Genomic DNA, 138,259 nt, shown 5'->3' on the forward strand with positions numbered 1-138,259 from the left:
CGTCGTCGACCTTCCTCGTGGCCGGCGCGCGCAACCGAAGGAGTAATCTGCGGAGCGGTAGATGGCCGAGCAAGCGATTGGGGGAAGGCCAACCACGCGCAAATCTGCGGGGTGGTGGAGGTTGGATTCGCGTTCACGTATTTTTTCGGAGCGGATAGGTAAGCTGTTGGAGGTTGGTTTTTTTAGTTTTTCTCCCCAAACAAGGTATGCGGGTTAATATGAGGGAGCTTTTGGAGTTGCTCTAACCACCGCTACATAGAAATGTGTTATGCATAGAAATGTGTTACTAGAAATTCATGATCTACCCTAACCAGCAGCTGCCTGTGAAGATACTTGTACTTCCTGTGCTTGAGTTCATCCTTCGCGGCAGCACGTAGTGGCGAATCTAGTTTTTCTAGTTAGGGTGGTCCACCAGAATACATAAAGTTGAGTGTTGCTTAATCTATTATCTTAATACTATAGTGTTAAAAGAAGCCATCACATTCGCCGAGATGGTCTAAAAATTCCCACGTTAATCTAAAAAAGAAAAATTTGCACCGTTAGATTTTATGAAGTTCTAACAGTCTAAACTACCTCATAGAGTCCATACCAAATACAATCTAGACTTACTCCTCAAAGAGTCCATATCAAATATGACTAAAATGTAGACAATTGGAAATTTAAAAAGAAGTAAATTAGTATCTCATATCATAGTAGTATGCGAAGCTTATTTATGGTACGGACTAATTTATATAATTTTATTCTTCTACAAGCGACGTGTGTAATCTACCTTTTCTTAGTGTAAACCATATCGAAGACATGTTAATAGCATTTGTGTAGAGAAGGATATGGACTTCAAGTCTTCAACCACGTATGCTTCTCTTTTACAAGCTAATTTATTTGATCTTATCCTCCGGCTATAAAAAATATTTTATAAAAAAAGTACAAACATAGATGAAGAGATATACTCACCCATAATTACTTGTATGAATGCGTGCTTGACATTACCCTACGTGCACCTTGGAGAGACTGAGCCGATAGATCTTGAGATTAAGAGAAGTTACTATAGGAGACTTGTTGTCAAGAGTCACGTCACCTACTCGAAAGAATATCATCACTAATACCTAACATAAATTTAGAAAAAGACAAGCATCCATGCTATGCGTTGGGTGATTTGGCTCTCTAGGAATGATGTTGCTTTTAACAAATGTCAACCAAATACTTTTTTGCAGGTTTTATTCAGGAAACGCATTGGCTACGCCATTGGGCGCAGTTGCAGCACAGGGAGGAACAAAAGGAGAGTTTGATTCAGACATGTCGTTTGCTGGAGATGTTGGCTCTTCGTTTCTTCGCATCCCATGGATGGCCTTTTAGTTTACGGATTGGCTTTCAATCATAATGTTGTATGCTCTAAACTTATTGTGAGAACGTGGTGTGGTTGCTACTGCGTGTAATAAGGTTGGTCTGATACCCCCTCGATGAGGAGGGTGAAGCCTGATATTCTTTTCCATTATCTAAAAAAGCATCCATGCTGAGTCAAAAACTTGAACCAAGTGGACAAGTTCACCCAACAAACCTGACAAACTAGCTAAGTTCATAAAAAGAGTAGCATCATGTATCTTCCTTTTTTTATCCTTATTATATCACTGGCCACCTTCAATGCTTTCCCGTTTGCAAGCACAAGAGGAACGACGTGACATGATATTATTGGAAGTAGCTAGCAGATTTGTAGATTAAAGATGACAAAGTCACAATGTAACTATGGTCAACGCGAAGCCTCAGTGTTAAAATAAGTCACTATGTTCGCCAAGAGGGTATAAATATTCTTAATTAATCTCTAAAAAGAGAAACGTTAGATTTTATGAAGATCTAATGGTCTAAACTAACTCATAGAATCCGTATCAAATACAATTAATAATTAAGAGCCCTTGCTTAATACAATTAGTAACTAGCTAAATTTGGTATTCCAAAAAATTAGGACTTGATCAAAGAGTACATGATGAATACAATTAGAATAACTAAATTAAAAATGAAAAAGAAAAATTAGCCCATGATAAAACAATACATATTGAATATGATTATATAACGGTCTACACTAACTAAAGAGTCTATATCAAATACAGTTAATAACTAGCATAGTGCTCATGCGTTGCTATGGGTAATATAATAGGCCTACGTAATACCATCAGCTTTATTCATATACAGGCCACGTCGTGATTGAACCAGACATTGACTGTCTGTTTTGGGTTCCAATTGGTTCCAATTGATTTGTCCGGGTTCCGATACAATTCCAATTGACGGATAAAGAAAACATTACTTGCTTTAGAAATAGTAGAAAATAACAAATTTTAGAATTAAAAATGAAGAAAAATAGGATATGACCAAAAAGTCCATACCGAGTATAATTAGTAAATAGATAAATTTGGAATTATAGAAATAGGGAAACTCAAGAGTCAATATCAAATACAATTAATAAATAGCTTATTTTGGAATTAAAAGATTAAGAAAAGTAGGATATGGCCAAGGAGTCCACGCCAAGTACGATTAGCAAATAGATAAATTTGAAATGGGCTATTGATCTGTGTTTAAAATTGCATTGAAAAATTAAAGATTAGAAAACAATTAATTTTTGCAAAGTATAATTAGGTGACAAGTAGACACTAGATGTGTCTCGTCGCAACCTCATTAAATAGTGAAATGAAATTGTTGAAGATGAGAATTGAATGTATTATGCTACTTTTAAAACAACAAACAAACTCATAACTTATATTATAGAAGATGCAGTCATACATAGAGGCACCCCAAAGAGGAGCCAATTACAAATCTGGTCAAGTGGCCAGACAGACACAAACACCTCCACGTATCACAAAAGCGCTAACTCGAGTGAATCCAAGCGCAAGCTACAAAACACTGTCAACACTGGCTTGAAGCTCGCCAGCGAAGGCTACCCGAGGCGCAGTGGCATCCAAAGGGGCCCATAATGATGCTTGGAGCCAGTGCGGGAAAGCCTGCCCGGAGGTTTGAAGAGGAAGAAAATCCCGTTGATGAAGACCAATGCCTCCGAGCTCCGACCCAAGGATGGAGGTGAAAACAGCGCCAATGAGTAAGCAGAGTCCTCAAATCCTGGAGAAGGCTTGCAACACAACATAAGGTAGAGATCCACGGGGACCAGGAGAGAAAAAGGCTCGCTGCATTAATAAACAAAGACCACGGAGAAGAGTTGAAGTAAACCGGAATCACAACAACAATTTGCAAGCAAAGACGGAATAAAATCATTCCGACCAAGAACATAAGCAAATCCACAGCATGACCAAGAAGATCTACGGTGACCAACTAAAATAAAAACTAAAACAAGCAGATTCAGGTAGAAATCTTGAAGCAAGAGAAAGGAGAGAGAAAAGAGGAAGGAGGAGGAATTGGTGGAGCCGAACCATGGGACTGAGAAAATGGAGGAACGGGCAGGAGATTTGGTTGGGCGGAGCAAAAGGAAGAAAAATAAGAGGGAGGGAAGAACCATTATTCGGATTCGCTCTCCAGCCACCACAATGGAGAAGACGATGAGAAAACCGGCAGCGGCGGTAATGGCCACAACAGTAGGGGAGTGGTGGCGCGATTGCCAAGCGCCCTTCTAAATACAACAGGCCATAGATAATATACCAATATACACTAAGAGAAGGGGACTGGCCCACCTCCCTCTCACCACTGGCGAGACACCGGAGGAGGAGAGGAAGGGGCCGGAAGCGATGGGATCTCGGTGAGCTACAATAGAAAGGGATGGAAGAGAATAAGAATGGGAGAAGCTTCACGCACGAGGGTTGTGAGCCTGCACTATACTATTTAGGTAGACATTACTTGAAATAAATGGTGGTTTAGTAATCAGAAAAAATTGGAATCCTACAACATTTTTTTATGAGAATGCTTATAAATACTTCGATCTATATGAACTACTCTCTCCGTCCAAAATTATTATTTTTCTATGAATCTAGATATAATATTTAGATGCATAACAAAAACTATGCGCATAGAAAAAGCCAAAATGACTGATAATTTGGAACATAGGGAATAATCAATTGATCTATGGGAAAATATTTAGGTTTATTTAGGTTGATTAGATCTTGAATTACAAAGACTATAAATAGTTGACAAAAATAGATGTGCCGATTAGATGAATCATTGAGTACAAAAAATATACAAATAAGTTTTAATAAAGAAAAGAGAATTGATCTAGTTTTTAGGTAAATCGGATCCGAAAACTATACACCACAGCTACAACGCCTGTAACTACACCTACAGCTATAGCCGATTGGATTGCACCCACTGGTCGGTTAGATAGAGATATCAACACAACCACACCACTCAAACTCAAGAATCTACCCGATCAGATTGGATCAACACGAGTTTTTCTTTTGCAACCATCACCTCCAGGCAAGCTCAAAGAGCACAAGAAGCAGTTAGGTGCCTCCAGCCATGCCACCATGGCCGCCACTGCCTGGTTGCTGCCAGCCAAGCCACCATTGTGTCACCGGCTTTCATCGAATCAAAACTGTTGCGGGCCACACCACCACGGCGTAGCCGACGCATTGACCGGAATGAGAAGACATCATAACAACACCTCCAAGGAGGTAAATGGCACCATCGTTTTGCCGGCAGGTCCAACATGGTTTTAGCCGGTGCTTGCCCACCTCCGGAACTAACGAGCTTGCCCTCCTCCTGCGGCGCCTCGCCAGGCCCGTGCGGCCGTGCGCTGCCTCCTCATCTGCGGGCGGCCAACTCGTCGTCTGCTGCTGCTGCTGGGGCGAAGGACGGAGCCGGAGTCGCCAAATCCACCTCGACGGACGGGCAGTGCGATGATCCGACGTCTATGGTAAGACGATCAAAGTAGAAAAACAGGACAATAGAGTGCCATGAAAAGTAAAAATGGAACCATTACATGCAAAGCAATCCTCTCGCTTCTGTGAAGGGTGGAGCGCCAACATCCAGCAGGTCGGTTCCTTTTTCTTTTGGCCAATGGAATATGTGTTCTTTTTTCTTTTGCTAATGCCAAATGGCATGTACGCTTGTTGGCATCATCACTGCACCAGCGATAGATGCCTGCTGTCGGTAAAGCTTCCCAAATACTACTCCCTTTTGTTCATTCATTACTCGTCGGCTCCTATCAAAGCAGAACTCCGGTCCATGCAAACGGCATGGATAATAATGTTTAAGTAGGAAATGCTGCAATCGGATCGGATCGGATCACATCGTGCCGCTCAAGGCCAGAAAAAAAAAATCACAATAAAGGCACGTGCACCTCGCACCTGCCATGCTCTGCTTTGTTTTGCCCATCTTTTTGCTGATCTTGTCGCTGGTCGCTGGCGCAAACACTGATAGCAACGTGAGTCACGTCTGTAGTACTAGTACTACATCCATGGCATCTTGGAATTTTTTTTTGAATAAATTGGCAACTTGGATTTTGTAGGAGGAGGGGGAGGGAATCCTCCTGTCGCTGGAGCAGCAGACGGCATCGGTTTGCCTGTAGCCGTGTAGCGTGTATAAAGGCAGTAGCTGTGGTCGAGTGCAGTGACTCAGTGAGAGGTGAGAAGGAATCTGAAAGCTTCGTTGCAGCAGAGAGAGTGAGTGTTACAGGGATGGCTGCACGGCGAGCTGCTAGGAATATGGGATTGCGGCTTGTTCAGGTCCTCCTCGTCGCGGTGGTGGCGAGAGCTCCTGCCGCCCACGCATGGCGCAAGGAGGGCCACTACATGGTGTGCAAGATCGCCGAGGTAATTGAACGTTGCTTTGAGGTAATTGTTGGAGATTCTGATCGGATTTATGATGAGCTGACAACTGCTGCGCGCGTGTGCAGAGCTTTCTGACGAGCGAGGCCTCGGCGGCGGTGACGAGGCTCCTGCCGGGGTGGGCCGGCGGGGAGCTCGCGGCGACGTGCTCGTGGGCCGACGACGAGCGGCGCCGGTACCCGTGGTCGGGCGCGCTGCACTTCGCCGACACGCCGGGCGACTGCCAGTTCTTCTACGATAGTAAGCGACCTAGCTAAGCTCTCCATCGCCGGCATTATCCCCAAACAACCTTAGCTTGCTGCTGCGTGTTGGGCCTGAATGTCTGGTGGTTCCTGTACTATATTTGACCAGGGGACTGCCACAACACGAAAGGGGAGAAGGACATGTGCGTGGTTGGAGGAATCAACAACTACACCGCAGCCCTGATGAACACGTCTGCTCCATGTAAGCTTCAATGTAATCATCTAGTACAAGCTACTCTGACGACGCGCATTGCATAAGTTGACACTGATAGCTCCTGACACTGCCACCAGTGGTTGATCCGACCGTAAGCCTGATGTTCCTGGCGCACTTCGTCGGCGACATCCACCAGCCTCTCCACTGCGGCAACACCGTCGACTTCGGCGGCAACACCATCATCGTCCACTGGTACAACGCAACGACCACCAACCTCCATCGCGTACGTTGAATCGACAAGCAGAACCGTCAGATCTTACATTCATGTGCTTAATTCTTCATGATCATGGCACATCCAGAATCAGACCAACACTTTCGCATGGTTTTGATAGGTATGGGATTTAGACATCATCGAGAAAGCCATGAAGGACTTCTACAACGACGACCTGAGCATCATGACACACGTCATCATGCAGAACATCACTGTAAGTATACAAAGGGCTCTCCGGCACTCCATAGCTTCACTCCAGCTTTCTCGCCATGCCAGTGCCAGGAACTAGCGAGTGATCGAGCTAGTTGCTGTCGTGCAGGAGGCGTGGTCTGAAGACGAGAGGGAGTGGGAGGCATGCTCTAGCCGAGCAAAGACTTGTGCTGACAAGTGAGCTCGTGATCTGCAACAAGCTTTGTTTATTTAGAAGTAAACCTGATGATATTCAGAGGCGGCTAATAACGGCTGAAAGCAAGTGCAGGTACGCTATGGAGAGTGCGCAACTGGCGTGCGACGTGGCGTACGCGGGTGTTGAGCAGGGCTCCATCTTAGGAGGTAGGCTCCGAAGACCAGATCAAATAATTTTGTGAACTTACTATTGAAATCTGACGCCATTCATCTGAAACTGGAAATGCAGACGACTATTTCTACTCTGCGCTGCCGGTTGTTCAGAAGAGAATCGCGCAAGGAGGGGTGAGGCTCGCTGCAATACTCAACAAGATCTTCGGTGAGAGCAGCAAGCCCCAGAGCAGTTGAACCCGGAGGCATTAAGGGAGAAAAAGGGCAAGGAGTTGGTTGCCATGATCAATCAGAATAAGATCGTCCTGTCTGAAAATGTTAATTCAGCCATTCACGATCACTGCTCTATCGGATTTACTTTCAGTTTGTCGGAGTTTCTTTCCTTGGGAACCAAAGGGATTTTATTTACGATGTAGATTTTGTGCGAAATTTAGTACTGTCACTCACTGTGGAGCGTTTCCTGAACTGGACACTTCTTGCGTTCCTCCAATTGGTGGATTCAGGGAAAGGTTTCAGGCTGCGACATAGATCTGGCAATTGCCAAGTGAAAGTGGCATTTTCCCAAAGAACGGCCAAGAGCAACATTAGCCTAACATTTGCGCAAGAAAATATGTGGTAGCAATAGTTGCAAGTCATGAGTGGTGCGAAATACATAATATGTACTTATAACTCTTCTTTACTACTCCCACTTTCCTAAATTATTACTTAGTCGTTTTGACTTTTCTAGATACATCGATTTTGCTATGCACCTAAACATGATATATATCTAGATGCATAGCAAAATCAATGTACAATCAAGTTGTCTTCTGTTAAGTAACTCAGTAATGTGTCCACAACCACGGTCCACGGTAAAAATAAACAAAGAAAGAGACAAGCCGAACCTTTTTTTTATCTCTATGTTACAGAAGAAACAATGGTCTATATGTTCTCGACACCAAAACAGAATAGAAATCAGAGCTCCAAAGACAACACTTGATGATACAAGTAAAAAAGAAGCAACCTCCTTTTGAATAAATCCACAGACAACAAGGTTTAGTCAATCACTGAGGTCGAGATTCATTCTTCCGCAGCAGATTAGTGAAGTGCGAGTCCAATGTGGATTGTAAATTCATGCACACCTAACATCCATGTTGAGTGCTTGAGAATGCCGATAAGGTGAGTTTACAATAGCTTCAGACCACCAGTAACATCATCGACCATATCTGCTGGCCCTGCCCAGTTGGAAAAGTGAGGTCAGCAAAAGAACACCAGTACGAATATAAAGAACATGCTAACGTGAATTGAATGCAACTTACCAAGAATGGCCATGACTGTTCTTGAATCTACAAAAAGTTTAAGTTTAGAGAAAAGGAAAATTCAATTAGATGTGGGGGGTGGGGGTGAGAAAGAAGACAATATTATAAGTTAAAACTTGAACAACTCACTTGGAGCAATCTGTGTTCTTCCAGCGTCTATGGTTATGTGAGTTGGCAGATTCAAAGACTTTGCTCTCCCCTGCAATCAAATCAAAAAGGGTAAACTTAAACACTCTGGAGTAAGGAACAAAAGTGATATGATAAACATAACAAAAGAAAAATCCGGAAAAGTTCATTTTTTTTTATCAAAACAGTGGGGAGTTCCCCGCAGAGAGCAATCAGCCAAATCATTGTCATGTTTCAGGGAACTAACAGGCAAGCTTTTAATTTCACCTTAAATTAGGTTAAAGTTGGAGCAAAAGATTTCTCAAAAAGAACGATAAAGCATCACACCATGCAAGTATCAAGTGCTCCATTTTTAGAAAATAAAGCAATCAATTCACGAAATGATAAAACTATTTCAGGATGAGGTATTATTTTCCGCTCATACGCATCTCATCATGTTCGGAACTCGGAAAAGCAGTTTCAATATAGTCAATATGCAAGAAGAAAGAACATTTACTTGTAAAACAAGCATATCTTCCTCGCTCTCTATTTTCACAACTACTTTAACTTGCCCACACCGTTCCCACCTGCAAAAAAATGAAAAGTAGAGAGTAAAGCAAATTTGGCATCTGTTTTGCTATTTAGTAGAATATGAAGTTGATCATTTGGAAGAAGCTTCAATCAAACAACATAAAAAGCTGTTACAGAGCAATACCTTCTTAGTGATTTTGGTGCTCTCTGTTGGAGTTTTTTGAACAGGCCAAGAGTTGCATGGCTACAAAAACAGAAAAAGGAAGCCAACACATACTTAAACAACACTCACACTTCAAAAAAACAAATAACAGACACGCAGATGTGATTATGCTAACTCTTTCACTGCTGAAGGTTATGAATGAAGTGCTGGAGGCAAAGATCAGCATCAATTTTGTGGCCTGGTAATTTAATTCATCAAAGCAAAATGTCCACATGTTTCATGGCCAAAATAAAGAGTGCATGTCATGTGAAATTGGCACAAATATTGAAAACGGTGACAATTCATTAAAAAACATTGAGAAAAACATCATTGATATTAACGATGCATTCTCTATGGAAAATGAAGTTGAATTGATGTCTGACTAAAGATGACTGACTAAATAATTATATTGGCTCATTTCCACTTTGTGGGAGGCAGTGAACTTTGGATGCCGGGTGAAGCAACAACAATAAAAGGTAACACTGATTTTGCTATCGGCACGCAACTGATGAAATTGTATTGGATGAGAGACTCAGATGGGATAGCTACAATTGCAAAAATGTCATGTTTCAGCCAAACAAACTACAGAATGGGTAGTGACTATATGAGTCTAGGCATCCAGAATAGGATAAAATATCCCCAGTTTCTCCATCTATCTGACTTTTGATGGGATGAATAATCGTAGACAACATTATGCACTTTCTTGTATTGTAGACACCATAAGCAAACCAGATGACAGCTACATAAAGATATCGTCTAATTCAAAATAGTGAATAACTGCCAGCACAGAAAGAAAAGAGATTGTCCCATGTGCCAACGAAATGATTTTTGTTCCACTAATCACTGTACTGACAAAACTATCAGTCCAGATTCCACAGTTTGTTCATTAGTAATACAATGTTTCATTCATAAGTGCGTGAAAGCACATCATGACCTAACTGCAACCTGTGGTAGAGACAAGACAGTCAGGCTTCGATGGATCTTATCGTCGATCAAACAACTTTGAAAACCGCATAGTGCACAACCTAAGTAAACATTTTGTGTGACTAGAGAGACTAGCTAGCTCGGTTCACTTCCTCCCAGTATATACCTGTCTCGAAATGACGCTACAGTGAAGGAAGGTCTCACCTGCATTGTGCAGCGATTTTCCCCTTCCCCATCTTCAAATCATTCCTGACGACCAGCACCTACCATCAAAGCAAAAGCCAACATAATTTGGCATTAGTGCCCTCATCGTGCACTAGAGTACCATCCAACAGATCAAAATAGTAGAATCATGAACCAAGTCTACAGTACCATCTTGAAATCTTCTATAATATCGGCGAGATTCTCGATCTCCAGGGGGCTGGCGGCAGCCTGAGCCTGGGCTCTCTTCGCCTCCCTGGCGGAGTCGGACTTGGTCACCACGTTCCGCGCCCAGAAGAGAAGCCGGAGACCGGTCCTCTTCTGACCGCCCGCTCGCTTCGCAGCACGGCTGCGGCCGGAGTTTTCGTCATCATCTTCTTCCGAGTCGTCCTCGGAATCGTCATCGGAGCCGCCCTCGGGGCTGACGGCCGCGGCGTGGCGGGTGAGGGCGAGGAGGTAGCCCAGCGCGAAGCAGCCTGCGGCCCCGGCGACGGCGGTGGCGGCTGCGGGGAGCGCGGCGGCCGTTGGGAGCGAGAGGACGGAGGCCGACGCGCCCATCGGGATCGCCGGCGCCGGTCACCGGCGGCGGCGGTGTTGCTGGTGATTGTTGGTTAGGGTGGGGTTTGGGGAAGCAAATAGATTCTGACCTGTGGGTCCGCTTGATCAGTGGGTGGCACCCTGCACATCGCGGAACAGGCTGCATTGGCGGTCGGCTAGATCGTCCGATTGGAAAGGAGAAAACGCAAGAGATTCCTTTGGTTTGGGCCATGCGGAATCCGAAGGCGCAGGTTTGAGCCCTATTTGGGCCTGCTTGCCAGTTGCCACTGAGCTGGGCCGATCCAGGAGCGTGCCATGCGTTTAGCCCAGTAGAGAGCTTTCCAGAGAAACCCTAATCCTTCTTGGTGCGGCCGCCGCATTTCCCTAGCCCCTTGCGCCACCACACAACCACCCGGCCGGGAGACCATCGGCGGCGGAGAAGATGGTGTCGTCGCTCAAACTCCAGAAGCGCCTTGCATCGAGCGTCCTCAAGTGCGGCAAGGGCAAGGTCTGGCTCGACCCCAATGAGGTCAGCGAGATCTCCATGGCCAACTCCCGTAAGGCCCCGCGCTGCTTCCTTTCTGCTCCGTCTCCCGCTTCGTACCCTACTCGCGCCGCGTTTCCCGTTGATTTCGCTCAGCTGTTTGGTGTCGCACCGGTGGGGGGTTGCGGTATTGATCTGCGGCGCTGCGGCGGGTCGGGATAGGTTAGTGATCGGGATTGGAGTTGCGACCTGTCCCCGGCGCTGATTACTTCTTCAGATCCGTTCGTCGGGGCGCAGCAGTTTGGGGAAGAAGATTAAAGTGGTATTAGGTCACAGGGTCGATGGGAGTGGGACTCTCCAATTTTTGAGGCCGCGGAGACCGTTGTCATAGCGTCCCGTTTTTGCGGCCTCACGGTCATGGGGGCAGCGTGGCTCGGACTTGATGTTGACGAGTTAGCTGCAGGCAAGTAGTGGCAGCTGTGGCGCTGACAACCTTGGAATCCTGTATCCCCTCTGCTAGCTCTGCCCCTGGATGCTTATGTGATGTCCATTGGGGCGAACTAGTGATTCAGATGGATGTTAGACTGCTGCATGGACTTCCATGGTGCTGATTTCTTTATTGGGATGGCACTCGTCAAGGTACTGAGTCAATAGTGTTGCTTATTAATGCATAAAAGATTTTAAGGTAGTACTTACTCCCTCCGTCCCAAAATACAAATCATCTTAGGAATTTTAGGACAACTTAACAAGAAGGTAAAATGACCATCTTTGCCCGTATATATTATCCATATTTGGCACTAATTGATTTTTGCATGCGCATGCACTTTCTAAATAGGGTAGGATGACTTGTTTTTTGGGACAAATTTTGAATCCTAGGATGACTTGTTTTTTGGGACGGAGGGAGTAGAAATTAGGTATATTAGCACTTGTAATACCTGCTGCATAGGCACAATTATCACGTTACAAAGCTTTTGCTAAGCTCTCAAAAGTTGGCATGCAAACAGATTTTCAGATCTTTCTTATGTGTCAATATATCTGTCTCACCCTTAGGTTGTAATTGATCCAGATATCGTATAATTATTTGTGTTCAGATAGGGTTCTTCACGCCATTTACGCCCATTCTTGACTAAAGTAACTAGTAAAATTCATATATTCTACTTTGTGCGAGAATACCAGAGTTATTATAATATGATTTAGGTATAGCTGCTTTAGTTTTGGATTATTATGTTGGTCTACACCGCCCTAACAAAGATATAGTCCTTGCTGGCAACAAACAGACTTCTGTTTTTCATGCATTCAAATGATAGTCATGCTATTGGAGTTGTTTTTTTTTTGTTCTACGCTATATTCTAACCTCTGAAAGGACACAAAAATCACTAATGTTTTAACATGAGAAACCTGCAGGCCAGAACATCCGGAAGTTGGTCAAGGATGGTTTCATCATCAAGAAGCCTCAGAAGATCCACTCCAGGTCCCGTGCAAGGAGGGCACATGAGGCCAAGCAGAAGGGACGTCACTCTGGATATGGTATGTTTATGCAGTAGTTATTTACTCATTTTCTGAGTTCTGTGTATGCATAGCTCGTTTTTCATATTTTTTTTATTTTTTATGTCCTGTAAATATATTAAACTTATCTCTCTCTACAGATAAGCGCAGGGGTACCAGGGAGGCTAGGCTCCCCACCAAGATTCTGTGGATGCGGAGGATGCGTGTTCTTAAGCGCCTGCTGCGCAAGTACCGTGAAGCCAAGAAAATTGACAAGCACATGTGCCATGACATGTACGTGAAGGTTAAGGGTAACATGTTCAAAAACAAGAGGGTGCTCATGGAGAGTATCCACAAGTCCAAGGCTTAGAAGGTCAGAGAGAAGACACTTTCTGATCAGTTTGAGGCCAAGCGTGCCAAGAGCAAGGCAAGCCGTGAGAGGAAGATTGCCAGGAGGGAGGAGAGGTTGGCCCAGGTAAGATGTTGTCATCTTGATTCAAACTTGTAATCTGAGACTGTGTGGACCTGCTTATTTGTATATGATGTTGGAATGGCTGTTGTGCCCTGTGCACTACTGCACTACCAAATTTGAGCTGCCCTATAGTTGTTTCTTGATCAGAAAGATCAGTTAAAAAATAGTACAATCTGAAAATTTTATTAATTTTTTTTCCGTTTGGCAATATAATGAGACATGGGTTTGAATGCATCCAGTTTTATGTCTGCCAAGTTATATGTTTTGACTTGTCATTTTTTTCTAAACTGATTTTTTTTATTTACATGTTTCTTTCCTGAAAGGCTTAGATATTTTCATATATCTTATGTGTTGTTCTTTTGTTTGTATTCCTTGTTGAAATGTATGTTTTATCTTTGTATAGGGCCCAAGGAAACCTGCAGCACCAGCAGCTGCGGCTCCAGCGCCAGCTGCAGTGTAAGTGTTCGGGCCTTTCACATGCTAGTTTCCTGTATTGGATATATCATGTTTCATTGACATGTTTTTGACATTTCTCCATGTCACAGGGCACCAAAGAAGGCCAAGAAGTGAAGGATAGATCAAAAAGCTTTACCTTTCTGGTATCAGGACTAGCCTCCTTTTGGAGCCCCTCTGAGCTGTGTTTTGCTGTTATATATCCTAGTTGTGTCATGACTCAGGGCATGTTTGGCACAGCTTCGCCGGAGCTTCGTGCTTCAGTATTTGGTACTGTAGCATCACTATTCTGCACTATTCTATGATGTAGCAAGAAGCCAGTGCGCAAGCCGAGGTTCAAAATGAACTGGGAAAGGAATGAAGCCGGTGAAGCTAGCAAAACGAGGCTATTGTGGTTAAGGCTGAAGCAGCCTAAGCTGTGCCAAAGGGGGCTTCAATATCATCGCTTGTTTGTTGCGATGGATGATGTAGTGGACTTGATTATGAAGAGTTTTTTGGAACAAATTATCACGGAATCAAGTTATGCGTTCATGAAGCCTAGTTTTATATAGGTAATTGTGGTTTTGCTTGTTCATCAGCGATTCCAATGATTAACTCCCGTGTTGGTTTCGACCGAGGTCATCGCCTGACCTGTCATTTATCCTGTTTTGCTTATCTGTGTTGTAATTTGCTATCCATTTATCGTTAATGGTGGTTTGTCACAGCGAAACGGCAATGCTTCTTTTCCAGGGATTTAATCTCTTTGGTTGTCGTCCCCTATGTTAGTGTTGCGTTGTCACATTTTTCAGCAAATTGGCTTGATAGGAAGCTAAAATGGATGCTGTAGCAGCATTCTAACGCTGCTGACCTCCCAGCTGCTGGTGGTCTAGTTTATGCAATTCAATTAGGACTAATCACCTAGAGGAGCTATAAATTTGCACTGATATGGTAGCTCTTATAAGGTTTTCCATGATACTAATCTTGTGCATTTTGTGATGCGCTTGATGCAAATATCAAAGGTTAGATACAACTATAATTCAATATCCGCTGAAACAGGCAAAAAGTACAAAATTGAAGCTTGGTGTCCTCATTTGGACAATTTACACGGGTGGCTCGTCAAGAGTTCAAGACCTTTAGACAGCATCGCAATTTGGAGAGCACAAGCTGAGAGAAAACAAAGCTTGTGGTTAGGAACTCGCCGTGCACATCGGTTTTGCTCCTTGTGTGATCAGGAAAAAGAGATGGCCGCTGTGCTTGCATACTGCAGCTTCGCCAAAGAGGTTTGGGCATGCATGAGGCAATGGGCTAATGGATCAGTGAAAGCGACTTGTGCAAATGTGGTCATTGAAGGCTGGTGGAAAGAGAGTCTTTGCAATCGCTTGCAAAGATACAGAGAATAAACATTGCAGCATGGCTAATGTACACGATATGGAACTTATGGAAGGAGAAGAATCCAAGGGTTTTCAAGGGCAACCAGGCTTCACATTCGCAGGTCTTCAATTTCTGTGGACCTGCAACGTGTCAATTTTCTTGTTTCCGAAATTTTAGTCCCTAGCTAGTTATTCATGTACTAATCATCAAACCGGTAGTTGGAATGACGCGCTCAGCATCCAAAACCGTGCCCGTATTCGTGAGGATCAAACGAGATCATGACGCGGTCGGCGCAGGCCCAATGATGATGAAACAGCATCAAACTGGTTGTGCTAAGACCGTACTAACCCGGTACCAGCAAAAGATTCATGGCGCCTTCTGACAAACGGAGGCCCGGGCATCGGCACGGGACTGCAGCGGCGTCAAATCGATCCATCGCTGGACGGCGTACGTACACGACGACGCAGACCGAGCCACCGAGGAATAATGGAGGAGGAGGAGATGATGCACGGGCGATGCGCACTGGTCACTCGTGCACGCCCCCCTTGCGTTCGTGCCGTCGTGCGTGGCCCTGCTCGATCGGCGCTTGTTTTCCGAGGACGCGACACTGGTCGCTAGCTAGTCAGGGTTGTGTTCACTGTAGCCACGGATCATCCGTACATGCGCTGTGGTCGTTTCTCTTGACTCTGAGAGTGCGCAGGGCGCACCGCACGTAAGTGCTCGGATCTGATGGGACCGACGGATCCGGCACGACAGAGACCGACGACGCACTAGTACGTTCTCGTGCCCTGCCACTGTCAGCGACGATTATGGAATAGAGGTCATCTTCTTCCTTGATCGACGATCATTACGGGATTTTGCTTTCGCGCGGCGGCAAATTAAAGCAAGGTGGCAAAGTGGCGTGCGCAAGGACTGACAGCGCCCTGAATTCCCTAGCTAGCTAGGCCATGTTTATTTTCCGGCCGGGCGCGTGAGAGGAATCTTGGCGCGAAAGGCCACCATGGTTGATGTTGCCGTAGGCCTTGCTAGAGTATTGTTGCTGCTGCTGTCTTGAATACTCTGGACGCGGTGATCTCCCGGTCTTGGAGTAGTAGCATGGTAGAGATGGTATACGGATCACGACGATCCAGGAGTAGTAGAGAGTGTGTGTTGTGAATTCAAGCACAGGAAAATTAAAGATCGAAAAATGCTATGGTCGTGGTCCTGTCGTTTGCGATACTGTGGCACACACCTCATCAGCAGTCGTCAACAGGGTTAACCAAACCGGTGGGAACCGGTCCGGCCCGGTTTCGGTTTGGGCCGGTACCAAACCGGCTCAAATTCAAAATTCAAATTTAAATTTAAAAAAAATGAAAAAATTCCAAAAAAATTGTAAAAATACTTCAAGGTGCGACCAATCTAATGCTGTCAAATTTTTCCAAAAATTCGTCCTTTTAGTATAGTTTGCGGGTATATGAAATTAAATCAAAAAAGAAAAAGAAAAAAATGGGCCGGCCCATTAAGGCCCACCGCATATGGCGACCGGTAAACCGGTCAAACCGGAAAACTAATTTTAAACCATCGGATTTTTTTGTTAAAACACCGGTAACCGGTCAAACCGGTCGGTATACCGGTCGGAACCGGTTACACATGTGCTTTTGAATTTGGATTTGAATTCAACCAGTTTCTACCAGTTTCCGATCAAACTGGTTCGGTAAACCGCTACCGGAGGGCGGCGGTTTGACCGGACCGGTCGGTTTTGTAAACCCTGGTCATCAATTGGGTCTACAGCATGCAGCCAGCTGATCCGGACCGGAGCTGCAGCAATGCTGCACATACGCGATGACACCGGGCACCACGGGACCGGAAGCAAACCGCCAAGGACTAGAGAACAACACGCGGCTGGAGGTTATTTTTGCTTAATTTACTATCACTGACCCTAAGAAAAAATACTACCAGTACAGTGATGCTAACGCTAAGACAACGAAGGAAAATCAAGCAAGGATGGAAAAAAGGCAAGTAAAATTGGATTTTTTTTTCCTTTTCCAATATGTTCTATAGACTGACAATAGCACTGTGCAAGTATATCCTCGCTTTCATTTTCAACATGACAGGGCGCTCTGCCCCAACTGTGCAAGTATATCCTCGCTTTCATTTTCAAATGCTGGTTCCGGGGATGCAGTACGAGCTGTACAACTGTGCACTGTAGTCCGCAAGGCAAGCAAACGCCCACATCGAGATGCTGCTACATGCCAAATACCGTACTGGTTGGGAGGAATCTTCTCCGAGGCGGAAAGGCCACGGCTATCCACTTTGGCCTCAGTTTGATTCGCGGTAGGATAGTAGCATGCTAATAAATAGTGATATTTTGACCACTAATTACGGTATCAAATAAAACCAGTTTACAAGGCCAACTCCAGAACCCCGCGCTAGTGACTCTGAAGAATCTAATAAGGTCTTTGACCGTGCGATTAGAGAATGGTTACTGTAGCATCACTATAGACTTCATTTAGTACTTCATGCATGCAAGATTTTTTTTTCGGAAAACATACGCACTAGTTTTGTAGTTTTGCCTAGTTGTCCCGGCCCGCACCGGTTGGACGAGCCAATCTCAAGTTTTTATGCTAAAAAACATGGATTTGGACATATGCATGAAGTACTAAATAAAATTTATTTAAAATTTTTTTTATATGAATGGGCTGTAAATCGCGAGACGAATTTAATAGGCCTACTTAATTCATGATTTGCAACGGTGATGCGACAGTAACTATCCACTAATTATAAATAAATCATGCATTAACTAGGCTCATTAGATTTGTCTCGCGGTTTACAAACCATCCCTGCAAAAAGTTTTATAAATAAATTTTATTTAGTACTCCAAAATAGTAAAATTCTGATTAAAAAATTTTGACTAAAAGAACTAAACTAGCCGTGTGGGCATGTAATTTGGCACGACCGGCAGCTAGGCCATGTTCGGATATCGGCGCCGTGTTTAGTTCCAAAAATCAAAATTCCAAAAAAAAATCGGTATTTGTATGGTGACTTAAATCTAGACGAAATAAAAAACGCATTGCGGCTGCTGCCTGTAAATCGCGAGACGAATCTAATGAACCTAATTAAGCTGTAATTAGACGCTAAATTGCTATAATAATGCTATAGTAAATAATATCTAATGATAAATTAATTAGGCTATTCGTCTCGCGATTTATAGACGAGTTATGTAATTATTTTTATAATTAGTCTATGTTTAGTACTTTAAATATAGAAAGATGTCTTTTCAAAAATTTTACGGGAGGCAACTAAACGCGGCTCCAATGGACCCCTACCTAGGCGCGGTGACCTAGGTCATCTTCTTCCTCGCTCTCAAATTTGCTTTTGCGCTGCGGCAAAGCAAAGTGGCGTAGTACGGATCATCAGCATCGCCTTGAATTTGGGGTGTGTTTAGATGTTTTTGACGCAAATTTTTGGAAAAGAATCTTACTATTTCGGAGCACTAAATAAAATCTATTTACAAAACTTTTTTACACAAATGGGTCGTAAATCGCGAGACGAATCTAATGAGCCTAATTAATCTATGATTAATTCACAATTAGCGGACAGTTACTGTAGCACCACTGTTGCAAATCATGGATTAAGTAGACTCACTAGATTCATCTCGCGATTTACAACTCATCCGTGCAAAAAGTTTTACAAATAGATTTTATTTAGTACTCCATTCATGTGTCCAAACATTCGATTTGATGTTTTTGAGTGTAAAATTTGGGGAAACATTCTATGTGTCCAAATTCATAATTTGGTTGTCTTGCTCTCATCACCAGGCCATGTTTTCCCAAAATTTTTGGGTGTGTTTAGTTGGTGAAAAAATTTGGGTTTTGGTATTGTAGTATATTTTATTGTTATTTGATAAATAATATCCAATTATAAACTAATTAGACTTAAAAGATTCAACTCATGCTAATCAGTCAGACTGTGTAATTAATTATTTTTAACTATATTTAATGCTTTATGTATGTGTCTGAAGATTCAATGTGATGAATACTGTGCAGAAATTTTTGGAACTAAATAGGACCAAGTGAAAGTTTATTTGCTGCATCATCAGCCGGTTTCTGATTTGATGCGGCGATCCCGGGTTCCGTCACATCTCCAGCAGCGGGTGCTGCCGATCAGTAACCGCGGCCATCGCCCCAAGAAGTCGTTCCTTGGATGACGATTCAGGTAAGCGAGTGCTCCATCGGTCGGCCGGCGTGTTCTTGAAATCAAGACAAGAACATGAGGCGTAGGGACGACTCTACGAGGCTACGGCGACATTAATCGGGGATTAGCCAGGCTCGACAACAACATGAGGCCATGTACACTGTACAGTACTCCCACGCACAGCATGCAACCGCGAAGAGTTTTTTCCTAGAAAAATGGCAGTGCGATCCAACTCACACTGCAGGAGGGGAGGTCCCTTTCTTGGTTGCTGTCTGACATGGTGCCGGTCATTGTTCAGCTACCGTTTGACGGTTTGCGCATTGTGGGCCGGGGCCCATGATAGGTGCCCTGGCTTCAGCTTTGGTGCGAAATGATCCACGCATGCTGGTTTTTTGTTAGACAAACCCACTGTACTGTGCATCAAAAATAAACGATTGGTTCATTACCTCTGCTAAATACTGGATGCAGCTGAGCTTCGCCCGTCTGCTCGGTCTTCGGCCGGAGTCGTCCTCACCAGAGGAGGGTGAAGACGAAGGCGACAATGGCGACGAAGAGGAGGATCCGTCGTCGCTGCGCTTCCTCTTGAGCTCATCGCTATTCGGGCTGCGAATCTTCTGCATCACGTACGGCGGCAGGTCCTTCCGTCGTACGTGCTTGACGGCCACCGCCAAGCCGGGCCTCCAGAATCCGTACGTGTACACGTCCTGCAAGAACTCCTCCGTCGTCGCACGGAGATCAAACTGCGGCTGCTGCTGCTGCTGGTGCTGTGGCGTCGACAAGCCCACGAAGAAGGACGACGTGCACTGCAGGCCGCGGGGCTCGGCGTCGTAGGCGTGCGGGCTCTGGTGGCAGAGCAGCTCGCCGGCCGTGTCCCGTTCGACCTTGGGCACCAGCTGCCGCAGCCGCGACTCCACCCACCCCTTCCACTCCCGGAGCTCGTCCTCGCCGCGCGCCACCGTGGCGTCCACCTGCAGGTAGCTCTTGTGCGCCCTGAAGAACGGGAACGGCTGGAACAGAGCGTCCCAGCCGCGGCCGCCGCCGGCGACGAAGTATTGTAGTATCGTAGCAGGGCCGTACCGGCAAATTTGGGGGCCCTGTGCGAAACAATGGACTGGGCCCTGGTGACCTAGTGAAGGATCATGAATACCAAGCGATACCAGTCGGCAAGCGCGATATGCTGTGTGAAAGCACAAATGTTAGAAGTCGCACGAGCGCGATGTGCTGTGTGAAAGCACAAATGTTAGAAGTCACACGTGTGACTGATAGTTAAATCATCACATAAGGCCCAATAACTATTTTTTGTTCTGGAAATTTTTTTGTTGCTGGAACAATTGTTATTGTTTGGGCAACAAATTTTTTTCCCCGAAAAAAAGTTTGTTCTAGCAACAAAGCATTGCGGGGTCTGGTTTATTAGGCCGATTTTATCTCCAAAACACGAAATCTTGAAGAGGTTGGGGTGCTGTGACAGGTACACTTGAGATCACACACGTGACCCCCAAATAGCACCCATGTAAAAAAAAGTGGCAAGTGATACGCCTACGGCGATTTATCTTTTAGGAGCAATTGGGCTATGTTTTGCCACAAATTGGGTCAAATAATCAACTAAATTAAAATGTTTGCATGACTATATCTAATATATATCTAATATTTTGGGGGCCCTTCGAATTCGGAGGCCCTGTGCGGTCGCACGGCCTGCACGTGCCCAGATACGGGCCTGTTAATCGTAGTTTTCCCATCGTGGGGTGTTTAGTTCCCAAACACAGAAAAAAAATTTGGGTGCCACGTCAATGTTTGACTAGATATCGGGAGGGTTTTTCGAACACTAATTAAAAAACTAATTTCAGAACTCACTTGAAAACCGCGAGACGAATTTTTTGAGACTTTTGACCGCATCATTAGCACATGTGGGTTACTGTAGCACTTATGGCTAATTATACACTAATTAGGCTCAAAAGATTCGTCTCGTCGTGTACATCCAAACTGTTTAATTAGTTTTGTTATTTAATTATATTTAGTGCTCCGTACATGTGTTCACAAGGAGGTGAAAAATTTTGGGTGAAATCAGGGTGGTTTGCGTGGAACCGGCCAGCCGGCCAGGCGCTCTGTACCAGCATGTGGCGCGGACACGCGTCCCCGTGGTCCCCCGACGCCATGTGGCCGACATGGTGGGCCCCGCACCGGGTACAGCAAAACGTACGGCCTTGTTTGGATGCGCGCTAGGATTCTAGCGCTAGTGAATAGTGCCACTTTGACTGTTAATTACAGTGTCAAACAAAGTCAGTTTACAAAACCAACTTCAGAACCCCCGCGCTAGTGACCCTGAAGAATCTAATGAGGCCTTTGACCGCGCGATTAGAGGATGGTTACTGTAGCACCACTGTAGCAAATCATCGATTAATTACCGTCATTAGATTCGTCGCGAAAAGTTACACCCATCCCTAAAAAGGTTTTGCAAATAGACTTCATTTAGTGCTTCATGCATGCGAGATTCTTTTTTCGGGATTTGTGCGCGCTAGAATCCTAGCGTTGCCAAACAAGGCCGTAGCCATGCGTGGAGAGTAGTACCGTATATCGAACGCACGTGCGGATAGCATGGGAAGCTTCGCGGCTGGTCTATTCCTTGGTCGTCGCCTCGCGCTCTGTCACCTTCGCGTGGGCCCGCCTTGCCTCCCGGTTTTCTCTTTTCGTTCCCGGTCTCGATAGCGGGGCTTTTGCGAGTTTTTGAAGCACGCCAGGCCGCCAGGTTCAGGTTCTTGCTTGCTTCGACGAGATACTCCGTGTTTTGATTTTAAACAGAACTCCCCGTTTTTTTTTTTGAATGTTTAGACTATGAATTAATCAAATGATAGCTGGCACCCGATCCGATGGACCCGACCTGAGAAAAATTCGATCCGTCAAATGTACGGACCAGACTCGGCCCAACACTTATTTTTGACCAAAAAAAACTAAAAAAACCAACCTAACTCAACCCTTCGGTATATGAGATTATTAGTTATCTTTTCTATTTTTGATAACTTTTATTTACACGTGTTAAAAATTTTATTTTTTATTACATTTTGTATATTAACTTATACATTATACATTAGTAGCAACTTATACGTAAAATTGGGTTTAACATTTATTGAAGTAGTTGCTACAATATATTATACATATATAAGTTGTCTATATGTAAGTATCAGCTTTCGTGCATAGCATGTAAAATAAAAGTAGACACAAAAATAAAATCTGTTATACAGGTAGAAACTTATGTATACATATTGTAGCAACTTCTTCAATAATGTTGAAGCTCAAATTTACACATAAATTGCTACCTGCGTAAAATATCTTCAAAAATATATGTAAATATGATCTAGTTTTGTTCATCTTATGTCTAAAACACAATGATGCAATTGGTATTCAAAACGGAGCTCATACGAGCACAATAAAATATTCTATGGAAAAACTTGATTAAAAAAGAAAGACACGCAAAATGAGGGAGAGAGATGCGAGAGAGGCGGAAGACCGCGTTTAGACCGTCCACAGTGGAAGAAGCAAATGAAGGAGCAAATACACTGTTTGACACTGTAGATGCACTGTTTGGCACTGTAGACAGAGAGGACGTGGGAAACGAGGAGGGAGCAAATTTGCTCTTGCTCCCTCCGCTGTGGTCAGCCTTATAGCAAGCCGTGACCGGGCCACCGTACGGTCACGCAGTTGTGCGTTGGCGCGACCTGTCGCTCAACAAACTTACTGCCCACAAAAAAACAGAGAAACCTTTATTTCCTTTGCGGATTGACAGTGAGAGGGTGAGGGAGGTCGATTGATTATGCGTGCACAGCCTAGCTACTCGATCACTCACACAGGCCCAGCACAACCTAAAGGCAGCACAGAACAAACGCCGCTAGGGTTCTTTAATCCCCAAGGCTAACTAATAATCTCGGATAGGTTTACTTATTAGCTAGGGACGGCCACGAGCTGCGCACTCTGGCTAAATTAATTTTGGCTTGGGCGATGGCGAGTTCGTACACTTTGCGTGGACGGCAGTGGGGGTAATGATTCCCGCTGTCCCTAACCACTTCGGAGGAATCTTTTGCCCACCCGAGAGCAAAGCGAGCGGCGGATTCTTGCGAGTTTTCTAACCGCTGTTTGTACAGCTATATATTATACAACTCGTCCAAAGTCCAAACACACGTTTCAATTTCAAAGTTTTAACTTGCAAGACATCACGCCATTAAGGGGACACTACAGTGTTCCCGCCAAATTTCTTAAACAAAACTGCATGTGTAGACAAGAGCTCACGTGGATCGCTATAAGCTCTCCCGCGAACAAACTAATGCAATGCATGGTGAGATCTGTTAGCCTTTTTTTTTACTTTAGTAAAAAGCTCTTGTAGATGCTAGATAGGGTAGGGTCTTAGACTATGTTTCGAGTACGTTCGACGCACCGGAAAAAGTGAAATGATTACGCAATTTATCTTTCCCCCCACTAACCACATTTACAATTTGTTGCTAGCCTCAGCTAATGGGCTACAGTAAAAGGTTTAGAAATGAGGGTTCAAATAAAGTTGAGTCTGACCTAACTTGAAAGACACTTCCGGCTTTTTGTCTTTTTGGTTGAAAACTATCCGAGTCTAGTGTACATTAACCAAAAGCTGGGCGACGATAATTAATAACGGGTGCCACTGGTCACTGCCATGTGCTTGATCTGACTTTGTTAATTTGTTTTCCGAACGGCAGCGTTGGTAATGACTGTGCATGTATTGACACTGGAAACCAACTGAACTGGTGGCTAGGGTCCTATTTTAAACTCAGCATTGGCGCAGTTTGAACGTATACCTTCGTCAGGAGGGCGTCCATGTTTTCAACAATTACTAGCCGCTCGATCGGTTTTTTCTGCTGTACGGTGTCTTTCTTCTGAGGTCCGGTGTCATGTCAATGTCATGGTGATTCTCAAATCTCGTTGACGAATTTGCAGGGAAACATCTGCCGCACTGCTTCTGCATTACTTTGCAAGATCGGTGCGAACAAGGCAATGTACCAAACACATGCTTCGTGTCGCTAGATGATGAATAAATCACGCTAATCCTTGACGGCATGTAGTTTATATTCTTGTCTACAATCAACCGATCAATAAAAATTACGATTATGCATGTGGTCCAATCCAAGCACCAGAGAAGGCGTGGAGCAGAGGCAGAGGCAGAGTCAACTCCTGTCCATCAAGAGCAGAGGCAGACGCAGAGGCAGAGCCGCCCGGGCCGATGAGCACCAGTATTGTCTTCTCTGTCTGTTGTGTTCTCCCGGGTGGTGGTGCTCACAGTGCGGCACGCACGCACGCCTGCCGCCTGGACCCGTGGTCTCGTCTCGTCTCATCATTCGCAACTTCGCCGGCTCTGCGAGGGTCAACAGCTCGCCGGGGCGACACGGCACCACCGCCGCGCGCGGCCGGCCTCTCGCCTCGCCTCCGTGTTGCTGTCGGTCGGCTGGAACGACGGATCGGACAGCTCATCGATCGCCACCTTGCACGCACCTGCTGCCGATGCAGCGCCATGCCCATGCCGGCCAGATCAGCACACGACAGCAACGGAGACATGGATGATGCAGCGGTGGTTGCCGGAATGATTCGCCGTGGGAGCTTTTTTTTTTCTGGACGGAGGGGGGGGGGGGGATTATTTATGAGATGCAACCTTGCTTTGGCCCACCGGCACCGGCCATGTCCCCTTCTGTCTGTCGTAGAGCAAGAGCCCTCTAGCCCGTGATCAGAGCGCGTGGTTTAATTTAACTCGAGAAAATCCAATAGTTCCTTCTCTTCCTCTGTTGAATGGCGTCTACAAGCAGGCTGGGACGCTGGGAGGTGGGTAGAGTAGAGGTAGAGACGCGGTCACTCCATTTCGGGAAGTAATTGACTGCTGGCCACCCGAGCAGAGGGGAGGTGATGGCTTCACAATCTTACTCGACGCTCAAAATTATATAAATTAGAACCCAATCCTTTTAGGATCTGATTCTTAGACTATCTAGACAAAAATAAAGATCTTTTACCACCCCTAAGTAGAGTACTAGAGTGGGATCTGATCGGACAGCAGGCCAGTTTGCTTGGGTAAACAACCACAACCCTCTGCACCTTTTCCGGTCATCTCTTTCTTTCCTTTTCGTCGGCAGACATGGCGCGTCCCACCCGTCGGTGGCTCGACATGACGTGGCATCTATCCGCTCCGTGTCTAGCGGTAGCGACTAGCGAGCGTGGTAGTCGCTTGCGCATCTCGTTACGTTCCATTCCGAGATCTGGCGTAAAGTGTCAATTTGAGTCCGAAATGAGTACTTAAGATGCGCGCATGGAACGAACGAAAGAGCAGCTCATTACGTTCCAAATAGTGGTACCAAAACCAAAAGTTTCATGTGACTTGTGAGCCCAAAGCAAAGCCAGACGCATGGGAATTGGGAAGTCATCCTAGTATGCTGAGGATCCGGGTGATTCGGGCTAAACTTCTTGACCACTCAAACCTAGATCCTGCGCATTTGGCCACTGGCCACTAAACAACAAGAGTGATTGAGTGAAGCCTCTTTTACAAGGCAACTCACGAACTTTTCGCTTTTTTTTTCCGTGAAAAATCCCAGTGAAATTCTGGTATACCTGCTATAAATAGACTTACTGAAAAGGGTTTTCTCGTTTGTTAGACTAAGTTTCTCCGATTTGACCGAGGGTGAACGGAAAAGAGAAACAACCTCTATTTCTAACATCTGACTTATTTTACCTAGCTGCATGGGTGCGCTGCATCCAAACCACATGCAACTAGTTTCCACACTTAGTAAGATCCGTTTTGTTCACAATATCATAGTAGTGACGTGCGATACTCTTTTTTTTTTGTCATTACGCGTAGTTGTAGCGGAGAAAAGAAATAAAGCTAGGTGGTATATAAATAACATGTCTTGCTACGGATCTTGTACAAGGTACAACCCTTTTGCATCCGACCCACGGTATTTTTTGAACGAACGGCACTCGACAAGTGCGTTTCTATTGATATAGCAGAAAAAATACAAGATTATGTCCCTGGGAGTCCATAACCAGGTAATAAAAGAAAAAAACAAAGAACACCACAAGAACAAACCGCGCGGGTTGGATTGGAGCATCAACACACGCCGAACTCAAACTACTCAAACAACCCAGACCGGTCGGATTGGGGCATCGACACAGTCGCACAACTCAACTCTAAGCCAACTCCGCCCGGTTTAGAATTAGCCCACGCAACAAATACAACAGAACCAAAGCCCGCGGCACACCCCGAACCATCCACACTCATGTAGTCGCCGAGAACCTACAGCCGTGACCCGCGTCGATAGGGAACCTAAAGATGTAGACCACACCGCACCGGGAGGACCACCGCCATGCGGGGTCCATCGCCACCGTGCCGCTGCAACACCACCCACCACCTGACGGAGTGAAACCACCGAAACCGGACCTCTCAAGGCTGCCACGCAGTCGCCACCACAAAAACACAACACGCTGGGGCCTTGCCACTTCCGCCGTTGGACCTCACTCCAATCGCCTCGAAGAAACACCACACGCGGGGGTCTCGCCACGCCCACCATAGTACTCCACTCCACGGTTCCGTCTCCTTTATCGCCGTCGAGGGGGGTGAGCAAGGTTGCCCCACGTTCGTAGGTCTCCATCTAAGCTGAACTGCCGCCGTAGGCCGGCCTCACCTACTTGCTTCGCCCACACACATGACCTCCACCTTCGTGCCAGTAAGCCGAAGAAGTCGCTTGCGCCATCTTCCGATGATGTACCACACCGGAAAGCCCAGCCAAGCTGAGCAGACCGCCGCGGTCCGCTGCAAGCCAAGCTGTCCCATGATGCCGATGCCACAAGCGCCGTCCTTCGACGCAGTCCCCCGCCGCTCTGACAATTGCCAAACAACGTCAGCCGCCGCGGTCCGCTGCAAGCAGCCAAAACCGACAAACATGTGACAACCTCCGACCACCACCAAAGCTGCGAACGCCACAACGAGAGTGCGGCAACACCCATTTAGCTTGCCACGCGACGGAATAGCCAACACCATGGGTTAGGAATACCTCAAGCCTAGATGGGCCTCGAAAGACGACGCCTCCAAGGAGGTCACGACGCCAAAGGCGCCGCCGTCGCTCGTCCAAGAACTGGACCGGGTTTTCACCCCGAGAGCCCCGTGTAACAAGGTTGTAGCTCCACGATAACGCCCTAGGGCACCATCGTCATCTCTGCCAACAAGAATGCCGGCAAGGGGTTTCGCCCGGAGCTTCCAAATCCTCACTACCCGATCATGGCTGGGCACTCCCGGACCACTGACACGGCAGCCCATCCGGAGCGGCTCTGCCGCCGCGCCTCCACACACCATGCCACTGACCTCCACCTCCACTGCGCTCATTGCTTAGAGCTTCTCACAACAACGCCAAGCTGCTCCGCAGGGGGGTGCAGTCCCCGCCGTGGCCCGCCACTTCCAGCACCGGCGAGCGCACGGCGCCACGCCTGCGTCGAGGCCGACGTCGTGCCCACCAGCACCCGCGCCGAGGCCAGCACGGCCCCCTACGCAGCCACCGGGGGCCCATGTCGTCGCCGCCGGCACGATGTCGCGGGGGTGGCTTCACGGCCGCAGCTCCACCCCAGCCGCAGCACCACGCCGTCGTCGCCGCCGGCACGATGTCGCGGGGTTGGCTTCACGGCCGCAGGTCCACCCCAGCCGCAGCACCACGCCGGCATCACCTCCCCGGGGCGTCGCCCCCAGCTCCAGCTCGCCATGTCAGGCCACAGCCGCCGCACGCGCCATCTCGCGTCCCCAACGCGCCGAGCCCAGGCAACGCCGATGCAGTGCCGGCCGTCAGATCAGACAGCAAGAAGACCGGATCCACTCACGGCAGCCCCGGGTCCACGCCGTCGTCGCCCCGGTGCGCCACCCGGCCATAGCCACCAAGCGCCGTCCCGCACCGGCACAGGGGGCCCCCGCCGCCGCCTTGCCCCGCCGTCGCCTTCCTCGCCGGCCGCCGGGCTTCCGGAGGCCCGCTCAGGCGACGGCGAGGGAGGGAAGGGGAGGTGGCTGGGTCTGGGGCGGCGGCACGAGGGAGCCCCCGGTCGCTTTTGGGAGCGACGCGGGGGGAGAAGATGCTGTGGCGGCGCTCTGTTCAGCGACTTAATTCCGACCCACGGTATGACCAAGTGAAATTTCTTCTTGCTTTGGCCGCATGCAACGCTAATGAAAACAATAACTCTTGCAGCTAATATACATTTATAATAATCGCCAATAACTTATAGTCTAATAATCAACCGTGGCAAAAAAAAATCGCCGAAATAATCCTGTAGGAGTAGAAATAAAGAGATCGTACTCACTGTCATCCACGGTTTCGTTTCATGCACCGCAAGTCTGAGCTAGTGACAACCAGTGAGCTCCGGGCTAGGCCCCACGATAAAATACTTTACTTATGTAGCAGTTGAGAGAGCTTAAAGATACAAAAAGGAAAAAAAATCCGTCACAACATTCACATGCGCCGTTTGCTGTCCTCTCGTCACCCCCCGTCGGCTTGCCCCACTTTTATTTCTGAGTCCTCCCAAGTCTTCCAAGTTCGAACCTGAACCCCCAAGCGGCGGAGAAAGAGAGAGAGAGAGAGAGAGGGGAAAGGGCTTGCGAGTTGGTTGAGATGGATCTGTTGGAGAGGAACATTAAGAAGGGGGAGGAGGAGGAGGCGCGCAAGGAGGAGGAGGAGAGGAAGGAGGAGGAGACCAGGGAGTCGCAGCAGGGCCAAGGCCTCAGCCTGTCACTCGCTAACGGCAGCGCTAGGTACTAGCCGCTCTCCTTCCTACTAGCCCCGCCCTTCGGAATCGAGCTAGGGCTCTCCGATGATTCTGTTTCTGCGAACTGATTCATAGCTGCTTGGTCTTCGATTGGTGAAATTTTGCTTATTTCTCGTTCACCCTTTCCTCCCCCGTCTTCCCCTTTCTCCCCTCTCCTGTTCCAAACGTACCTTTGTCCCTCGTTGCCTGAGTTTGTAGCTGTAGAAAAGAAATTCTTTAGCTGACGGGCCTGCGGTAGGGGACCATGGATGTAGCTTCTGCACTTCTGCAAACCAATTAAAGACATCGAACTGATTCTTAAGATTTCCTCTGATGTAGGTTCTGCAAACCAATTCATACTATGTTTCGTTGTTTGCTACAAACATGCTACTGGGATGGTTCTCTTGGCGTGGTTAATTGGGATTTTTAACAGTTTGTTAGCCGCACTATACTTAGTTTACCATATTTGTTTGAAAACTTGTTATTGTTTTGCTCAACTTCGTTCTGCTATTATCACTTCCATTTTGCTTTCTAGTTAGTTGACATCCACTCGGCTTTGAAGTATAAGCACTACGCTTTGAATTAACCTGATTCGAGGAAAATGCTTATGACTGATGAAATGCTTTGTGGTATCGGTACAAGTTAGTCCCCTAAGGATGATTACATAGTCTCTGGCCAGATTAGCATGTAAGCTAGTGTGGTTAGACAATCAATTTGATGGCCAAGTAGGAATATATTTCTATTCGAGATCTGCTTCCATTTTCAAGTCAGTTAGGAAGTAGGATGATGACTTTCTACACACATGCACGCACACATTCTATCTCATGCCAGTGTGTTGAACTTATTACATGCTTTCATCTGCACGATGACTAAAAAGTGCCATGTCTCTGCCTGCTTTTTATTCAGATATGGAATTATGTGATGCTATTTTATTTGCCTTTGTGTGTTCTTAATTTCCTGCATTTCTTTACCACAAGGTCTGGAATGTTGCCGATGTCGACCCCTTCAGCTAATCCTGCACAGCTTACAATTTTCTATGGCGGATCAGTATGCGTGTTTGACTCAGTGCCACCAGAAAAGGTCATCTCATCTCCTCCTTTTTACATATATCTTGTTCTTTATTTGATTGACTGTTAAACTACTTATGCTAATACACTAGTTTGGCATCGACAGGCTCAAGCAATCATGCTTATTGCTGCTGCAGCCGCCGCAGCCACCAAAAGCAGTGCTGCCACTGCCGTTAAGCCTCCAATGATGCCTGCAGCCACTGTTGCCCCAGCAGCAGTCTCTCCTGTGCTCACACGGTCTCCGTCACTGCAGAGCACTTCTGTAGCAACTGGGCAACCACAAGCTGTTGCTGACCCTAGCTCAATATGCAAGCTTCAGGCTGGTAAGATCACTATATCTTTTGCTGAAATCCAGAAAGCTAATACCCTTTTCAGTATTGATTTTGTGCAACTTATTTTAAACTACTTTAATCTGTTGAGCAGATCTTCCCATTGCCAGGAGGCACTCTCTTCAGCGCTTCCTTGAGAAACGTCGTGACAGGTTAGCATGATAGGTGTTGCATATATGATGATCTGAAGCTTATTCTTAGGCACCTTCTCTACGGATTTACTCCCTCCATTCTCTATTGATAGTCCTATTTCACCTTGACACAATGACCAAGGAAAAACAACTTTGCTTATCATCTAATTAATGTAACACAAGGCTTTTTGCTAGTCCCCTAATGTCTTTGCTAGAAACTCCTCGTTACTTGTGCTATTTATTGTCATGGTCCTTATCAATAGCAACTAGGACTATCATTTGTGAAGATTTGAGTTTTGAAAATAGGACTATCAAAAGAGAATGGAGGGAGTAACTCTTAACTTTTAAAATGCCATATGTGGTACCACAGCATCCAGCAGTATATTTTCCACCTTTTATTTTTCTCTCTCCTCTAGGTAGAACAAACAATTAAATTCCTTTGGCATTACAACTGTATTTGAAAAATTGCATCTTTTCCAGTGAACTGCTTGGATAAAAAATATTGCTAGTTCTGTTTAAACATACCTGCAACATGTCAAAAAATTCTTTACAGCTAGAATAACTAGAGATCATGCTTCGATATATACAGTACATAGAACCTGAAGGCCTTGGATCATGTAACTTTCGGAATTTTGAATACCTGCGAATTGAGATTAATACTACATTGATGTTATCTCTGGATCAGCAGTAGATACAGAAACTTCAATTTTGAGCAGTCATACATTTTATACCTCCTTTTTTTTTGTTGCATTGAGGTCTTCTGTTTTAGCCTTTTAGGTGGTATTCATAACTTGGCACATTTAGCTGCTGAATAGAGGATACCAAACTATAGTAATTGTACCCGCGTCATTTTTTTGGGTCTGGTTAGGAAACAGAAATTTGAGAAGTTGGGCATTCCTGTATGCTCTCCTGTTCTGTTCCGTAACATGCCTGCTATTGTTTATCTTGAAAGCTAAAACCACGTCATTGTCAGAGCTAAACTAAATGACAGGTTCAGATGCCTTGTTATCTGTAGTTATTTTGCAACACCTTTTTCTTCTGTAGTTGTGAATTCAACTGATTAATGATCACATGAATCAGGATTGTGAACAAGGCTCCATACAGTCCCGCCAAGTCATCTGAGGGCATGGAATCACCTACGATGGAGGTGACCGCCGAGGGCAAGGTGCAATAACTTAAAAGATAGGGAGACACGACGATCAAAACGCTGAGGGCTGACCGTGGAAAGGGCAGGGACGTGTAACGTGTTGGTGCCTTATGTTGAAGCTCTCAGTACCAATAATTGGACCGGAACCTCTATTTTCGCTGTTCTGTTGTCATTGTGCTAGGTTGGTTTATTCTACCGTGAATTCGTTTACCCGCATATCGAACTGCTATGATATGATATGTTGTACATCATGCTGGTTGTATGTCTGACTCTTATGTATGTTACAATGATGAATGATCGTCTAGTAATGAAATACCATCTATATTATCCTCCTATTTTTTTGTGTGAAGTTGGGTTTGCACTTGCATCTTCCCATCTGCCTTTTACGGTTCCAGACTTTCGGGTACCAGGCTTGTGGTTGCCACGAGAAGATAAGTGCCGCAGCGCTGGGTTCAACTGCGCCGGAGCCAGTGCGGCCTGCAGCTTTGCTTGTCTTCCCCTGTGAACGGTGTCGCCCTGCCGTGGCAAAGGCAGGCGAGATCGAGATCGGCTGATTGGTTCTCGGCTTGACTCGGTTTATTTTCTTTCACATAATACTATTCATTCTACCAGTCGAATACTATTCATCAGATCAGCCGAACAGCCTTTGTGAAACACGTCGTCAGCACGTCTCTAAGAACAAAATAGAAGACTTCACACACTACTCTTCATTTTCTTCATATACTATTCTTTATTTTCTCAATATCGTTGATTTACAATGAAGTCTTCACAAGTTAAGAGTTTTAGTAGAGCCCATAAGCATCCTGAGTACCGGAGTAGGACAACAACTTCTTATCCTCCTTTGTTTCTAGAATACGAGTCCGTTGTTTCACAAGAACGCTTTCCCCCATATCCTACCGTATCATGCATAATGCGTTGCATTTTCTGCCGGAGCCGGATGGGTGTTGCCTGCAGTTTGCAGATGTGTGCCGCAATTTATCTTTCGCGCTGGAGAAGCTCTGAACCTACGCATCTTTCACAGAACTACCGTTGATCCAACCTTCCAAAACTGTCCAATGCAGGTAGATAACCACCAATTCACTCTCAAACGAAAGGGTTAGCAGACACAACCAGCCACTTCCAAAATCAACAAAAGATTGATAGATTTCAATATCAAGGCTGAGCCCATATGTTGGGTTATGGATCGAAAGATTGCAGATTTTACTCTTCTGTCGAACTGTCAGGGTATCATTTCCTTGTCCATTCGGATGGTCATACATTTTTTAGTACTAATTATATATGTGTTAATTTCACAGTATAAATCACGAAACATTGCTGATTTAAAGTTCTGCCAAGAGCCAGTTAAAACGCAAATCTTACTGTTTTGTTTAAACAAATTTTACTGGCACCAAGCATTCGACAATAAAATTACTCAAACTTACTAGCCTTTGCTAGGGTTACAATTTTTCGCATAAGACGGACACCAAGGAGGACTCATGTAGAGATATATAAGGCACCCACGTAGATTTAGCTCGCCCTGTTCATGGTCCGGCTTTGCCGGTTTCTTCCGGGCTTGCAACCCAAGCAAGCAGATACGTGGCTGGTCCGGAGTGGTTTGGTTTTCAACGGTTGCTGCCGGATTAAACAATTCATTGGGTTGGGTCGGTACGGACGGTTCCAGGGTTTCCACGGGTTGCACAAATATATACGGGTTGCATAGTTTGCTTCATAAATACGCACGATAATCCTACCAAAGTAATTACATTTCGCGGCCATTACGCACAGTTTGCTTCACGAAATAAATCCATAGTTGCTTCTCTTAAACTTGTGCAGCTTAGACAAAGAAGATGAAATTAGCAGCATACATTCAATGAGTTTTTAGTACATGTCAAAACTATTCCCTCTTAACAGCTTATACAGGAAGATATCAGTAGCCTCAAAATTTAACTTAACAGAATTTTGCCTAGTGTGGAAAGAGAACATCATGGCTAGGGAACTGTTCGTGCTGAATACATTTGATGTCTGCCAATGGAACTCAAGTTTTCTGAAAGCAGGGTACCAACAATGGTTTAACTTAACCAAAACATAAACAAAACTGATGTTGTTTCAGACCAGCATAGCCCATAATACTCTCGTACTTGCATCAAAAGGCTATATGTCTAACTCAATAAAATACAACATTAAAAAAAAGCTTTGTCACTATAAGATATAGAATAACAATCAACATAACAAAGAATTTTGTAGCTCAATAAAATCTGCATCATAACAAATAAATTTGTCAGGTGGAGAGCAGTTGATTCAAATCCTAAAGAGCACGACATCCTACCAACCATGACCGACCCGTCCGGTTAACTGAAACTGACTAAGCTAGCAGACTAATAGATTGACCTGACTGAACTGAAACAAATAAGACTCGAAATGAACTGAAGAAACAAAGATATGTGTTCATCATTGAAGACACAAGAAGGATGGAAGGCAAACCTTGTCATCGCCCTCGAGCTCTTGCCTTCCATCAAAAGGCTATGTGTCCAGCTCAATGAAACCTGCATCATCACAAAGAATTGACAGTTTGGTCATTAATCTCTAATACAACAGCTGTTAAATAATGGTAATGACATGCAAGCTGTGCTATTGCTCAATGAATAATGACTACTATTCAGCCCTTTAGCAAGTTGAGAAAGAGACATACCAACATGGTGTTGCTTGTCAGTGCAGTCCTTTGAAACAAACTCTATATATAAAAAAAGGAATGGAGTTATTAGTAACTTGACACACATAAGGCGACACTTCTCCTCAATTGCAAAAACAATACCTTCTCTAATCTCCTCGTATGCCTGGACCTCTTCAGCGGCCTCTCTTTCACTTAATTTTCTTTGTGATGTTCGAAGCCAACTTTGTGAACAAATTAAAGCTTCAACTTTGTGAACTGGAGAGATCGGAGTGGGAGAGGTAGTTGACTGCTGAAGTTGATCTGTTTCGCTTATATGCATAGTATTTGAAGCATTAACCGCTGAAGTTGACCTCTTTCGCTTTTCGACTTGAGACGGCAATGATGCCTATTGATTCTGCGATTGCTTTCTTCTAAGGACATTGCAGCAGGTGCTTGTAAAGATTGTTCTTCACCATCCAGGTTATCCTGAAATAGAGAATGCTGAATTCATTTGCAATTTTAAACAATGAATATTCCAAGAAGTGGCAATGCATATTCCAATGATGAAGCAACATAACTGTATAATTATAGGGAAAGGAGCAACATCTACAACCCTGACATACCCGCATGGCCACATTGCCTGTATTTGACAGTGCTCTCTGCTAATCCTTTTAATGAAGATACTAGTACTTCCTAATCTGCCCAGAAATAGCAGAACCTATTGTTTCAGTGCCTCTTACCCTCCAAGAAACGGCAATGCCTATGTTGACTGCTGTCAATTTTAATAAAGATACTGATGGCATCATTTAATCATGACGAGGCTATGAAAATTAATCATACTAGTGTCTGTACTCTTCCACTGTGGATTAGCAAGAACTGCCGTTTCTAATCCCAATCCACATGTACCCTGGAACCATCCGCGCGCACCGCCGCTGCGCCGCCCCCTTTTTCCGAGTAGATCGAGTTTCAGCGGGTTTCAGATTTCGACCCGCACACCGGAAAATCAAAGCAGCCGCCCGTGGCCGATGCGCCGGATATATGGACGGCAGAGATGTTGTGCCTGACATCGGGATACGTGAACCGACAGTTTTTTCTTTCTTTTCGTAATGCCATATACAGTTTTATAAAATAAAAAATACTATCACATACGGTTTACACTCATCACCTGCTCCTCCACCAAAAGAGAGTTCTCGCTGGGGGCCGAACTCCAAGGCGACACGGCGGGCGACCCTGCGCCGCCATCCACCTCCGCCCCCAGGTCGCGCCTCCGGTGGCTGCCGCCGTGGCGAAAGATCCGGGCAGCGGCAGCGGCCTGCTCTACTCAGCTCGCCCCTCCCTCGCCCACCTACCTATCTCTTCCCCTCCGCCTCCCACCTCCTCTCGGCCACAAACCTCGTCGCGCCCTTCACCGCCGCCGGCCACCGGGGCTGGATCCGGCCTTCTCCTCGCCGGATCTGAGGTACCCAGCCCGGATCGAATCAGGTGGGTTCGCGTCGTCGCCGCCGCCGCTTGCCCCGGGGTGACATGCCTCGCTCGTCCCTCGGCCGGAGATTTCAGGTGCGGCGACCTCCCCCACCTCAGCGTCCTCGTCGCGCTGCTCGGCCCGGCGCCCCCCGCGCGCCGGCGGGCCTTCTGCGCTCCCCGAGCAGCCGAACAAAGCAGTCTCCAGAGCACTCCCCATGGCGACGGGAGCTGCGGCGGCCCCTGTGGCCCTGTCGTTCTGGTGAGCACCACGACCGTGCCTTTCTCCTCTCCCCCAAGAACCACGACGGTTCAACTGAAATGCTCTGAGTTGCCGATTTGTTTGCTAGCTGAATGCTAACCTCTTGATTCGTGCTTCATCCTTTGCAGACTGTAGTGCCGAGGGTGGTCATCCCCCGCCATGGCTGCAAGAATAAGGTCCGGAAGGTGCTCAGGAGCGTCGAAGGTGCGGTGCCTAGCTAGCTAGCTCGATGATGTCCTGGTTTGCTTGCATTCCGGGGCGTTTTGGCTGAATCGTGGTGGTTTTGGTTTGTGTTGGTTTCAGGTGTGCAGAGCGTGATGGTGGAAGCCGCGCAGCTCAAGGTGACGGTGACGGGCACCATGGACGTCGCCACGCTCGTCCAGAGGCTGCACAAGTCCGGCAAGAACGGGGTGCATCTATTAATTGATCAGTGACAGTGATGCAAAAACATAGGTGCATCTATTACTCGATTATTAGTGGATGCTGTGCCATTTTTGCTCAGATTGAATCGATGGGAGCATTGAGGCATCAAATTATGGAGCACCGTGCTTCTACAACCAGTCAACCTGAGTTCAGCGCTGGGAATCGACGGATCGCTGATGCTGCTGCACAAGAACAGGTAGGTCAAGATCCCCTTTCTATGGGTTCCAAGTTCTAGGTATTTAATCTAGGATTTACTATGATTTTTTTTCTCTGTCCATGGAATTCCCATGCTTCTGAGGACTACGACGGTTCTCCCTAGGCATCGATTTGAACAAGGATGCATCGCTCGTGCTTATTGGGGATAGGATGCGATGCAGGCTTCTCTGTGATTTCTTTTTCGTGGTGGATGCATCTTTCATTCGATTGGAAAGTTGTGATTAGATCCTCTTTTCCACTGTGCGTGACTATGCTTTTGTGAATCGAATTGATTTCATTTTGCATGATTCACATATTCTTGTTCTGATGATTTAAATCTGATATTAGGTAGATCATCTGCTAGATCTCTCTTCAAGCACACAATACAAGTTGCATAATCGATCTGTGATCACAGAGGCCAGGCCTGGCAACGGCGGCAAGGTGCAGCAAGGGCCGTGTTCTGCACCGCAACAGTTTCTCTCTTGCACCATATCAACGAGGCAGCTGCAGCTACGACCACAAGGACAAGACCGAGGACATTAGCAAGCTCAAACAATTGCACGACATGATATTTATGGAGTAATAATTTACGTGTAGCTTGAAACACTTAAAATACATGTACTACTGAGCATGTGCTGATCAAGCTAAAATTTTGCATGAAAATAATGATAGCATGATGTACTCCGTAGCTATCACAAGTTTAGTGCAAAATATATGTGCATGCATCAAAGAATTTGAGATTTCTTACTCTGTAAAATTGCATGCATCATATAGAATTTGCACCAAAATATGTGCATATTATCTATCATTCATTTTTTAAATATTTTTTGATATATGAAAATGATGTGTATATCCATGTTACTATAATATAGTTGCATCAAGTCAGGTGCACTGGATCTCAAAGATTCTACGCTTCCCATTATGCCCAAAAACATGTGCGTCTTGTTTTTTTTTGGAATTTCTCAACCATATAAACTTGGGCACCCTTATTTATTGAATAATTCACATAATTTCTATATATAGAAAATTATTCAACAAGCAAATGGTATGATGCATGGATATTCATTCATGCACACTCTAGCAAAACAATATGGACATTATTTAATAATTTATTTGTTAAACAAAAAATGTGCATATGTTCTACCAATATTTTTATTTAGTTTGTGCGAAACAAATATGTGCATCTATCATGCAAATATTTTTGAGATTCTTTTTGGATAAAAAATGCGCATGGATGGTTTATCCATGCACAAAAGTGTGCGTTTTCGTTGCATGAAAATATGTGCATATGTATTTATCTTGTATAGTTGTACTGTACAAGATTCCTAGATTAGAAGCATCCTGCCTATTTCGTACTATGGTTGATATTTTGTACTAAGGTAACTTGGAACATGTAAAAAAAATTGTGCCAATACTCCTTCCTGGCGCAGCATTAATGAACATTTTTTAATGGGTAGTACATCAATGAACTTGAGCATTCTGACCCTTCCTCTACTTTTAGTGAGGAGTAGTCCTGATTCGTTTCATCGGCTTCTCTCGAAAGCTCCAGTCCTTCCTCGACAAATGAGCTGCACAATAAAATATATTGGTCCACAAACAACTAGTACTTCTGAACTGTTCCTAAATACGGTCACCCGTAGGGGACCTAGCCGCCCCCGCACAAATCTTAACAAAATCTGGACCGTGCACCTTTTCCGGCGCACGTGCCCCGGGCGGCTGAAAATCCGCTCTGGCAGAAGTTCCGAGTAGATCTCTGGCTCTCGAACGGTCTGGGACCGACCCGTGGGTGAGACTCGGGTTGACGGTTTCATGCGGGTTGGGTGCGGTCCGGCAACCGGTTTTGTGGAACCGCTGAACAGGGCGAGATTCAGCTACATAGTTTCACCAGCAGTGCTTTGTCAACCCCATTCTGCGCCATACAAATAAAAGGACGCAGGGAATTAGAATTTGGAAATAATGGGATGGAAGGCAATCTGAAATAGTAATGATTTTGAATAGTACTTGCGTGCAGGTGACAAAGAAAAACTGGCTCCATTGGCAGAGGCAGATGAACAAATCTAAATAAGAAAAACTGAAAGTAGGATTGAATGCAGAAAATAATTTAAACTTCACATGGGCAATGACAATACAAGAGATCAGCAAGAAAACAATTTCAACTTTGCCAACTCCTAGATTCTCCGATCAACTGTTTTCAACACTATCAAAGGTTCAGTTGTTCAGTTCAGATCCTTGGAACTTACATGTGGTATTGTTTTGTGTTTCTTGTGCACACCATGTTGCTGACATACTGCCAGACCCATGAAATTTATCGTATCAACGCTGAACATTATTTATCCATATTTGTTTGCTATAACAATTTGAATTATTTGAGTAACAAGTGCTCATACATACTCTAAACTTGAAAGTTCCTAAGAACATACCATGCATAGCAAGATAGGTTTCATGACAACACAAACCTAATCAATGTCATCCTCTACCTATGGAGACACAAGTTAAAGATTTTTAACGCTATCAGTTCCAAGAATGTCAAAGTTCCGTGGCAGTGCTTAGAAAAGTAGGCTAAGGTTCCAAGACCAAAATAACATAAAATTTCTACAAAACTGGAACATATTTTCTTTTGCATATGTTGTCGTTCGTTCGATTCGCATAGACGACGAGACGTTCGTAACTGCGCCAGACGTCAAGCGAGATGCTGAGCTAGTACTCGAGAATATGAACGATAAGCAACAAGGCAAGCACCTCCTTGATCATTCTTGCTCCTATTTAAATTCCTAAGCCTACAATCATTTGCATGCGATGATGATTTTATGAGTCCAAATGTCATTTTATGTCGGGTAGACACGTCCTACTTTAATGTATTTACTTTCTTTGTTATTTTGTACCCTTTTATACCTTGTTGCCCTAAGGTTATGGATTATTCCCGTAGTTCAGAGTCACATGCTTAGTTCGCTTAGTATTAGCGCAATTGTTAAATAGCATCACATGGGTTGGTTTCTTTTAAAGAAAATATACATTTATATGGTTATTTTTTTAAAGGATAAAAACTGTATGGTAGACGTGGGTAAATATATGGTCTAGTGGATATAATGGTATGAGGATGAAGGAAAAGAATATGGATGATAAAATGAATGGAAAAATGAATGATAGATATGGCTTGGTTCTGGATGCGTTTCCGGTGCATTTTAGGGATTTATCACCCGTGTCAAATTAAGGACCGGTAATTGTCACTATTCTAGTCAAGTATTACAGTGCAACTATACGGCTAAATGGGCACTGGCCTTAGCTTATTAAGTCAGTTGGCCCCATGAGGATGCTACCGCCCGAGTGCTCGAGGAGTTCGTCGGTGTCGGGGTAGCTAACTCGGGCAGATGTACGGAGCCGAGAAACTCCTACAGTCTGTCGAGTAGCATATCTTGGGTCCAGTTGATGCAACGGCTTTGTCATGTTAGCTTGTCGACACATCTAAGGAATTGTGTAAATGCGCGTTGGCTCCGCGCTGGCATCAAAGCGAAACATGTCGTATGGGTAAAGTGTACAACCTCTGCAGAGTGTAAAACTATTCGAATAGTCGTGCTCACGGTCAAGAGCGCTTGAGCTAGTTGCCGGTTTTAGTACTTTTGGTTTGGAAGTTGGTATGGGAATTATTTGGTAACACTTGCACCGGTTCAAAAGTTGTTGGACCGATATAGATGGTCAAAGGACTGCGAAATGGAAAATAAGGAGTCATGATTGGTTTCGTCGGTCTATTTTATATAAAATAAAATATTTGCAAAAAATTATGTGTATGAAGATACACTCGAATAAAATGCAGCCTAGTGCTAGTGAACCTGTCAGCCGTCCTTGATTAACCATGCATGTATTATAGGATTTTTGATATACACCCGAAGTCTTGCGAGTACAAAATTGTGTTGCTAAAATTTTAAAATCCAGAGTTCGAAGAAGAGCCGCCTCAGTTCAGTTTCTTGCCGAGGGATGTGGGTTTTCGACGTTGGTTCTTTCTAGGACTAACTTCCAGTCAGTTGCCTGTGGGAATGGTGAGGCACACTACTGTAGGATAGAAGTTCTATATTTCTGTTTGCTTCTGCTGCAAATTATATATGCTTTGATTAAATTTTAATATTACTAACAAGTTTTGAGTGCAGTTGTGATACCGGTGCTTTTGTGCGTACTTGCGGACTGATCATAGGACAAGTACAGTAAAGCACAACGGGAACCTGGGTATTTGCTAGCCCGGGGGCCCACATCTCCAACCCTCTCTAGTTTAAAATTTTGTACTAATTTTTCAAAATAATATTTCAATTTAAAAAATTAATATAAAATTTTGTGCTAAAAAAGGGTTGGAAGTGTACCTAAGGGTCACCAATTTGTATCCCTGTATCCCATCACACCACCAGCTACAAAAATTAAAGACAGAACAATCAGCTCCCATAATTTTTTGCACTTTGCCAGGAGCAGTCAGCATAGAAATTAAATTGCATCTCAAGCTACATCCAGGCATAATGCAGTAAATATGTGCATCTAAAACAGGTACGTAAACACTGCACGACTTGATTGGCGAATTGCAGAGCTGAGGTTAATGCCAGGAATCCATAACATTCCGCTAACTTCAACAAGGACAGTAAATATGGGAAAAGGAAGTAAGGAACCCCAGGGGCTACTTGATAGGCCCGCCTTCATCTCCGTTTGGAAAAGGGTTTGACGACGGTTCCAGAACCGTCCGCTCCATCTTCTTTAATAAGAACATGTCTTAACAGCTCTTCTATTTCTCTTCTCTTAGCCAAAAAAAGAAAACGGACCCAAAAAAACGCATCCAACAGATAAGCCATCCGGCTAGCCATTCTTCCACGCTAGCTATCTACGCCCCTCCTCTCGGTACATTTGCCTAGCGCTGCCCGCCCGCCATCCTCCGATTTTGGCGCTCCCACACCCGCGGCGCGACGATTTTGGCACCGCACCTCTCCTCCCCGCGCATCTCCTTCGCGCGCGTCTCCTTTTTACACCACGGAATCAGCCCCAGTCGCCTCCATGTTCCCTTGCCGCTGGACCAAATCGCCGCCGGCGTAGTCGCCATGAGCCGGCCACAACGTCCCCGAGCTGCGTCGACCGCGGTATAACGACATGAGCCATGGTAAGGTCAATCCCACGTCGGCCTGCAAGTCCCGCTAGGATTTGACAATCTGGAAGCCAACGACATGAACCATGGTAAGGTCAATCTCACGTTTTCGACATCAGGAATAGATCGATCTCAGTGGAATAGGAAGAGCTAACGATGAAATTGGATGACGTGCACCCAATTTTGAATATAGCCATTATATTTTACCTAGTTTCTTGGAATATCTCATAAAATTAGGTGCTTTCCTATTTTTACTAAGAGCCTACAATCTTCAAATTTAACTAATAAAATAAAAGAGCTATTGGAGATGTTCTAAAACCTACTACGTCTCTTCTAGGCGGCCAGCCCCTCCACCTCTTTTGCAAATCTGGCTCTCGTTTAGATGCACCCATAAATTTTTTGAAAATGAATATTTTCATATTTGAAGTACTAAATATAGACTAATCACAAAATTAATTGCAGATTTCATCCATAAATCGCGAGATAAATCTAATGAATCTAATTAATTCATCATTAGCATATATTTACTGTAGCAATTTAATATCTAATAAAAGTCTAATTGGACTCATTAGATTCGTCTCGTAATTTATAAACAAACCATGCAATTAATTTTTTATTTAGATTTAATATTTTATGCATGTAAAATTCCTATTGGATGTGATAGTTTTTAAAATTTGAGTTCCTCTCCGCCGGAGTCGCACGCCGGTTCAAGGCAGTCGACCTCAACGGAGAGAGAAGTGCGTTCTTCTCCTCAGGCTCAATCGGCTTCAGCCTTAGGTCGAGCCAGAAAGCGACAAGGGCATTCCTGCGCGCGGGAGTTGGTCGCCGGTTCAGGAGAGCCAACCTCGACGGCGAGAGAAGCGCGTCCTTCACCCCCAGCTCCGTCGGCTGCCGTTTTAGGTAAACCTCTTACCCGCGCCATCCTCCTCAATCCTACCGACGTCAGATGGCAAATCTGGACTAGTTTAGCGAGGATAGCACGGGTAGGGTTACAGTGGTCGCCGTGGATCTACGACTCCACATTTGATGGCGGAATGGAGAAATTGCAGATTTTGGACTCCAAACATTGTGCTTCTCATATTTACCATTAGAAACATCAACTTCGAAAATTTGGGACTCCAAACGTGTGCACAGCGACCTTGACGCTGATCCACCCTGAGCGCACTCCCAAGCCAGCACCTCGGCCACCGGGCGCGCGCGCCGGCTCTGCATCACGCGCTGCACGCCGGCCCAAGTCACCAGCAGGATGTGCTATTTTTCTCGTCGGGATGTGCTAATTTTTTCCCTACGTTTCCCCCTTGCAATCCTCTGGTTGCCTTGCAATCCTCTGCTTGCCTGAGTTTGCTTTACTTCTTTGGGTTTGCGCATCCGAGAGGGATGCAGTGGTCGCCGAGTCTATGACTGACTTCATGTTTGATGTCTGAATGGGCTATTTTGGTACGTACGTTTTCCCTTGCAATCCTGCTTGGCTTAGTTTGCTTGCCTTCTATGTTCGCAGCTGACAGGTTGGGCCATAATGGTATCATTCTGCTGCTGTTTGAGACGCCCTCTGGCTTCGCAATTTTCAAATATTATGGCGTCCAACTCTTCCTACCAAATGCTAAGGAGGTACTTGCTTTATTCTTTCTCTATTTTCATGTTTTATAGTCATTGCTTGCTTATTCCTCTTTGTACCGACCTATTTATTCTGTATCTTGTTTCCTGCAGAATATCTGGTCAAAGTTCATAAATAATGATAAGACACGCCTTGTCAGTGCCCTTTCTCCTCTCCTGTTTGTCGTGTCTTTAAGTTGTTTTTCACCAATTTAATCCGAGCAGCAACCTTGGACCGTCATGAGCATATGATTGCCTCCTGTTGTATTGCAATATACCTATTTTTAGCTACACACTAGGACAAGCACTAATTATGCAAATTGTAGTAACTTGCTTTTCCTGTCCCTTTTTTTAAGGCAGTACAATTTATGCCTGAGATTGTACCTACTACCAGAGAACCATTTCAAAATACATCACATTACATATCTGAACCATATTGCAATTTTTTTTGTTTGGGGGGGGGGGGGTTATGCAATGTTACCTGTTCCTAGTTACACACTAGGACAAGCACTAATTATGCAAATTGCAGTAGCTTGCTTTTCCTGACACTTTGTTTACAAGGGAGTACGGTTTATGCCTGAGATTGTAGCCATTACCAGAGAACCATTTCAAAAGACATTACATTACTGATATGATCTATGTTGCAATAGTCTGATAAGTGAGGCGGCTATGTCTTCATAATTGAGAAATGAGAACTGAATTGCACCCTCCTGTCATGATCAAGAGTGATGCATGGCATTTCGATAATCCTTTCTTCTCCTAATGTAATCATTGTCTCTGTATCTTTCTCAGTTCATTTGGCTGAAAGAATTTAGAACATTCAATGACAAGTCCAAAGTCATTAACCATACTGGTATTAGCACTCATCTTACTGAGATGATCAAGAAGTGGCACCTTCCTGGCCAAAAGCTAGCTGTTGGAAAACTTGAGTATAAAAAGGCCATTGAAGCAAGATTGGTTAGTATAAGCTCCCTTCTTTGCTTATGTTTGTGTAACAATTTTGAGAGTTTTGCTGGGGCTTTTTTTCAGAAAATACCATGCCTGTTTAATGATGAAGTGCTGGAGGTGATGTGGGGCCTGAATAATCTCATGAGGAGTTTAATTCCTGAAGAAACATCAGAGCTGACTGAGGAGGACCGCCTCCAGATGAGTTATGGGATGAAAACTGTCCTGGATCGTTATGGTTTTCATGATTTCAAACCTGAGATGGTGAGGCCAATATGTGATTTCCGTAATGTCTGAATGAAATGCATTCTGCTATTCTTGCTCCCTTTCTTCTACAGTTTGCTTTCTGATAGTTTGTGTATTTTGTAGAAATTTTACGCTTCCATTTTTCTGTTTTTGATGAAGCATTTCTCATTGTATCCAGGTTAATGAACGTATTTGTCGTGGTGCTGCAAACCACAGCCGGGTGGCGGAAGGCACCCGCCCTAGCCCAGAGGGTGTGTACTCGGGGGTTAGCTAGTCTTAGTTCGATCTCTCTCAAGAACACGATGAACATAGTGGGATTAGAGTGGTTCGGGCCGCCGGAGCGTAATACCCTACGTCCACTGTGTGTTGTATTGCCTTCCCTCGAGAGAGAGAGTTCGCGAGAGCTTGTGTGTCTCTAGTGAGCTCGTGTGAACCTCGTGAGCTCGTGTGAACCCTGTGAGCTTGTGTGAACCCCGTGAGCTTGTGTGAACCCCCGTGAGCTAGCGGGCGTGCTCTCCCTTTTATATGTCCAAGGGGAGCACGTACACTGAGCGAGGCCTCGACATGTGGACCCGGCGATGTATTATAAACTATACTTTGGCCTTCAATGCCTCAGATCCGGAGATCTTGTCGTCGGCTTCCGTGTGTAGCTTCTGACCAGGGATGGTCTTGAGTTGTCCTGTCAGAGTAGAGTCTAGCCTCTGCAGCCGCGCGTCGAGGTCATGATGAAGCGACGAACTACTGACTCAGTCCACTGTAGCAGCGTGCACTGTTGCTCCAGTCAGTAGCTGGTCATCATGACTCGTCGCCCATGGGCGCGGCGCTGCGTCTTTAATGCTTGCTTTGGTAACTGACGAGCCGCCTCGGTAACTGGCGATCCACAGTGTGGACTGACAAAAGCTGCCCCGTGCCCAGCGGCAGCAGAGCCTGCCTCAACCACTCGCACTTAATGCGGGTGGGTGAGGGAGCTTCCAGCGGAAGGCTTGCGCCCGTGCCCGCGTCTGCGTGACACGTGGCGGCTCCGGACCCCTCCCGAGCAGCTAGCTGAGCCGAGAGCTCACGGGGGGTCCGGATAGCCACGTGGAGGTCCCGGACGCACCTGCGGGGGTCCGGGTCCGCGGCCACAGGTGCTGAGCATTTCCACCTCTGGGACACGTGGTGACACCGGACCCATCCCCGAACGGGAAGCGGGTCCGGGACCGTTGGTCCGGTGAGATGGAGTCGGAACCCAGGAGTCCGGCTGCTCAGCTCCTTAGGGCGTAGTTACGGATAACTACGCGAGTCTTGGCACAGTAGGAGTGGGTACCCCAGTTGCAGGGTACCGACAGTATTATTGAGACAGCGGGTATCTTGTATGATTGTGATTTATGTTTGAAAAAACATTCTAATTTCTTCCGTAGTCACGGACACCTTCTTTTGGAAGTGTCTCAAATCGACACTCAGGGTTGGAGTTCATGGAAACTTGCAACAGCTATCAGGATTGTATGCTGCCCCTATGTTACAACAACTGAATATGAAGAGGTAAATATTTTGTAGATGTGTTCCTGACTTGGTGTGCATTTTATGCAGACTTGTCATTCAATTATTTAGCAAAAGCTTGTTTTTTCCCAGATGTTTACAATGGAGGTACTGACAAAGTTGTTGGATGATTCTCCTGAATACGATGGCAAGATCTTGAAGCGGACCTGCCTGAAAATCTATGGAGAAATGATCCGTGGCCACAATATGAAGGCTGATGCACTAGAACATATGAAGTTATTGGTCAGGGAAGCTAAAGAAGCTTATGAAGCTGAACAAGCTAAAAAGGCATATGAAGCTGAACAAGCTACAAAGGCACATGAAGCTGATCAAGGGGAAAAGCCTGTGCATCCACATAAGTCGACTGAGAGAAGAGTACCAGATACTGAAGCTGCCATCCAAGAGATCAAGGAAGAAGTTGTCAACGGGGTGCCTGGGAATCCACATAAGTCACCCGAGGGAGGATTATTGGGTACTGAAGCTCCCATCCAGGAGGACAAGAACGTTGTCAATGGTCCCCCTGGGAATCCACATAAGTTGCGCAAGGGAGGAGTACTGGATACTGGAGCTGTCGTCCAGGAGATCAAGAAAGAAGTGCTCAGTGGCCCCCCTTTGGATCCACATAAGTTGCCTGAGGGAAGAGGACTGGATACTGAAGCTGTCATCCAGGAGATCAAGAAAGAAGTGATCAATGGGGCCCCTGGGGATGCTCATAAGTTGCCTGCGGGAGGAGTCCTGGGTACTGAAGCTTGCATTCGAGGGTCAGTTGCACACCTCGGAGCCCACGCAAGTCTACCAAGGGCAGCTTAGTGGGTTCTGAAGCTGCCATCGATTGGCTCAAGAAAGAAGTCTGAAGTCGTTTTCGCAGGACATACACCTTGAGTGCAAGTTTCCTGTTATTGTCATTACTGTTAAGATATCGATATATTTAGCTGTGATGTGTGCCAGACCCGTTACCATTTAGTGTAGAGTTTATCCTGTGGTGTTATCTGGCTCCTTATCTTTTCTATGTCCATTGTAAATCGCAGATGATTTATTTATGTGCCATGTTTGGAGTCGCTTTAGAGCAGGGCTAATGGTTTAGCTAGCTGCTGGCGGAATGCATCAGTCACGTCAGCTTGAGCCTTAAACAAAGCTCGTTCATACAATAGAGCTGGCTTTGGCTTTTAAGTTGGCTAATAAAGTACCTGAATTAATGAGCAAGTAATTAATGCTTGCATGTGGATACAATCTGATTATCAATATTTTGTGGCCATTCACTGTTAGATGAGCCCCTCACGTTGGGCCTTCCAGCCATCTATGTTTTTTTTCTTTTGAAATAAAATCGTCGGACATACGCTGATACACAGAAAATACAGTACATGAAAATCAGCATCTCTGTCTGAACAACTGGCCCGGTTCACCGGAACAATAGATCGAGACCTACTAGAACTGATTTTCAAAAAGTTCGTCTTTCAGAATTCCAAAAAAAGAAATACATTCTCGTCTTTCACAACTACCAGCTACTCACAGTCATGTGCTTATTGGCTATCTGTCCCAGAGGCACTGAACATGAACTAAACTTGAGAACGGCAACTCTAAGAACACTTGAAACATCCACCAAAAAGTGAAAGAGTTCATCGGAATTTAAAACAACAAAGGGTGCCTAAAGCGGATGAAACATAAAACTTGATAGTGATCCCAATGCGTGGTGCAGATGGTGTGATGGAAACGGATTCTATCAAGCATGGGAGCTACGCAAGATCCCATGGAAGTAGCCTCCGACCATGACCAGGGACACGAGTGACACAACACCGGCTGGGAATATCTTCCCGGACTTCTTGAAGCGAGACCCCATCACTGACAGTAGCGCAGCCGATATGCCTAGAATGCAAAATAAAAAAGATGTCAGGTGAAAAATCCAGGTTCATAAAACTGCCAAGCAAAGGAAAGGGCCAAATGACCAGAAAAAAGATTGTGTACCTAGACCAATTGATGATGCAAAGACAGGCCTCACTGGGAGTTGAGTGTGGACGAAGTACAGGACGAGAGCTGATATGCCTCCTGCAGCCAAGGATTTCTGGCTTCCACTCTTCATATATCCCCATCACACCACCAGCTACAAACATTAAAGGCAGAGCAATCAGCTCCCATAATTTTTTGCACTTTGGCAGGAACAGTCAGCATAGAAAAAAAATTGCATCTCAAGATATATCCAGGCATAATGCAGTAAATATGCGCATCTAAAACAGGTACGTAAACACTGCACAACTTGATTGGTGGAGCTGAGGTTATGCCAGGAACCCCGGCTAACTTCAACAAGGACAGTAAACATGGGAAAAGGAACCCCAGGTATCAGAGGCACCAAAAAGAAAGACCACCGGCTGCTATATTAAGGAATAAAAACACTTCTTTGCAGCATTAAGTCAATTCATATTAGGAGCAATATCATAACAGTGTTATTTTCCTTAGGCGTTAATGGGATTAGATAATATAAACAAAAAGAGCATTCTGTGGCACACAGATGTAATGCACTTCTATGTTTGCGAAAACATCCCAATGTCATCTTCATTCTGATTTATCCTATTTCCAAGTCAACTTTGACCAATGCCATCAAACTGATCCTCAGAAATGTCAAGGGCAATAATCATATGTACAGTATGAAGCCAAGAAACTCCATCTAATGAGGGGCGCAATGGCTATAGTGCAGTACGCAGAAGACAGTGCATGAAATAAGAATGGTGAGTAATCACCACTTCCAAAGAATTCAATTACTATCATTTGTAGATATCACCACATTGGCACACAAAGATATATAATTCTGACTTATCACTATCCCAAGGAGAATAATGACTCAATGAGAGCCGAAAGTGAAACAAAACAATTAAAAAAGTTACACTAGTCAAATGGAGAGTGATAATAAGGGCACTGGTTCGTGTTGTGCCTCTAAAAACATGCAGACATTACAGGACTTGATTGGCGGAGCTGTGGTTAAGCCAGGAATATCTTTCTGCTAACTTCGATAAACATGATAAGGAACACCAAGTATCAAAGGCGCCATGTAGAAAGACCATCAGCAGCTATGTCATTGAAATAAACCACTTCTGCACTTCAATGTACAATTAAGTCACCATTTCTAGCTTGTTTGAATGCACATGATATCCTTCACGCTAGGAGCAATACTACAGTATTATCATTCCCCTTAGGCTGTTATTGGAGTTAGACAACAAGCAAGCTGATCATTCTATTTTCTATGGTACACAGAGAGGTAAGTTATTTCTATATTTGCCGAAACGTACCAATTTCATTTTTATTCTGGTACACAGAGAGGTAAGCTGATCATTCTATTGTCGCGGGGTTTCTAGGGGTACCCACAGCCGGGTGGCGGAGCGCACCCGCCTATTCCCCTGTGAGGGAGTACTCGGGGAAGTACTAGGCAATGGGGCTGAATCTATGCTGAGACAAGGACTCAAGAACACACGATTTAGAGTGGTTCGGGCCGCCGGAGCGTAATACCCTACGTCCACTGGGAGATGTTTTGTTCTTGGTGGTGTGTATGAACCTATCCTCTGCTGGCCTTGGCACTCACCCAGCCTGAGGTCTTCTAGCGGCGCCCCCTCCTTTTATAGATCAAGGGGGAGCGGATACATTGGACGTTGGGCCCCGACAAGTGGGCCCAACGTCTGTGCAGCATACTGCGCAGAGTACTTAAAAGACAACAATGGTTACGAATCTTTTCCTCCGATATGCGTACTGCTGCTCTTCTGACCCAGAGGGGTCTTCCCTTGTCCCGTCAGCTAGGTGCCCGTTGGAGTAGCGTAGCTTGCGGCGTGGCCTGCTGAGGCTATTATGTAGGCGTCATAATGGGCGAAACCGAGCCGTCGTATCCATCTGCTATGGCAGACTGGCAGGCGTGGCGTGGGCGGCGCCAGCGGCTCCACTACCTTGGTAATACGCGATCAATAGTGTCCCCTGGTCAATGAAACGCCTCGCCTTCTGCTACAACAATGCGGACGTCCATCTACCACAATGAATGCAGCGGTGGGTGAGGCTTAGTAAGCGGCCTTGTGCCTGTAGACACGTGTCGGCTCCGGACCGCCCCGAGGCAGGGCGTCGACTTCTTCCCTCAGAGAGGGGTCCGGTCATTATACAGGTGGTCCAGGACCCCATGAGGGGTCCGGGACTCCGCGGGGGTCCGGACTCCTCAGGAGGTCCGGAGCCCCAGCTACTTGCGTTTGAGTGCCTGCCTCTCCCGGGACACGTGGCGTCTCCGGACCTTCCCCAGTCGTGGAACAGTTCCGGATTGTTGTCGGGGGAACAGGACTTCGGACCGCAGGGGTCCAGCTGTTTGGATGTAGTCAAGGATAACTACAAAGGCCCTTGCCTAGACACAGCAAGAGGGGGTACCCCAGTCCTGGGGTACCGACAGTGGCCCCCGGGCCCACCTAGGGAGAGGAACAAACCCGCGGGTGGGCCACTATCGTGATGTGTTTCCACGCAAGCTCGATTGCGTTGGTGTGCTCATGCAGAGAGCGGGTGCTCCGGACCCCTGAGGCTGGTACACCTGTTGCCAGGTTCAGGTACTAGAGCGCTCTCCTCAGGGCGACGAGGGTGTAGGCTTAGGATACGGAACCAAGCTAAGCGGCTACACAGCCCTCGGATCGCTCAGGGAGCAAGCACCACTTTCCGGACCCGGCACTTGGAGCGACCGTGGCGAGCGGTCTCCGCCGGAGCGGGCCACCGGAGTGGACTTGGAGCGACCGTGGCGAGCGGTCTCCGCCGGAGCAGGCCACCGGAGTGGACTTGGGGCGACCGTGGCGAGCGGTCTCCGTCGGAGCGGGCCACCGGAGTGGACTTGGAGTGACCGTGGCGAGCGGTCTCCGCCGGAGCGGGCCACCGGAGTGGACTTGGAGCGACCGTGGTGAGCGGTCTCCGCCGGAGCGGGCCACCGGAGTGGACTTGGAGCGACCGTGGCGAGCGGTCTCCGCCGGAGCGGGCCACCGGAGTGGACTTGGAGCGACCGTGGCGAGCGGTCTCCGCCGGAGCGGGCCACCGGAGTGGACTTGGAGCGACCGTGGCGAGCGGTCTCCGCCGGAGCGGGCCACCGGAGTGGACTTGGGTCGACCGTGGCGAGCGGTCTCCGCCGGAGCGGGCCACCGGAGTGGACTTGGGTCGTTGCTGACGATCCGATGAAGCATGTTATCGGACCTCATGGTAAGATGCAAAGAAACCAAGCCTTATACTAGAAGGGAGCCCGGGACTCCTAAAGACAGCAGACTCGGATACTAGAGCACTTGTATCAGGGTAGCGAAGTACGTAAACTTAGGGTACATTACCAGGCTAAGCTACGCGGATCTTCTCTACCCCAGGATACAAATACCACTTCTCCAGAGCAGGTCCTTAGGGGTCCGGACTGCCTTCCAGCTAGAAGGGATGTCTTCACCTGACCACAAGCCAGCAACTTAACTTGGATTGTTAGCAACAAGGGAAACTCCGTTCAAGAGGAAAGAATAGTTAAACCAAGGCGAATAAATGTAATCAGGATGGAGCCTAGGTAAAACTGAGAAGAAAATCTCCTTTATTATTGTGGTTGTCACGGTATACATCAGAGGTCGGGATTACGAGGTCGGACCTCCACCGCTCCGGACCGCTTTTTGCCTGTTCGTGTGATAGGGCCAGAGGTCGGGTTTACAAGGTCGGACCTTGACCGCTCTGGACACACACGTAGGCGCCACGTTTTTACAAAGGAGGAACTCTCTCTTAGTCTTTTCTTAGGAGTAACCTACGGCTGCATGCTATACAGCGTGTCCTTCTCCGGTTGGAAGTGGTGCGACCACTCCCGAATTCTTCATAGTCGTCGGAGGCGAAGGCGCCCTGGATGTGCCTGAACCGCATCATCCAGCATCACCTCGGGAGCTCGGGGGATCCCTCCTTGCCTAAGAGCTGTCACATGCTTATATGGCATGAGACAAATTCTTTGGCTTTGAGTGGGAGAGGCCCCCAGCCGTCGTCGTCGTCTGCCGATGGAAAAACGACGCCCTTGCGCAGCAGATGGACCGGACGTGGAGCGCGGAGAGGTGCGGTCGTTCGTCGGCTTGTCCTTGGTGCTAGCGCCAGGCGTCCCCGCGCCTGGCGACGGGGCCTTGTCTGCAGCAGCACCGAGCTACGCTGAGGCGGATCTCCGGTGCTGGCGACGGCCGGACGACACGGCCAAGTTCCTCCGGGATGGCCGTCGGCTCCGGGCTCCATGTTGAGAGAAAGCCTTGAGCCGACGTCATGCCGTCGGAGAGGAAGGATGGCCGTTGCTTGAGAGAAAACCTTGAGCCGACACTGGGATGGCGCGGGGCAGCACGCGACAGGCGTCGCCCCCGCGCACCACCGTGCCGGCTCTGAGGCGTCGCAGTGGCGACGCACAGCAGGCGCAGCTGCCGTGCACCGTCGGACCGAGGGCGCTGGCGCCCCAGTGCCACAGCATGCGGCGTGGGTGCCACCATGCCCCTCTTCATCTTCTTGTCCGTCGTTGCCGAGGATGAACACGGCCCCAGAAGCCTGAAGATCCAGCCAGCGCCTATTCTTCCCCACGGACGGCGCCAAAATGTCGCGGGGTTTCTAGGGGTACCCACAGCCGGGTGGTGGAGCGCACCCGCCTATTCCCCTGTGAGGGAGTACTCGGGGAAGTACTAGGCGATGGGGCTGAATCTATGCTGAGACAAGGACTCAAGAACACACGATTTAGAGTGGTTCGGGCCGCCGGAGCGTAATACCCTACGTCCACTGGGAGATGTTTTGTTTTTGGTGGTGTGTATGAACCTATCCTCTGCTGGCCTTGGCACTCACCCAGCCTGAGGTCTTCTAGCGGCGCCCCCTCCTTTTATAGATCAAGGGGGAGCGGATACATTGGACGTTGGGCCCCGACAAGTGGGCCCAACGTCTGTGCAGCATACTGCGCAGAGTACTTAAAAGACAACAGTGGTTACGAATCTTTTCCTCCGATATGCGTACTGCTGCTCTTCTGACCCAGGGGGGTCTTCCCTTGTCCCGTCAGCTAGGTGCCCGTTGGAGTAGCGTAGCTTGCGGCGTGGCCTGCTGAGGCTATTATGTAGGCGTCATAATGGGCGAAACCGAGCCGTCGTATCCATCTGCTATGGCAGACTGGCAGGCGTGGCGTGGGCGGCGCCAGCGGCTCCACTACCTTGGTAATACGCGATCAATAGTGTCCCCTGGTCAATGAAACGCCTCGCCTTCTGCTACAACAATGCGGACGTCCATCTACCACAATGAATGCGCGGGAGCAGCAGCAGCGAGGACTGGGAGCCGGAGATCGGGGGCGGGGCGGGGCGAGGGCGAGGTGCGCGAGTGGGGTCGTGGCGAGCGCGAGGGCCATGGCTGACTTCACTGTGGGGGGCGGTGCACGTGATGGGGATTTTTCCTAGGTGGTAGATGCTGTTAGACTGTGCAAGTGGGGCCAGCCAAGGAAAAATGCGCGTGCGATTTCGGCCGCCCCCAGGCCCATTAAGAGTTGGCGATGGCCTGGCGGTTTTTTCTTTTTTATATTTAAAAAAATTAAAATTTCAAAAATATATGTCGGTTTTGGAAAATTTCAAAAATATACCCCGGTCGCCCTATGGGGGGCAATAGGGCTCAAATGTATTTTTTTTTCTTCAAATTTGCAACGAAGTCTCTGGAGAAAAAAAAAGAGGGGGGCCTGTCGCCCCCCCAACGGGCGACAGGCCCCTGTCGCCCGTTGGGGGGGCCACAGGGTCCTGTGTTTTAAACCCTGGCCAACAAAGCCTATTGAATTGCATAAAATTCCTCCAGCGTCCGAAGATTTATTGTGATATATTTGCAGAAGGATTTGGAAATCGAGTTCGAATTATCATGAAATTTACGGAAGGTGTCGGATGTCAATTTTGGTGGGCGATGCGGCCTCTAAAGGATGACACTAGAGAAACTACTTTTCATGTGATTTCGAACTATAAACTTTTTTGTCAGCGCAGATGTCTGGTTGATGCAGATTTCATGTTGATTTACACAAACCTATAATGATTAGAAACTAAATACGAGATCTTGAAGCAATTCGGACGATTTCGATTATCATTTATTTGTACTTATTAGTTACTTCTACCAATAGAGCTTAGAAGTTCGAAGTAATAATTTCTTGGTTGATTGTATCCTTAACCATTTCTTTTTTTTTACACGAGGAACTCAACATGAATCCACTAATTGCTGCTGCTTCCGTTATTGCTTAAACCCTGGCCACCATTCGCCGTCATTCCCTTTGTCATTTGAGCCTAAAAATTCAGAAAAAAGAGAGGGGTGAGGAGAAGAAAAGCGGCGAAGCTCTGCCGAATTGCGTACTCCTGATCTACAGGTAACTTAAAAGCACACATGTAATTAATATAACGATAAGAAATAAGAACTAAGAAATGCATTACGTAATGTGAACCACCAAATTTTACATCATAATACAACGATAATGAAACACACATCACACATGCAGTGGCATGTCAGAACCCGTTGCAAACTACGGTAAACAGATTCCGGACTAACCTAACATGCCTTAGGTAATTTAAAAAAAAACAGAATAAACACAATGATGCAGCATGTCACTAGCACTAGTGTAGCGAAAATGGCCTCTCATGCCATATTTCAATATAATATTTTGGCGATTGGTGACACACACAATACTTGGACTAATATGATTGTTAAGATAAACATTCCCAGGCTTTTAGGTTCAAGTGATGACAAAGAGAAGATAGGCGTAGCTAGACCCGATTAACCGAGGGACAAGAATTGAGGCATTTTGCTATCATCGGTTAAACCGACGTAGGGCAAAATGAACTCACCGGTGCAATCACAGAGATGGTCTGCGGGCTAGGGTTTTACACCGGATTAACCGACGTTGAAGAAAATGTATACGTCGGTGCATTGGCAGATGAAGACCGATGAAATTACATACACCGGTTGAACCGACGATGCATCGGTCAATTGCATCGGTTCAGTTGTCCAGAGAGGTGGTTTTTGGAGGAACGTGAAGAAGTTACACTCACCGGTTAAACCGACGCTAATATTACATACACCGGTTGATTACATCGGTTAAACCGGCGATACACCGGTTAATTGCTAACGGCTAGTTTTTCAAGTGGTAGTTTACATACACCGGTTGAACCGATGATGGCTTCTGGGGTACGTCGGATTAACCGGCGTTAAGCACATTTCTGGCAGCTTTTTTCCAACGGCTATATTTGCTTGTGCTGCCTATATACCCCCAAGGCCGGGTCATTTGGTAGTGCTGGAGTTCAAGGAAGTATCCAAGAGCTAAAGATCATCTCCAACCACCATAGAGCTTCATTGTACATCATATAGGCTTAAGCACACTTGTGAGAGTGCTTAGTGCTTGTTTAGGCTTAGTTCTTGAGAGAACTAGCTTGAGAGAAAGCCTTGCTGCGGCAAGCACCTTGTGTACTCGTCGTGTGACCCTCCGACTTGGTGTGGAGTGGCAACGACACTTTGTGCGGGGAAGTTGGCCCCTACTTGGTGTTAAAGCTCCAAGATAGTGAAGACGGTGCCGTGGTGACGCTTCGAGATAGACGGTGGCGGTGACCTCGTCTTTGTGACTTGGCGTCACTTAGCCTTTGCTTGTCGAGAGCCTTGGAGGCGTGGCAAGACGGTGATCAAGCGAAGAGACTCGGCATCACACTTGTTCTTTGTGAGCAAGTGGCCGTGAACGTAGGGAGGGACTTTGGTGTCCTAACCGAACCACGTTAAATTGTGTGTCTTGGTGTATTCACGGGAGTTTGCATATTCTCTCCCTTACCGCTTTACTTACCGCATTACGTTTTCTGCATTTACTCTTTCTTGCTTACCTTTACTTTCCTAGTTAGTTTGATTAGGATTGGTTATAGGTTGCAAGTTTTTTTGGGTAAGTAGAGGGTAGCATAGATAAACCTTAGTCATAACTAGCATGTGTAGGACGTGTTAGGTTTATCTTATGCAATTAGATTGAGCCATAGGTTAAAAAGCGATTAGCGACCCTATTCACCCCCTCCCCCTCTAGGGTCAGACACCCCGGTGATCCTTACAACTAGGGTAGTCCTAGTAGCCGTACCCCCACATAGCAAACTGCGTTGAGCCTTCTCCGCAGTATCCACCTATTGCAGGTGGTGCAGGCGGTGGTGCCGGAGGCGCATGGCCCTTCTTCTTGTGACAAGGGCTGTTGCAGTAAGGAATAGTGCATGGTTCATCCTGTGAACCGGCTGCATTGCTGATATCATCAACTTTGTCGTCTTTGTTACCCTCGCTCACTTCCTCATAATGGTTCACCTTACATTCCAGATCAAAGATCTTTATCTAGAGGTACTCGATGAACTCCTGAACAGAATTAATTGGTGCAGGATCTACCCACCTAGTAAAACCACAGTTTTCTGGTGTATCGGAAGACTGCAAAACAAATTCCATGTAAGGTGTCTCATTGAAGATAAAGAAATAAAACAACCGAGTATTACCCATGCGTGTGGACATTTAAAGAAACGCCGACCGCCATCCATCCCGTCGGTGCACATCTGCACTAAGCAGTCCTCACCATGTCTGCATTTTGGCCACGGTTCTCTACGGTTATCGTATTGTCGAAGAGGAGTTTCATTGGTAAATTCACTCTTGTGCTGTGGCGGAAACTCAAACACTGGTTCCGGAAAGGAATCAGGTCCAAGAGGCACCTCCCATATTATGGGGTCTCCCTTTCTTCCCCCTTTTCCTTTCCCAAAACCATAGTAATTCTTCCCGCTAGACCCACCTCCAGACATTGGGTATACAATGAGGTTTGATGTTTGAGTTGTGCTGGGAGTTCACAAACTTGGGAGTATTTATAGGCGCACAAAGGTCTGATACCCGGAGTGTGGAGTGTAAATGCACCTAAAAAACCGACATGACAACACAGTGAAGAGGCTAGCTGACCTAACACTGAAAAGGCTAGATTCAATTCTCGAAATGACTACTCGATGCATCTCTGTGCTTGCAGACTCACAGCACTGCATTACTGCCGCTCGGTCGATCGCGCCTAGATGCCGCCTTCCCCACTACACGCCACAGACATTCGCTGTAGAATGACAGGTCCGTCGTCCTCGCCAGAGAGACTACTTTGAAGGTGAGCTGATGTGGTTGCCGTGTTGTCACATCTTTTTGAAATGTTGGAAGAGCACTGTTATTGGGTTGTCGTCTTTTGTCACGTATGTCTGGGCAAAGAATGCGACATTTGGGAAACCCGTGATCGCCGTGCTGAGCAGTGGCAACATGTGATCTCGTACTCGCAGCTAGATACACTATGGTTCCTATTTTGAGCTATTCGAGCTTTTTAACAGCAGACCCTGATGTATTTCTTAGTTCTTAATTCTTATCGTTATATTAATGTGTGTTTTTTAGTATTCTAGTGACATGAAAAGCTCCGAAAATATTAAGGAAAAGTTCAAAGATTTCATAGACTCCCGGCTACAACTGCAAATTAATGGTAAAAGCTACAACACACAGAGTTAAGCTCTCAACTTAAAACACAAACAACTAATTGCAGTGGCATGTGCACGCGACAAGATAATTTCTTGTTGCATCTAAACCTACCATGCCTTATGGAATGTAAAATGCCGGGATTACATGGTACTACTCTACTGAGTGCACCTAGGATATTTGCCCTTCCTAATTGCTTCGGGCCCGGCTTCCTTCGCATGGCGTGCCCTCTCTCGCTTTCTCTCCCTGTCAGCTTCACGTTCGGCCGCCGCCTTACGATCCACCTCCTCCATCCTCTTGCGGATCTCTTCTTGCTCTTTGTTGCGCTTCTCCTCTTGCTGTTCCTCGTGCTTCATTCGGCGCCAACGTTCTGCAGCCCATCTTGCTTTTTGTTCCACAATGTCCTTTGCCTGCTGCGACTGCGCGGTGTCGAACCACTGCATAAAATCACAAAGAGGCGGAGGTGACTTTGTCCAACACAAGTTAGAATCATAACTCAATGTTAGGTCATATAGAAAAATAGCGTATGTTGTCCTGCTACCTTGGCCCGGTCTTTGCCATATCGCTTAGGTGGATCATATTCGTAGTTCTCACACATAAAGAACCTCATGCCGTAGTCATCTCCTAAAACCTCAGATTGCATGAACTTGCATAACGAACCGCAGAAGCACATTGGCACATCAATTCCTTTGGGTACGGTGGCTTTACACTTGCTCCACGGAATGTAGGTTGATCCTGACGAAGACATTGGCGCTATAGTGTGGTGCGCCAAATAACAAACCATAATTTAAGCAATGCACATATCGTATACCAAATCGATGCGTGAAAATATAGGTACTGTTATAATTCTATTGTCTTATACTGCAATATCAATAAGGTACTATCATAATTCTATTCTAATGTATAATTATTTTATTTGAAAAAATATGTAATAGTACTCAAATTGTAATACTAAACCAGTGCTCTAAAGCACCAAATCTAATTCAGCTAATCTGCTAATTAAATTAAATTGTTATACAATATCAACGAATTTATACGAAAGTTACCGGTAGATCACATGTGCGGAATTCGGCAGAGCTTCGCTGCTTCCCTTCTTCTCACCCCTCTCTTTTTTCTGGATTTTTTTGGATTTTTTTAGGTCAATTGAGAAGAGGGAATGAGGGGGAGGCCTTATATAGGCGGCCTGACCCGGTCGCCCGTGGGGGGGGGGGGGGGCGACAGACCCCCCTGTCGCCCGCAGGAGGGGCGACCGGCCCCCCTGGCGGGCCCACTGGCCTGTCGCCCCTGGGGTGGGCGACAGGGGCCTGTCGCCCGTTGGGGGGGGGGCGACATGCCCCCCTCTTTTTTTTTCTCCAGGGACTTCGTTGCAAATTTAAAGAAAAAAAATTATATTTGAGCCCTGTCGCCCCTCCATAGGGCGACCGGGGTATATTTTTGAAATTTTCCAAAACCGACATATATTTTTGAAATTTTATTTTTTTTTAAATATAAAAAAGAAAAAACCGCGATGGCCTGGCTGGAGCTCTCGCGGGCCTAGCCCAAGTTCGTTGGCGCGGCGGAGCGCGTGAGATGCTGGCTTGCTGCGAGCGTTAGTACCACATCGCTTAGCCGTGCGCCGTGCGAACCCCAAGAGAGGAATATAACGAGGGCTAGGGCTACCTGGCTGAAGCACGCAGCTGCGCGGTGCGCACAGAGCGAACTATTCTTTCGCCTTTTACTAAAGAATACCGTGTGTGCGCCGCAAATAGCAGCATACGCTTATTTTTGGAGGGGATTCTCCTTTTAGGAGGAACCCCACAAAATAAAACAAAGTTCTATAAGACATGAAATTTTTTTTATATGTTGTAATAAGGCGCAAGCATTTTATACTTGCATCTGATCAACTTACATGAACGTTTGCTCAATTCTGCTGTTTATCAGACTGGAGGCCACGCTTGGATTCACTGCTGCTGAATTCTGCTGTTTATCAGACAGGAAAAGGTAACGCTTGTAGGCAAAATTACCGAGGCCACAGCAATCTGCTCTATAATTGTAATTGTCGATAATGATGTTGTGAGAAGCTTACAGAGGACTGCTAACTCTAACCTAATAATATATAGCACTATTGAGATGCTCCTATAAAAATTTGCAAGTACCAGTATTTTTGGCACTTATTGTAGTTAAGCTGCATTTGATGACCTAATCAAGTGCAGAAATAGCATGAACACTGAAGACATACAGCCAGACCAGGCTTTTTTTTTTAAGATAAAAAAGGTTATGGCTTCACTGTCTGTTGTAGTTCTCGAGTTAAAGTGCAGCTAACCGGGCGAGTGGATCCCCCCCCCAAATTCTCCAGCAGAACAAAACAATCAACCATCCACTTGGAAAGTTTTCAGAAAGCACACTTCGATTACACCATTTCCAGTACCTGCCACGTCATTGAGATTCTGATTCACAAACCACTGGAGTTTCACAGACTAGCTAGTACTAGCATCTAGTATTATCTAACCCAGGACTATTTTTTATTTTAGTCAAATATTCCCTGTCAACGGACTACCATTCTTCCACCGTACGTTTACCTCGGCGACGCGCGTGCCGACCAAACAGTCTAAACGGGATGAGGAAATTTTTACGGAGCACATTACTGCGTGCCCCGAAAATGGCAGTAGAAGTCGTCCCCGAGGCTTCCGAGAAAATAATACCAAGACGGCAAGACCCTACCACGCAAAGACGACGTGCTCGCTACCCTCCCCCAACTCGGGTCCAACTTCACTGACGTGAAGAAGCGAAGGCACGAAGATGAACAGTGATCTGAGTCTGGATGAACAGTGATCCCTACCGTAAATCACTGTAGCAATTAATCCTGTCCATCCATCTCAGATCGGACGGCCCACAGAGACTCAAAAGTCACGGGAACAGTGTTCCCTGACTTGCCTTCAGCAAGTCAGGGAATCCCGATTGCCCCAACTCCTCCCCAAGCCCAAGTCGCCTGCCCGGTTAGCAAGGAAGCAGGCAGGCAGGAAACTAGCAGGGATATTTGGTGGCGCGGGCGGTGTGAGCCCGCAGCGAGCAGCCAGCGACAGCAGCCGACCCGGCGCCGGCCAGCGACAGGCGACAGCGAGGCACCTGCCCTCCATCTGGAACCCCGCGCGGGTTTCGCCGGCCGCGGCCCGGTGCGACGACGACTCGGCACGCGCCGTTTCCCGCCCGCCCCCCACCATCTTGCCGGCCTCGCGCGGGAGATGATGATTCCTAGGGAACCTCTGCGGCCGGAGCCCCCGTCCGACTCCTGATCCCGGACCCCCCGCCGATCGTAGCGGCGTCTCCGCTGCAGTGTCCAGGTTAGTTGGTGCGCTCGGATTTGGGGCGGTTGCTAAATGTTTTGGATTTGGTAGATGCGCGGTTAGTCGCTGCTGGGTTGGGTAGGCTTGGTTTGGATCTGGGAGGCCGATTTAGCTGCATGCCTTAATCAGTGAGTAGCTTAAAAGCAACCAGATTTAAGTAGAAAGTAGGAGATTTGAGAAGCAGCATACTGAAGTAGGAATTGGGGCTCGTCTCACATGAATGAAATCAAATTTAGTCTGTCTCGGTCTTTTGAAAAAAAAAATATTTTTCAGTCTCGTTGGAGCAAATTTCCTTCTTTCGATGTGTATTCGCTCACTGGTACCACTATTTTCCACCCTGTGGTCGTAGACTAGAAGATGGAGACTCCTCAAATCGAGATGGGTGGTTTCAAGGTCAACACCCCGCAAGTGCCCAATGGTGGGCTACGGCCGACCATGGCTGGGTCCTGGAACTCGCGGGGGACAATCGAGATGACACTCAGGAGCATCAGGATCGTCATTTTCACCTCCAAGCTCAACTTGCTGATGCCATTCGGGCCTGCATCCATCATTCTGCACTTCACTTCTAGGAGGCATGTAAGTGTTAGTAGTCATGGAAAACCAACTCTACTGTGTTTCTGTCCCGTTCGTCTATGGATGGTTTGGGTAGATGTAGTTACTGTCTGACATCTATTTGTTCAGTGGCAATGAATATCAACTTCAAACATGTATAAAAGAATTAAGAGTAATCAGAGTTTTGCTCTCGAACAACAGCAGTTAAGTAGTTCTATTTATGCATGCTACTGGTGCATGCTGATCACTAGGAGTCTGGGATACCTTCATCAGTTGAGTTCAACTAGTGTTATTGGTGATCCTGTTATGTTAGATTACTTCTGACATGCTTCCTGTACCATCAAAACTGCAGGGATTGGTTTTCCTTTTCAGCATGCTAGGAATAACACCATTAGCAGAGCGTTTGGGATATGCTACTGAGTAAGTTGCTAAACTGTCTTCTTACTTTTTCCTGCTCTTATAGAGTTTTGATGCCAATGGTTATTGTACAGGCAGCTTGCAATATACACTGGTCCAACAGGTATGTCTGTTTCTATTTATGTCTAATAGTCCATTTGAAATCGGATTCCTCAAATAACAACCAATTTTATCTTTTTCCTGAACTGCAGTTGGTGGCCTTCTGAATGCTACATTTGGAAATGCAACTGAAATGATCATCGCAATATATGCTTTGAAAAATGGAATGATTCGAGTAGTGCAGCAGTCACTATTGGGTTCCATATTATCAAATATGCTGTTAGTTTTGGGATGTGCTTTCTTTGCTGGTGGTTTAATTCATCGTAATAAAGACCAAGTCTTCAGTAAGGTGATGTTTGTGCGACTGTTTTTGTGTCCTTGAGTCCTTCAACAGATATGCTATGATAGTGGGATTAATATTCTACCACTGCAGGCAACTGCAGTTGTCAACTCAGGTTTATTGTTGATGGCTGTCATGGGATTGATGTTTCCTGCTGTCCTTCACTTCACACATTCAGAAGTGCGCCAAGGAGCATCCGAGGTTGTTCTTTCAAGGTTCAGTAGTTGCATTATGCTCGTGGCATATGCAAGCTATCTCTATTTCCAACTAAGTGGTCGGAGCAACATTTACAGTCCAATTGGCAGTGTACGTCCATTGTCACATTTTATCTCTTCCTTGCTGATATGATGATATAATTTCTATTTTGGGTATGGCTATTTTAGTCTATGTTAGTTGAGGTAATGCACACTGTGGGTTTGGTCCAAAAGCCAATCCGAATCTATGTATGATAAAGAGCTGCTTGTAATATTGTGTTTGCATACTATATAATCCATGCTTGGTCATTTGCTGATATTTTCGCCATATTCTTGTATATTGTAGGAAGAGGTACCTAATGAGGATGCAACGGAAGAGGAGGAAGAAGCTGAGATTAGCATGTGGGAGGCCGTTACCTGGCTTGCAGTGCTAACACTGTGGGTGTCAGTCCTTTCTGAATACCTAGTTAACGCTATTGAGGTATTCTTCATATTTTACAAAGGTTGTGCATGTAGGTTAGAATATATCTAGTTACTTCTACTCTTACCATGATGTGCATTATTAGTCTTACATGACATCTTTATATCTGAGCAAGGATCTAACTGGCCACTGTTTTGATCTATTGCTGTCAGGGAGCATCTGATTCATTGAACCTACCGGTGGCTTTTATCAGTGTTATTTTGCTTCCTATTGTGGGCAATGCAGCTGAACATGCTAGTGCAATAATGTTTGCCATGAAAGATAAGCTTGTAAGTGTTCACATGTGCTTAGCTTTCATGCTTCTGTTGCTTCTTAGCTGGTCAGTTGTCATGCATGTGATTGTCTATCCTGCAGGACATAACGCTAGGTGTTGCAATTGGCTCATCAACACAGATATCAATGTTTGTGGTACTTCTTTTGACTTTTGGCCTTTTCATCTCAATTATTTTCTTCTCATCCACATTCTCGCTCTGTTAAATATACACCTTTCCAAATGTTGGGCTGCTCCTTGTTAGATTTCTGTTCTTAGCTTTCTACTTATTCGTCATACTGTTTTTTTCCTTGTTTCTGATGTTTGACATCTGTTGTCCAATACAGATTCCATTTTGTGTTGTTATTGGTTGGATGATGGGGCAAAAGATGGACTTGAATTTTCAACTTTTTGAGACAGCAACTCTCTTCATAACTGTACTTGTGGTGGCATTTATGCTACAGGTAGGTTTTAAAGTGGGCACTAAGAAACACTTTTGTAAATACCCGCTGAAATAAAAGTTGGTGAAATTTGTTTCTTCTATCATATGGATTGTGAGCAATGTGTTCAATTTTCCCTTTGGGCAGTGGTAACAATAACATACCCATCTTGGATTCTTGGTAATGCATCATTCATCTAGAGTGGAACTGGTTTGAAGTGTTACCGCACTATGTTAATATTAATAATTAAATGGCTGTTTTTAGCTGCAATGCTTTATTGGTTGTGTTCTCCACTCAGTTTATGTTTAACCCTTTAATCTAACTTAGAACATGTATTACTCTGAATGGCTTCAACAAAAAACTGATCCTACATGTAGTGTGCAAATAAACCTTTTACGTTAATTGTGAATCTGTCATCTGTGATCACTATAAATGCTGGTAAAGCCAAGCTGCTTTTCCAACTTTCTTAGTTTTACATATGGCTGAGCCGGTATCTTCTTGTTTACAAAATTCACCTTCTTCACTAAGTTCCCTAATTATATTGGTCTCTTTCCTTGAATAGTGATGTGCTTCGCCAGCTGCCTTGTTTTGTTTTCACTGAGATCTGTCTTCCACAAACTTGAGTTACATTTGATATCTGACCCTTTGCCATGTGTTTGTTTCATCACAGGATGGCACTGCAAACTACATGAAAGGACTTATGCTGATCTTGTGTTATCTGATCGTTGCGGCCAGTTTCTTTGTTCATGTTGATCCGCAATCGAGTGAGTAGCATTTTCATAGTTGGTCATGTTTCTTGCTACTTTCCCTATTCCAGTTAGTTTAGTTAATTTACATGTAAGGAACTAATGAACTGTGCATGAAAAGGGGCGAGTTTATTTATGCTACTTTTATCTCCCCTCCCTCCCTCCCTCCCTCTGTCTTCTGCGCATGTTGGCTGTTGTCTCCTGTATTGCTCTTTCTCCTGCTTGTTCTTTTTATTCGCTAGAAGTAAAAAAATAAACCAAACTATAGACTAATTGGAGATGATTTTCTTTGATATGGTTTGAGACTGCCTGAATCATAAATATGAGCATACAATTCTTTTTCAGGTGATGGTTGAGGTCATAGATGCTGTAAGTAATGTACCAAATACCTTGGAGGATTTGCTAATCCTTTTCTGTTGAGGTGCACCACCATAGGTCCATAGCAATGTTCAGCCTGTCTTAAGCAGCATTTTGGCACTGGAACATCACCCATCGACGGTTCCTTCATGAACTGCTGAAGGAAATTCTTGGATTTATGTGGATACTGAGGGGTACTAGGGGTAGTCCCAATGTATACAAAAACAAGAAATGCCAGCCTGTTATATCAATTAATTGAGTGAATGTGGCCCTTTTTCCTGTATTCCTCGGGTTTATTTATTGGGTCGCAGAATGCATATTTGGGTATGATGGATGCTGGCAGAAGCTTTCTCTCTCCCCCCCCCCTTTTTTTTCCATTTATGATGCCTGCATAATCATGATTGGTTCTGCCCACGTGTACATTTGATGGCAAATCAATTTGTATGGCTCGTTATCCCACAACGAGTCAAGATGGTTGCCGGTTTCCTTCGGTAGTATGACGTGGGAGAGCAAGTCATTCTGACGGTAACCTTCATTATAAGCGAACATGTGTATGGACTTTGTGATGTCGACTGTCGTGTCCAGTTTCTTTGCGACTTGGTATTCGCACGCTATGATCAAACAGCGTGCTCCAATTGGCCCCATCTTTCTAGTTAAAGCGCAAGCTGTATCGCTCAAAAAAAAATTTCTTGATTTTTTTTCTTTTACTGTTTAGTGGTTCGCCAATGCTCAAAGTTGTGAACCTGGCCAAAAAATAAACAGAATTTATTGATCCGTTGAATAAGCAAGATGGATGCGAGGGTGAAGAAAAATAAAATTACCTATACACACCAAATGTCAACATCATCGAGAAAAGCATGTTCCTCCACTCGTTCTCTAGTCTCCCATAAGTTGAAAATGATAGGAAAGAAAACTTTATATATATCGGCAACGAGGAGAAGTGGAGAAAAAATGGCAGTGAAGCCGAAGCAAGCAGGCCGCGCCCATCCTCCTGTCCCGTGCATGAATTTCTGCAGGGGGAAAAATACAGGCAGCGCACAGCAGTCGCCCAATCCGTCCACCCCTGATCGCCCCCCGAAGCCGTTGAGCGGGCAGGGCCAGCGACGCACGCAACCGGCAACCCCCTTCCACGTGCGGCGGACACCGACGCGCGCGCCGGGCTGGAGCCCCCGGCTCCGGCGTGCGTGGCGCGGCGTGCGCTCGGCGCCCGCCTCGTCGGCCGCCCGGCCGGCCTCTGCCAGTCTTCCTCCACTCCTCTCCATTCCTGGCAGGCTGGCACGGACCCCAGGTCGTCGCGCTGCCCCTGCACACGCGCAGAGGAGAGGGAGAGGGTGAGGAACATTCGCCTCGCCCGTGTCCTTGCTCAAAGTTTTAACGCGGCGGCTTCAAAGTCCAGCGGCGCGGCGGAACAGCCAGCGCCCATCGCGACCGTGCTGCTGGTGTGTACCCGCTGCAACTTGGGCGGCACCACGAATCGATGGTCATCGGCAGCAGAGCAAGCATGCTGCCATTGGTAGTCTGGTACGGTCAAAATTTGGCAACGCACTTTCGTCTAGAAAAGATAAAAAAAAAACACAAATTGGGAGGAAAGTAACAGCAGGTGACTTTGAAACAAAGCTAGAGAGAGGTAGTAGCTAGCTGTAATGGTGTGGTAGTTTGCCGGGTGATCGGACGCGCATGTGCGCGGCGCGCATCGGTCGGTCGGTCTGGGAAGACATGCGGGCGTGTGGATGCATCCGTGCCAGGAACACTTCACTGTCGCGATGCAGAAAAATGTAATAGTATTCAGGCAACAAAACTAAAAAGGGGGTTAAATTAAAGAACAAATCCCACTGCAGCAGGTACCGCATCACGCCGATATCATGCCGGTGTTACTGCTGCTATTTCGGTGGATGTACCTGTACAACGCAACCAATTGTAGCATCATGTATTCAGTCTCTGAATTCTGATTGTGTACACGTACACAGCGGCGACTATACTACACGCCGTGTTCATGTCGCGTACGTACGGGCGAGTATTGATCGATGCGACGTGCGTACGTGGACTGTCGATGACAAAAGCTGTCAACCCCGACGGAACGAAGCAGGCCGGCACGCACCGCATGTGGCGGCGCGGAAATACATGCACCGTAGAAGCCGCACGCGTACGTACACAGACACGGGGAGGGGCAGCAGTACACGTGTACCACGGTGTGCCAACCGGGAGATCTAAACAGCGATCGTTGTGCAGTCGTGCGGGTGCATCCAGCACTGTGTCATCGTCGTATCCTGCAGGGGCGTAGGATCGCTCCATCATGGATTGCAGGGCGTACATGCACAACGCGCCACGCACAGCCTGCCAACCTGCAGGCGCGGCGCGTTCTCGTACCAGCCGCTGTAGATCCGGAACGCGCGCTCGCCGGCCGGGCCGGCATTTACGCCTCCGCACTGCTCCACCGGATCATGCACGTGTGCGTGCGCGCACCGGCCCGGGCGCCCGGCGCAGCATGCCGCCGCATGCGGGGCCGTCCCGTACCACTTCGTGAACGTTAATTAATCTTTCACCCAAACAGGCGCGCCCGCGCCACGGGACGGGCCAAACTGTGAACTGTCCCGTCGCCCTCGTACGCGCGCGCGCCCATGCCGCGCCGTGCGCCGCGCCGGGAGGAGGAGGCCGGCCCGGCGCGCACGACCAGATGCACGTACGCTGGGCGCGGGAACGCGCGGCGACCGGACAAGCCAAGCCCTGCTGGTGCCCTCTGCCCCGGCCTAGTCAAAGGCCGCCGCGCCCTCCCCCTCCGATCCCCGCGCGCGGCGAGAACAAACCCCCGGTTCGCTCGCAGCCGGGGGCGTGGCGTGGTGGTGGTGGGTTTGGACCGGCACCGCGCACGCCCGTGGCCAATCCCCAGGAGAACACGCGGCCATCGATGCCTCCTCGCACGGCGCAGCAGCAGCGGCTGGAGCGGGTCGTCATGGCCGATCTGGGCCACCTTTGTTTATCTCTGCGTGTCTCGGGTCGATCCACCCATCGCTCTCCTTTTTCTCTCCTGCAAGCAACCCGACCGGTGGCAGCAGTCCAGCTCCACTTGGCCTGGTGGCGTCGGTTTCACTTCGTGGATTTCAATCAGGTGTGTGTGTGTGTGTGTGTGTCCAGTCCAGGGTGAAGGTCACTGCGAGTTGTAAACCCAGTCCACACTCCACCTCCTATAAATCCTCACCCGCTGCAGCCGGGGAAAAACACAACGAACCATCGAGAGGAAAGTGCTCTCACTTCCTCCACTTCCCAGACCTTCTCTCCCCAAAACCCCTCCTCCTCTACCTCTTTCCATCTCGACCGGTGAGCTCAGAGGCCTCGCCGTCCGATCCTCGTCCTCTCCGCGATGAGCACTAGCGGCGGCGGCGCTGCCAGCGCCAGCTTCGAGCAGCACGCGAAGCGGCGTCCCCCGGCGTCGTCGGGGCCGTCGCAGCAGCAGCAGCAGCATCGGAAGCTGCTGAGGCTGTCGGTGCAGGACGGCGACGACGACGTCGCCGCGGGCGTCGTGCCGCCGGTCACCGTGGTCCTGGACGGGCGCTGCATCTGCCACCGCGTCCACCTCAACCGGCACACCGGGTACCGCAGCCTCGCGGGCGCGCTCCGCCGCCTGTTCGTCGACACGGACGACGACCTCGGCGAGGACGGCCTCGACCTCGCCAATGCCATCCCGGGCCACGTCGTGGCGTACGAGGACATGGAGGACGACCTCCTCCTCGCCGGCGATCTCAAGTGGAAGTAAGATGATTATTAACTCTGTCACAATTCCATTAAATATGTATGTAACCTTTCCATCATTGAAAAACATGAACAACTTTGACCGAGCTCATGTTTGTTTGGTTTTTTGAATTGGCAGCGATTTCGTTCGCGTGGCTAAAAGGATCCGGATTATTCCTGCCAAGAAGTCAAGCAGGACGAAGAAATGCGGAGGAGGAGGTCTAGACAATTGATCGCTGCACTTTTTACAAAACATAACATGTAATTATCTACTATGTCTGCTAGCTTTCTCGATAAAGTGGGTCACTTCTCGTTTACTGCTTGTTCGTCTTTTAGTGTTGTTGTTAAAGACCTAAAGCAAAGGATCAAGTCCGTGTCGGCCTCCCGCTCGAGTCAATGATAGTTGATGTGTTTGTTCGCTAATTGCCTTGCATTATTGACTGAATATTTTGGTTGGATTGGACCAGCTGATCTATCCATGTCGTAGTAGTGGCCGGCCACTGATCAACTGACCGAGTGTGCCATTGACGGTTGGGATCTCCCTGTTAACGCCAGCGTCCCGCTCGCGACTCGCGAGCAGTAGAGCAACAGTGAAACGGATGCCCGTAGCCATCGTGTCGCGCCGTCGCCACAGTGTACAGTACAGCACGGCCGGCGCGCAGCATCGATGGGAAAGGCGACGACGGAATGTTGCGTGCGCGCGCGAACCGTGGAGCTGGCGCGTGCGCGGCGGGGAATCCAGAGGCGAGCGGAGCAGCACGTTTCGTTTCAACTTCACTGCTGTCACTGTCAGTCTGTCATGGTATGGTCGCCGCTGGAAGCCTGGAGGACGACGGACGGAAGAGGAAGACGACGACGTGGCCGGCCGCGAGATCCGCGTGAGCACGCAGGGCACGCACGCGAGCGCGATCGATGAGCCACGGATGGGGAGGAGACATGGAGTCATGGAGCTGGACGCCGGCAGAATTGCTGCCATCAAGGGCATGTCAACAACATACGCAGCTAGCCGGCCCGGCCTGCCATTACTCGGCGGCGTGCGGTGTCGATGCGTCCTTGCTGCGTGCCATTATTTCCCGGCAGCAAAAGAGTAGTCTGATACAGTTGCAGGAAAGGAAAATCTCGACACAATACTACGAAGACGATGGATCTGAATATCTATCTGATCGTGGCACGACGAGTTGAACTTGCTTGACACTGGCTCGTCAGATCACTGCTTGCTTTCCTGCTCGGCGTGCATGTTGGGCTCGCGTCTGACAGCGGCACGACCGCCGGCGCCGGCCCCCGGGCCCCGGCCCCGGCCGACCGGCATACGTGCGTGGCGGGGGAAAGGGACGTATCAGACGCCGGGTCGGTGTCGCGTTTGGGGTTGGGACTCACCCGCAGATGCCGTGACGCAGCGTGAGGAAGACAGGAGTGGATGCACACTGTGCGACACTGATCGTCTAGATGATTGCGAGCACAACCATGGCGGAATTCAATCAGCTCGTCCGTGTTTGGTTTCAGTCCCCGGGGCCGAGCCAGTCGTGAAGGTCAGCATGGTGAGGTCATTCGCTGATCCAGATGCAGGAATTCTTTTTTTTTTATCATAGCATACCTGTATTACTAGTTAAGAAAAACATACAAATATCAGTACAGATACAGGTAGACCGTACAAGAATACATAGTATAGCAATACAACCGTACTAGCACAAAGGGCCTTAAGAAGAAAAATATTAGATCTAGGTCCCTGGACCCCTTGCAGGCCGAGACTGCATGTTCCCGTTGCCGGGGAACGCTGTTTCCGACCGCCGCCGCCCAAATCCAGATCGAAGAGTACTCCATCGCGCGAACGCTTTGAAGGAAGCTGCAGAAGACACTCGTCCCTGCGAACGAGATAAGGCCGTCGCCGAGAAGTCCATCAACCGAGGCCACGCCCCGAGCACTCTTGATCTTGGACCGGAACTCGCCGCCGCCACCGACCGCCGGGACGGAAACGAGCCGGATCCAACCTCCCATCTTCCGCAGAACCAGCAGCCAACTCCGCACCTTGGAAACAAAAGCCGACGACCTGTCGCCCCGCAGGCAACAAGCCCCCGCCGACGAACTCCAGAACAAAGACTCCACAAAGGGAGACTTACCTCCACGGGCTCGCCGCCGGCGCCGGAACGAAGTACCAACGGGGCGAGGAAGAGTCCGAGAGGACTTATTCCGCCACGGCGCCACCGCCTCGACGCCGCCGCCAGGAACCGAAACCCTAACCCTAGTACCTAATCTACAACGCCGGATGGAGCGCCGCCGTTCCCCACACATCCAAGGGCCCAAAGGCCCCCGGAGGCAGAGGGGAGCGGCGACCTCGCCGGCGAGAACTCGAATCGCTTCCCTCTCGCCTGTCTCAACTGTTGGGATGAGGGGGTTCGAGAGAGGTATCGGCTTGTCGGCTTCACACATGGTATCCAGATGCAGGAATTCGATGCCAGTGCGATGCAAGCTCTCCATGTGCGTCAGGAGAGCGGTAGTTTCTGCTAGCCAAATGCATCATATAGATCGTGCATGTTTCCATACCATACATGCCGGAGTTTTTTTTATGATTAGAGATGGCAACGGGTACATATCCGACGGGTAGTGATCACCCATACCCGTACCCGCTAGAACTAAGTTTTATCCATCGGGTTACCCGTACCCGTACATGGGTAGGAAAATGCTTCCATACCCGTACCCGGCGGGTAATTTATACCGACGAGTAACCCGTACCCGAAAAGCATACTCGAGAATTACATATAAATATCACATATTCATATGAGAAATAATTCATTGCAAACTAAAATTGGAGTGAGCGTGGAGTAGGATTTCAAGGAGAGTTCAACAATATATATACTAGGAGGGATTAATTGGATTTGGGCCAAATTCATGGGCCATATGGGTTAAAATGAGTTAGGCACTTAGGATGGCTTATTTTTTCTACGGGTATTTCTTAGCCACGGGTAAACGGGTATGGGTAGTATACATCCGCACCCGTTCCCACTATACCCGACGGGTATAAGATTTTGCCCAATAATATATCCACGTATAGAAAACTCATTCCATACCCGTCTTCGTAAAACCCGTCAGGTACTCGAGTTTCGGGTACCTATTGCCATCTTGATTCAGGATGCAAAATGTCAAAGATTCGACCTATGCATAATGCATGTCTTGGTGTTTCTTTTTTTTTTTCTTCTTCTTCTTGGGGCTGTGGGATCCATCCAGGCCAATAGAGGGAACAGGGCTTCTTGGTCTGCGGTGTGACGAAAGTCCAGGTGCCACGCGCCCCACATCCAGTCAATTGGACTGCCCGGGGGGAGCATATTTTCGCAGGGCATGGCCCGTGACCATGAGGAAGCTGGATCCATCCTTTTTTACAACCAAAAAAAGAGTTCATGATCATCATCACAGATCGATTGCTCAAAGTTTTCAACCACTTTCAAACGCACATCAACTTCTACAGACAGATCAATCTTCTGTCCTCGTTGTCGTTGACGTCTGATTGCTCGGGAGAATATTCGAATAATTGTGAACTAAGGGATCATATAACTTCTGAGCCATTGACAGTTTATTTTGGGGTATTGTTATTTCAAACTAGCTCTGCAAATGGGTTGGAAACCAAACTAAACCCACACCAATCTATTCTCATTAGAGAAATTAATATTATCCACACCACTCCAAACCACCACCACCAAAAACCAATCCAACCCAAACATTTCAGCTTATGATGTAATAAACTATTAGCCAAACTATGGTTACAACCCAATAAAAATTTGTTTCTCAAAAAAAAAATTATAGTGCAGATTTTGCCACACCGTTTTTGTACAGAGTAGCTGTCAGTTATACTGAGCCATCTCCAACAAATTTTGGTTAATTTCGATAAAATTTTATAGTGTGAACGTGATGTTTTATTTCTATGCTCCGGCTCTTGACGTGAGACTCACATGTAATTCTAACCACGCTGCTTTGCACAGAATAACTTCTAGTCATGCTGAGTCATCTATAACAAATTTCAGTCAATTTTGATAAAATTTTATAGTGTGAACGCGAGGTTTTATTTCTAGGGTCCGGCTCTTGACGTAGGACCCACGTGTAATTCTAGCCACGCTGTTTTGCACAGAGTAGCTCATAGTCATACTGAGTCATCTACAATAAATTTCAGTTAATTTCGAGAAAATTTTATAGTGTGAACGCGAGGTTTTATTTCTAGGATCCGGCTCTTGACGTGGGACCCACGTGTAATTCCAGTCACGCTGCTTTGCACAGAGTAGCTCTTAGTCATACTGAGTCATATACAACAAATTTCAGTCAATTTCGATAAAATTTTATAGTGTGAACGCGATGTTTTATTTCTAGGGTCCGGCTCTTACAGGACCGACATTTATACATAGTCATACTGTTTTGCATAAAGAATCCATTTCAGTCCACTCCAATCCACTCCCATCTATATTTATATAGAACCCACTCCATCCCATCCCATTAGCTAATACAACCCATTTGAATCCACCTAAACACAATCCATATCAAAACCCAATCCATTAAATCCATTTCAACTCAAACCATTAGCAGGGCTATTTCAAATTCGAAGTTAAGAGTTTATGTGTTTTAGAAATAGCAAGGCTATTAAGATAAACTTTGAAAATTAGCTACTTTGATCATGCATTGTCGTCGTAATAGAATGCTATGGAATAAGGTTTTCCTGTTACAATTTGGGATTGCTGAACACCAATGGATATATCAATTAACCTCAAACCTTTTCTGTTTCGTAGCTATTTCATTCACTTCTTCCTCTGACTACATCCATCGGTTTGATTTCACTTGGCTCATCTTTTGTCAACGTGCTTTCGTCGCCTTGTGTTGCTATTCCTTCTCACCCTTTCTAAGCTATAATAACTCTTCTTATCTGTTATTAAAAAAAAACTCTTCTTATCGTGTCGCTATCATTGTTGTAGCCATCATCTCAATTGCTAAAGCTAGAGCCTTGCGAGATCTGTGGCTCCAAGATGGCCCAGCTAACTTTGGTTTGACTACAAAACACTTTACAATTTTATTTTCGAGGAAAAACACTTCACAATTTGTTATTAGACTTTTCCACCTTTTCTTCTGCTTTTATCTTCTGCATCTATGTCCGTTTAGAGCCTTGTTGGTTGCATGAAACTTTTTTCAAGCTTAGCATGACCTCAAATCCAGGTTGAGAGCTTTCAATGCTGCAAAACGGTTCGACAAGCTTGTTGTTAATGAAAACTGTCAACCACCTTAGCAACAATTCTGACGAAATACTAAATGTTCTTTGGCCCTGTTTAGTTGAAACACAAAAATTTTTCAAAAGAATCTTGCTATTTTGAAGTACTAAATGAAGTCTATTTATAAAATTTTTTGCACAGATGGGTTGTAAATCGCGAGACGAATCTAATGATGCTAATTAATCCATAATTAATCTATAATTAGCGGATGGTTACTGTAGCATCACTGTTGCAATCATAGATTAAGTAGACTCATTAGATTCGTCTCGCGATTTACAGCCCATTCATGCAAAAAGTTTTGTAAATAGACTTCATTTAGTACTCCATACATATGTTGAAACATTCGATGTGACTTTTTTTTTACGGGTGTATGGGGTGAAAACTAAACAAACCTTTGTTTATGCACGCCATACGTTAGCAACGCATCGTGTGGGCCGCTACAGATCAGCGGAAGCGGGGGCGCGGATCCCAAGTTCAGACAAGCCAATTTCCTCCCTCCCCGATTGAAAAACCGCCGGGCTTTTGAGCAAAGCAGAGGAGATAAAGATCCCAGACCCCATCACCCCTCTCGCCTTCCCGCAAAAGAAATTTTTTCTTTTTTGGTTTTCCGTATAAAATAACAGCGGAAAAGGCACTTAAGCCCCTGCCGGCTGCCGCTCTCCGTCTCCAGTAGTAGTAAGCGCTGGTTGTTGGTAGGTGCACGCACCCCCCCCCCCCCCCCCTCCCTCCACCCGCTTGCCGTCCTCGATCTCGTCTCCTCCTCCTACCCACCCAAACCCTCGCGGCGGGCGGGGGAGGAAGCGAGCGAGCGATGGCGGCGCTGGAGGCGGTGAGGGAGTGGGCGGCGTCCGTCATCCCGCCGGAGCTCGCCGCCGCCGCGGGGGGAGACCCGCTCGCCGCGCTCGCGGCCACCGCCGCGGCCCTCGTCGCGGGGCTGCTTATCCTCGCCGTATGGTTCCGATCCGGGGGCGGGGCGCAGGCCAAGCCGGCCCCCACGCCGATACGCCCGGCGCCGGTGAAGGTCGACGCCGACGCCGACGTGGACGACGGGCGGAAGCGCGTCACCATCTTCTTCGGCACGCAGACCGGCACGGCCGAGGGATTCGCCAAGGTCGATGCCCGATCCGATCCGGGAGCTTGCCAGTGTTTGGTTTGGTTTGGTTTAGTTTAGTTTAGTTTAGTTTATATCGGGCGGCCCTTTTTGACTCGTTGCGCTTCTGCTTGCAGTCCATGGCCGAGGAGGCGACGGCGCGGTACGAGAAGGCCGTGTTCAAAGTGGTGGATCTGGTAATTTTTGCACGATCTATACGTGTGTTCTATCCTAGCTTGTGCCTCAGTGCTGGGAGCTTGAGAGATTTGTGGGACGTGTGCAGGATGACTATGCTCAGGAGGACGAAGAGTACGAGGAGAAGCTGAAGAAGGAAACCATAGTGCTCTTCTTCTTAGCAACGTGAGTTCTCATGCACTGATTGGTCAGTTGTCGAATTGCGCCTTTTGTCGCTTGCGCCTCATTCCAGAACCCACCCGCCTCTTGTTGAAACTCAAAGTGAAGTGCATGGATTGGTGAATTGTAGATTTTGTCTCTTGCACCTTATTCCATACATGGTATTCCACTTGTCATTTGTTGCGGACCTCGAACAAACTGTATCGATGGGTTGCCTGCTCCATTTGTCACCTGCGGTTTAATTCCATAACACCTGCCCTATGCTGTAAAGCTCAAGTGAACTTGTGGATTGGTGAATTGTGCTGCATCTTCTATCTCAGTTCCATAATCCACCTGCTTTACTTTGTAAAGCTCAAATACTGTGTAGATTGGCTAAAGAACTTTTACTATTTACTGCTTATTTCGGAATTCACCTGCCTTTTCTGTTGTAAAGTTAAAAACAAATGCTGGTCCTGTCCTTGTACTTGGTGTATTACCAACCTTGTCTGAGGTCCCAAACATATTTATGTTTTTATAACATTTTGGGATAGTCTGTGCCTTTAATCATCTACCGACATTATAGTTTAGTGATATAGGCATTCATTTCTGTCCGAACTGGAATTTCTATGCAATATCTTCTGTGGAGATTCGGCTCCATTTATCTCGTCCCTGTTCTAACAAAAAGTTTGATTTTTGTCAGATTTAAACATTATTTTCAGTGATGGGAAAGTAATTAACCTGGGCATAATTTCCTTTTCCACCATTTATGAACAAGCAACACTGTTATGAGTTATGCAGTTTACCTCTTTTGGTTTTGTTCTTTCATCTACATTTTTGTGGCTAATTATATTCAACTTGTGCAGATATGGGGACGGAGAGCCTACGGATAATGCAGCAAGATTCTACAAATGGTTCACTGAGGTTTGTGAAAATTCTGTACTTGGGATTGGCTAAATGCTATTACACTTCTGAACCCCATTTTCAATGCTTGAAACAGGGGAAAGAGAAGGAAGTTTGGCTGAAGGATCTTAAATATGGAGTCTTTGGGCTTGGGAACCGGCAGTACGAACATTTTAATAAGGTTAATTGGATGAAACTTACATGTTATTGTGATTTGGATAAAATCTGATTACTGTTCAGTGTTATGGTAATTGATAATGAGTTTATGCTCATGGAAAATGTAGGTTGCAAATGTGGTGGATGAGCTGTTACAGGAGCAGGGTGAGTAATTCACACAATTTACCAAGGGAATAAATGAAACCAGTAGACCACTAGTATTAGGAGACATTCCCCAACATATACCGAACTCCCCCCCCCCCCCCACACACACGCGCACAATCATCCTTTTTCCATATAGCCAGCAAATTTATTTTCATGTAGGATTTCCCATAATGCTAAGCACATGTACTTTTTTTTCATCAGCTTCCATGGCATGTTCTTACTGTTATATGATACAAGCATCAGTGGTACAAAACGAGTTTTGTTTTGGTTCCATGGTTCATTCTTGCGTTGCTTGATCCTGTAGGCATGACTTGGAATTTTTTTTATATCTACAGGTGGGAAACGCCTTGTTCCTGTTGGCCTTGGAGATGATGATCAGTGCATTGAGGATGACTTCACCGCATGGTGTGAATGCTACAGTGATGTAATCTGTTGTGTATTAATTTGTTGTGGTAGAGACCTATCGTGTAGACATAAAAGTGTTTCGGGTAATACCCATCTAGCTTGTCACTTCAAATGCCAAATCCACGACTAAGTTCTAATTCTTGGTGTTAGTTGGTCCTTCATGTGAATACTGAACAGAGGTATCTTTATCCTACCTGTAGCTGGGAGTTTATTTCTGGTCTGGATTGGGGAAATTTTAATTTCCATACTAAATCCTTATCCAATGAAGTACAAGATTTACTTACTTTGCTGTGTATGGATATGTAAACACTGACAGTCCAGTTAGTTATTCGATAAATAAGTAATTTTTTAAGAACTCCCGTTTTTCCATTTACGAGTATATCAACTATTTGATAGTGCATATTTTGAAGGGCCATAACAAAAAAATTAAGCAAAAGTTTTACTAAGCAATTTGAATATTGGTGCATCTAGGAAAGTATTTTGTCTACATTGTGCGTCTAAAACTAAAGATGTCTTAACTTATTATGTTTGTTTGGCCTACCATTTGTATATTGTATGTTGTTTAAATGTGTTTTGTTCTCGGATTTTAATGCATCCCTTGACAATTTTATAGAGATCCCTATTTTATATTTCCAATGTGGTTGGGTATTACTGCTCAATGAGACTTGTCCCTTGTTGTCATCTGTAGGAAAGAGCTAGTGTGGCCAGAGTTGGATCAGTTGCTCCGCGATGAGGATGACACCACTGGTGCATCGACTCCTTATACTGCTGCTATTCCAGAATACAGAGTTGTTTTCATTGATAAATCTGACCTGTCATTCCAAGATAGATCTTGGTCACTAGCCAATGGTACTGGTGTTATTGATATTCACCACCCTTGCAGGTATTTGAATGCGAGAACAACTTGCTAGTGTCTTCCTGTTTCTCAGGATTTGTGTTTACAGTATAGTTATTGATTGCTAGGTCTAATGTTGCTGTTCAAAAGGAGCTCCATAAACCAGCTTCAGATCGCTCTTGTATTCATCTGGAGTTTGATATATCTGGCACTGGGCTTGTGTAAGTTTCTTGATACGCATATTCCTATCATTTTGTAATTCAGTATTTCGGAGCTATTCAGGCTTCATCTTTTCTGCATACATGCTCTTGTGGAAACCATGTTGCTTCCAGTAGGTTGGCTAATTTATTTGGTCGTTGACTTGTAAATCATGGTATTTCCTTCTGTTTGATCGTATTGAGGCAACAGGCTCAGTCACAATTTCTTGTTGCATGAAACTCTGAGGTCAAGGAAGGGGCTTTGTAGTTTGTTCTTTTCTGAGTACTGTACAGCAAAAGAACAAGACCTTTTAGTCCCAAGCAAGAGTGGGGTATGGCTAGAGATGAAACCCAACAAGTGTCACCAACAAGTTTGGGTAGGCTAGCAATGAAGGGGCATGCACTTATTCAGTTATTTGATTAGTGACCAACAGGCCAAACCCCAGAGATCAAACCAATTCTTTTTCTTTCAACCTCTTACTAGCGTGACAGGTCCTATGTACTGATTGTTCCATAATAGTCAGTCCAGTTTGTATTGATTGTTCCATAATAGTTAGTCCAGACAATTTTGTTCAAAATGTGAATGCAAGGATTTCTCCTGATCTATATGATAACACATTGAACTCTGAAAACTTGTTTCAGGTATGAAACTGGAGATCATGTCGGCGTGTATTCGGAAAATTCTGTTGAGACCGTGGAGGAAGCTGAAAAGCTACTTGGACTTTCTCCAGATACAGTCTTCTCTATCCACGCAGATGCAGAAGATGGATCTCCTCGTAAAGGAGGGGGTTCCTTGGCCCCACCTTTCCCGTCTCCATGTACCTTAAGGACTGCGCTTTTACGATACGCTGATCTACTCAATCCACCAAAGAAGGTCCGCATGGCCTCTAACCATTTTCTGCCCAATTTTTTATTTTGTGATCGTTTGACTAATTCTTGAATAATGAACATCTCAGGCTGCTTTACTTGCTTTAGCTTCTCATGCTTCTGATCCAGCTGAAGCTGAACGACTTAGATTCTTGGCTTCTCCTGCTGGAAAGGTTGTCACTCTTTCAGAATCCCCATCTTATGCCATTTAAAAATTGAGACCTTTTCCTTTGCTGACTAGTAGAATTTTCTATGCAGGATGAGTATTCTCAATGGATAACTGCTAGTCAGAGGAGCCTTCTTGAAGTTATGTCTGCGTTCCCTTCAGCCAAGCCACCGTTGGGAGTGTTTTTTGCAGCTATAGCTCCTCGTCTGCAACCACGATACTACTCAATATCATCATCCCCAAAGTAATTGACAAAACCTGTCCATTTCCTCAATCCGCAACCTTTATATGCAAGATTAACACTAGATTAGTACCATGCTTTTGTCTTGTGGGAGCAGTGTTACAAGAAGATAGATTAATGGTTATGAAAACAAAAACTATGCATGTCTTGGTGATTTTAAGTCTCTAGCTTTGTTTGGTTCTTCCTTCGAAATCATTTTAATTTTAGACTATAGACACCAGCTAAGCTTGAGATTCTATCAGTTTCTGTATGTTACCATACTGGGTTGTCTAGTTCATATACCATATTATGCTTGAGGTGATGTGTGTACCTACCATAAGGGAGGCCTCTTACAACTTATTTATCTTCTGTGCAGGATGGTTCCCTCCAGAATTCATGTAACATGTGCATTAGTTTATGGTCCTTCGCCAACAGGAAGGATCCACCAAGGAGTTTGTTCGACATGGATGAAGGTACCTCACATTCGTTTCCTCTGCATCGTCTGAAATAAATTTTCTGCAGTCTGATTTTGTTGTTCCTTGATCATCTGGTTGGCAGAATACAATTCCGTTGGAATACAGCGAGGAATGCAGCTGGGCTCCTATTTTTGTGAGGCAGTCAAATTTCAAGTTACCTGCTGATCCATCCACTCCAATTATCATGATTGGCCCTGGAACAGGGCTGGCCCCTTTCAGAGGCTTCTTGCAGGTTTGTTTTGCCAAGGAATCCCGGATGTTTTTGTATTTGCAATTCTGGTTGGCATTACCTAGTGAAACTTATCCTCCCTCTCCCTCCACTCTTGGCAGGAAAGGTTAGCTCTGAAACAATCTGGAGTGGAACTGGGCACTTCAATTCTCTTCTTTGGATGCAGGAACCGTAGTATGGTAAGAATCGCTGGTTAATTGAACAGATACATGTGGTTATGGCTGTGTTTCTCAACTTTATTGATGGAATTCGACCTGAATGACCATTGCAGGACTACATATACGAAGATGAGTTGCAAAATTTCCTTCAGGAAGGGGCACTTTCTGAGCTAATTGTTGCCTTCTCTCGTGAAGGGCCAACGAAAGAATATGTGCAGCATAAGATGGTAGAGAAGGTCAGACACTGCAGTACTTCCTGAGTGTTTCATACACACAACATTGCTTTCAACATTCCTTAGCATACATCTTGAGTGTTTCATACACACAACACTGCTCAATGTTCTCGCAGATACTAATTTGCTTCTTTTTGTTACCAGGCCACAGAAATTTGGAACATCCTCTCACAGGGTGGTTACTTGTATGTATGCGGCGATGCCAAGGGAATGGCTAGAGATGTGCATAGAATGCTGCATACTATAGTCCAAGAGCAGGTAGACAACTGCGACTCATCCCTTAAGTGATGATGCAAATCTTGTCTTCACGCTGTTAACATCCCATTTGCATTTTGCTCCAGGGATCTTTGGATAGCTCCAAAACTGAGAGCTACGTGAAGAGCCTGCAGATGGAGGGCAGGTACCTCCGTGACGTATGGTGACACGTCACACCAACCTGCCATAGCTCTAGCGTGTGGAAGTAATTAAAGCTGGCTTGTGCAAATGACGTGGCGAATGCCAACCCAATCGCCAGTTTTCGAGATGAAGTGTCATTGATTATAATTTATAATGAGTCGATCGTTGTAATTCTTTGACATCTAACATGGTCCTGATAATATGGATGGTGGAAACTGGGGAGAATAAGCGCTGTTGTAGCCTTGTAGGTTTGTAGAACTTGAAATTGTTATATCCCCATTAAGATTGTAGCAATGGGGATACATCATACAGTTTGAGATGAGGACATTATGTATACAGTTTGAGATGAGGATATTATGTATACTACATTAGAAGACCTCCGAAAACAAATTTTGCTTCTGGTTTTGTAAAGATACGCTCTTACGTCTTACTGCTATTATGCTTGCAGTCTTTGCCTACCTCATCGAGTAATCGTCTATATCTTGTTGCGTCGAAGTGTTGCGGTTGCAGTGATGTTATGCACACCTGCAAATCTGTGCTTACGAGAAGGGAATGCAAATTGCGAAACATATAGTATGTAGACGTTCTTACACTTTACGAAAATAAGCAAGTATCTTATCGGTACCTAGAAAAAACATTTACCCCTACAAACACCTTGTCTACCTGCCCTCTAACCATTTTCAAGGCTTTGAGCTGAACGCCTCTACCTAGCTCTCTCTAACCAGTTGACCGTTTTCAAGGCTTTGAGCCAATAGATCTTGAGATTGACGAAATCATCACAAATAGCTTATTGTCTATGGATATATTGCTAATAACACCGTATATTCCTAGAGAATCGGAGAAGAGTAATAAGCAAACTGAGGTGGAGTTGAAGGACTCAAGGTTGGAAATGTATTTTTTTTAGAGGAAAGTGGACACGGCCTTTTTCAAGGCGTAGTCACGGGCTTGCGCCCGAATTCACACGTTTGTGCCTAGCTGGAGGCTTCCCCCTCACCCCCTGCCCGTCGGTCTCGCTCGTGTGCAGAGTTCGCGCGAGTGGACTATCTCTATCTCGTTACACTTCGATCGTCGGCGATGTCCGCTTGTCCAGCCGTAGCAGCGTCTCTCTCTCACACACACACTGACACACACAGTGTGTGCGTGAGGTTTGCAGCCCAAACCGTTTGGTTTCTTTCCGTCAAGAAAGCTGTTGGTCGCGCGCTTCGAAACATTTGTTTCCGATCCGGACGCATTTTGGTCGTTTTCGCCGACCAAATTTTTCTATACATGCAAACCGTATGCACCGACTTGGTTGAAGAAAGATGCATCATACAGTCTGCACCAACGCTTCCCAAGTCCTTCCACCACGTGGTGATGAGAAAACCAGACCGCACGACACGACTACTGACTAAGGCCGACAGCACACGGTGCGGTGCTGATCGATGGGTAGACTTGTGAGCGCATCGAACCCACAAACTAAGTGTGTGGGGCCATGTTTAGTTCCCAAAAAATTTCAAGATTTCTTTATCACATCAAATTTTTGGACACATGCATAGAGTATTAAATATATTTTAAAAAAATAACCAATTGCACAATTTAGCTGTAAATGATGAGATGAATCTTTTAAGACTAATTAATCTATGATTGGACACTAATTTCGCGAACTAAACAAACACGCCCATACTGATGGGGAGTACTAGATTACTCAATCAACTAAATTCTTGATTTAATAGTGACACGCGGTCGGCATCAGTGTCAAACAAGTGTAGCCTGTACGTGGCTTTTTATCATGGCCAGTTTGGTCACTGCTTGTAGGATATGCTCATAGTCATAGGTCATGGCGTGCCATTCTGAGAAAGTCATAGGTCTCATCTGTCCTAGACATGCATGTTAGCGGTTGCATTGCATTGCACGCGTAGGAGTAGGACTGTGTATTGCTTTCCGTCCCCGCGAACAAGGAAATGCCGTCGTCGATCGAGTTCCCCGCGCTGACGACATTCGTTATAGCAACTTGGCAAGGTGCGCGCTGAAACTGAAACTTGGCCGAGTTCAGTCAGGGATCAGAGTTCAGACTTTCAGCAATAGAAAGCTATGCTTCTTTTGAAGCAAGACAATCGTTCCCATTTCACCTCTGTTGTGGCGAATCGACAGCAAGAGTAATCGATTTCAATAAAGAAAAGATCCTAAAAGAATTGGAAAAAAAAAACTCTCAGCAAGGCCTAAAATAATCGCATGATGAATCAGAATCGGGGCACTAGCCACCAGCGCAAGCCACTAGCCAGCTACTAGTCCTCTCACCCATGCCAGAAATGTGCAGGTGGTCGCATACGCGCCTGTCCACCTCTCCCGTCTTGGTCTTCCTCACTCGTGGAGGCATGTGGCTGGCTATGTGAGCCGCCGGAAAGCGCGCGACAGGTATATACGTGCTCGGCATGCATGGCGTCCATCCATATCCATCGATCCCCAGCAAACGTGCAGCACACTTCACGCACGCACGCCCGGTCAAAGGTTGACAGGTTTAGCAGGACTGCAGAGCCGCTACCACCACGATCGTCGTTGACTGTCATTCAGACCAAACTAATGAACGGCCAGATCAGTGATATTTTCACCTCCAAGTTTTCACATAGCAAGTCAGAATACTGCAGTAGTGGCAAAAGATAACCATCTATACTATGCATGTGTCTGATGCCATAATACTACGGCACCGTTCAGCGCTGCTCCCATTTTGTCGCCCTCCAACTTGTTCAGCTGTTGTTCTGCACATGCACGATGCAAGATCCTAGCTATCAGTAAGCTAAGGATCAGTACACACATTGAGTCAGCTCGCAGCTGGCACGCTCTCCCAATCTTATCATGCCTTTTCAGCGGGTGGAGTCTCCTTCGTGAGTTTCTCCCATATGCTCTGAAGCAAATGTTGTCTACTAGTCTTACTATTACTAATTGGAGGATCCTTTGAAACCTCTACGTTAAGTCACCTAGAATCCTAGGTGGACATTTTAAAAAAAATAGAAAAATTCAAGAAATTCTTACAAAAATAAAAACACATCCAGCCATGAACCCAATAGCACGAATCATAATAGCCGTTAGATCTGTTATCTTTCCTAATTAATTACCCACCTCTACCATTATAAAAATAGATTAAAATAACCCCCTAAATATGTATATAAATTACCCACATCTGTCATTATAAAATAAAACTAAAGTAACCCCTAATCTTCATTTAAATTATCCATCTATACCATTAGAAAAATAATACAAAATAATTCCTCCTAAATTTGCAAATAAGTTATCCAAATATATCATTATTAAAATTTAAACTAACTTCTAAATCTGAATCTAAATTAAATAATTATAATAAAATATTAAAGTGCACCAGTATAAAATTTTAAATTACTATTTCTACCATTTTTACTATATTCTTATGTTATTATTTATATAAAAATACTACCCATGATATGTGGCATGTATGATGGTAGATATAAGAATATCGATTCGCAAACAATGGTTCAATTAAATATATATAGCAAACACGCATGGAGGTATGATGCAAAATGAAAATTATTGCAACTAGATAATGATAAATATGTATTTTAGAATAAAAATATTTAATACATGAAAGAGGGGGTGAGATAGATATCATTAATTATAAATCTTTTTTTATTAATTATATTAGCCCGCGTGCGGGAGCACAGATTGATAAGCTAGTTCTAAGAAATGGGGACGAATTGTATACGATCTTAGAGATAAAGGATTAAAACTGATGGAATAAACATGTTTTTTCCCTTATCCGAACATTAGTTTGTTGAAATTGACACCTGTTTTTCGCAGTGGTAGACAACAAGCCCACAACGAATGAAATTTTCCTTACCAAGCTTGAAGAAATGGGATTGTCTATAGGAGGCGTGCCACAATATAAAAACACTCTTCAGGTTGAGAGTACTACTTATCATGGTGCTATGAATCATTTAGCTGATTGTATATCTATGTCATGTTTTCATATATATCATCTAATTTCGATGTTAGTCTTTTACTCAGCCATGTATTTTCGCTGAAGGTAATAAGAGCATTGAAGCTGCTATTGAATAGAGTAACGTGCACCCTGATGATGCTGATTGCATAAATGCGTCTAGTATGATAAGATTTCAGGAAGTAGGATGCACTTTCTATTGCAATAGTTCTTTAGCTATTCATTTTCTAATAATAAGTATTTGACAACGTGGTAATCTTTTTGTCGTTATTCCTAACTTCGCATGATATACACATTATAATTTTAACAACATTCTTGAAATATCCCCTAAAGTCTAGTTTGACTCACACTCTTGTTCAGTAGTGCGAAAAGTATAATATGGAATGCATGTTGTCCATTTAAAGAAGTTCGCATTGGCTATTACTTTCCCTTAGTCTCCAGTAAATAATCTACTTTGTTCTGCCAAGCAAGAAAAATACCTTTTCGCAAGCACAAATAACTAGTAGGTTACTTATCTTGTTTACCTCTTAGGTACAGTTACTCCAATTAACGATTACATGAGCTTTCTAACAATTAACGATTACATGAGCTTTCTAACTGTTTCAGATGCTATGAAGCAGCAGTCATAGAAAATAAGATGCTCTATGGTCCATTGCTATGAGGTAGATTTTTTCTAATAAAATGATTAAACCAAGGTTGCAATGCTTTTTAAAGTTGGCTATTTAAATTAGCTCATCTCATTCTCAACTTACTATTTAGTACTTGTTGGGAACCGAGGTCGCCCTAGTGGACCTACAACTAAGACCCACACCAACTCACTCTAGAGTCGGTTAGCCTTTTCAATTTCTAACTACTTAGTGTATAACGACAGAGCCGCTTTCTTGCTTCCGGGTGACAGAGGCTACCAACAGATGAAGCTGGCTTCCGGGAGGCTACGATGAAGCTCAGGCCTTTTGTGATCATGAGTGGCAGAGCCAACCTACGATAGATCGCAACTTATACACTAAGTACTCAAAAACTGAGAGACTAACACTTACAAAATACTTGATTTATTACAACACAAGAATACACAACACACTATTTATGTAGCTATCCTAGCACTAACCCTCTCACTACTTCCTAGCTCCACTCATCTACCATGCTCATGGATGGATGACATGGCAAGGGAGGGAGGCTCTATAGCCAAGGGGGAATTATGAGGTTGTGACAAGTGTCTCCAATTTTAGAGAATTTCTAAGTATTCTAATATTTTCTAAATTTATTTATTCTAAGTCTAGACTACTCCATGGTAAATATCTTGTTCTTGTATAGTGTGGATTATTCTAGAAGATTGCCTTGTCTTCTCTCAACAGTACTATTTTTAAGCTACTATGCTTTATACACGATACTTCAGGAGGGTTTCAACTTGCAACGACGAGCAGAGACACTCAGACACACTGTTTCCGGCCTAATGCCATTGCCATGCCTCGGCTTGTGGAGGATTCTGCCGTAGTTTGCGACCTACCATCCACCTAAATCAGCAGCAGCTGGTGGGTTCGGTCACAAGCTACAGCACCAGGAACGGTGAGGAAAGGTGCCGGGCACGTGCAGGTGGAGGCGCTGGGCTTTCCGGGCACCGCGCGGCCTGGTTGGTGCGTGCCCTCCTAGAGGATTTGCACGCGCCCGATCGATCCGTGGTTATCCGCCCGCCGTAGGGCACCTACCTGCTTTAGGTCTCTTGGTTGGTGGTCTAGAGGGTGGAACCGCTACGGTTACTGGCCGGATCACCCGCTTCTCGCAGACACTGCCATGGTACCTCATATCTCTGTTCATCGTGATCTGGGGTTTCAACATTATGAAACCTGGAGAGGCGGAACACTGCAAAGAACAAGAACCGGGTTTCTATTATTCTGTGGTTGGTTCGAAATATACATCCCATGGCGATTTAACGGCTCGACTATGAAGTTATTGTCTTCTACCCGATTCAGAGGCAAATAAATGTTTTGAATCGCCATTACGGCAGATATTGAAATGACGTCAATGAAAGGAAGAAAAACCGAGTTTTGAAGTGAGCTATTTTTATAAGTGAGCTATTTGTTTAAACAAAGGTTAAGATATTTTTTTGTTGAAAAAGTACAAAGGTTAAGATATCGTAACTTAGTTAGCTTTAGAATGGAGTGAGAAAAAGACGAACAAATGTTCATAAGAAATTATCCCATGTAGACGGACGACGGAGTTGGAACCTAGCACAGTTGATGAGTGTTGGTAGTACGACATTTTCAGTTTTTCAATTTTCTAGCTGGTCATTAATTTTTGTGACGCTAAATATTTTTGTAATAGCTGGGTACAAGTTTCTAATATATAGTTCAGGCACGTCTTGCACTCTTGTAACTCCATTGTTAGTAAAAAATTTTTTCCATCTTTACTCACTAAGCATGCTATCTTACCATTACTAATTGGAAACTTATTTTGAAGCCTCTATGAAGTCCTCTAGAATCCTACGTGGATACTTAAAAATAGAGAAATAATAAAAAAATCTATTATCTTATTATTTGACCAATAAACGGAGCCTCCACGTTCGCTCTCAAGGCCTAGAAATTCCCACATTAATCGAAAAAATAGAAAAATAAAAATTACCCACTACTGCCATTATGATAAAATTTAGCCTAAAATACTCCTGTGTCTAATTAAAAATCACCCACCAATGCCATCATGGAAATTAAATATAAAATACCATTTATCTATGTATCACTTACAAACATATACTATTAATAAAAACTAAAGCTAACAACAATCAATCAAAATAAAATAAAAATAAGAATAATCATATGCATAATATTATTAAAGCTCAATAAATTAAATTGTTATTATAAGTAGATCATATTTGAATTATTTTAACCAACAATAAGACATAATTTATAATAATGAATAGGGTGAAGTATGGTAAAAAAGTATAATATTTAAATAAAGATATAACGACATATAATTTTTTGAATTTTTAATACTAACCGCGCAAATGTGCGGGCTATACGCCTAGTTCTCTAAAAAATTAGAGACATTCGCCCATCAATTCTACTATAGTCATTGTTCTAATAACTTACTCACCTCTGTTATTATAAAATAATATATAGTAACCCCTAATTTTCGTAAAATTACCCACATATGTCATTATAAAAATAATACAAACAACGTACTAAATTTGCATATAACTCATCCAATTATATCATTATTCAAAATTAAAGTAACGTCTAAATCTGAATCTAAATTATATAATTATAATAAAATATAAAAGTACACCAATATAAAGTTTTAAATTATTATTTCTATTATTTTTTTAAAAAATGTTTATATAAAAATAACATCCACGATATGCGTCACCATGTATTCATGTTTGATGAAATAGATAAGAATACAAATTCATAAAATAAATAGTTCAATTAAATATATAGCAAACACATATTGAGGTGTGATACAAAATGAAACCTATTGCAACTAGATATGATAAATATGTATTAGAGTATGTGTTAGAATGTTTGATAGTTGGAGAGCGTGATATAGCTATGATAATTATTAGCTATAAATTTTATTTTTATATTAATTTTAATTAGTCTGTTCGGGACCACGAACTGATAGGCTAGTTATTTTAATCCTGCTCGATTACTCCATCATCGCTGGCGGTTCCACAAGCCATTTTTGAACGGCTGTACTGTACTCCCGTAGATGATTTGTTATTTTTGAACCGTTTTACTCCTTCCGTCCCAAAATAAGTTGAACGACGACGCCGACGCGCCGTGGCCATGCCAACGCGAAACTGAAACTCTCGTACGCCGAGCGAATTCGGCAGCGCCGGCCGCTTTAAAAAAAAAACGCCACGGGCACGTGACGCCCACCCTCTGCTAGTGTTCTCTAATCCTGCTCCCAGGCTCCCAGCCTTGGCCATTTTGACCAGACTAGGCAGGTTGGCGCGCTTTGCGCGCCTGTAGCAAAAGATTTGATGTAAAATAATAATAAAAATATATTATCGTATATTACAGTTAAAGCAATATCGTGCTGATATATTTTGGCAACGTGTTGATGTATTGAATGAAGTGTGATAGGTATAGTTGATAGATTGTTATATAATTATATTTTGCGAGTTTATGAAGTGGAATTAAAATCCAATAAGTAGTAGGGGGTAGCACGTGTAGACGTAGTGTATGAAATATGGTTATTGTTTTCATGTAAATAAATAATTAAATATATTTTGTGGGTGGATTCCAATTGAATATTATGTGGGTAACACCTAAATAACACACAGGGCCCATCCCTGTATAAATAGTACATAGAAGAATTTATTTTGTGTATGTTAGTAGATATAATTGATGGATTAGCTTACACTAATTATTAATTTTGGTAGAAAAAATGATAGGGTTAGAAATGAATGTATGATTCAATTATATTTTGCGAGTTCACAAAGTGAAAATAAAATCCAATATATAATAGAGGTAAATGTAGTATATAATTTTTTTTCATAAAAAACTAAACATTTAAACACATGGGGCCACTTTTTAATTTTTTTATTTTTAATTTCGAATTATATTTTTTATTATGAACAGTATCCGATGGGGACCACATGAATAGTACTTTTTTTATTATTTTTTATTACGAACAGTACCCCGGCCCCACATGAACAGTACATTTTATTATTTTTAAATGATGAACAGTACCCCCGGGCCACGTGGGGCCGCGGCGCATGAGCGCGCGCCAATTCCTGGCGCGTTAGTATAGTACTCAATTCCCCGTACGGACACTGCTTCCTTCCTGTTGGATTCGCTGCGCCACCAGCGGCGGGGCAGGCACGGCCGCACGTGCGCCGGGGGAACACGTGTCAGAGAGCATCGTCGCCGCTCCGGCAGGCGGTCGCGGCGGGGCCAAGCACCGCCTGCGCTCCCACACCTCACGTGCCCCCTGCCGACGTACGTCCGCCGCGGCCTGCTGCTCCTCGCCACCCGCGCGCTCGGCAGCCGGCACGTGCCCGGTCACGCTCCAGCCGAAAGGATCCATCCTGCGCTCGCCCGCGACATTGATCTGCCCCCTCTCTAGTTTAGGTGGACGCCATGCGGAGCTCGCAGGACTGCAGGAGATTCCACAGGAAGCCGCGGAAAACGTCTGGTCATTCGGAGACGACGAGCACAGGGGGGCTTGGGTGCCGAGCGAGAGCGGCGGAAAGCTGGCGCTGGGCGACGGGGCCAGCGAGCAGCCAGGCGTGCTCGGCGCCGCATGATTAGCGATTGACCACGCGGCCGGGGTCCGCCGGAAATGAGAAATCGCCAGCCAGAGCGGGAGGCGCTCCCCTCCCCCGCTTCCCCTGCGCGACGCATAAAGCCCCCGACCGTGCCCCTCCTTTAATGGAGTGTGGGTGGGTGCTCAAGCTGAGAGTTTTAACACGACGACGACGGCGTACGACGGGACCGGCCGGAAAGTTCATTGTTTCCGATCGACCACTACAGCATGTCTTGGGGGCTAGCTGCTCTAGCTGTGGACTGTGGTGTTGGTGCTACGCGCCTTCCACTCACATCATGCAGCCATTTCAGATGCCAATCTAGCTATCTGTACTGAATGTGCCCAAATGTGGTGCATTTGACCAACTATATAGATCTGTACAATAAAGAGAGAAAGGGAGACTAAATTACGGGAACAGAAATGATGCTATAGGCCACTAGCTAGACAGTGGAGTGTGTGTTTGATTGTTTTGCATCGCCGGCCGGCTTGGCGACATCACAGAACATTAGCAGCTCCTTAATCCCGGTGTTCTTTGCGAGCCAAGGGACCATGGAAGCAGCCAGTTGCCCCTGGCGGCCCTCCTTTTGGTCGCCGCTAGCTTTGAGCCTTGTCCCGGCCCGCCCCCCGTCGGATACGGCAAACTACGACGTCGGTACGTGCGCGGTGTGTGATTCACGGCACGGCACTGCACTGTGGATATTTGTTCAGTTCAGAGGATAAACACGAGGCCTGACACCTGACTGCCCATTCTAGTGTGCGTCGCTGGAAGGCTTTCCGTTCCTTTGCTGGGAGTGTTTACCCCTGCGCCACGCGACCACGCATGCATGTTACGCTGCGTACCCGGCCAGCATTTGGAATTTTCCAGTGTTGTCGTATTCGTCCTCTCCGGTCTCTCTTTGTTTGCCGAGCAGCGAGCAGGAAGACACACAAGCGCCTCAAATCAAATGGATTGCTCCACCAGCTCCACTAGCAAATTAAAGCCCCTTTTTTTTTTCTTCTGAAGCAACATCATCATTGAGCTGAGACGCAAATATCACTTGCAATCCACATGGCGCGCGAATTCCTTCAAAAATAAAAATAAAAATCTACATGGCCATTGGCCAAGCTACCAAGTAAAAAGTCGGAGTAGCCGAGTAGGAACGGTAGAAAGCCGGTAGACCTGTGCAGGGGAGTGTAGGAGGCGAATGCCGGAAGCAGGCAGGCGGCGAGTAATGAAAGCGTGTGGGCTGTGCAGGCCAGAGACATCCATGGATCGGAGTAGGAAAGGAAGGGATTGCCATGCATAGGTTGGCAACGGGTACCCGAAATCCGAAACCCGATGGGTTTTTATTCCATTAGGGCACGGGTCTGGATCAATTTTTAAACCCGCGGGTTTGTTAATGGGTGAGAAGCCAGACCCATCGGGTTTGCGGGCACGGGTCTGGGACTAGCGTACCCGAACCCGTAAACCCGTGGGTTTTTCCAACCCGGTTGAATAAATACAAAAGCAGCCCATCGTACCTAAATCAGCCTGGCCCATTTAGTGTATCAACCCATTACCGCCCATGTATAAGAGCAGTCCGTGCACTTCAAACCCTAACCTTATCTCACTCTCATCCCCCTCCCCCGATTCATCCCCTAGCGTCGGCGGCGGCGCATCGGCCCCGCAGACCTCAGCCCGTGCAGCGCCGACCACCCCGCCCCAATCCTGCACCCGCACGACCGCAGCTCCCGGCCATCCCAGCCACCCTCTCCCCGTCTCTCTCCAAGATCCAACTGCCGGTCTACAGCCAGCCTTTATGGCACTGCTCTCCAGCTGCATCTAGGCTGCATCGAGTCCGCAGCCGCGAGCGCGCTTTTGCCGCACGCCCGCACTGCCGACGCTGAACTGGCCGGGGGCTCGGCAGCCAGCTCTCCACCCCTCAATCTCCGCCGCGCTCGTCCAAAGCGACGGAGTTCAACCACACTTCCTTGCATACGCCTGAGCGTGGAAAGAAGACTACGTCTCTCTCTCTCTATCTGTGGATCTGGCCGGACTAACATGTTTTTCTTATGCAGGAGATTGCGTGGTTCAAGAACTCTTGCGTCGATGTTCTTTTGGTGCAACCTTTAAGCAACAAGTAGTAAATCAAGAGCCATAAGTGCAAGGAACAATTGATGTCCCTCCCCCTGATTAAACTGTGATTTATCAATTGTAACTTGTAGTGCTGCTCTCTTTTGCTGGCTCCTAGTAATATATGAGCATATGGCTTTGTTTTTGTGATATATATGGGCATATGGCCTTGATTTTGTGATTTTGTGAATGCCGCCATGGCGCAGTGGTGAACCTACCGTTGTCGGGCACGGGTTTGGGCAAAAATTCGTGTCCGTGACGGGTCGTGGGTTTTTTAGCGGGCGGGTTTTATGTTCGCGGGCACGGGTCTGGGCTGGCAAAACCCAGTGGGTTTGTGCCCGTTGCCAACCCTAGCCATGCATGCGCACACAGCAGGCGCTCAAGCGCAGAGAGGAGGACACAGACGGCGCCGGCCTTCTTCCCGGCCCGGCCCCCTTTGCTTCCAGGGCGGTCAAGGATACCGCCCCGGCCGCCCACTGCCGCGCCTCCACATGTAAAACACCGAGGCCACCACCCGCCGCGGCCGCCCCATACAATACTCTCCCTCTCCTCTCAGCAGCCTGCAGGCAGGCAGGCAGCCAGCGGCCTACATTATTTGTCACATTAAATTTTAGACACATGCAAGTATTAAATATAGTTGAAAAAATAATTAATGACATAATTTAACTGATTAGAACGAGACGAATCTTTTAAGACTAATTAATTTATGATTAAACATTAACTATCAAATAATAATAAAATGTGATACAGTAGCCAACCTCTAACTTTTTCACCAACTAAACACCTCGGCAAACGGCCAAAACCACTTCAGAGAGGGAGACGCTGGAGTTCTGGAGTGAAAGCATCTCTCCTTCCCTCTCCTCTTACATGGCTCCTCGAAACCCACATATAAATATACCGCCACCTCGTTGCCCGTGCGTCCCCCCTCTCTGTACACCTCTCTCTCTCTCTCCGTGTGAGCGGCTAGCTTGGTATGCGGAGTTGCCGTGCCGTGTCTTCTCCTTCCTCTATTTTATCGCCCTCCGCCTCCCCATTCTTCACCTCCCGAGAAATCCCCTCGCCTAGCTCAGTGAGCACGGCTCGGTTTCTCACCTCTCCCCGGCGCTCGATCGGGGAAAAAAAACTCACCTCGAGACCCAGGAGTTACCGTCGCCGATTCTTCCATCCCGTTCTGACCGCGGCCCGGCGTCATGGACACCTCGCACCACTATCCATGGCTCAACTTCTCCCTCGCTCATCACCACTGTCAGTACCCGCTCGCATCTCTCCTGCTGTTTTTCTCGAGTCCATCTTCAAATCCCGGTGCTCCTGCAGTTCTGTTCCGTCTAGGTTTCCGTGTTTGTGTGTTTCGGTCGGCCGTTTACCAGATGTTCTGCATGTCTTTGCGCGCGCGAGCAGGTGATCTCGAGGAGGAGGAGCGGGGCGCCGCGGCCGAGCTCGCCGCCATCGCCGGCGCCGCGCCGCCGCCGAAGCTGGAGGACTTCCTCGGCGGAGGCATCAACGGAGCCGGCGGCGGCGGACCGGTGTCCGTAGCCGAGACGCCGGCCGCGGAGATGTACGACTCGGACCTCAAGTTCATAGCCGCCGGCATCCTGCAGAGCGGCGCGGTTGGGGCGGCGGCGCCGTCGCCGGTGTCTTCCTGTTCCCTCGACCAGGCCGACCCGAAGCTGGGCTTGCCTGCCGCGGCGGTTCCGGCGCCGGAGCAGCGGAAGGCCGTGGACTCCTTCGGCCAGCGGACGTCCATCTACCGCGGTGTCACACGGTAAGCTGGCGCAGATCGATCCGTCTAGTATGCCAAGAATCCTAGAAAGACTTTTCTTTGGATTTGTGTACGTGCTGCTTATCATGGATTGCAACTACCATGATGCTGTCTGTGCATGCAAAGTTGCACCTGGTCACTCACTTGGTTGGTGTCTTGGCGTGACTAGTTTGTGCCTATTGATCACAGTCATGCATCGTGCATCGTTCATTCTTTATGCTTCCATGGATTTTTGTGATGGTTTACAAATGATCAGTAGCTGCAAATATAGGACTATTTAAGTTGTCTGCTCTGAAATAGCAGGATAGATGTGTTCTTCAGTATCTTAAGAAAGTTTACCAAAGCTCTCTATGTCATGATTTTTGGCTGTCTCTAAAATTTTAGGGGATATTTTTTGGTGATTTCTAGGCACCGGTGGACGGGCAGGTACGAGGCACATCTGTGGGACAACAGCTGCCGTCGTGAAGGGCAGAGCCGCAAGGGCCGCCAAGGTACATCACATCTTCTCGCTAACCTATTGCAGATGCTCCACTATTTGAGCTTGTGTAGCTAACTCTCTTTTTTGCATGTCTGACTTGGTGGCTAATCCTTCTTGTCCTTGGCTGATGCTTCTGGTGCTCAGTGTATTTGGGTAAGAAAAGAAACTTCTAGTCCTCTATGTAGTATCTGTAACACCTCATCTGAAAAAAGCATTATTGTGAAACATCCTATCTGACGTAGGAGATGGATTTTCTGTTCATGAAACTGCAGGTGGCTATGATAAGGAGGAGAAGGCGGCGAGGGCATATGATCTTGCCGCACTGAAATACTGGGGTCCTAGCACCACCACCAACTTTCCGGTAAGCACATAGAATCTTAGATAGACGGACCATGGGTGGCTAAACAAAGAACACTGATGCAAGTGTGTGTAGCAGTAAAAAGTATCAAGATATCTATGTGCTCGATGTATCTTTAGCGGGCAAGTATTCTTTCAGGTTGCCGAGTATGAGAAGGAGCTTGAGGAGATGAAGAACATGACTCGGCAAGAGTTTGTTGCTTCATTACGGAGGTACAAGCTAATGACCACTCGTCAGTCTCTTTGAATGCTAAAACTTTCCGTGCATATAATCAAATTTGCCAAAGGCACATATGCTTGGGCATTTCTGCTTCAGATTTATAGCTTTGCCATTTAACTGGCTCTGAATAAACATGCATGGTTTTGTGGTGCAGGAAGAGCAGTGGATTCTCTAGGGGTGCTTCTATTTACAGGGGTGTCACCAGGTGAATACTTCATCTCATCTTTCACTTGAAGTTATGCGTTTGTCCTTTTGCGTGTAGTTGACTAAGTGTTTTTTTTTCATGCAATCGTGCAGACATCACCAGCATGGGCGATGGCAAGCAAGGATAGGAAGGGTGGCCGGGAACAAGGACCTCTACCTTGGAACATTCAGTGAGTATACATTTTGCTTGCATTGTGTTTGACCAGCATTGCAAATTTCGCTAGCTGTACTGATTTGTGTCGACGCTTCGTGAATCGACAATGCCAGTTCCTGGCTGATAGAAATGCAGAGTTTTTGTGATGCAAAACTTAACGACCATCATATACATCCTTTTCCAAATGAACATGATCTTTGTCCACGAACTGTGACCAATAGATTAACAGGGCGAGCGTGCGATTTCTTTTCTTTCCTCAAAATGAAATTCAAGTAGGATGGACAAGCTGGGACCAATGGTCAACTGGATAGCTAGAAATCACTTCCTTTGCTGCTCCCACATTACGATAAAATATACTGCGCCTTGCAAGTAGGTCCCCTCTTTTTCTATGGTTTGTACGTACAATCCTTGTAGCTAGATTCGTCGACATATTTTTTGTAGGTCAAGACCATCTAATTTGACCAGATTCACGCATGTGTGGTGCCGCGTTTGATTTGAATTTGTCATCTTTTGCACCATGCATGATGGGTTTGGGGGCTTTATGCAGAGAAGGAAAAGAGGGAACCGTGCATGCATTTCGCTTGATTGCACTACTGCAACCTGAACACTTGCTTTCTTCGTGCATTGCATGCAGCGACCTGTTTCGAATATTTTTTACTGTTGCCTCTCGGTTTTCCATGTAAAGCATGTGGTTGCGGTTAAACTAATAGTACCCTCTGAAACGGCCATTACTGTTTTCAATTTTTAACTAAGCTCCTGTCCCATGCATGGCACTCTAGTCAAACATCCCATGGATGCTAGTACTATTAGTTGCAATTGCACGGCAATGCTGTCTAGAAATGAAAGGTAATAATCTATATTTCTTTAGGTCCATGGACAACCTTAACACATTTTTAGGTGTTTCTGTTGTAATTTTTTTCGCATGAACATCAGTAGTAATTTTATTGTTACAAGGTAACTAGCTAGCAGTGTTGATCTTCAGTGCAAAAATTGAAGTTTATATATACATGGTGGTAGTAGTAGTATTAGTGAAAAATGTCACTTGCATTTTTGTGTGTATGGAGTTCAACAACTAATGTTGCCTTCTACAAATGTGCATCTAGGTACTGAGGAGGAAGCTGCAGAAGCCTATGACATTGCAGCCATCAAGTTCCGCGGCCTGAATGCTGTTACCAACTTCGAGATCAGTCGGTACAACGTGGAGAGCATAATCAGCAGCAATCTTCCGATCGGAAGCATGTCAGCCAGCGGTGGCCGGAGCGCCAAAGCCCTGGAGGCCACTCCATCCAACTCCTCCGATGCCATGCCCGTCGAAGCCAGCACTGCGCCACTGTTCGCCGCACTTCCAGTGAAGTATGACCAGCAGGACTACCTGTCGATGCTGGCCTTGCAGCACCACCAGCAAGGGAACCTGCAGGGGCTAGGGTTCGGCCTGTACAGCTCCGGAGTGAATCTGGATTTCGCAAACTCTCATGGCACTACTTCATCGATGGCCAACTGCTACACAAATGGCACCACCTCACACGAGCAGCATCACCAGCACCATCAGCAGCTGCAAGATCAGCAGCAGAATCAGACGCATCAAAGCTCCAGCAGCTGCTCCTCCCTACCATTCGCCACGCCGATTGCTTTCAGTGGGTCCTATGAAAGCTCCATGACGCCAGGTCCCTTCGGATACTCCTACCCAAATGTGGCAGCCTTTCAGACGCCGATCTATGGAATGGAATGATTCGCAGTGGTGGCTGCTGACATTCGGCATATGCAAAAGGGCAGAAGCCATGAGATGAAGACTGGCATGGCTCTCACACAAAAAACTTAAAGGGAGTGAGAGAGGTACCAGTAGTTTGATGGAGACATAGGAAGCAGCATGCAGTGTGCATGAGAAACACTGACGATCGAGTCAGAGACGGAGGAGAAGACCCGATCTGCTAACAACAAAATGATCGATATGCAGCTAGCTATAGCATATTTGCTTTCCCTTTTTAGCTTTATTTTTTTTCCAGCTTTTATCTGTCTGTTGTTGTTGCTGAGCTTTGTTGCCCAGCAGCCTGCCTTTGAAGCTTTCGCTTTCTACTGACATGATTCTGCAAGCGCCATCATAGCTTTAGCCAGCCCTATACAATGGAAGCAGGAACGTCATCTTTGATTTGTAGCTTTCTTTTTCTTTTCTGCTTTCCTTTCTGATCGCTTTAGTTTGGCCCCCTGTTCTGCTAGTATGATTCAGAGGGGATAAATGCTCAAGCTCTTGTCTCCTGTACTGATTACTGAACAAAGTCAGCAAGCAGCATGTAGCCCTGAATTGTCAGTTAAGTTTTCCTAATTGATGAATCTCTCCCAAATCTATACACCGCACATAATGCGTGCAGATGAACGAGAGGTCAATGCTATCTCTAATATCTAGCACTATTTTGAATGCTAAAGTACCCTCTGGTACTTTATAATCATTGTAACAGAGTTTTTATTTTATTTGTTATTGCACCTTTTCATTTGCGTTTGGTATTGGTTTACTGACTCTGTAGACTGAACTTAGTGAGGCTCGTATCCGTGTACTGCCAAAGTTTCCTCCTCACGCAGACAGACCACCTATCTAGGCGGTAAAACAAAATTCTGAAACTTTGGAGTGTCCTCTTCCTACTAGTGGGAGTAGGGCTGTGTTTAGATCCCTGGAAAAGCGAGAGAAAAAGTCACATCGGACAATGTAGTACAATGTAGTACTTTTCGTTTGTTTGTGGTAAATATTATCCTACCATGACCTAACTAGGCGCAAAAAACTAGGCGCAAAAAATTCGTCTCGCAACGTACAACAAAACTATGCAATTAGTTTTTTTTATTTACCTACATTTAGTACTCCATGCATGGGTCATTTGCTATATTTAATATTTCGATGTGATAGAGATGTGATGGAAAGTTTGGATTTTGGTGGGTTTTGGGGCATCTAAACACACCCTAGCTCTTTACTAAGGATAAAGAGGTGTGGAAACATCTTTGTTCTTCAGATTGTCAAACCGAGCTGTCTCCTGCAGACGATGCAACCATCGCTGGCATGCTTGGATCGTGCGAGCAAGCAACATGCCGCTCCGCTCCATGACCATCCTCCGTTGCGCGTGCAGGGGATTTCGCAGGAAGTCTCCTCCGCCGCCTCACCTTACGTCGGCAGGGGGACTTGCTAGCGAGCACTCAGAGACCGTTTGCACTCGGCTTTTTGTTCCTTCACTCCGGTCGACCATGCCTTCAGCTGTTTGAACAAGGACGGTGTCGCGTAGCGCGCGCGATACCATCGCTGATGCGTGGCAGCGGCATGGAGCTGCATGCAGCGCCACGTGGCTCCGGCTTGTACACCTGTTGTCCAGCCAGCACACACCTGACCAGATTCCATCGAGGTCGCGTCGAGTTGGGCCCGCCCATAACTGGGATCGCACCGTTCCGAACTGGTCTGCACCGGGAGGCCCAGCAGGCCCATTTTAACTCTCTGGAGCCGTGAGCCCGTGACGGGTTCGCCTTCTTCGCTACAAGCCTACAACGCTCTCTTCTCTCCTCTGTCGCTCGCCGATACGCGATACGCCGATACGAATATGGGTACGGTGATATGGTGATTTCCAAAAAATAAGGATACGCCGGTAAGACAAGTATATATATTTCTAAAAACATAAATTGCCAAATAATTCTAGAGAGCGAAATAGATAATAAACATTATGTTTCCAAAAAACCAACATAGCGTAGCAAATGTTCAAATTCAACTAGGAATAGCTAAATGCTTTGTCGATTACGAGTTTACGACATTAGTCATTACAAAACATAAAAGGATACAAGGCACCAGGCCAAATATGATTGCTCCATATGAGCTAAATATAAGATTGACATCACTTCACGCTTGAGGATCATCTCCATCTTCACATATCATCTCCTCGAATTCAGGTTCGTCCAGTGTGAGAAGAAGAAGAAGCTGGCTGCCCCCAACAACTTGAATGCTAATTCTTTCAGCACTGGTCTCTGGAGTCCTAGATCCATAAGTGCCTGGCGGCGGTGTGAGAGCCTGAGAGAGAGAGAGAGAGGGGCGGAGGACCACGTGCGCCTGGCGGCGGCAGATGAGGACTGAAGAGAAAGAGACGTGCTGGTGTTTTATGCCTGGGAGAAATAGGGTTTGGATGGGCCTGCGTTGACGGGCTTTTCGTGCTCTTTCAAATAAGATGTTATTAGCCTAAAAGTATCGGACGAAGTATCGAGAAGTATCGAATGGAGTATCGGGAATTAAATTTTTTATTTTTAAATCATAATTTCCCGATATTTTCTGATATGTGTATCGGGCCGTATTGGATACGGGTACGGCACCCATTTTAAAATATCGGTGATTCACAGGTGAGGTCACACCGCGCCGGCCGTCCCACCTGCGCTGGCTGGGATCGCCGTTCGCCGACTACCTCAACGGCCTCACCTGTTGACCAGTCAGCCCTATATCTTGTCACGATTTCACCATCTGCTGTTCCAGCCTCCTGCAACGTCCAGACCGGGCTCCGGCGAGGCGGCGACCGTCTTTGCTGCGGCGGTCTCTCCAAAATCGGATCTCTCCAAGTCTGTAGCAGCTCAACGGAGATTAACATCGGAAGGCGGTCGGTCCCAGCGACCCAAGCCCAAGGTCGGTCGCCCTGGCCTGGTCCCAGCTTGCTTTTCTACGGCCCAACTCCCCAAACCGGCCCAGTCCATGAGTGGATTGCCTCGCCCGCCGCCGGCGAAAGCAACGGAAGGAAGGCGCGGCTCGCCGGCTCAGCACTCAGCAGCACCGCCCAACATGCAACAACGACGACGACCGTGTCAGGCCAGTCCAGGGCTCCAGGGCTCCAGGGCGGGCCACCTGATCTTTTCATTCCGAAAATTGGGCCACCTCATCCGCAACCGACCTCGCACCTGCCTTATCGGTCAGTAGACAGCCTTTCACGCGTACAGCCGCAAAGGAACTGCGACGCGTCCGTCGCCTACGGAGTCTTGGAGATTTCGGTGATCTCTAGAAAGATGCGGTTTTCGTATCTGTGTATAGTTGTAGATCTGGTTGTACACACGTGGTGTGTGTAAGATGGTGCGTACATGCGTGTATGAACAGATGCTACAACTATATTCAGATGAGAGACGTCAAAAAAAATTGGGAGCTCCTTTCGTTTCCTCCCTGTCGTCAGTTGGCTCCGCAACCGCTGGAGCAGAGAGGACACACCTCCAACTGCACTGCACACCGTCGTGTCGCCCGCCCAGAGTATCCAGCATGCGCCACCAAAATTACCTGCTCCTGATGAGTATACACAACCAGTGTTTTCCTTACCGATCGGTAACCGCCGGTTACCGCCGATTTTTACCGATACCGCTACTAGGCGGCAACCCATACCGGCGGTAAATTTCGAAAAATTTCGCCCGAATTTAAAATTTTCAAAAATATTTGAAATAAAAAAGGAAAAAATATGGTAAGAAAGTAGAGATGTCATACATCATTCTAATATAGAACATGTTCAAATATTTGACTGTTTGGGCACTCAAAAAATAAAAAAACTTTCGGACCGGTAATTCCGAGCGGTATCCTCTAATCCCGAGCGGTATTCGGCGTTTTCCGAGCGGAAATCGGCGCGTTTGGACCGGAAACCACTGCATTGTGAGTATTTCTTGCTTTTACATTGATTTTTAGATGTTTGTTGTGTAGCTATATTCAAAAACATGTGTTCATATTAGCTATATGGATCCATTTATTCATGGTAGTTGGATGTTAATTTGTTCATTTTAGCTATATGTATATATGTGTGTTCATATTTCAAATATGTACATATATTTTCATTTGTTCATTTGGACCGGAAACCACTACTATGTATTATATATATTGACGATGATGGTTTGTGAGGACTATGGTTGTGATGATTTGCATGGACTATTGTTGTGATGATCTATATGGACTATGGATGTGAATTTCTATTTTTATGGATATGAACTTCTATTCTATGTATGTGTAAATGTTATATAATTGTTTGATATATACCATCAGTAATGATATTTACAAAATTACAGTGAAATGCTGCCAAAATTTTTAATTTTCCAAAGTCATACGGTGTTTACCGGTTAAAAACGACGGTTACCGGTCGGTAAACATCGATTACCGGTCGGTAAACAACGGTTACCGGTTTTTTGAATTTGAATTGTCATTTCGAGCGGTTTCTAGCGGTTTTCGGCGATTTACCGCCAGTTTACCGATACCGCTAGTTGGCGAAAATCGCTTTACCGTCGGTAAGGTGAACCCTGTACACAACACACCCACCTGCAATGGCTCAGCCGCATCCACGCTTGCTGCTCGGCGAACCGTCCCCGAGATCCGGCGCGCGCGCACGAAACAAACACCGCACCAATCTACCCTCTCTTCCCGTCACGTGTGCACATGACACGGCACGGCGGCCATGAAAGCCATCCACGACGCCGAGGACGCGACAGACCGGCTGACGCGTCACGCTCAGCACGCGCAACCGTCCACTCGCGGGGTCACAGGCGCGCCCCAAGTCACGAACGCCGGCCGGCCGGGTGCATTCATGGCGGCGGGCGTCGGCGTCCGGCGAGGTTTAGCGCGGCAATCATCGGCCAGCCAAGGGGAGGGCACGGGCGAGCAGTGCCGTGATGATGGCGAGAGATCGCGCCGAGCGGGCCGATCTGAAGCGCCCAGACTCCAGAACAGGTCGGCCGACCCCCGATCCCGTGCCGGGAGCAACGAGACGCTGGCGTGCTGGGCGGCTGGGCCCCCGGGCTCGTGTCCGTCCCGCACCGGGAGCGCATTGTTACCGAAGTGAAGAGGAAGTGGGAAGAAACTGTCGGTATGTATTGAGTTAGTTTTTTTCTTGGCATATATAGAGTACAAGAGAAGAGACACTCAAATTCTAGACTACTAGTACATTTACCATTATACCCTTATATTTTTAACACTCTCTCTTAAATGCAACGTGAATGCAATGACGTTACATTTGGAGAGTTAACACTAAGCACTAGACTCAAAAGAAACAAGAAAAAGATACATCCAAGTCTAAAATCTTGATATCGTCGAAGCGTGCAACTCTTGAACATGTCATGTAGATGAGCTCCTCCACAAGAGAGTATTGTCTTCACAAACCAGTACTTGAGCAAATACCTCGAGTCTTCACAAACCAGTACGTCGACTCCTCAAACACGAGCCTTGCTTTAGAGAATTGAACTTGACAATAACTTGAGATGTGTCAAACCAGCCAAACTGAGGAGACAAAGAGATCACTGCTGCAAGACGGCAAGTGGTGAGACAGGAAGGTGATGACAACAAATAGACGGTCATTGATCATGACGTGGAGCAAGACGGCTCCGAAAGGGACCAAGACGGCATTGTCGCACCACAATGACGATGACGAGATTAGCTAAATCAACAGGACTCAGGTAATCATAAAACAAAGAAGAAATTGGCTGATTGACTGAATTGTGGACACGTACGGCTTCGATGAACTGAAGAAATATATGTGGACTTGGATTGATACTGATAGAACATGAGACAAACGAAAATAACTTGATATAGTAGATAGCAGCAGCAACAACAAACAGATAGCAGCAGCGACAAAAGATGGCTAGCATAAAATGCGGGCGACCTGGATCCAGCTGTAGAACAGAGTAGCCGGAGCACCAGCAAAACAGGGCAGAGGGCAGAGGCTGAGCAGTACACAGCCGCACACCTCCCTCAGCCTCGATGACGGGCGGAACGGGCGACAGCAGGCCGCGACGTCGCGGACGGTCCGCAACAGGCGGATGGGGCGGCAACGAAGACAGGTGGGGTGGAGGTGGACGGGCCCGCGATGAGGACGAAGACGGCCAGCGGAGGATGCGGGCGGTGACGCGAGGACGAGCCGGCGGGGACGGGCGGTGAAGAGGAGGACGGGCCGGCGGCGATGGGTGCGGACGGGCGGTGGTGGGCCGCTCTCGCGGGGAGGCCGCGACGGGCGGGCGGGCCATCCACGACTGGCGGAGCGGCGACGGATCTCCCAGTTCCCCACGCCCAACGACGAGCGGGCGCGGCGGTCGATCCGCGCCGGGCGGATATGCACCGCGGCAGTGGAGGGGCCGCGACGGCGGCGTAGAAGGGAAGGAGACATATCTGCTATATAGAATACAAGAGGAGAGGCAACCAAACTCTAAACTACTAGTACATTTATCATTATACCCTTATATCCTTGACACGCATAAAAAGGAAGCGGCCGCGGCCAAGGCGACGGCTCCTCCGTCGCTCCCCTGTCTGGCTGCATGTCCCTCCCCTCACGCGCCCGCCTCCGTTCGCTCGCGCTGTTCCCCCTCGCGTCTCTCCTCGCTGTGACTGGCATCGATAGTGACACGCACCGTCTCCTCTCGCACCATCCTCTCTCGCTCGTGCAGTTGAGGGCGGCTCGGCAGCGCGGCGTGCGCGGACACGCCACCGGCAGTTACTCTCCCTCTCCTTCCCTCGCTGCTCGGCGTCCAATTCAATGCGGCCCTGCACAGTGGAAGCAGAGAGCTCTTCCTCCATTGGCTTGAGCTGCGCCATTGAATGCCCCCTCTCTCGAGTCTTGACTGAGAAACCTCCCACTACTTCAACCCCCCCGCGCTCGTCACTGTTACTCGTACGTGCTCGCGCACGCCGGTTTCAGTACGACAGCTGCGTGCGTGTCGCTCACACACGAGAGGGGAGGGGGATTCATCAGCCATTCATGCTCATGGAGTTGCTCTGCTGAGCTCGTTGTTTCCTTCTGCCTGGGCGTTTCTTCTCCCTCTGGTTCCTCGGCCGGAGCCTGAAGCGGTGAGCGAAGATGAACTACCTCAGGAGCCGGAGCCTGAAGCGGCTCCTGTCCCTCGGCCGCCGGAGCAACGCGGACGAGTCCGCCGAGGAGTGCGTCGACGCCGAACCGCCGCCGCCGCCGTACAAGCCCACGTGGAGGTGCTTCTCCTACGACGAGCTCCACCAGGCCACCGATGGCTTCCACCAAGGTAAAGACAAAGGCTAATCCATGCTGTCGCGGGCGTTTCAATTCCATCGGCATTGCCTTCGACTTTGACACGCGCTGCCCCGTGGAATTTGCGCGATTGCGCCGCAGACAACATGGTGGGGAAAGGCGGGTACGGCGAGGTGTACCGCGGCGTCCTGGACGACGGGAGCGCCGTCGCCGTGAAGCGCCTGGCGCCGACGGCCGCGGCGGACGAGAAGAAGGAGAAGGACTTCCTCACGGAGCTGGGCACGGTGGGCCACGTCCGCCACCCCAACGTGTGCGCGCTCCTCGGCTGCTGCGTCGACCGCGGCCTCCACCTCGTCTTCGAGTTCTCCACCCGCGGCTCCGTCTCCGCCAACCTCCACGGCAAGTCAAGTCCTCCCCTACTGTGGCGTGCTCTGCTTTGCAACCATTGCCGATGCCGTCATGGGCGGAGCTAGGGTATGCCCCTATATTCCTTGGCATACCCAAGATTTGGGAGAAAATACTAATAAATATACACAGATTTAAAGTATCTCTAAGAGTCTTTCTAAATTACACTCTCTAAATTATTATTTGGATAGTCTTCTGCACAAAAATCGTATTTTATATGTTTTCACTCTCTAAAAGTTTTTCTATATCTTGTGTACACTCTAGAAAGTTATTTCCATTATCTATCTTTGACTAGCGAGAAACGCGGAATGGAGGATGGCTACATTTGGATAACCACTTTGAGAAGCTGTTGGAGGATATTTTTTCCATCAAAATCTCTATTCCTAGCTACGAAGAAAGATATAGAGAGTCTTGCTCTGTGTGTCGCGTCCGCCCCTGATGGCCTGACCTCAGTATCCCATCCATTTAGCGTTCAGTGAGACGGTGGCTCCCCGCTCAGGGGCTCCTCCCCCCACTCCGGCAACCTGACAGCCTCGTGACCTCGGTCCTTAACCCCATCAGCTATCACTCATGACTCATGTCCTCTCCTCCTAACGCGAGTTGCGAAGGACGGAAGGTGCTGACCACCGGCCCGTTGGGGCACTGGGCACTGTCGGCCTTGCAGTGGCGCCCAAGATGCCAGCAAGCGGCGCACCTTCTGCGACCCTTCTTCGACCGGTGGCCCTACTCGGACCACTATTTTATATTATTATTTAATTATTCATATTTACAACTTATACTTGGATCACTATTGTGAATTTGTTATTATTATTATTATTATAACTTTTTGTCCATTATATTTCGTATTTGATTTTGATTTTTTTTACATATGGCATACCCAGTCATGAATTTCTGGCTCCGCCACTGGATGCCGTGAGCTCACGATCGGTTGGAAATCGCAGACTTGAAGCTGCCGGTGATGTCGTGGAAGCAGCGGCACGGGATCGCGGCCGGCACGGCGCGCGGCCTGCGCTACCTCCACAAGGGCTGCGCGCGGCGGATCATCCACCGCGACATCAAGGCGTCCAACATCCTCCTCACCGCCGACTACGAGCCTCAGGTGTGGTGGTCTCCTCCTCCTCGCCAACTCTGCTTTCGTCCGTCGACGCCATGGCTAACTCCGGTTCTCTGACGCGGTCAGATTTCGGACTTCGGCCTCGCCCGGTGGCTGCCGTCGGAGTGGACGCACCACGCCATCGCGCCCATCGAGGGAACGTTCGGGTGAGCCAAGCTTTTCTTTCTTTCTTCCACTCAAGTACCCCGTTTCCTTGGACTTTGCGAGTGAAACTGGGCGATGACGCTGACACGATGGGCATGGCGTCGCGGCTCCTAATCTGTACGCGTTGACAGGTGCCTGGCGCCCGAGTACTTCACGCACGGCATCGTGGACGAGAAGACGGACGTGTTCGCCTTCGGCGTCTTCCTCCTCGAGCTCATCTCCGGCCGGAAGCCGGTGGACGGCTCCCACAAGAGCCTCATTGCGTGGGTGAGTTCCTCCAACTGGTTCTCTGACACCGCCGCCGACCGCCGGCCACCGTCTGTAGCGAGCCGCCGGGCTAATTCTGGGTCGGAAACACGTGCAGGCCAAGCCTTACCTGAGCGACGGCGTCGTGCAAGGGCTCGTCGACCCGCGCCTCGGCGACGGCTACGACGCCGGGCAGCTGAGGCGGCTCATGTTCGTCGCGTCGCTCTGCGTCAGGGCCGCCGCGGCGTGGCGCCCGACCATGACACAGGTGTGTACGGAAACAGACAACTTTCTCTGCACATGCTGTGTCCTGAATGCAAACCTACACTACACATAGTACACTTCAGAATTCACCATTTCTACCTCGCAAAAAAAAAGAATTCGCCATGTCTAATTTACAATGTAAGGGTCTGTTTAGTTCACACCCGTAAACGCAAAAAAGTCATAAACGCATTAAAGTGAAAATGAATCTTGCTAATTTGAAGTACTAAATGAAGTCTATTTATAAATTTTTTTGCATGGTTGGGTTGTAAATCGCGAGACGAATCTAATGAGCCTACTTAATTCATGATTTGCAACAGTGATGCTACAGTACCAGCCGCTAATTATTGATTAATCATGGATTAATTAGCATCATTAGATTCGTCTCGCGATTTACAACCCATCAATGCAAAAAGTTTTGTAAATAGACTTCATTTACTACTTCAAATTGGGAAGATTCCGACGCAAATTTTTTTTGCATTTACAGGCCTCACGAACTAAACACGGCCTAAATAGACTTCCGATCACAGAAAGCAAAAAATGTACGGTAATCTTTCGTTCCGAAAGAGAAAAAAGAGAAAAAATTGTAATCCAAGCAGTGCAGATAGTAGCTTTCGACAGCGGGTGACCTAATTGTTCTAGAGTGTACAATGCCCTAGCTTAGGAATGTTTTTTTTTAAAGCACCCAGGAGTACTGGGGAATCATTTAAGAACTCGAATGGGCACCTATACTGACCGCACGCTCAGACACAAATGAGGCTGTCAGAGAAGTCTCGGAACGCGCCTACCGGGCAACACACACATACACCAGCCCGGTCCCCTCTGGGGAAATACCCCCGTGCGACACCGGGGTTGCTCCCGACGGGAATGGAACCCCGGTGGGCGGGCTGGCCACCGCTAGCGCTCACCACCGAGCTATCAGCTCGTTCGCGCTTAGGAATGTTAGGGTGGTTCTGACTGACAGAGCGGTAGCATCCCGGTCGTTGCAACGCCTGGGTCCACCACCAAGAAAATCCCCAACCATCATCTCCTTTTTCTCGTCTTTTGAAAATTCAAATTCTCCAACCATCATCACAGAGGACAAAAGGCAGGGATATCTTTAATTCCCGGGCGGCCCATTTGGTGGTCTAATCGATTTGTTGCTCGTTCTGGTAACCCCAGCATTGGATCTCTCTGGGTTTCAATAAAGAACAATGAGCATTGCACTGAAATTGGCAATAACTTTAGTAGGTTTCTTCAAGTGGAGTGTTAATCATACAACGGAAAAAGATAAATAATTCATCTTTTTTTATAGAATTTTGTGGCCTAGGTTTTTGTAGGAGTTTTTTTTTATCTCACTTCTAGCAAAACCGAAATGCTAACAGTTAGGTCCAACAGCTCTATCATAGTACTACCATGTATAATTAATCAGATGAACAGCGGCACAGAGAAGAGGTTAACAGAAAATGTTCCGAGTATGTGGCCTGAGAAACACCGCTATGTTTTTATATAGCATGAATTGGAAGTTATTCAATCAGATGAGGTAATGGTTCAGGTTCAGTCATACACTCTAAAACATTAGTCTGGTGAGAGGTAGCTATCTCAGTTGGACATAATTCTGCCTAGTCTGTTTGAGCTTATTAAACCAGATTATCCGTGAATGCTTCATCCAACCAGACATCTGAGAGCAGCCTAAAGACCAGCATCATATACTTAGTGGTATGTCTGTATCATCCACTTGGCTGCTACGGTTGTTAAATACTGCCACGCTGTGCCGTGTCTGTTGTGACGGCATGCCTTGCTTCTTGTTTAGCACACTGGCATCTACCGACCAGTTGGCCAGTAACACTGCACCCAACCTGATTGCATAGAGCTTGTCTTCATCTATCACAGTATGGTGAGGTCTAAATTTTTAATGTGGAGCTAACCGATTCTGCTTCACTAGGATCCCACAGCGTATTGTTGTATTGTGTGTGGACGCTCACATACATGTAATGTATAGTACAATGCAGAAACATAACAATCATCTCAAAATCATATGCATATATCAACTGAGCTGAACTTATAGGAAGGGGGCTTCATCACATCATCAATACATATCGGTATCGAACTTGTATGAATAATGTTTCCCAACTTTCCCATAAGTATTTCTTCAAATTTTGAACTAGATATTAAACTTCTGAAGCATACAAAAAAAACATACTATTGTTTTTCTGCCTGAAGAAATGAATATTAGGAGTAGGACATAGGAACCCCTACTATCTTACTAGAAACTTTAGAAGCAGACAAGGTCTTGGCCACATCTGAAGCATGGCCGGTTTCTTGGTTGTGGAATGGGGCATAGGATGCTCTGTTGCCTCCTACCTTCTCCCCAACCCTTTCTTTCCTCTCCATTTGATTTGATTCACGGGAAACCCAAGGGCGTGGTGAAGTGTGGGACACAGGACAGCTCAAGAACACAAACCTTGGGGCAAACGTACAAAACATGCCACCGCAACAGCTATATAAAAGACCAAAAGTCTACCCTAATCAAAGTTTAATCATGCATTTCTTTACTCAACTCATTGTGCCATCAGCACATAAACAATCGCTCTGCCGCATGCTGGTACGCTCGTTGCTACTATCAGGTAGATGCTTTGCTTCAGAAGCTGGCTATAGACAGTGCTCAGCAGTGTGTAGATAGTACATCAATATGATTGAGCTGTTCAATGTGCCTTATGTAAGTTTAATTAACGAATTTGCTCTAAAATCATATCCATTGTACTAATCTGAAATTAAGCAGGCAACCAAGCAGTGTTCAGTGCTGCTCTGTAAAATCTAATGCACTGTAGCAGTAGCTTGCTGCACTTGTCAGAGGTTACTCCAAAGACCGGTCAATTGCAGTGCCAGTGCTCTTTATTAATTTGCAATTACTGGTACTTAATTGAGTGACTGACTGGATTCACATGGCCATGGGCAGGTACTGGAGTTATTAGAGTCCGGTGAGATTTCTCAAGATCAATGGCAGATGCCCGAGAAAGAGGAGCAAGACGAGTTGTGGGATTTCGACGATCTCGATGATTTCGATGAAGACGACGACGACGACGACTATGACAACTACGACGATGAATCTGACTCCCCCTCGATCTCCTCGTCGGCCTGCAGCATCCACCCCAATGATTAGCCCCAAAATATTTGCATCTGTCAGTAGATTAATCAAGCGGGTACGATCCTTGCGATCATATCAGTATGTACATACACCGCCCCTAGAGAATAGTAATCGAAAAAAAAACAAAAAAAGAAGATTCAGGCCCATGGTTTTCAGTTTCGGTGTCTCCATCCCAGCAGGAATCTTCCCCATAATAAGCCGCCTTAAACTCCAGGAGCCGATCTGATCAGAGTCTGACAGTGACTGATGCAAGCTGGTTTCTGGCCAAATCTGTTGACAGTTTGGCATGCCGGGCATCGGGCAAGGCCGCGCGTCCCCAACTAACCTGAAACTGTCGTTGGCTCGCGGCTTTCTGTGGGCGAGTTATGGATGATGCAGAGAGCCCCTGCACTGCAGCAGGCAGCAGCAGTTTGGCCACGAGCTGGCTAGCATCCACATGCTCGGCAGGCTGGTCAGGTGGGTTACGGCTCTGAACCTGTTGGTTAGCTTGCTCAAGTGCAGTTGGGGCGGCCCCTACCCTACTGCTCCGCTGTTCAGGGGCGCGACCTGCCAGGCAGTGAGGCGATCAGTGAGCTGAAAAATCGATCATTGAGCAAAACTCAGACAAGATCAAGCAAAACCGCTCTGTCAGACAAGAGGTCATTTTCTTTTTTCAGTCGTGGGGTGTGTACTCGCAGTGAGAAGATGGTCGCCAGATAGCATGACTGAGTCTGAAACCGGCCAGATCGGTGAAACTTATCCTTTTATTTTGAAAAAAAGTTGTGTAACTACTAGTCTACTGTTATTCCCTCAAAAAACTACTAGTCTACTGTTAATGCTGTTCTCTAACCGTCAGTTTGTCCACTTCATCAGGGACATCTAACCATCAGTTATATCAGGCTATGGCGGCGTACTTCTGATCAAATCGAAGCCACCATTATAACAACAACAACACATAATTCGCTTGTTTTTTTTCGAGTAAAAAAAACATAATTCGCTTGTTGATGTACATATATACAAAATACGCCATACTGGCACCTTAGGTCCACCCAAAAAAAAAATGCTTTCCTAGCTGCAGCACGATCCCATTTCTTGCACGGACTTGCCTGCCGCCCTGCTGGCCCGCTGCATGATGATCGAATCGCTGCTAACCTAGACCACTCATTCGTTGCCAGCAGCTCCGACCGCCCAGATCTACAAGCAAAAACTTCTCCCACACTGTAGCACACTAACAGGAGCCGAGGACCAGCACCAGATCGAGCACTCCACCGATAGCGATCGGTCATCGAACACGCACCGCGTCAATGGCCAAGCAGCGCACCAAGGACGAAAGCATACGCCGCGTGAAGGCAGCGAAGGGCCATCGGCTACGTGCGAGCTGCAGACGCTGCCATGCCCATGCAAGCCTCCTCCAATGAAGCATGAACAGGGAAACAGCTGCATCTGCCTGGGCACACGCGGATGTACTGATGCGCAGACAACACATTTCGTCAGACCGTGGATCGAACTGAACAGCGGGCTCTCTGTAGTCTGGATGGTCCTCGCTCTTCCAACACCCAACGTTGCCATGATGCAGAAGACGCAGTGCTCATTGGCCTGCGCTCTGGCCTCTGGGTGCTGGCCGGCTGGTGCTCCTTGGGACCTTGGCCATGATCAACGGCGCCGTAGCTAACGGTCCAAGGCACCAGTACTGTCAGGTCCAATTATACCGTTGTTACCAGGACCAGCCTGTCTTAAACAGTTGGTAGTGATGAATCATACGTACTGATGTGTAGCACTGGGTAGTGTGTGTACCATGCGTGTACATGCACGTACGGGGCGCATGGCTTCTTAACGTAGGTTACAGTCCAAGTCTCCAAGATCATCGTTTCACATGATCACTTCGATGAATTGAGCACATGGGAATTTGATGCACAGTGCACAGTACACTGATCATAAAAAATTGAGCCAGTCGGGTACTGAACTAATAGCCGCAATAGTCGGGTACTGAACTAATGGCCAACGCAGCCTTGCTCTCGCCCGTGAGCGTACATACATGTAGTCGCAGCCACTGGCATGCTGGATCCAACACCATGAACAGTTGTTGACTGTGGCAGAATGGTCCAAAAAAACAGAGTTGCACAAGAAACTGTTGCATGCTAGAGGTTAGTTGAAGGACAGACAGCGGTGTATATGCACCGGGGCCCACTGGCGGAGCTACAGCTCGGCCAACCTGGGCCGTGGCCCCCTTGCCGCAAAGATTTGCAGGCGATTAGAGGCTGATCAATTGGCCGATTACTTATTTAGCACTATATATGATCGGAGTGGCACTATCCATTTGCATTTTTTTTTGTTGGTGCCGACGTGCTGTGAGTGGATTTGTTTGCAAAAGGGCATGTTGCTTAGGTTTTGATGCAAAATTGATGCAGCAAAATTTTGATGTTATCCTATTTTTTCAACACAAATGATAAACTGGAACACTTATAGAGCACAACTTATATAAAAGGACAAGTAGCACACACATTTGTGTACATGTTGATTGTCACAAGGTAAAATGCCCCCCTAGGAATTAATCCTAGCTCCGCCACTGCCGGGGCCTAAGCTGAATGGGGCACTGCTATTGTACTGGCTGACTGCTAGGCTACCTGCTAGCACAACAGATATTACTGCTGATGGATTCTTATTCTTTCTCGATAGGTTTGTTTATGTAATGGACTCTGACCTGTCTGCTGGGTCTTCAGAAATTGGCCTATTTCTTCGCTTGGGGCGGAAAAGCAAGTGAAAGACAATAAATGTATTTATTACTGATGAGTAGCTGAATTCCCAATTAAACTGCTTATACAGGATGAAATCTTTGGATCCGATACTGCTTGCAACACGATATGACTATTCTCCTGGTTGAAGAAGCTCATGTTTTAGGAGGGGCAGACTTCAGATCAGTTCTCTGAAGCTGCATGCATGGTGACGAAATGAACAATCAGAGGGCATGGCAGCTCGCTTTGAGTTTGATAAAAAGTGTAAAACAAACAAACCTCAGATTGGCCGGCCGCGACGAAGTCCAGAGCTATTAGAGTACTCTAATACTTGTATCAAGCACGGACATGAAAGATTCCCGAGCGTTTTGTTCACGCACTTCCAGTCTTCAGATGTTTTTTTTTCAAGTAAATTAATAAAGCTTCCTGCTAAACAGAACATGTAACGAATCACACCAAAGATAACATAAAGTTCAGTGCATACATCCTGCACTGCAGAACGACAAAACGCAACCGGATCGACCATGCAACGTACCGTATCCAGTTAACTGATCCTGTCGGTGATCAGCAATTCAGCACGCGTGAAATGATTCTTCATCAGATAAGACACCGCCAGTTTATTAACTGACCAGCGGGTACGTGCATTGTTCCTTACCATTGGGATTAGCTGTAACACATGGGCGCTCAACGCACGCAGGGGGGGGGCATGGACTGGGAACCAAGCAGAGTCAGTCATTGACGACGAATGATTGACATTTTCTATGCTAATAACAGAGATGCAGCGATGGCTGCAGGCTGAGGTTATGTCTCGACAGCATGCTCAAAAGGAATGTGTTGAGTCGTTCATTCCAATATTCCACACCCTATGACTTCGATTTGTGAATTGTGATACGAGTTGCAGAAACAACACCACAACTAGGCATGATGCAGTTTTTCAATGGGTCAGTTGGATCCATGCCACTCTAATTTCTTGAAATTGGATCTTATGTTGAAAATCATGCCATTAAGTGGCATGATTTTCAACATGACACCCAATTTCACGGAGTTGTGGTGGCATGAATCGAATTTTCCCTTTATATTACTAGGTTCGTGCCCGTGCATTGCTACGGGCAGCAAAAAAGAATTATAGCACAAGATAAAATAACTCTATTAAGTGTCTCGTGTTGATCAAAGTAACCAGATCAAATTATTATGCTACGGGTTCACAATTAAGATACGATCAACAAACATCATACACCCAAATCAATAAAAATTATTGCTTCAAAAATAACATGAGAAGAATTTGCAGGTCACCCTTTACCAAAACAGATAGATTGCAGCATCTACAAGTTCACTGCTAAAGATCTTGTTAAACAAAAGGATTTACTTGTTAATCCCTTTAGTAACAGTTTGAAAATTCTTTTCAATTTGTCTCAAGCAGTTGATCATATGGCAATAGAATACTTGTGATAACAATGGAGCAGCGGAATAATCAAAACAACAAGGTAATTTGTCACAAGCATTTCACCGAGGACCTTGTGTGCAGGAACTAAAACAGCATATAGCTTCAAATCTTGCAAGCACAAGTTATCCAATGCATCAACCAACAAAAATACTCAGCAATAGCTCAATAGAACATCAATCCAATCATCTCAAATCAACATACCAAAGAACACATATGTCTCTCATGCCAACTCATCCATACAAGCAACCACTTGGGGTATGGATCAATAGCAAGCAAGATGGTGACTTAACCAACACAAATAGCAAGGAAAAATACCGAATAAAGAGTGGACAATCAGATTTACGTGGAATCCCCTTTGCGGGAAAAAACCACAGGTGACGGCGAGGCAAATCACTATGAGATGAAGCAATACAAGAGGTGGGAGCCAACAAGGATGAGGAGGCTCCAAATCTCCCACGGATTTCACTTTCTATTGGATGAATTTGGTGGATCTAAACCTCTCCTCTCCTCTCCTCTCCTCTCCTCTCCCTAACCCTAGGTCTCTCCAAAGGGGGAGAGCACAACTCTCAGTACAATTCCGAGTTGGGGAAGAGGCCTTTAAAGGCAGATTTTCAGAATAGCCCTTGGAGCTCTAGAATATTGCAAACAGCCCTAATATTAGTACACAACATATGTAGGCTTTGTCTTTCTTAACAAATGAGCTAATGGACTTCCAAATTGGTGAAATTAGGAGTTGCACATCACAATTCTCCACCTCAGCGACAAATGAACCATAGAGCAAACACATCAAGTTCTTGATGCCAAAAGTTTAATCTTCAAAATGCTTCATCTTCAAGTGAACAAATCAACATGTACCAACTCACCGCCACCAATGCTCCACTTGGGAGCTAACTCGGGGAAGAACGAATACCAACCAAGTTCAAGCAATGCTCAAACTTGGCCTTCAGAACCACCTTGGTTAACATATCAGTCGGGTTGTCTTTTGTGCCAATTTTCTCAACATACAAAGCTTTCTTTTTCACATGAAGCCGAATAAAGAAATTGCGCAAATTAATATGCTTGGTTCTCTCATGAAACTTTTCATCTTTTGCAAGGTGAATCGCACTTTGACTATCACAAAAGACAACACGATCAACCTGCTCAATGCCCAAATCACCAAGAAAACCATGCAAACAAATAGCCTCCTTCACTGCCTCAGTCAAAGACATAAACTCAGCTTCTGTGGTAGATAAAGCAACTGTATGCTGCAAGGTTGCCCTCCAGCGAACACAAGACCCACAAAGCTGAAATACATAACCAATGAGGGAGCGCCTTTCATCAAGATCCCTAGCAAAATCAGAATCAGAATAACCAACTATTTGTCCCGGATTTTCTGCCCTTTGATCAAACATCAAACCAAATTTGCTTGTGCCTCTAAGATACCTTAGGATCCATTGTACTGCGTTCCAATGTTCTTTTCTTGGCTTTGACATAAAACGGCTCACAACATTAACTGCATGTGCAATATCTGGACGTGTGCAAACCATAGCATACATCAAACTACCAACAACACAAGCATAAGAACTGTAGACATGTACCTTTCCTCCTCAGTATCAACCAGCCCTGATGAAGTAGACAACCTGAAATATGCAGCCAAAGGAGTAGAAACAGGTTTCGCTTGTGATATATGAAACCGATGCAGAACCTTCTCAATATACTGATTTTGTGAGAGCCAAAGTCTGCCCAAAGATCTATCACGATGAATATCCATACCCAACAACCTCCTGGCTGCACCCAAATCCTTCATCTCGAACTCACTCTTGAGCATAGCCTTTGTTGCATCAATAGCAGAACGACTCTTTCCTGCAATAAGGATGTCATCAACATAAAGCAACAAATACACCCTTGAGCCATCTGCAAGCACCTGCTGAAACACACAAGCATCATATGAACTTCTTTCAAAACCATGGCTAGTAACATAAGAATCGAAACGATTGCTTCAAGCCATACAATGACTTCTTTAACAAACAAACGTGGTTTTCCTTTCCTTCAACCATAAAACCTTATGGTTGTGCCATAAAGACATGCCTTTGCTGCTCCACAATTTCTGCATCTACCACATCAATCCTCAGGGGCATGAGGTCAGTAATGCCGGTTCAAAGTTCATCATGCGTTATGTTAGCCTTGTGTTGAATTTCGGTTGCACATTTTTCTTCAATATTTTCAGTTTAGGATCTGTGATGTGCCTCGGTGTCACGGCTGGTGCCTATGTTCAGTCTCTCATGGTTCACCAACTGGGTAAGCACTAACTATATACATCCATCCAGCATCTTCGTTCTTTCAGCAATAGAATGCCTCTCTGCTTAACCTTTCCTCCTACAGTAAATAAACCTCTGTTCTCCATTTTTTTTCACTAGATCTGCATTATTCTTGGGGTGCTTCTGATGATTCTATTACCAGTTGGAGGACTCCGGCAAATAATAATGGATGCTAAAACATACTTGTTCGTTCCTAGTACCAGAAGTTGGTTCCTAGTACCAGAAGTTGGTTCCAATGTTCGGTTATTAGTTATATATACATACTTGTTGTTTCTGAACATTCCAAGAGTGAACGTGCTTTGTGTCTGTGCATAAGAGAATTAATAAGACCTCAGCTCATGTTATGTGGCAAGCAGCTACTCCTAATTCATAAGACCTCAGCATTCCGATCAATGAATTCATAATGACAGCCTGCGGGTTGTGGTCTTTTAGTGAAAATGGATTGGCCCATGAGCATATATAGGATCAGGGCTGGGCTAGGATGATAATACTTAAAGGATGGGATCGGATAGGATAAAACTAATTATTGAAGGGATGGATAAGGATCAGGCCAACTATTTTAATTAGATAGGGCTGGATTAGGGTTGGGGCAGGATCACGACCCATTCCAAGGGCTAGTTGCAGAGGATGGGACAGGCGATGCCGACAGCCAACAACCTTTAGTATATGGGGGAGGTCGAGCAGATCGGCAGTAGGCAAGGGACACACTGGGACGATGGTGGAGGAAATCAACGCCGGTCACGTGGCCTTTGCTTGAACTGGTGGAGCATATCGGAGAGGGCGGCGGGCGGATCGACGCCGCGGCGACGGCTTAGGCACCGCCGTGCCGCGGGTCTACTGGTGTCGATGCGAGGTGGCTGGTCGATTTGGGCGTGGTGGGGATGCCGCCGGCCAACGCTCGAGGCGACGCGGATGGAGAGGGGAGAGGCGGGGCGGCCAAAGGAGGGTGAAGACTTTGGGGGCCGCGGCGGCAGCTGGGGCGTGGAGAGGGTGAGGGCGGAGCGAGGTGGAAAGAGGCGGGCTGAGGGCGTGCGGGTGGGTCGGGGGAGGGTCTGAGAGCGGCTGAGATGGCTCCCCGAGTGATCTGCGACCGCTCGAGGCTGAACCAAAACTGGGCGAAGGGATCGCACCAGGGGAGACGGACGACGGAAAAAATGTCTCTCTTACTGAATTTTTAGTAGTAGAGATAGAGATAATTAAGGATACTAAGGGCTTGTTTGGCAGAGCTCAACTCCAGGAACTCCAGCAACTCCATCAATTTTTCGTGCCAAACGCGTCCAGCTCCAGAAACTCCAACTCCGAAAAAAATGTGGAGTTGGAGGCCAACTCCATGTTTTCCTAGAGCTCCTCAAGGGGTGCTCCGAAAACCCCTTTTATGTACATCCTCATGGAGTTGGGGTAAAATTACCCACTTTTGCCACTGATTACACATAACGCTTCACGGGAAAAAAAACAATCAATCGTTCCCCCCTCCCCTGCGCCTGTCGCTCGCCCCCCCTCGCCTGGCGCTTCTTTCCCGTGACCGTCCAGGGGGGAAACCCTAGCGCCCCCCTGTGACACCCCAGGTGTTTAATTAGCTAAACCAGGGTCATTAGCACCAAATCATGCATCCTTAACCAAGAAGCGTTGAAATAGATGTGTATGTATGTGTGTCTATGTGTATATATGCATAGGTCAGAAACCTTAAATAATTTTTTAACCCAATACAAGTATGCATATGAAATTGAATAGGAATCTCACTAACGTTAGGACAAACCAAAGTTTAGTTGAAGTCAAAAGGAGAAAATAAATTTTTGCACATGAAATGACGAGTCTTTCAAACCACAGTTTCAAACATTTAAACTGTCCTTCAAACTTTAAACAAATATGCTTTAAAAATAATTTCTAAAATATACCTCAAATGAACTTTTGCCTAAAACCAAAATTGTAGGGTTTTAAATGATGAACGACTTTCGTGTTCAAAGTTTTTCAAGTTGCTATACAATCATTGAAGAAAATTTTGAATTCAAACTTGAATAGGGCAATAATGTACATTCCTCAAGAATTTAAATTTAACTCTTTAACTAGGCTTCAAATGAGTTTGTGCCTGAAATGAAAGTTGTAGGATTTTGAATTTTGAACAACTTTCGTATTCAAACTTTTTTGAGCTTCCATTGAAAATTTTGAGAAAAATCGAAGTCAACTCTCTCTCCCTCCTTTCTCCCTCCTCTGCTCTGCTTCCCTGCTTCCCGAGAGCAGAGCCAATCACACCGCGGCCAGCACGCCCAGCACGCAAGCCTGCTCGCTGCCTTCGGCATGATAGCACCGCCTTGATGCGCCCCTGCCTGCATCGCTGTTGAGCCTCTGCTCCTCCGCACGCCACCACCCGACGAGCGCTCGGCGACAATGTCGTGGCGACGCCGCTGGCCATCAATGCCGCTCCCAGCGCCGCGCCCCTCCCCTTCACCTGCTCGAGCCGCTGCCCGGGGCCGGCCTTCAATGCTGCAGCGCCTTCCCTCCCCCTTTTGCTGCGCAACAAAGCCCCCTCTCGCCTCTCCTCTCCACTCTAACGCCCAAAGAAACCAGAGCCGAGCTTTCCCCTGCGCCCAGGAGCACCCGCCGGCGCCATTGCCGCCGTGCGCCCCAACTCACCGTCGAGCCCCCTCCGCTCGGCCTCCACCCCTGCCCACCCCGGAGCGGCTTCACCACCACCCACTCCACATCCCAGGGCCGCCAAACCGCCCACTCCTTGCCCCCACCGAGCCAGAACGCCGGCGCCACCGCCGGTGCCGCGCCATGGCCGCCGCCTCCACCTAGCTCGCCGTGGAGCTCTCCCCTCCGTGCCTCCTTTACCCCAACCGACCATCAAATCGCGTTCCCCACCTTCCACTGGTACTCCTCGACCAGGCCGCCGCCGCTCCCCTCCGCCGGAACGCCGCCGCCACCACCAATCGCCGCCGCCGGAGCGACTGCTCCGCGGGGGACCCCCCTTCCCGGCCTCCTCCGACCCCAATAAAACCACCCCGAGGTAGCTCTCGCCCTCCTCTAGCCCCTCCCCCTCTCGTCCCTCGCCGCCGGCGACGGGACTCGCCGGGATCTGGCCGGCCGCCGCCTCCCCTGCTCCAAAGTCCGGCCAGGGGCACATCTGCGAGGAAGTCACTTCTTTCAGGGGCCTCTGTGCAAAAAGTTCTTTACCTTTTTGTTTTCAAAACAGTGAACTTAAAAATTCTATAATAAACCATAGAAAAATCGAAAAAATGCAAATTCAACTGTTCTGAGTTCCTTGTTACTAGATCTACAACTTTCATTACATGTACTTTTTCATTTGCTCACTAGTTTTTGTTCTAGATTAAATACAAATTTATTAGTCCTTTATTTAGATCTCAAGTTCTAGCCATGATCTGTAGTTGATTTTTGGACAGATTGTTGTAGACTGCAAGTGTAGGACTCTGTAAAAATTTGAGGTCCATTTGACACTCCAAACTATAGGTTTATTTAAATTTTGCTTTATGTCTTGATTAATTAGTTTTGTTTGTACTTGCTGGTTAACTTTGTTTCATGATCTGAAACTTTTACAAAACCTTTCAATTGATGTTTAGTTACTGTATAAATTTTTTGAGAATTTCTAGATAAGTGGAACCACTCCAACTAATTAATAGAATGGATATTTACACTAAATCAAGGAAAATAGTTCCTATGCATGTAAAAATCTAATATTTTTATGAGAGCTGTTATTTGAGTACTGTATCATTTTGGATAAATTTGAACCTCTAGAACTAAGTAGAACTAGCTGTGAAAATTAATTTTGTTCCATGTAGCTCTATTTTATTACATTTTTCATGCCTAGTGTACTGCTCCTTTAAATCTGAAAAATTTACAGTAGGCTCAGAATAGGATCATAAACACTTAGTTAAATTTTCAGTACTAGTACTTACCTGTTTTGATTTATACAAATTAATCTTGTTTCTAGCAATGGCTGTGTAAAATAATTATCATGTTTTTTTGCTACATGAAACTTGCTGAAATTCTTACAGTAGGATGTTAATTAAGTTTCTTACCATGTGTGGAAATTTCATGACCAGAGGATGTAATTAACTACACTTTCACTTTATACCTAGCTCGCACATGTTATATGACTAGGAATGAATTAGTGGCATTTTGGAAAATTACCCAAGTTCTTTTATGAACTAAATCACGATAATTAATACTCTATAAACGATTGCCCCAATATTTGGTAGATGATTTGCTTTACAACTTAACTTGGGTTACTTAGGTTATAATCCTACAGTGGATTAATATAAGTTTTGTTACCATCACAACAACTCATGCATATGCATTCATGTAGATTCGACTACTCTCGCTGACGGTACGTACGAGCTGGTGCCGGAGTCCAAGAGTGAGCAGCGTGAAGCTCAAGTGAATCTAACTGAAGCCACTGAACACCCGAACCAAGTTTCGAAAGAGCCCAAGGCTAGCTACGCTCAGGAAGGCAAGCCCCGGAGCATGACCTATTACTTTTGACTCTATGCAACTTATTGTTTCTATATACTTGTGCATTTAAGTTTACAGGAGTTGATTGAAATCTTAGTTGCATGATCCTAGGTACCTATGCTTGAACACTAGTTGGTTTAGGTCGCTAGTTAGCTATGCTAATGATTCGGTAGAAGTCGAGTGATTTCCTGTCACTCGCGAGCTCATAGGAGTTGAATGTCTACTACATGCTGCAATCATAAGGTCCATGGGCGGGGCTATGGTACTTGTTGATGCTCCGTCTGTTTAGTGAAAAATGTTAAGGCCGCAGTGTGTGGTAGTGGTGGTTAAGCATTTGAACGTACTAACCACATGCCGAGAAATATGGTAATCGGTAAGCTTAAGTACCTGATCGGCCCGGGGAGTGGACTTTTCCCTCACCCTCTTTGAACGTTGTTTCTCATGCGGCCACATGCGGGTGCAAGCGTGGTCACGACCCGGTGTCGACCGTGGCGTGGGGCTCTTGTAGTCGAAGGGGGTGACCCTGATCCACGAGCCGGAAAGAAAGGAGAAATATTGCGTGGGGACTCGGTTCCCATGCGTGTGTTTAGGTCTGCCTGGCCAGGTTAACAAATTCGATTCGAATCGTCCGCCTCTCACAGATATTGGGACTGCTTAACCCTTTTGCCACATAGAGTAAGAAGTGGAACAATGAGGATGATGAATATGGTTGAATGATGAAAAATAATTATTTTCCACCATGTATGCTATTGGATAGATGCTCACTTATAATGGTCAATTGAACTAGAATTTTGAAGCTAAAATTGGAAATTAAGGATTCACTCTTAGTTGCTTTTCGGTGAAACAAAGCCCTCCAGCCAAAAGCCTTGCATGTCTAGGTAGTGGGCCAAGTATATTCATAGTCGGGTAAGCCTTGCTGAGTATTAGTATACTCAGCCTTGCTTATGGCTCAACTTTGTTTTCAAGTAGTACGTTTGAAGATCAGATAGCTAGCTTGACTTGGCCGTGTACTTTACCTCCTGGTTGGTCGGTGGAGTGGGACACGACTCCGGCCGATGGTGATAACAATGAGTGATGTCATGTACGGGCTTCATCGTGACATCTTATATCGTCGTTTAGTTGAACTCATTTTATTTCCGCTGCAGTTGAACTCTGAATTAATTTAAATTTTGCATTTCAAGTACTTTTCTGAGATTTCAAACTTGGTTTGTAATAATTAAGTTAAGACTCTGTAATGTAAGAATTTGGGAAATGTTGTACTCTCTGGGCTCACCTTCGTGTGAGTTTCATGTAAGTTTTGGGTTTCAATCGAAGCATAAGTGGATTCTTCGGGATTTTACCCGACAGCACTGCCGGATTACTCCGTTTGAAGTGTGTGTTAGCTGGAATTACCTTTAGGGTGATGGTTAGCGCACTTGAGCCGGATTAATTCGGGCAGTTCTGCCAACCCCCCACTCCCCGCAGACCTTGCCGGCGGCCATCGATTGGGAGTGGAATGGAACGCACTAAAAATGAGCTCCATCCCCATATAGGTATTGATGTCTAATCCCTCATAAATGCCATGTAATTTGTCTCTCTTGTCACTCATATTTTCTTCCTGCGCTACTTCGCGAGACGAATTTAATGAGACCTTTAACTACATGATTAGAGGTTGGTTACTATGGCATTACTATAGCCAATCATTGATTAATTACCATCATTAGATTCTTTGCGCATAGTTGCACCCATCTGTGAAAATGTTTTGCAAATAAACTTCATTTAGTACTCCATGCATGCAAGATTCATTTTGTAGCGCAAGTAGCACAAGGGAAACAAACGGGGCTGAGGGTGAGCGGCGGCTGGAAAATGTTCTGTTCAGATCTGCCCCACCGTACACCGGGCCCTTGTTTGTAATCGCTGGAGGGAAACGTATTATTCTTCTGGGCTAGGTATAGTTGGACGTGAATTGTTGGTCGGTCAGTGCTGGATCAGATTTCATCGGGCCGTCAGCTAGATGGGTCGGACTGGCTTCTTTGAATGCTGTGGCCGTGCATGTTGCAAGATGGAACGACCACACCACCTCAGTTTAAGTCATAAGATTGCATGTTTAAACATCAATTAGGAGGATTAAACATAGATTTATTACACATCTAATTTTATAAACCTTAATTTAATCACGAGATGAATCTATTAAATCTAATTAGTCCATAATTTGACCACTAATTGCTACAATAATCATCTACTAATTGTGCATTAATTATACTTAATTAATTCATCTAGAGCCCTAATTGCAACTTATGCAATTATTTTTAATTATTTTGGCATCCGATCATTCGAATTGGCATTCGAATATTCAATGTGACAGCTACTTAAGAAACCAATCTAGATCTGCACAGATCAAAAGAAATCGTAAGTATTGGATTTGGAGGCTTTTTATGTATTCTGTTTACACTGGATGTGGTTCTTATTTAGCCTGTTGACTATTTCAGGATGAAACAGAGATATCATTTCTTGAACAGGATAAGTCACGGCTTTACATAGAAGTATGTTATGCTAGCACCTGACAACCAGCCCTGCATTTGTACTAGTTCAAAATGCTTTTGAATTTAAAAATATAAGATTCCATAATGGCCATTTATTGCTGCTTAAAAAAACTACAGCAAGTTCTGCCAAATGTAATGTGTCATATTGAACATATAGTTAAAAAGTTGTTCGATTTCTGTTTGGTAAACTGTGCAGTTGCACTATACATTTAAAACTCTTGACTATGTAACCTCTCTGTGTTGTCATAACTATTGGATGTTCTTTCATTGTGCTATGTGATCTTATTGTCGCAGGAAGCTTTGGATAATGCAAGGAAGTCTAATGAATTGAACCGCATTCCATCAACAAGCAATGCAGTAGACTCTTCTGAATTGTATGATCTCTAAGACTGACTTCTTATGTCTAGTGCTACAATTTTCAAAGAGTTGTTTGTTACACAATTGTGTTTGTATTTCTAATCACTCTTTAGTTATTCAGTATCCCAATCTGAAAGATTTTTTCCTTATGTTATTAGGAAATATGACGATGAAGAATTGAAACCTTTATTATTAAGCTGGATTGCAAACAGTTGTTTTGATTTACTTCAACAGTTTCGAGGCAACAAACTCTACTATATATTAAGTAGAGCTTCAAAAAAATAAAGATGATACTATAGAAGAACTTTCGGCGACAACAATTAAGTCAACAGTGGACAAAAAAGAAGAAGTCATCCAGAAAACCATATACCGGTTCCATAAAAGAAGCACTAATGTAAAAGGAATAAAATTGGTGGAATTTAGTAAAGTTGGTGGGCCTAAGGTATACCACCTTACATATTTTTATAATAACAATTTCTAGTTGATAATTTCTACACTTTACCTTTTTTATTTATTTTTTTTACTTTCTTAGCATAAGTTTTTATGGAAAATATTTTTGATGAGGATGAAAGCAAAAGGAGGAAGACCCAGAACAAAGACTCTCTTCATTGTAACAACAATAAGGAGCACTTACACTTTTAGGTGGCTAGCCTATCACTCACCCTCTCACTACTTCCTAGCATCACTCATCTACCATCAGCCCAGCCATCCAACGGTCACCAGCAGTCACCAGCAGCTGATCGGTCCACCACCAGCCATTTAGAGGGAGCGAGCTCTTTTGGGCGTTTGACAGAAGGAACAACAGTCGTTCTGCTGGTGGTGGTGCCTACGTGGCTGGGCTGATCAAATCAGCCAGCCCAGCCAATTCCTACCATCCGAACAGAGCTCATGCTCATGAAATGAATGACATGGCACCAATTCCTACCATCCGAACATGTCTCATGCTTATGGACTGAATGACATGGCAAGAGAGGAGGGCTCTATTTATAGGACAAGGGGGAACCATGAGGTTGTGACAAGTGTCCCACATTCTAGAAATTTTCTAGATATTACAATATTAGCTAATTTATTTTATTACCAAATCTAGACTACTCCATGGTAAATATCTTACTCTTGCATAGTGTAGAATATTTTAGAAGGTTGCCTTGCCTTTTTTCAACACTCTCCATCAAGGCAAACTTCTTTTCAATGTTGTCCTGCAGACCATGCCGAGCGCCTCTCGAAATTTCTAGGAATCATGAAGAATTAAACGAGGCCTTTGACTGCGTGATTAGAGGATGGTTATTGTAGCATCACTATAGTCAATCATCAATTAATTATCGTTATTAGATCATCGTGAAAAGTTACATCCATCCGTGAAGAATTTTTGCAAATATATTTCATTTAATACTCCATGCATGCAAGATTCTCTCCTTGAAGTTCCTAGAAGAGAATAACCAAACATGGGCCGGGTAGAATCTCTCTTCTGGGCTGGGTAGGTTGGACCAGATTCTACCGAGCCGTCAGGGGCGTTGGCCAGGCTCGTCACATACAACAGAGGATGGGAGAGGCGATGCTGACAGCCAACAACCTTCAGTATATGGGGGAGGTCGAGCAGATCGGCAGGAGGCAAGAGACAGACTGGGACGATGGTGGAGGAAATCGATGCCGGTCACGTGGCCTTTGCTTGAACTAGTGGAGCAGATCGGAGAGGGCGGCGGGCGGATCAACGCCGCGACGATGGCTTAGGTACCGCCGTGCCGCAGGTCTGCCGGTGTCGATGCAACGTGGCTGGTCGATCTGGGCGTGGTAGGGATGCCGCCGGCCAACGCTCGAGGCGACGTGGATGGAGAGGGGAGAGGCAGGGTGGCCAAAGGAGGGTGAAGACTTTAGGGGCCGCGGCGGCGGTTGGGGCGTGAAGAGGGGGAGGGCGGAGCGAGGGGGAAGGAGGCGGGCTGAGGACGTGCGGGTGGGTCGGGGGAGGGTCCGAGAGCGGCTGAGATGGCTCCCCGAGTGATCTGCGAACGCTCGTGGCTGAACCAAAACTGGGCGAAGGGATCACACCAGGGGAGATGGACGATGGAAAAAAACATCCCTCTTACAAAATTTTTAGTAGTAGAAAAAAAAACTAATCTTGGACCGTTACTCTGAAATATCTTGCATTTTCACCCTGTGGTGGTTAATTTGACTTAATTTTCTTCTTTATGAAATATTGCATTTTTAACTCAATATTGCATTTTTTGTGAAAAGAAACATTCCAATTGTGACCGTGTCTCGCAAAAGGAAAATTACGAGTCACGAAGTTTGGATCGGCCCACAAAGCCCAGAGAATCCTCTTTTCTACACGAAAGCACGCGCTTGCGGCTCGGCCCATATAGCCCACAGGCACCTTCCTTCTCTCCCCGCAAGCCCCGCAAACCATCAGAGACCCCAAACCCAAACCCCTCTCTCCTCCCCTTCGCCTTCGCCTTCGCCTTTCTCTTCCTCCGCCCGCCGCTTCCAATCCTAGGGTTTTGCCCGCGGCGACGCCGCACCGCAGCGCGATGGAGCCCACCTCGTCGGCGTCGATCGCGCGGCAGACGTGGGAGCTGGAGAACAACATCCCCGCGGCGGCCACCGACCCGGACGCGATGGACGCGATCTACCGCTACGACGACGCCGCGCAGGCGCGGGCGCAGCAGGAGAAGCCCTGGGCCAACGACCCGCACCACTTCCGCCGCGCCAAGATCTCCGCGCTCGCGCTCCTCAAGATGGTCGTCCACGCCCGCGCGGGGGGCACCATCGAAGTGATGGGGCTCATGCAGGGCAAGTGCGAGGGCGACTCCATCATCGTCATGGATGCCTTCGCGCTCCCCGTCGAGGGCACCGAGACCAGGGTTAATGCCCAGGCCGACGCCTACGAGTACATGGTCGAGTACTCAACCATCAACAAGCAGGTGAGCCCTCCCCACTTCTTCTGCTACCCATTGTGCTATGTATCTGCTTTTGTCAAAATTTTGCTTCGACTAGGGCAATGTGGATTATCTGATTTCTCGTTTACATGAAATTAATTGACCTTGACTTTCAGCATCTACTAATCTGTTACTTTTCTGCCTTGCTGGCTCCATGTTGCTTATGCAATTTTCATACTTGTGTTTTTTCGTTGACTATTTGGGTGTGTAAAGCTGCCCTTAATTTGGTTGGGTGGAGCCCTTAATGTTGGTAACACGATGATAACTGAGTAACTGACATATGTTTACTGCTTTGCTGACATATTTGGAACATTGTCCATAATAGCTAGACATATTAGGATTTATTCTGGTAAAGATATTTGTGTATGTGGTCAGATGGAATTTATTTGGTGCCTCAGATTTAAATTGAGATCTGAGTTCAGTTTCCGTTCACCATATTTGTTCAAAGTTCATTATGTAGTTACTAAATATAGTAGAAAACAGGTCTGTCTAATTTGCCTTGTTTGTTTCTTTTTCTGGATATACATACATACCAACAAAAGGGATATGTTCAAGTGGTACTATGCGGTTGTTTTTCTGAACAAAGTAACTGCTGTGAAACCAGAGTATGATACGGTGCTGCCAAAGGCAGGTTATATAGCACCGTCCACTATCGTTTTTGCTGTTTCTGGGTACATGTTCAAACTTGCAAAGTAGTTCCTTTTTTTTGTTAAATCTCTAATTCTCTGTTTGCCCACACCACTGGAGTGCCAATTCTTTTTTGGCACTAACACATACTCTGTCATCCTCCAAATTTTGTTAAAACTAACATGCATTTGTTCTTTATTTACATAGGCTGGGAGACTGGAGAATGTGGTTGGCTGGTATCATTCACACCCTGGTTATGGATGCTGGCTGTCAGGCATTGACGTGTCAACTCAGATGCTTAATCAACAATTTACAGAGCCATTCTTGGCTGTTGTGATAGACCCTACAAGGACTGTTTCTGCTGGTAAAGTGGAGATTGGGGCTTTTAGGACCTACCCAAAAGATTACAAGCCACCAGATGAGCCTGTGTCCGAGTATCAGACCATTCCACTCAACAAGATAGAAGATTTTGGCGTCCACTGCAAACAGGTAACTAGTCGATTGTCTGTTCCTTTCTCTCACTTTTTTAAGCTCATATGTGTGGTTTAGTCCTGTGCTTCAGTTCTAATTGGATTTCTTGCAGTACTATTCTTTGGATATAACTTATTTCAAGTCATCCCTGGATTCTCACCTCCTTGATCTGCTCTGGAACAAGTATTGGGTCAACACATTATCTTCGTCACCACTTCTGGGCAACAGGGATTATGTTGCTGGGCAGATCTTTGATTTAGGCAAGAAATTTCATCTGCGATGATATCCAGTTTCTATATTGAAATTATTACATTTTTCTGTCGATAATGTTAAATACCATTTTGTTTTGTGCAGCTGATAAACTAGAGCAAGCTGAAGGTCAGCTGGCACACAGTCGATTTGGTGGTATGCTTATGCCATCACAACGGAAGAAAGAGGTCTGTTTCTGCATGTGCTCTCTAAACTATCTTGTGTATTCATGGCCAACACTTCTGTTTTTCCCTTGTAAAGTTTTAAAGGATGGTGCTGTTTAATCTTGCCTGTCTAATGCAATTCGTCACCCAATTTTTTCTCTAGTTTTCTGCAACTTTTACCAGACTATGTTAAGAAATTAGGAAGTTCCTATCTAGTTGGTATGATATCACTGAGCCGTGTGCTTGCCCCCTTATTTGTCATTTTCAATAACAAGTGGATCATGCTGTGTGCCTGCAAGTTGTAATGAGTATGACGACCAGATACATTGAAGCCTTGTCATTATCAAACAAGTTTGCAGATATGACTTATTATAACAACTGTTATGTTTTAGAGCTTGACCTGAGAGTTAATGTAAGAATTGGAAGATGTAAATGGTTTGAATATGACAACCAGGAGATAATAAGCAGTAGAGTAAAATGGCATGGGTTTATGTCTGCTATAAGAAGTGGCTCGGTGGGTAAACAAATTAATGGAGAGAAGTCATGAAGTTCTAAATTTCTAATGACCAATGTTTTCAAATCGGCTGGTCGGTCCTGGTCGCCTAGGGACCGACTAGGCGATTAATCGTGATTAGTCGACGACCAGGTCGACCTGGTCGAGCCTGGTCGTTCCCTAATCGTCCATATGTCTACATGTTCAGTATATACTATATAGTGTATATATAATTATATATGTACAATATAGTATACAGCAAGCAATTCTGCAGGTTTTGGTGACTTACTTTTGATATTTGCTCTCCAGAACTCCAGCTTCTTGTCCAAAACTCCATATTCTTCTTGCTGAATCCCTGCTGCTGAAACAAAAAAATGAAGTTGTTAGGAGAAAGTGAGAAACCTTCATGCTGCCTTGATAAATATTAAACAAGGAGTACTGCAGTAGAGATTTAGCAAACCATAACAGAGCACTACTGCTACAGCAGCAATGCAGCATACATAACCAAACAAAGTTCAATAGTTCAGTACAATAATTGAAAACACACAAATAAAGGGCCCAAGTCCTGCCCTGGTCGAGAAATGCCCTGGTCGACCGACTAATCGCGATTAGTGGACGACTAATCGAACGATCAGGTTTCTGGTCGCTCTGGTCGGGTCGGTGGTGCTGGTCGGACTTGGAGAACCGACCTGGGCGATTAATCGCGATTAATCGGACGACTTGAAAACATGGCTAATGACCAAGGCACCCTGGAATAGCTATTTCTATTGTGCTTCACATATATGCCAATATATCTTGTGTTAGTGCTTCTTACTCAATTACTTTACTGAGGTCTCCTGAGGTTTATAGTACACAAAATTATGATGGTAAATGTGAAATACTATCTGGGTAGGTGGTAGGATTTGAAATGCTGATTACTTTTGTTTGGTTGCAACAGATGTTCAGATCCAGTATAATCTAAACAATCTTCTTACAGATAAATCATTTTAGTTTTCTTTTTGTAATGTATATCTTGTGAATTGTGATGTTTGCACACCTGCGCACATTATTCTACTCTTAAGGATTGTTGCCCCATCTTATGCCCTCCTTCATAGCCGGGTTAATTTGTTTCTGGCATCAAATGTTTGCATTAGCGGAATAGGCAATTAATTTGTTTTGTCAGGGAATTTGATACAGTTTCATCTTATTTGTATTTTGGCCTGTGCTCTTTTCAGCAAGAGGAGTCTCCACTGGCCAAGGTAACTCGAGATAGTTCCAAAATCACAGCTGAACAGGTCCATGGTCTCATGTCACAGGTGATCCTTGATTTTTATCTTGACTTGTGTTATGGTTTAATCCTCCCATTGTATTATCTTATCTCACCCTAATAATTTGCTATACGATGTCTCCAGGTAATAAAAGACATCCTCTTCAACTCTGTGCACCCATCAAGCAAGGCAAGCACAAGTGCTCCGGATTCATCTGGACCTGAGCCTATGGTTGAAGCTTAAGAGTTGCAAGAAAACGTGACACTGAAAGCTGAGTTCTGACCGTGGGCAGCATAGCTGTCCGATTCACAATGCGCAAACTATTTTGTCAAAACAGAATCATTATGTAATTATGAGTTGCCTTCTGTATCCTGGGCTGATGGGCTCTAAATGAGAGGGAGGTGTGGATGTGATTTACTCGAGTAAAATTCACTTGGTAGGAGGATTGTTATGATGCTCACATTAATCTCGGTCAATGAAACCTTTTTTTGAGTGTCAAAATACTTTTATAATTGGCTAGCACTAGCAGTTAGTTTAAGACCTGGATTTTTGAATATCCCGACTAGTAGGAAGATGAATGAGGAATCTTCAAGCGGCAATTTTATATTTTTCTAGATGATTGACTTTGACAACAGTTCTAGCTGAATTGGCTGTATGGTGTTGACCAAAATCCATGGGCAGGCGTGGCGGCTGCTACATAGTTGAGTGCAAGTCTAAGGAACAAAATAATGAAGTGTTTTTTGTAAGATGTTTCTTGTTTGTTAAGTTAATCTTCTTTGACATTGATCAAGTAATCAAGTTTATAGAGACATATTTATATAAGCATCTACGATTATGGTACCATAATCCATTATCAATACATTTTATGTTGAAATCGTAATAAACTAATTTGATGTTGTGGAGGTTGGTGCATTTTACTATAATTTTGGTTAAATTTAGAGAAACTTAACTTATGATAAAACTAAAATATCTTACATTTGGGATGGAGGAGAACATTTCAGATTAAATTAATGAATGGTCTCAATTCAGGTGCAACTGGGGTCCTGGCTTACCGCAAATCACATAATCACTGGCCAGGATGTAGAAAACTTGTATCTTGACTAACCACGGACCACATATTCTGAGAGTAAAATGACTATTAGATTTTTTAAAGTCGAGCCATTAAAATCGGTCAGAAGGTTAAACAAATGGACTCAGCGATCTCTAAATAGAAAAGCTGACCATGCACCTGAGAGTAAACTGTAAACCCGCAGCGCCATGAGATGCAGGCAAATGGCCAATGGGCCTGGTCCTGATTATGGAAATCACATCTGCCGTTTCATTTCGGCAGGGTGCCGAGGTTGCAGAGTTTGAAACAAACGTGAAAAGGCACCTGACAGTGGCGTAATGCCACTGGCATCCCATACTCCCATTGCAGGGATGGCATTGCAGGCCCATCCATGGAGTGTGGACGCTGCGAATTGGATCACTTCGGTGTATTGCATCACTATCTCATGATCTAAATTTACTGACACGACAAGAAGAGAATTCAAAGTGACACAGTTTCCATCAACATTACGTTTTGCTTACATTTCCACGACGCTTCGTCTCACGATTGGCATCTCGCTAAGCCTGCCTTCGAGCTGCGCGTTAGTCGCTCATTGCCGGCGCCAAGCGCCATGATGGTGGTACGTGCACGCTTGGCGCTTAGTCACTCACAGTTATATTTTTCAAACAGTATATCCAAATTAAAATTTGACACCACTGCGTTTCTTGCTATGAAATCTTCAAGATAAGACCTCACTTAAATACATTTGGATGGTTTTTGGGTGGACCATTTGTTTAACACGGAACCATTTTTTTTTTGAAGCTAGAACAATTGTTCCAACATAATGAAAAAAATATTTCGCCTCTGGAACCAACTAATGAAAAAAAATGTTCCGTCTTCCGGAACAATTGTTCAAACATAATAAAAAATATTCCGTTGTCTGTAACAATTGTTCCATCACAATAAAAAAAAAGTTCTGTCTCCTTTTGTCTTGAGGCGCGACCTGGATCATTTCCCATTGGCACGGGGCCCCAATTTTTGCGAGGAGAGCCCTGTCCCGTTGCGGTTGTAATCCAAATGTTCAATTCCAGACGACGGCGAAGACCGTGTATGTGCCGCTAGCCACCGGGACCTTTTCTCTAGCAGAGGTCCTTGGAATTGGACCCGGTAAGCCTTGCACGACTGCCCAATTCCACATGACTCGTAGACTACAACCACCAATCTCCAAGTACAAAAGCCGTCCATGCACTTGAGAGTAAACCCGCAGCAGCCAGCCAACATGAGAGTACACACCATCCTCGCCTCGGCCTTTCTCCTGCTCGCCTCGTTGCCTTCCTCCGCGCGTTCGGCGAGCGCACGCCGGAGCACTCTATGGCGCGGCGACTCAATCGCCGTGGAGGATGCCTCCGGCGACGTCCTCGTGTCCCCCGGCGGCAACTTCTCGTGCGGCTTCTACAAGGTGGCCACCAACGCCTACACGTTCGCCATCTGGTTCGCCCGCTCCGCCGACGCCACCGTGGCGTGGACGGGCAACCGCGACGCCCCCGTCAACGGCCGGGGCTCGCGCGCCGAGTTCCGCAAGGACGGCTCGTTGGTGCTGCAGGACTTCGACGGACGCGTGGTGTGGACGACGAACACCAGCGGCACGCAGGCCGACCGGGTGCAGCTCCTCGACACCGGCAATCTCGTCGTGGCCGACGCCGCCGGGCGCGTGCTCTGGCAGAGCTTCGACTGGCCGACGGACACGCTCCTCCCGGAGCAGCCCATCACCCGGTACAAGCGGCTGGTATCGGCGTCGGCGAGGGGCTTGCCGTACTCCGGCTACTACAACTTCTACTTCGACAGCAACAACATCCTCAACCTCATGTACGAAGGCCCGGAGATCAGCAGCAACTACTGGCCGGACCCCTTCAAGCAGTGGTGGGAGAACAACCGGACGGCCTACAACAGCAGCCGGTACGGCAGCCTCGACAGGCACGGCGCCTTCTCGGCCAGCGATCACATGCAGTTCAACTCCTCCGACATGGGCGAGGGCGTCACGAGGCGGCTGACGCTGGACTACGACGGCAACCTCCGGCTGTACAGCCTCGACGGCGGCGACGGGAGATGGCACGTCACGTGGGCGGCGCTCCCGCGGCCGTGCGACGTGCACGGGATCTGCGGCCGCTACGGCGTGTGCGCGTACCTGCCGGCGCTGGCTTGCTCGTGCCCGGAGGGGTTCGTCGCCAGCGACGCCGGCGACTGGAGCAAGGGGTGCCGGCGCGAGTTCGACCTCCGGTGCGGCGAGCCCGTCTACTTCGCGGAGATGCCGACCTTTGACTTCTGGGGGTTCGACTTCAACTACACCAGGGGGCTCACGATGGAGACGTGCCGGCAGATGTGCCTGGACGACTGCAACTGCGAGGCATTCGGCTACAAGGTGGGCACCGGCGAGTGCTACCCCAAGATCTCCCTCTGGAACGGCGGAGTTCCCAACATCCTAAAGCAAAACATCTTCCTCAAGGTCCCGACGCGCATCAAGAACCTGAGCCCGGGCGTGCTGGACTTCCATGGCCATGCCTGCACGGTGCACGAACAGAACGCTAGCGTCAGCGCCTCCTACTTTCATGCCAGGGGGAACAAGATCAACTTCATCTACTTCTACTCGTTTCTCGCGGCGGCGTTCGTCGTGGAGGCCATTTTCATCGTCGTCGGGTACCTGTTCGTCTTCCGCGCCGACCCGGCCGCAGGATGGGTCCGCGATGAAGAAGGGTACGCGCTGCTGTTCAGCCAGTTCAGGAGGTTCACCTACGACGAGCTCTCCGAGGTGACCGGCAAGTTCGCGGACAAGCTCGGAAGGGGCGCGTCAGGGACCGTGTACAAGGGTGTGCTGGAGGACGGCCGGAGCATCGCCGTGAAACGACTGGACGACCTGACGCAGGCCGACGAGGTGTTCCGGTCGGAGATGAGCGTGATCGGGCGGATCAACCACATGAACCTGGTCAGGATGTGGGGGTACTGCTCCGAGCACTCGCACCGGATCCTGGTCTCGGAGTTCGTGGAGAACGGCTCGCTCGACAAGGCCCTCTTCGGCGACGGCGCGTTGCTGGGGTGGCACTCGAGGTACAAGATCGCCGTCGGCGTCGCCAAGGGCCTGGCCTACCTCCACCACGAGTGCCTGGAGTGGATCGTGCACTGCGACGTCAAGCCGGAGAACATCCTGCTGGACGGCGAGCTTGACCCCAAGATCACCGACTTCGGGCTGGTGAAGCTGCTCAGCCGGGACGCGTGCGGGCGGCTGGTGCTGTCCAGGGCGCAGGGCACCAGAGGGTACATCGCGCCGGAGTGGGCGATGAGCCTCCCGATCACGGGGAAGGCCGACGTGTACAGCTTCGGCGTCGTTCTCCTGGAGCTGACGAGGGGGCAGAGGGTCTGCGACTGGGTGGTGGACGGCGGGGGAGGCGAGGATGCGCGCGCGGATTTCCAGCGGCTGGTCGCCTGGCTCCGGGAGAATAGGACGAAGCTTGACGACGAGAGGTCATCGTCGTGGATGGAAGAGAAGCTCGTCGATCCCCGGTTGCGCGGCGATTTCAGCCACTTGCAGGCGGCGGCGATGCTGGAGCTGGCGGTGTCGTGCGTGGATGACGATCCCAATAGGAGGCCGAGCATGAACGCTGTTCTGCAGAAGCTCCTCTCGCTGGAAGATGACGCGCCTCTGCGCTATGCGTGACATGCCCCGTGTCCTTGTCGGCCCGCTGGTTTTCAACAATGACACCAAAACTAGCTTTGTTCCGATGTACAAAGAGAAAGAATGTGAATGGGTATTATTTAATCTTTTTTTTGTGAGACAATGTGAATGAGTACGTATTCACATGATGAGCCACTAGGCTTCTTCGCTGCCAAGAACATGCAAGTGTTGTGTCATACTATACGCTAATACACCAAAGAAATAAATAAAAAATAAGCTAGTCTAATTATTCATGAGGTGGGCCATTTTGCTAAAAGTAAAAGGGTCATAGACAGCTCCTTCATTCCCCAAATCTACTCACTGATGAGCATGACATCTCCTCCATGCATGTTCCACTTCCACCCCTGCGCCGCGTACCCTCTTGCTCCTGTCTCCGGTGCACCATTGGATCTTTTGCCATGATTACCCCAACTTCTCTCGGATATCACCGTAACGCCACCAGACCAATGCAACCTTTCTCCGCCTAGACCCTCTCACTGATCTCTAGGAATGAAGCTCGAAAGCCTTGCCAGAGATCGTTAGACCTCCTCCAACGGTGTCAAATCAGCTAGCTTATAGGATTAACATTTAATTAATATTTTATCTAGGTGGAAGTGAGAGAAAAAAAGAAGAAGAAGAGATCTCTTGATCATCTTGATCAAGAGATAGTCTTATACACGATACATGTAATCTAAGACTATATAAGGAGTCCCGTCTATATTTTGAGCTATATGTGCTAAGAGTTAGATAGTCTTATACAGAGATAGTCTATATTTTGAGCTACATGTGCTAAGATTTAGACCATTAATGAAATTGTCTTTTATATATTGTTTTCTATTGCCATGAGCTAATGGTTGACTGTAATCATTGGAGGAGGCCTTGTAGCCAGGGGCGAAGCCACGTTGGGCTTGCCGAGTGCACGTGCACCAGGGAAAAAACAAAGATTCAATGGTTAACATCTAAATTTCCCAAGGAATGAGATTTTTTTTACACGTGTATACTAAGGTGTGCACTCGGGTCTACTATGCTCTAGCTTCGCCCCTGCTTGTAGCCCTAATCCAGCGGCTAGTTGGAGAAGTTTCCTCTCACTCGAGATGAGGGAAGAAGATAAGGAAAAATATCAAGCTGCTCCTACATCATTCACATGGGGAGGGAGGGCATTTATCATCATCTCAGAAGATGGTGGATCGTACTTCATGGGGATTTATTTATGATATTAAAGAGCAAGGAAGTATGGTTGGAACGAGTCGTTTTCAAATATAGGCAGAAGCAGCCGCCAACTGGGAAGATATTATTTAAGCGTTCTGGTCAACTTGCTACAAATGATACACTGGTACATTCATTATATCTAAAAAAACTTGAATAACATTATTGGCTGGTGTGATTGTAGTCAAGATGCTGCACGACAAATCTAGCTAATTTTTCACACCACGTGCTTGCTTGGTGAGCTGTTGTGGGCCGTAAACCATTCCAAGCCCAGGGTCAGGTCAAGGTGGTGCTTTCGACCGAACCGAGCCCACAATCAGGGTGGGCCGTTTCGGGCGAACACCTGATTTCCCTCGGGGAGCAATGGGGGGCTCGGCTCGTGTGGTGGAGATTTTTCTTTTTAGCAAATCCTGTGGTGGAGTATGATGGATGATTGATGGAAAAATTCCTTCCAACCTCCCTTGACTATTGTCATTATTTGATTTACCTCCTTCAACCAGAAAATTGGATGTTTATCCTCCTCAAACTATTGAAATCGGCTTATTTACCTCCTTAAGCGGTTTTCAAAGCGGTTTTGGCTGAAGTGGTGCCGCGCCAGCTATCCTACGTGGCACCACGTCAACCACGAGGGAGGTAAATTGAACTTTCACAATAGTTCTGGGAAGTCCATTAGGCTTTATAAAAAGTTGTGAAAATATTATTTATAAAAATCTAAATATTTTTATAGAATAAATGTATATTAAGAAATAGTATATTCAATATTATAAAATTATAGAAATACTATTGTAAGTAAAAAAGTCATAGATATTTCTTTCCTCGACACGCTAGGATACGCGATTCCGGCGGTTGGGGCTCTCACCGGCAGCTGCGTGGTGGCGCTCGAGCATGCCTGGGCTAGCGCGCACCCGTACATAGGTGTGGCGTGGCTAGTAGCGGTGTATGGTCTGTTGGCTGCTAGGGTAGACGACAGGGGCAACCGAGGCTCGACAGCCATGGTGCGGAAACGGCAGAGGCGACCGGTGGCGGTGATGGGAGGCTCACTGGCACTCGTCCGTTTAGTGCAAAGATTTGTGGACATAAAATTCATCAACGATGGATGTCTATCAAAACAACCATAGATTAATTAGCTAGAAATTAAATTTAATTAATCATCTTTTAAATTTGCACAATGGTTTGTATCTTTTTAACTTAAAACAAACTTTCTATGATTTATAATATTAAATATTATTTAGTATTTTTAAATATATATTTATTTTAGAAAAAAATATTTGTATTTTTCTTCAAAAATTATTTCTATATTTTTTATAAAGTTTGAGGGACCTCCTTGAACTATCGTGAAAGTTCAATTTATCTTCCTTATAGCCGACGTGGTGCCACGTAGGACAGCTGGCGTGGTGCTACGTCAGCTAAAACCGCTTTGAAAACCACTAGGGAGGTAAATTAGCCGGTTTCAATAGTTTAAGGAGCACAAACATCCGGTTTTCTGGTTGAAGGAGGCGAATCGAATAATGGCAATAGTTGAGGGAGGTCGGAAGGACTTTTTCCATGATTGATTGATGGCAAACTATTTTTTAGTCTAATCAAATTTATATGAAAAAATATTAAAATTGGCCACGATAATTAAATGATTAGAAAATTATATTTCATAACATATCTAGTTGTGGTTATACTTGGTATATCATCAACACTATAAACTTGTCAATGCAAACTTTTAATACTTTGGTTTGGAACAAAGTTAAAATCTCCTATATTTCAGGACGAATATAGTATTTGCTAGTATGAACCTGGAGAAATGGCATCCACTTAAGAAATTGAGTTAAGTTTGAACAACACCATCGGAAAAAGGTTCTGCTTAAACTCTTTCGGACTAACACGGTGAATAGTTCGTGCAAATCCTGCTCAGTTTTTTTTTGGTCCTTTATCTCTTGAACTTAGCTATTTGATCCCAAAACAAGTCCCTTTTTCTCTTGAATTTAGCTATTTGACCCCAAAACAAGTTGATTTATTAATAACAATATCTACTTTTGAGTAGCTCAAATGATATGTTAGTAATTTTTTCTGGATGCTTATATATGACTCCGGTGAATTTTTTACTATTTTACGATGTTCGAGTGATTTTAAAAACTGAAATAGATTTATAAATCCGTAGAAATTAGACTAGGAAGAAAAATTTGGGGGATTGCAGCTTCATTTCTGGTTTTGCCCGAGCTGTTCTTTCAGCTAACTTGCTTATGTGACGCATGCCATGACGCAGGACTGCAAACAAACTTGCAGCCCGGAAGCATCGATCGCAAATAGGGGCGGAGCTAGCGGTGGGTCTAGGGGGGCTCCGGAACCCTATATCCTCACGAACAATGGAGCCCCTCCTTGAGCCCCCTCCATTTTTGAGGGGAAAGAATGAGGAAGAAGGAGAGGAAGAAGAAAGAAAAGGAGAGAAAGAAGAAACTCAGCCCCCTTGATCTCTTCCTGGATTCGCAAGAACTTCTCTTATTTCACGAGCATTATGGAACCCATAAACATAACAAGTTCACATTAATAGTATCTATAGAAACAAATGACAAGTAAACTACCACAATCATAAACATCGGATACAAATAAGCGGTCCACAGCTATCTCATTACAAATAAACATCAGAGATACAGACGTCAGATATATCTAACCACCCCTAGGGCGTCGGACCCTCTGCTGGGCACGGACATGGCCCTCGGAGTAGGTGTGACGATCTGGAGACCTCACCTGTCGCTCAGGACGCAAAAGGGGCTGCGGTGTCTGCTGCTGAGAGATCCCAAGTGGTGCTCCTCCTAGCTGTGAATAGCCCAAGACATCGGGGTCACCGTGCGCGCCAGGTGAGTCTGGAGTCAAGCTGTCGAGTTCGTCTAAAGTGAAGCCCTCGTTATCTGGAACGAACGTACTCGAAACAAACCCTGCGTAACATATAAACATAAACCAACATATGTTGCGTGGTAAATTAGTGAGTGTATTGAGAGAGTGTTTTGTACCAGGTCGAAAGGAGGAAGAAGAAGGTCCGGCGCCCGCATCGGGGTAGAATCCTACGCATAAAATGCGGATGTTAGCGTACGCTCGTGTCTTTCGTCATGACATGTAGAAACCAAAATACGATCCCTGGATACGGTCCGCCAACTGGTGGTGCCCCTCTAAACATTCCAGTATGGCCGAACGCAGTAGCTGGATCGTATCCTGTTTGTGATATTAGTAAATATGTAGCAACACTTGATCTAATTTTAAAGA

General features: G+C 46.3%; 12 protein-coding genes, 3 long non-coding RNA genes, 1 other non-coding gene and 1 pseudogene across 21 annotated transcripts; 13 read left to right on the forward strand and 4 right to left on the reverse strand.

Annotated features, from left to right (window-relative positions):
• Positions 1 to 5,137: 5,137 nt before the first annotated feature.
• LOC120681795 (endonuclease 2-like) lies at positions 5,138 to 7,621 on the forward strand. 2 transcript variants are annotated; one of them, XM_039963404.1, is made up of 9 exons: positions 5,138 to 5,353; positions 5,438 to 5,741; positions 5,825 to 5,996; positions 6,108 to 6,212; positions 6,290 to 6,435; positions 6,545 to 6,637; positions 6,743 to 6,810; positions 6,902 to 6,975; positions 7,058 to 7,621. In XM_039963404.1, the coding sequence occupies exons 2-9, from the start codon at positions 5,607 to 5,609 to the stop codon at positions 7,174 to 7,176; spliced, it is 912 nt and encodes a 303-aa protein (XP_039819338.1). In that variant the 5' UTR covers positions 5,138 to 5,353; positions 5,438 to 5,606; the 3' UTR covers positions 7,177 to 7,621. The 2 variants fall into 2 exon arrangements, with proteins under 2 accessions (XP_039819338.1, XP_039819339.1); XM_039963405.1 differs by having other exon boundaries at positions 5,159 to 5,353; positions 6,108 to 6,200; positions 7,058 to 7,614.
• Positions 7,622 to 7,794: 173 nt separating this feature from the next.
• On the reverse strand, positions 7,795 to 10,866 carry LOC120681796 (peptidyl-tRNA hydrolase 2, mitochondrial-like). The gene is made up of 7 exons (XM_039963406.1): positions 10,369 to 10,866; positions 10,201 to 10,259; positions 9,055 to 9,114; positions 8,857 to 8,926; positions 8,364 to 8,433; positions 8,235 to 8,261; positions 7,795 to 8,150 (listed from the first exon to the last, which is right to left on the reverse strand). Exons 1-7 carry the CDS (start codon positions 10,753 to 10,755, stop codon positions 8,101 to 8,103), a joined length of 723 nt encoding a protein of 240 aa, XP_039819340.1. The 5' UTR covers positions 10,756 to 10,866; the 3' UTR covers positions 7,795 to 8,100.
• Positions 10,867 to 10,910: 44 nt separating this feature from the next.
• On the forward strand, positions 10,911 to 14,337 carry LOC120681798 (annotated as a pseudogene).
• A 14,271-nt stretch (positions 14,338 to 28,608) lies between these two features.
• Positions 28,609 to 31,931, forward strand: LOC120682108 (protein TIFY 3-like). Its single transcript, XM_039963862.1, has 5 exons — positions 28,609 to 28,929; positions 29,900 to 30,002; positions 30,096 to 30,312; positions 30,413 to 30,470; positions 31,530 to 31,931. Exons 1-5 carry the CDS (start codon positions 28,790 to 28,792, stop codon positions 31,621 to 31,623), a joined length of 612 nt encoding a protein of 203 aa, XP_039819796.1. The 5' UTR covers positions 28,609 to 28,789; the 3' UTR covers positions 31,624 to 31,931.
• A 1,020-nt stretch (positions 31,932 to 32,951) lies between these two features.
• On the reverse strand, positions 32,952 to 35,138 carry LOC120683919. 2 transcript variants are annotated; one of them, XR_005678983.1, is made up of 4 exons: positions 34,388 to 35,138; positions 34,265 to 34,306; positions 34,057 to 34,118; positions 33,819 to 33,830 (listed from the first exon to the last, which is right to left on the reverse strand). It is a non-coding gene; the product is annotated as an uncharacterized LOC120683919 (long non-coding RNA). The 2 variants fall into 2 exon arrangements; XR_005678982.1 differs by having other exon boundaries at positions 32,952 to 34,118.
• Positions 35,139 to 35,263: 125 nt separating this feature from the next.
• Positions 35,264 to 37,387, forward strand: LOC120681361. Its single transcript, XM_039962860.1, has 6 exons — positions 35,264 to 35,311; positions 35,409 to 35,948; positions 36,077 to 36,152; positions 36,252 to 36,358; positions 36,451 to 36,567; positions 36,982 to 37,387. Exons 1-6 carry the CDS (start codon positions 35,264 to 35,266, stop codon positions 37,147 to 37,149), a joined length of 1,056 nt encoding a protein of 351 aa, XP_039818794.1. The 3' UTR covers positions 37,150 to 37,387.
• Positions 37,388 to 45,771: 8,384 nt separating this feature from the next.
• Positions 45,772 to 47,050, forward strand: LOC120681662. The gene is made up of 2 exons (XM_039963251.1): positions 45,772 to 45,984; positions 46,075 to 47,050. Exon 2 carries the CDS (start codon positions 46,075 to 46,077, stop codon positions 46,789 to 46,791), a length of 717 nt encoding a protein of 238 aa, XP_039819185.1. The 5' UTR covers positions 45,772 to 45,984; the 3' UTR covers positions 46,792 to 47,050.
• Positions 47,051 to 47,357: 307 nt separating this feature from the next.
• Positions 47,358 to 48,103, reverse strand: LOC120681663. Its single transcript, XR_005677997.1, has 2 exons — positions 47,944 to 48,103; positions 47,358 to 47,844 (listed from the first exon to the last, which is right to left on the reverse strand). It is a non-coding gene; the product is annotated as an uncharacterized LOC120681663 (long non-coding RNA).
• Positions 48,104 to 59,130: 11,027 nt separating this feature from the next.
• On the forward strand, positions 59,131 to 59,249 carry LOC120684095. Its single transcript, XR_005679078.1, has one exon. It is a non-coding gene; the product is annotated as a U5 spliceosomal RNA (small nuclear RNA).
• A 1,165-nt stretch (positions 59,250 to 60,414) lies between these two features.
• On the forward strand, positions 60,415 to 64,912 carry LOC120682347 (vacuolar cation/proton exchanger 3). Of its 2 annotated transcripts, none has more exons than XM_039964195.1 (12): positions 60,415 to 60,776; positions 61,129 to 61,355; positions 61,684 to 61,751; positions 61,823 to 61,851; positions 61,940 to 62,136; positions 62,221 to 62,433; positions 62,668 to 62,802; positions 62,955 to 63,071; positions 63,157 to 63,210; positions 63,400 to 63,516; positions 64,163 to 64,256; positions 64,584 to 64,912. In XM_039964195.1, exons 2-12 carry the CDS (start codon positions 61,137 to 61,139, stop codon positions 64,592 to 64,594), a joined length of 1,254 nt encoding a protein of 417 aa, XP_039820129.1. In that variant the 5' UTR covers positions 60,415 to 60,776; positions 61,129 to 61,136; the 3' UTR covers positions 64,595 to 64,912. The 2 variants fall into 2 exon arrangements, with proteins under 2 accessions (XP_039820129.1, XP_039820130.1); XM_039964196.1 differs by having other exon boundaries at positions 60,425 to 60,776; positions 61,134 to 61,355; positions 64,584 to 64,886.
• Positions 64,913 to 67,735: 2,823 nt separating this feature from the next.
• LOC120682563 (auxin-responsive protein IAA33-like) lies at positions 67,736 to 68,744 on the forward strand. Its single transcript, XM_039964521.1, has 2 exons — positions 67,736 to 68,342; positions 68,461 to 68,744. Exons 1-2 carry the CDS (start codon positions 67,954 to 67,956, stop codon positions 68,552 to 68,554), a joined length of 483 nt encoding a protein of 160 aa, XP_039820455.1. The 5' UTR covers positions 67,736 to 67,953; the 3' UTR covers positions 68,555 to 68,744.
• Positions 68,745 to 74,213: 5,469 nt separating this feature from the next.
• On the forward strand, positions 74,214 to 80,823 carry LOC120681633 (NADPH--cytochrome P450 reductase 3-like). Of its 2 annotated transcripts, none has more exons than XM_039963214.1 (18): positions 74,214 to 74,672; positions 74,789 to 74,848; positions 74,935 to 75,011; positions 75,848 to 75,905; positions 75,982 to 76,065; positions 76,169 to 76,205; positions 76,541 to 76,610; positions 77,299 to 77,493; positions 77,574 to 77,666; positions 78,285 to 78,516; positions 78,599 to 78,682; positions 78,768 to 78,919; positions 79,272 to 79,368; positions 79,454 to 79,603; positions 79,702 to 79,779; positions 79,872 to 79,994; positions 80,136 to 80,249; positions 80,333 to 80,823. In XM_039963214.1, the coding sequence occupies exons 1-18, from the start codon at positions 74,373 to 74,375 to the stop codon at positions 80,411 to 80,413; spliced, it is 2,085 nt and encodes a 694-aa protein (XP_039819148.1). In that variant the 5' UTR covers positions 74,214 to 74,372; the 3' UTR covers positions 80,414 to 80,823. The 2 variants fall into 2 exon arrangements, with proteins under 2 accessions (XP_039819148.1, XP_039819147.1); XM_039963213.1 differs by having other exon boundaries at positions 74,223 to 74,672; positions 75,973 to 76,065.
• Positions 80,824 to 92,596: 11,773 nt separating this feature from the next.
• On the forward strand, positions 92,597 to 97,177 carry LOC120683312 (AP2-like ethylene-responsive transcription factor AIL5). The gene is made up of 9 exons (XM_039965383.1): positions 92,597 to 92,911; positions 93,065 to 93,428; positions 93,834 to 93,916; positions 94,048 to 94,056; positions 94,176 to 94,264; positions 94,400 to 94,473; positions 94,635 to 94,685; positions 94,778 to 94,854; positions 95,942 to 97,177. Exons 1-9 carry the CDS (start codon positions 92,857 to 92,859, stop codon positions 96,565 to 96,567), a joined length of 1,428 nt encoding a protein of 475 aa, XP_039821317.1. The 5' UTR covers positions 92,597 to 92,856; the 3' UTR covers positions 96,568 to 97,177.
• A 5,894-nt stretch (positions 97,178 to 103,071) lies between these two features.
• LOC120683407 (probable receptor-like serine/threonine-protein kinase At5g57670) lies at positions 103,072 to 109,248 on the forward strand. Its single transcript, XM_039965484.1, has 7 exons — positions 103,072 to 103,826; positions 103,934 to 104,191; positions 105,139 to 105,296; positions 105,378 to 105,457; positions 105,587 to 105,722; positions 105,820 to 105,969; positions 108,901 to 109,248. The coding sequence occupies exons 1-7, from the start codon at positions 103,649 to 103,651 to the stop codon at positions 109,102 to 109,104; spliced, it is 1,164 nt and encodes a 387-aa protein (XP_039821418.1). The 5' UTR covers positions 103,072 to 103,648; the 3' UTR covers positions 109,105 to 109,248.
• A 2,267-nt stretch (positions 109,249 to 111,515) lies between these two features.
• Positions 111,516 to 112,499, reverse strand: LOC120683611. The gene is made up of 3 exons (XR_005678853.1): positions 112,336 to 112,499; positions 112,080 to 112,226; positions 111,516 to 111,997 (listed from the first exon to the last, which is right to left on the reverse strand). It is a non-coding gene; the product is annotated as an uncharacterized LOC120683611 (long non-coding RNA).
• Positions 112,500 to 125,279: 12,780 nt separating this feature from the next.
• Positions 125,280 to 129,580, forward strand: LOC120682379 (COP9 signalosome complex subunit 5). 2 transcript variants are annotated; one of them, XR_005678386.1, is made up of 7 exons: positions 125,306 to 125,805; positions 126,655 to 126,936; positions 127,031 to 127,178; positions 127,273 to 127,355; positions 129,039 to 129,119; positions 129,216 to 129,439; positions 129,499 to 129,580. XR_005678386.1 is itself a non-coding variant. In XM_039964248.1 (6 exons), the coding sequence occupies exons 1-6, from the start codon at positions 125,413 to 125,415 to the stop codon at positions 129,312 to 129,314; spliced, it is 1,086 nt and encodes a 361-aa protein (XP_039820182.1). In that variant the 5' UTR covers positions 125,280 to 125,412; the 3' UTR covers positions 129,315 to 129,580. The 2 variants fall into 2 exon arrangements, 1 of the variants encoding a protein (XP_039820182.1); XM_039964248.1 differs by having other exon boundaries at positions 125,280 to 125,805; positions 129,216 to 129,580.
• A 1,760-nt stretch (positions 129,581 to 131,340) lies between these two features.
• On the forward strand, positions 131,341 to 134,013 carry LOC120680502 (putative receptor protein kinase ZmPK1). Its single transcript, XM_039961997.1, has one exon. It carries the CDS (start codon positions 131,342 to 131,344, stop codon positions 133,805 to 133,807), a length of 2,466 nt encoding a protein of 821 aa, XP_039817931.1. The 5' UTR covers position 131,341; the 3' UTR covers positions 133,808 to 134,013.
• Positions 134,014 to 138,259: the final 4,246 nt, after the last annotated feature.

The sequence above is a fragment of the Panicum virgatum genome, chromosome 7N, assembly GCF_016808335.1.
Source record: "Panicum virgatum strain AP13 chromosome 7N, P.virgatum_v5, whole genome shotgun sequence".
Lineage (NCBI taxonomy): Eukaryota > Viridiplantae > Streptophyta > Magnoliopsida > Poales > Poaceae > Panicum > Panicum virgatum.

What these genes read in the sequence shown, in the direction of transcription:
- LOC120681795 (XM_039963404.1), top strand. Translation starts at nt 5,607, where the DNA reads ATGGCTGCACGGCGAGCTGCTAGGAATATGGGATTGCGGCTTGTTCAG. An exon ending in TGCTCCATGTAAGCTTCAAT is followed by an intron (nt 6,213 to 6,289) that starts GTAATCATCTAG and finishes CACTGCCACCAG; the next exon opens with TGGTTGATCCGACCGTAAGC. An exon ending in GCAAAGACTTGTGCTGACAA is followed by an intron (nt 6,811 to 6,901) that starts GTGAGCTCGTGA and finishes AAGCAAGTGCAG; the next exon opens with GTACGCTATGGAGAGTGCGC.
- LOC120681796 (XM_039963406.1), bottom strand. Translation starts at nt 10,755, where the DNA reads ATGGGCGCGTCGGCCTCCGTCCTCTCGCTCCCAACGGCCGCCGCGCTC. An exon ending in TTATAGAAGATTTCAAGATG is followed by an intron (nt 10,260 to 10,368) that starts GTACTGTAGACT and finishes CTTTGATGGTAG; the next exon opens with GTGCTGGTCGTCAGGAATGA. An exon ending in AACAGTCATGGCCATTCTTG is followed by an intron (nt 8,151 to 8,234) that starts GTAAGTTGCATT and finishes CCAACTGGGCAG; the next exon opens with GGCCAGCAGATATGGTCGAT.
- LOC120682108 (XM_039963862.1), top strand. Translation starts at nt 28,790, where the DNA reads ATGGATCTGTTGGAGAGGAACATTAAGAAGGGGGAGGAGGAGGAGGCG. An exon ending in CTCGCTAACGGCAGCGCTAG is followed by an intron (nt 28,930 to 29,899) that starts GTACTAGCCGCT and finishes CTTTACCACAAG; the next exon opens with GTCTGGAATGTTGCCGATGT. An exon ending in AATATGCAAGCTTCAGGCTG is followed by an intron (nt 30,313 to 30,412) that starts GTAAGATCACTA and finishes TCTGTTGAGCAG; the next exon opens with ATCTTCCCATTGCCAGGAGG.
- LOC120681361 (XM_039962860.1), top strand. Translation starts at nt 35,264, where the DNA reads ATGGACGGCAGAGATGTTGTGCCTGACATCGGGATACGTGAACCGACA. An exon ending in CCTGTGGCCCTGTCGTTCTG is followed by an intron (nt 35,949 to 36,076) that starts GTGAGCACCACG and finishes CATCCTTTGCAG; the next exon opens with ACTGTAGTGCCGAGGGTGGT. An exon ending in ACAAGTCCGGCAAGAACGGG is followed by an intron (nt 36,359 to 36,450) that starts GTGCATCTATTA and finishes ATTTTTGCTCAG; the next exon opens with ATTGAATCGATGGGAGCATT.
- LOC120681662 (XM_039963251.1), top strand. Translation starts at nt 46,075, where the DNA reads ATGTTTACAATGGAGGTACTGACAAAGTTGTTGGATGATTCTCCTGAA.
- LOC120682347 (XM_039964195.1), top strand. Translation starts at nt 61,137, where the DNA reads ATGGAGACTCCTCAAATCGAGATGGGTGGTTTCAAGGTCAACACCCCG. An exon ending in CGTTTGGGATATGCTACTGA is followed by an intron (nt 61,752 to 61,822) that starts GTAAGTTGCTAA and finishes GTTATTGTACAG; the next exon opens with GCAGCTTGCAATATACACTG. An exon ending in AAGACCAAGTCTTCAGTAAG is followed by an intron (nt 62,137 to 62,220) that starts GTGATGTTTGTG and finishes CTACCACTGCAG; the next exon opens with GCAACTGCAGTTGTCAACTC.
- LOC120682563 (XM_039964521.1), top strand. Translation starts at nt 67,954, where the DNA reads ATGAGCACTAGCGGCGGCGGCGCTGCCAGCGCCAGCTTCGAGCAGCAC. An exon ending in GCCGGCGATCTCAAGTGGAA is followed by an intron (nt 68,343 to 68,460) that starts GTAAGATGATTA and finishes TTGAATTGGCAG; the next exon opens with CGATTTCGTTCGCGTGGCTA.
- LOC120681633 (XM_039963213.1), top strand. Translation starts at nt 74,373, where the DNA reads ATGGCGGCGCTGGAGGCGGTGAGGGAGTGGGCGGCGTCCGTCATCCCG. An exon ending in TTTGTTCGACATGGATGAAG is followed by an intron (nt 79,369 to 79,453) that starts GTACCTCACATT and finishes TCTGGTTGGCAG; the next exon opens with AATACAATTCCGTTGGAATA. An exon ending in AGCATAAGATGGTAGAGAAG is followed by an intron (nt 79,995 to 80,135) that starts GTCAGACACTGC and finishes TTTTGTTACCAG; the next exon opens with GCCACAGAAATTTGGAACAT.
- LOC120683312 (XM_039965383.1), top strand. Translation starts at nt 92,857, where the DNA reads ATGGACACCTCGCACCACTATCCATGGCTCAACTTCTCCCTCGCTCAT. An exon ending in TTTGTTGCTTCATTACGGAG is followed by an intron (nt 94,474 to 94,634) that starts GTACAAGCTAAT and finishes TTTGTGGTGCAG; the next exon opens with GAAGAGCAGTGGATTCTCTA. An exon ending in ATTTACAGGGGTGTCACCAG is followed by an intron (nt 94,686 to 94,777) that starts GTGAATACTTCA and finishes GCAATCGTGCAG; the next exon opens with ACATCACCAGCATGGGCGAT.
- LOC120683407 (XM_039965484.1), top strand. Translation starts at nt 103,649, where the DNA reads ATGAACTACCTCAGGAGCCGGAGCCTGAAGCGGCTCCTGTCCCTCGGC. An exon ending in CACCGATGGCTTCCACCAAG is followed by an intron (nt 103,827 to 103,933) that starts GTAAAGACAAAG and finishes ATTGCGCCGCAG; the next exon opens with ACAACATGGTGGGGAAAGGC. An exon ending in CGTCTCCGCCAACCTCCACG is followed by an intron (nt 104,192 to 105,138) that starts GCAAGTCAAGTC and finishes TGGAAATCGCAG; the next exon opens with ACTTGAAGCTGCCGGTGATG.
- LOC120682379 (XM_039964248.1), top strand. Translation starts at nt 125,413, where the DNA reads ATGGAGCCCACCTCGTCGGCGTCGATCGCGCGGCAGACGTGGGAGCTG. An exon ending in TGGGCAGATCTTTGATTTAG is followed by an intron (nt 127,179 to 127,272) that starts GCAAGAAATTTC and finishes TGTTTTGTGCAG; the next exon opens with CTGATAAACTAGAGCAAGCT. An exon ending in CATCACAACGGAAGAAAGAG is followed by an intron (nt 127,356 to 129,038) that starts GTCTGTTTCTGC and finishes TGCTCTTTTCAG; the next exon opens with CAAGAGGAGTCTCCACTGGC.
- LOC120680502 (XM_039961997.1), top strand. Translation starts at nt 131,342, where the DNA reads ATGCACTTGAGAGTAAACCCGCAGCAGCCAGCCAACATGAGAGTACAC.